General features: G+C 44.7%; 1 protein-coding gene and 3 long non-coding RNA genes across 8 annotated transcripts; all 4 read left to right on the forward strand.

The window, feature by feature from the left end:
• The first annotated feature begins 4,365 nt into the window (after window positions 1–4,365).
• Window positions 4,366–43,485, forward strand: LOC115400479 (uncharacterized). Of its 4 annotated transcripts, XR_003932800.1 has the most exons (8): window positions 4,366–4,380; window positions 8,551–8,609; window positions 8,718–8,791; window positions 9,003–9,107; window positions 18,194–18,298; window positions 22,243–22,416; window positions 22,631–22,833; window positions 43,432–43,481. It is a non-coding gene; the product is annotated as an uncharacterized LOC115400479 (long non-coding RNA). The 4 variants fall into 4 exon arrangements; XR_003932801.1 differs by lacking the exon at window positions 22,631–22,833 and having other exon boundaries at window positions 43,425–43,485; XR_003932802.1 differs by lacking the exons at window positions 22,243–22,416; window positions 22,631–22,833; window positions 43,432–43,481 and adding exons at window positions 18,456–18,661; window positions 18,785–18,838.
• LOC115400483 (uncharacterized) lies at window positions 23,859–39,364 on the forward strand. The gene is made up of 3 exons (XR_003932807.1): window positions 23,859–23,908; window positions 35,976–36,153; window positions 39,308–39,364. It is a non-coding gene; the product is annotated as an uncharacterized LOC115400483 (long non-coding RNA).
• Window positions 43,486–43,559: 74 nt separating the features above from the next.
• Window positions 43,560–63,692, forward strand: LOC115400481 (uncharacterized). Its single transcript, XR_003932805.1, has 3 exons — window positions 43,560–43,607; window positions 63,158–63,331; window positions 63,641–63,692. It is a non-coding gene; the product is annotated as an uncharacterized LOC115400481 (long non-coding RNA).
• A 44,268-nt stretch (window positions 63,693–107,960) lies between these two features.
• Window positions 107,961–109,025, forward strand: LOC115400475 (gastrula zinc finger protein XlCGF8.2DB-like). Of its 2 annotated transcripts, none has more exons than XM_030108364.1 (2): window positions 107,961–107,989; window positions 108,071–109,025. In XM_030108364.1, the coding sequence occupies exon 2, from the start codon at window positions 108,185–108,187 to the stop codon at window positions 108,980–108,982; it is 798 nt and encodes a 265-aa protein (XP_029964224.1). In that variant the 5' UTR covers window positions 107,961–107,989; window positions 108,071–108,184; the 3' UTR covers window positions 108,983–109,025. The 2 variants fall into 2 exon arrangements, with proteins under 2 accessions (XP_029964224.1, XP_029964223.1); XM_030108363.1 differs by lacking the exon at window positions 107,961–107,989 and adding an exon at window positions 107,992–108,025.
• Window positions 109,026–110,366: the final 1,341 nt, after the last annotated feature.

Consider the following 110,366-nt stretch of genomic DNA (forward strand, 5'->3'; position numbering starts at 1 on the left):
GGACTGAGTTTTGTCTCCGTGGACGTCAAAAGAAACGCTGTGTGTGACTGTTGGACAGGTTTGTCCTGATTCTGTCTCAGCTGACTGACGATAAGTGACGTGGACAAAGAGGAGGACAGATCAGAGTCTGTGGACAGGTAAGAGACGGCAGCTGCTCCTGCAGAGTCCACCAGCACAATCCACACAAAGAGACATGTTGAGAGGAGGAACGCTGAGGGAGAACATGAAGACAAGACAGTGAGAGAGAGAGAAACGCTGAGGGAGAACATGAAGACAACACAGTGAGAGAGAGAGAAACGCTGAGGGAGAACATGAAGACAACACAGTGAGAGAGAGAGAAACGCTGAGGGAGAACATGAAGACAACACAGTGAGAGAGAGAGAAACGCTGAGGGAGAACATGAAGACAACACAGTGAGAGAGAGAGAAACGCTGAGGGAGAACATGAAGACAACACAGTGAGAGCAGAGGGAAATCAGAGAAAGATTCTGCTTCTGAGCTCAGATATTCAGGTCTGAGAGCAGATCTGATGTTTTGGTTCAACCAGTTCTAATATTTCTATTTTATTTATTTGATTTTTGTCATCTGATGACAACCTGTGTGTGTGTGTGTGTGGTGTTGTGTGTGTGTGTGTGTGTGTGGTGTGTGTGTGTGTGGTGTGTGTGTGAGATGTATGAACCATTTGCATTGTGGTATTAATGAAATGTTCCACAGATAAGGTCTCATTTTCTTCTTCTTGCTGTTCGCCATGGAGCAAGATTAATGTCAGACACTCCATTAGAGCAATCCTAAAGGTCACATGACCATCAGAGGCCTACCTGAGGCATGAAGCCTGCTCTGAGCTTTGACCTCTGTTGCTCTTTTGCTCTCATTTGACCTCTACAACAGATACAGACCTGAAACGAACTGCGAGGCCTCTGGAAACTATAAAATCAGAATCTGGTGGAATTTTTCCATAAACTCCTCCCAAATAAGAGTAGCTTCAGGAAGGAGGTGTGGCTTCCTGTCATGACTTTCTGTCAGAAGTGTGAGCACATCCCACGAATCTCATCTTATTTGGAGCAAATTTGACCAAACCGTAGTGCTTAATTGATTATCTTAACTGAACACTGTTGTGCCCTGTACGGACAGCAGAAAGGACTGGTGGTCAAACCACCACAGATGTGATTCTGAAGGAAGACAGAACAACATAGTGTTCATATTTGTTGGTTGAAAGGGAGCGACTTTATCCCCTGTTGGCACGGGGGGCTACAAAGTCTACAAAGGCTGTGCTGTGAATTTCAGCCCCCTTGGTGCTCAGGGGACGCTGTCCTAGAGAAACCACTTACCTCAACCCCAATGAGCAGCTCCTGAAAGCCTGGCTGGGTTCACAATGAAAAACCTGATGAGACAGGTCCTTGGAGGTGATTGTAAAGGCACCACTCAGGGACCCTAAAACCACCACTCAGGGGCCCATCTGTCGGCCCAATGGACAGCAGTATCAGCCCCACTCAGGGTGATTTAGTTGTAGATGAAGCGGCAGCTTCACTCTGCTCCACACTGGACTCAGTTGCTCCCCTGAAGTTAATAACATGAACCCACAGGAGACGAGCTCCGTGGTACAACAAACAACTGCAAACATCAAAAAGATCAGCTGGAAAACTAGAGAGGAAATGGCATCTAACCCAACTAGAAGTATTTCATACTGCCTGGTGAGATAGTCTGTTAACTTATAAAAAAAAAAACTTTCCGTAAAACTGGAACTGCCTACTATTCATCCTTAATAGAAGAAAACCAGAACGGCCCCAGGTTCCTCTTTATACCAGAGCCAGGCTGACAGGAAGTCCCAGTTCTGTTGAGCCTCAGATCCCCTCAGCCTGAAGCAGCAATGATTTTGTCAATTTCTTTAATAACAAAATCAGAACTATTGGAGATAAAATTGAAAGCACTCTCCCCAAAGTGGTCACAGACCAACCAACCACATCCTCAGATCCGTCAGTAGAACCTGACTTACAGCTACTGAGCTTCTATCCTGTTGAACTCTGAGTTCCTCATCTAAACCTACAACTTGTACATTAGATCCAATCCCAACAGGACTGTTTAAAAGACATTTTCCCCCTGATCAGTACATCAATATAGATCAGATCAACTTATCTTTAGTGACAGGCTATGTTCCACAAGCCTTTAAGGTTCTGTTATCAAACCTCTCCTCTAAAGCCACCCTCGATCCAGGAGTTCTAACAAGTTACAGACCAGTATCCAACCTTCCCTTTATTTCTAAAATCCTAGAGAAAGCTGTTGAAGTCAGCTCTGTGACCATTTATATAACATGACCTATTTGAGTCTTTTCAGTCAGGTTTCAGAGCTCATCACAGCACAGAGACAGCTCTGGTAAAAGTCACTAATGATCTCCTCACAGCCTCAGATAGAGGACTGGTCTCTGTTCTGGTCTCTGTTCTGGTCCTGATAGATCTCAGTGCTGCATTCCACACTGCTGATCATGATATTCTACTACAGAGACTAGAATATACTATCGGGATTGAAGGAAACACTCCATTAACTTCCACTGTTATGCAGATGATCCACAGATCTACCTATCCCTGAAACCAGATGACACCGATCAACTGGTCAAACTAGAAGCTTGTCTTAATGACATAAAAACCTGGATGAGTGTGATGCGGATCCTTGTCTGTTGTTGAAATGATGGCACAGCCGATGGTGCTGATGATGTTGAGCTTGTTTATTTCACCCAACGTAATCCCAAAGTGCAGAACAAAACAAGGGAGCTCAAAAACTATTTACAATATTACAAAAAGATAGGAAGGAAAAAGAAAATTCTTACAAAGATCACTGGCTTTCTGTCACCTCCACTGTAACAATGCAAAACCAACGCTTGCAGGCTCCCACTCTCTCTCTCAGTCAGAGGGAAGTCTGACTCTCACTCTCTCCACAGGTGGAGATGGTAGTGATGTTAACCGTGACACCGAAGCTTCGAAGCATGTGTTGAAAAAATGAACCTCTTCTCACTGGAGCTTTGTATCGGAGCTTGATTCGTTTCCTGATCATCACGTGATCCGTGACGTCTGAAGCTTCATTCGCGCACACCCACGTGACGCTTCAGCTGCTGCTTCACAGGATTAAAACGCGCTGAGGCTGTTTGTGGGTTGTGGAGGCGGTTTGTGAGTCGAGAGAGAGTGAGAGACAGTGAATATAGATTTAATATGGAGCCTGTGGCAAAAAGAGGACGTTCTGAAGTTTGGGAACACTTTGATTTCATTTCATTTCACCCAACAATGGTGTTATGAGCAAATGTGTTATGCCTACATTTTGTTCATTGTTAATGTTAGACTTTGAAATATATTTGGGGTGGTTGGTTGCCAGTTGCAACAATATGTCATATGTAAAGTATTGTTTTGTCAGACCAAATCCCTTCTTTAAAAAACATCCCTCATTTGTAATTTATTTTTCTCGGTCCAGTGTTTAGTTTGTGGCCAGCTTCTGCCAACGTCAATTCACTTCCACCATCTCTCATGATACCTTAATAATTACTGTGTCTCAAATAAGTCAGCTTGCTGCTGACTTGTTATGTGAGACACAGCAAATGTACTGGTCACTTCAAACACATTCAGTCATACATATGAACACTCTGCTTTTTCATCCCATCTTTATTCAAGTTGGCCTATGAACAATAGAAATGCTGACATCAAAATATTAGCTATACTAGGGTTTTAGTGATGTGGACAAATCATTCAATAATTTGAAAAATGTAATTACTCATACATCACATTCATTCATTCAGCTGACACATGACATGCTTTCCTTGACTTTCACCACCAGGGGTCCTTGTTGGGCTCTGATTTGAAAAGCTTCGAGTACTGAACCTTTTTTCGATACAATTGTGTTGAAAGCTTTGTTGCTTCAGAAAGCTTCAGATTGCCATCACTAGAGATGGGCCTCCTTTTAACACCACAGGCCCCTCCCCTCAGGTAATTAACAAGGGAATCACAGTTTTCTCCCACAAACATAATAAATCCCCATAATAAATTCATGGTAATTTGTTCAGAAATACACAGAAACAAACAGTCGAACCACTGCATCTCAAAATAGGTCCGAAACAAAAATAAATTATTTTCATGCCGAACTTTGCGCCTTTCAGTGACATCATCATGACGTCACTTCCGGTTTCCCCATCTGACGGCTATAACAGGAAGTGAACTCGGCGCTCGTTTGGCTGTGGGAGGACGTGAATGGGACATGAATACTGGTGAAAAAGTTTGCAGGGTGATAGATTATGGCAGGAGGATGATTTGGCAGCGGTCGAGTGTGCACCCACGACTACTGCGGTGAATAACAATGTCCAACTATGCGGGGAACGGAGCAGACAAACGGAGAAAAGACACAGGTGAGTGTAATGTGCGTTTTAATGAGCTCCAGCGCTGCGCCGCGGCCACCGTCAGAGTGACTCCGTCACAATGAGTCATAGTTTTCTCCTGCTAAATTCAGATAAAACAGAATTCATTTTATTTGGCCCAAAACACCTGAGAGAGAAATTATTTAATCAAATACTGACCCTAGATGGTGTTGCTTTAACTCCCAGTAACACTGTGAGGAACCTGAGAGTGACCTTTGACCTTTAACTCCCACATTAAACAGGTCTGCAGGACCTCCTTCTTTCACCTGGTAATATTTCTAAAATCAGGAACATGCTGACTCAAAGCCAGGCTGAGAAATGAATCCATCATCTGTTCCTCCAGAGTAGACTACTGGAACTCCTTGTTATCAGGAACCAATAACTGCCTAAAAAGTCTCAAACTGGTTCAAAATGCTGCAGCAAGAGTTCTCACAGGAACCAGTAGGAGAGATCATATCAGCCCAATATCAGCTTCCCTTCACTGCTTCCTGTTAAATCTAGAATAGAATTCAAAATCCTCCTCTGAACCTATAAAGCCCTGAACAACCGGGAACCATCAGATCTTAAACAGCTGTTAGTCCCAGACTGTCCCAGGAGAACGCTTCCTTCTCAGAGTGCTGGTCTGCTGGAGGTTCCTGCTTCTCTAACAGTAGAACAGGAGGTGGAGCCTTTAGCTATCAGGCTCCTGTTCGGTGGAACCAGCTCCCAGAGTCTGGAAGGGAGGCTGACTCAGTCTCTGCTTTAAGACCAGGATGAAGACCTTTCTGTTCAATAAAGCTTACAGCTAGGAGTCGCGCCTGCTCGCTCTCTCTCTCTCTCTCTCTCTCTCTCTCTCTCTCTCTCTCTCTCTCTCTCTCTATGTAACTGATCTGCATGGTGATGTTGGGAAAATGAGTCGTGGATTTATTGTTCAAATCTGTGAACCTGTGTCCACTTCAATGGAAATAAAATTATCTCTCCCCCTCTCTCTCTCTCTCTCTCTCCCTCTCTCTCTCTTTCCACTATGGGAGACCAAAAAGTCAGAACACCAAAACCCTGGACCAAGAGGCTGTCTCTGAGGTGGAGTAGAGTCGTGCTTGAGGGATCTCAGACAGACCATCAGTCAGCTGATCCATTGAGACAGCCTGGATTCAATGGGTTCAGTTCTAATTGGGCTTCAATCAAAACAGCTGCTCCACTGATTAATGGAGGAACCCTGACCCAGTGGGTGGAAGGTTTACTGAACCCCGGGTTCTGCCATGTGGAACCGGCTCCCAGTTCTGCTCCTTCTGTCCTTCCAATGTAATTTCATTGTACTACTGTAATTTCATTGTTTTGCTACATGTCACTGATGATTGTTCCTCTTGTAGCCTCTGTACCCTGTGTTTATATATGAACTGTATGTAGATACAAGAACCTGTCTGTCCTGTCTCCTTCTCTTTCTGTCCCCTCACCCCAACCGGGACAGCAGGAAGACCACCTCTGAGCCTGGTTCTGCAGGGTTCTGCTCCTCTGAGCCTGGTTCTGCAGGGTTCTCCTCTGAGCCTGGTTCTGCAGGGTTCTTCCTGTTAAAGGGAGTTTTTTTTCCTTTCCACAGTGGCTCATGCTGCTCATGTGGATCTGTTGGGTTTCTCTGTAAAAGTGTCTAGAAACGACCATGTTGTAATTGGCACTTTATAAATAAAGCTGAATTGAATTGAATTGAATTAAATTGAAGCTTCCGTTCAGGAAATATTTCAAGAGGCTCCCTGCTGGGGAAGACACATTTTTAACTCCAATACTTCATTTTAAAGGGGCTGTATCATGCAAAAATCGTTTTTTGTATGTTTCAACCTTGTTAGTTATTTACTCATCAAAAACACCCCCACAGCGGGGTTTCCTTCGTGCCTGTGTGTTTGAGCGTTCCTTATTTTCCTCCTGCTCAGAGAGGCAGCCCCTCCCATACCTGTGAAAACGGTCTGTCTTCTCTTAGTGACATCACTACGAGCCGAGCGCTCCCCCTGAGCCCGCCCCTCTCCCCCTCCCCTGCAGGCCCTCGGTCCTGAAAAGGCTGAGCCAATCAGCGTTGCCACTTTTTGTATCTCGGATTACGGAGATAAACTTTAACCATCGTCTGAAAGCAACAATCAAGCAAGAGCAAAAGTCTGCGTTTGGTGAGTTTGTAACAGGAAAAGACTTTTTCGCGTGTCTTTGCGTGTAGAGAAGCTAAAGCTGAAGAGCTAAAGCTAACCCTTGGAAAAGCTAACGCATGACGTATTTGTTCTGAAGCGCTGATTGGTTGAAGTAGCTGTCAGTCAAAGTCCACAGGGGGAGAGGCGGATTTCAGTGAAACGGAGCGTTTTCTCTTCCGGGTTTCAGAATTAGCCCCAGAAAATCTTTTATTTCACACAAAATTACTTTTCCTTAGCGCCAAAAATAAACTATTACCATGTTAATGCCATTTCTAGGGTTTGGATGAGCTAAAAAAGCATGATACAGCCCCTTTAACATCTGCTTCAAATTCTTAAATGTCACAAGAAGTCAATATGAAGGAGGTAACAGTGTTGTTTTTGGCAGCCTATTTTGATTTAGTTTTAGTCTCAGTCTTTTGGACAAAATTCTTATTAGTTTTAGTCACATTTTAGTCATTTCTACACTTCATAGTTTTAGTCTAGTTTTAGTCGACGAAAACCAAATGAGTTTTAGTCCAGTTTTAGTCATAAAAAAGCCTTAAAAGGAAAAAGACAAAGGAAATTGTAAACAAAACAAACAATACTTAAATGGCAAAAAAAAAAAAAAACATAACACACTGATGCCTCTGAATATCAAATAATAAACTGGACTAGTTTGATACTTTGCAAACTCAATGCAGTGCTTATATGAGCTCTGCAGACAGAATGAGAGGACTACTAGGAGTTTTGCTGATACTTTCAAGTTATTTTTATAATGTCCATGCTGATATAAAGGCTGAGATCTTTTATTAAAACTGGTCTGTTATGTTTCTGTTACTGATTTGAACTGAGCCTGTTATTATTTTGGAGGAATGATAAAACCAATATTAAGATGGTTATTAGGAAAATACTAGCATTAAAAATACTGAAATAAACTAAATTAATTCCTTGGGTACACTTGATGGTATGAAACAATTGGAAGTCTCCAAAACTGAAATGACAAACATAACTTGAGTTTGATAAACTTTGTAAGTATTCCTTACCTGAATTTTCTCCATACAAATATTAAACAAAAGTCAAAATGCATTTCTTCAAAATAAGACAACACCTGAATTATTAAAAAAAAAAACAAAAGAAAGAAAGAAAGTAAAGATTTATTAGGTAGGCTACTTGGGGAAAAAATCTTCACTAATTAATGTTGGGCTCCTGTTGCAGTTTCACTGTAAGAACAAACAGTTGGATTAGTTCCTCCGTCTCCCACTACGACTAAATGAGATGAACTGTTAAAAGAGCTCAGCTCTGAAAGCAGCTAAACCAGCTAAGAGTTCCGTCTGAGCTAATAGAGCTCAGTGAGACCAACTAGCCACTAAAAGAACCGAAAGAGCTAAAATAATGAAACTGCTAAAACACAGAACAGAGCCAAAACAGTCTCAGGAGATGAACTGACAAAAGAACCTTCTGAAAGAGAAAATGGAGCTAAAGCTGTTTGAAGAGCTACATTAACTAAAATCATGAAAGAGCCAAAAATGGTGACAGAGCTAAATGACCTATAACTGTAAGAGCTGTGAAATCAGCTAAAACAGGTAAGCTATCTATGATCAAATAGCTAAAGGAGCTAAAATGAATGAAAGAGCTAAACCTGCTAAAAGAGATAAATGACAACAAGAACAAAAGTGTTAACAAAAAAGCTGAAACAGTGAAACATCAAAAGAGTTTGAGTTGAAAGAGCTAAACGAACTAAAACTGCTCTTAGAGCTAAAACAGTTCAGAGAGATAAACGAACGAAACACGCTAAAAGTGTAAAACGAGCTAAACCCGCTAAATGAGCTGAGCTAAAAGGCTAATACAGCAATAAAAGAAAAAAGAGCTAAACTCGCTCAGAGAGCTAAAGATCAAAAACTGCTAAAAGATCTAGAAGAGTGCTCGCTGTCTTGTGGTCTCCACCTTTCTGTTCTCTCTTCACCCTCAGCTGTGGTGAGTTTTGAGCAGACGTTCCTCTTTGATTGTCATTTTAAACGTCTTGTGTCTCCAGGTCAGGGTCAGTCTGAGGTCCAGCAGGACGGACCTGTCGTCCTGTCAGAGGGACAAGAGGTAAGATGAGGAACAGACAGGAAAACAATTCCAGTCTAACTGCTGTGGTTGTGTCTGCAGGTGCACCAAAAACCCTCTGATCCAACATGACCTTCTGACCCCTGACAGTGATCTGATCACAGTGGAGCACATCTGGATGCTGCCTGGGAGGAAAACAAAATGAGAAAATCATCACTGAGCAAGTAAGTCCTCACAGTGATCTCTGAGATCTGAACTTGATAACAGTTGATTCTCTTGTTGGACCAGTGGAGTCGTAGCTTTGCTTTTTCATGGAATGTTCATCAGTTTAACCAGACAGACAAACTAAACAATGATTGATGATCAGAATCTGATGTGTGCGTGCGTGTGCGTGTGCGTGTGTGTGTGTGTGTGTGTGTGTGTGTGTGTGTGTAGACACGCAGCGGAGTCTTCAGGGTCCAGCAGGATGTCTCTGAGGAGTGACCGTTTTAAACATCGTCCACCAGCCTTCAGTGCTGAACCTGGACCTTCAGACACAAAGTAAGAAACTCTTAGTTTCCTTTGATTTCCTCCAAACCAGAGTGAGAGATGTCGAGCTCCCTTTCAGATTCAGCTCCAGGATTGTGAAGCAGTGTGAGAGTTGAAGTTGGATCTCTGTGTTGTGTTGCTCAGAGTAAATGCTGCTTGGTGTCCACAGAGAGAAGAAGAGGACTGATGTCTCTGAATGATGTCTCTCTTCTTTCTCAGCTCAGTATTCAGCTTCCAGTTAAACTGATGGATTCTTTCAACAGGCTCCTGATGAACGTTTTAATGCTCACTAACAGACAGAGATAATAGAAGATCTGACAGAAAGACGCTGGAGCAGCTTCAACTCTGACCTGCTCTCTAAATGTCAAACAGCTGAAGAGAGACGGAGCGTTTGAGGACGTAGAGATGTGTTTGTGTTTGAGAGCAGGTTTGATTGTTGAGAACGGAAGTGTCAAGAATAAGGTCTGTGAGCCAAAACCAGGCCACAAGAGGCTCCAGCCTGGCCTGTGAAACCATGCTGTCAGGGGGAGTTTGAAAAAAAACCCATAATGCTGGAGGAGAAGCTTCAAGGACATTTCACTGGATTTTGTTTTGTTTTTGTTGGGACTGTCATTCTCTGGAGGAGCTCTTTGGTTTTATAGAAATGGGATGATGATAATAAGGAAACATTTAAAGTGAGAACACATCTTTTTTGCACTTGTGTTTCAGAAAAAGTTTCACATTCACACATTTTGAAGATGTCAGTTTCCATGGAAACAGCATAAACATTGGAAACCATGTAGCTAGCAAGCCAGGAAACCAGATGGTGCTGTTATTTTCCTGATGCAACCACACACACATGCTGCAGAGAACAACATGCTATAAGCATAGAAACCATTATAGAAGTGGAACATGGCCCGTCTCAGGTTTAACCACACTGGCTTTAATGACTAGATTGAAAAAATGGGGTGAAGTTATTTGGGGTGAAGAATTATTCTAGCAGCATGTTCACACCGAGTTGGGGCGAGCCAGGCCCTCTTTTGGGAAGTGTGAATTAGTAAATCAGCCTCCTCATAAATAACTGAATCGTGCTCTCACCGTCGAACCGAAGGGGCGTCAAACCAGACGGAAGCAAGTCGGGTGCCGGAAGGAAACGCGATAAGTGTTCCAAAATAAGTGATTTCAAAATAAAAGCTGTGTCGTGTTTTGTCTTAATATTCTATTTTTCTACTTTTCCTGGTAGAATACAGAACTAACAACGTGATGTAGTCATTATACGCTTTAGAAGAATGAACGGTTTTGTACCTCGTCTCTGCAGGAAAGTCAAGCAACCCCAAAAATTGCACAAAACAGCTCTGTGACCGGAGCGGCTCTGTGTTGCCAAATTGGGCAGGTTTCCACCAAATCAAGCTTCTTTGTTGAACACGTCTGACAGGTTAATGAAATGATTATGTGTTTATGAAGTGTTTTTTAAAATTATACAACTACGGTTTTAACGTGCATTTTCAACCGAGATGGCGGTTTGGCTGCTTTCTATTGAGTTAAACGGGTTTATGGTTGGAGATCAACACATCTGGCAACCTCCTCCAGCGGACTGCAGACAGACGGTGCTGCGGTGATTCAGTTCTGTAGACGGAACGCAGCCAGAAGAATGGTTGTTCTGCTGTACATGATTTTTCTGCAGACCGTACAAATCGCTGACTTTCAGAAGGAAGACAGGCTCTCCGCCGTGCTCAGAATAACAGTCCGTGTCGTGCGTTACGGAAGCCTCACACGGACAAAAGTGTGTCAAACAAGGAAAGCTGACTGGACCCGGGGAGCGACCGTGTTCTCACCGCATCTAGATCGAGCCGGTGTCGATCTTGGACCTCCTCCTCGAGGCGGCCACAGTGGCCACAGCAAAACACTTTTCTTATTAAAAACAACAGAAAGTGCTTTACAGTATTAGAAAGAAAAATCAGTATATATAAAAAAAGAAAGTAGCCACACCTTTACTGTAATCACACACACGCACACACACACACACACACACACACACACACACACACACACACACACACACACACTTTTTTTTTGCCCTGAATCTCTTTATTTTCCCCCTGATGACACTTTTTTTTTAAGTGTGTTTATTGGATTTTTAAACAGGCCATGTTTAATCACATGAGCATATTACAGAAAAGCAAATAGTCAGTCCGTTAGAATCAAACAACAGACGAACAAATCCCAACAAAAAAAGAAACAAAAACAAACAATTGACACATCAGTCAATAGCAAAATAAATAAGAATGAAAAAGATTAAAACCTGCAGCACTGAGCCCACACTAATCACACATTCACACACCATTAACTTTTCTATGTGACTCTGAGGGAACTTAATCCTTTCGACATATTGAAGGAAAGGAAGAATTTTCAGTATCCAGTATCCGCAAAGAGAGGGACAGAGCCAGAAGGAGTGAATCAGTTTATTAACCTTATATACCTTAACCTCATAACGTTAAGTGACTGTGGTCGCAACGAGTGGATTTGATTATAAATGAGTGATATTGTACCTTTTAAAGATGTGATGGGTTTGAAAAAAATCATCTAATGGCGTATCACTCGGTTGGTTAGGAAATTCGAGAAATGTACTGCGGACAAAACTGCGAACCTGTAGATACCTAAAGAAATGATGTTTAGGAAATGAGTAGGAATTGGAGAGCTACTGAAATGATGCAAATGTCTTGTTAAAGGGACTTAAACCGACACTAAGGAACTTTTCAACCTTAATAAAACATTTTAATATCTTTTGTGATGACACAATCGACTTACAACTAATTGAATGACCCCTCTGTCACGGCCTGAGGGCGTCAGTACTTGCTTTCACTTCGACTAAGCAACTGTGAGGAGGGTGGTAGGAACCCTGCACTAAAAAAACTCCCAATGTACGGACTGCTTTACGGCATGCGTCACATCATGATATAACATTGTTTAACCACCATTAGATTCATTACCTCGTCACTATCCGTCCTTCACACAGCCACTGGAAACAAATGAAGGCGAGTTCAGTCCGACAGCATGCCCACCGGGAGCAGCAATTTACGACGTCACGCGCTAGTCCTCATGGGAACTGTAGTATTCCTTCAGGCAAAACACTACCGCTTTTGTCCACTGGCGCCGCCAAAATCAACAAAAACTGAAAGTTCCTTAGTGTTGCTTTAAGGCAACTTTTCAAAATTTACCTCAGTGCTGCCGCGATAGGCGCTGCGGGTAACTGCAGCCACCAGCCAAGGCGGCACGGGAGCGCGCACAAACATTTTACAGAATGTCCGGCTTCACAGCGCTGCACCAGGGATGCTCCTGCTGTTTACTACGTCGCGGATTACTGCAGGACCACAGCGCATATTATGTGATTTTTGTAAGCATCCATTTTCACTCCCAAATGCAGCTGAAGTTCCTCCATGAATCAAACGCATATCCAATATTTATTCGCGTGCCTGCCCGGCTTCGGTCATGTTTTTATTTTTTTTTTGACTCACGAGATAACACTGATAATAGGGCTGCGTTAAACGATTACTTTTGTAATCGATTAATCTAGGAAATAGTTCTTCGATGCATTGATTAATCTAACGATTCATTTTTAAATCCGTCGCGGAGCTCCTCTCCACCTCCGTGGAGCAAACCGCTGCGCGGCAGCTCCGGATCTCCGCTCCCGGGCGGAGACGCGCTCTGTGCCGGCCGCGGAGCGCGCGGGGACCCGCCGCATAACCACGGAGGCGCGTGAAGCAGGCCGCGGCTGCTGGAGCTCTCCCGTCGCCGCCGTGGAGCAGCTCCGGGCCGTTTACCCAATCGGCCCCAACTCAACAGGGAGCGCTGCTGAGACTGGCTGCCTGTGAGTGCTTTGGGACGGGGGAGAGGCTCACGCAGCACCGCTGCTTGCTGAGAACAGCGGAGACGTCCTGTCACGTCTCCAGAGCACCAGAAAAAGCCGCTAAATTTGTCGCTAGTTTACTTTTGACAAAAAAAAAAAGTCGAAAAGAGGCTTTGGAAAGTCGCCAGATTTAGCGAGAAAGTCACCAAGTCGGCAACACTGCCCGCCCCTGATCCCCTGGCGGGCGGAGATTAAAGGCCTCAGCTTGAATTGAAGCCAGTATTTTAAGATTCGAATATTTGCCGACCAATAATAGAACCTGAAGTTAGGTAACGCCATTCCACCCATTTGCCTAGGTCTTTACAAGAAAAGTTTTCACAGTCTGGCAACTTTTTTTTCCAAATATACTCCAATATCAGACTATCTAACTTGTGAAAAAAATTTTTGAGGGAGAAAAATCGGTGGGCACTAAAAGAGATAGGAGAACCGGGGGAGGATATTCATTTTCACCGGATTGATTCGAGCAGGCAGAGATAAATTGAACATAGACCATCTTTCAAAGTCTTTGCAGACATGGGTCAGAAGTAAAGCAAAATTAGCTTTATATAAACCTGAATAATTGCATGTGACATGGGCTCCAAGATATATGAAGGAATTCTGGGTAATTTTGAAGGGCTAATTATGCAGTGGGTAGTTTCTTGCAGCAGCATTCATTTGATTATTTCACTTTTATTTAGATTCAGCTTATAACGTGATATTTCACCAAAATGAAGTGACAGTAGTTAGGGCAGCAGGAATAGAAACGTTCAGATTAGAAATGTACAAAAGCAAATCATCAGCATAAAGGGAAACTTTTAATTCAACCCTGCCTAGTAGATCGATGAAGAGGGAAGTAGCTTGAGTGTGTATTATTTGTACAAATTGAAGCCATAGGTGATGAATATAGCAGCCTGATCCAAGAAATGAAAGCCTTTTTAAAACCAAATTTCTTGCATCCAGGGATATCAGAGCTTCGGGACAATCAGAGGTGGACGGGTTGTAAATAACATTAAAAAGGCACCTGAGGTTCAAGTTCAAAGTCAGTTTATTTGTCAAATATGCCATACTTAAAGACATACAGCACAAATGAAATTACAGTCCTCTTGGACCCACGGTGCAACAAACATATAATAACCTACTGAAATCTAAGGTAATAAATAACATAAATTACTAAGAACAGAGTAAAACACAGAAAAGTGCAGGCCTGAGGTCAGCGGTGGGGGCAAAGACGGGAAGTGGGGGCAGGGAGTTTAGCTTCCTGACTGCCTGGTGGAAGAAGCTGTCCTCGAGTCTGCTGGTTCTGGTTCTGGCCCGGAGGCTCCACAGTCTCCTAGCCGATGGCAGCAGGCTGAAAAGGCTGTGGACAGGGTGGGGGGGTCACCTGCGATCCTGGTGGCTGTGCGGGTGAGGCGGGTGTTGTAGATGGAGGAGAGGGAGGGGAGAGAGACACCAATGATCCTCTCAGCTGCTCTCACGATGCGCTGCAGGGTCTTGCAGCAGGACATGGTGCATGTGCCGTACCACACAGGGAAGCAGCTGGTCAGGACGCTCTCAATAGGGCCTCTGTAAAAGGTGGTCATGATGGGGGGCGGGGCTCTCGCGCTTCTCAGTCTGCGGAGGAAGTATGAGAGGATGAACAGCATTCTGACGTATGAGTTCTTGGTCTCCAGGTGGGTGAGGGCTGAGTGGAGAGCAGTGGCGATGGCGTCATCAGTCGAGCGGTTGGACCGATAAGCAACTGGTAGGGATCAAGGGTGGGTGAGAGAGCAGACTTGATGTGCTGCATGACTAGCCGCTCGAAGCACTTCATGAGGATGGGGGTGAGTGTGACCAGGCAATAGTCATTATAGTGGGAGGGAGACGGCTTCTTAGGAACCGGGATGATGGTGGTGGGCTTTGAGGCATGTGGGGACAACAGCCTGGCTCAACGAGATGTTAAGATGTCAGTGAAAACATCAGTGAGCTCCTCAGCACAGTCTCTCAGGATACGACCAGGAATATTGTCAGGACCTGGGGCTTTTCGTACTTTGGTCTCTTTGAGGGATCTCCTCACATTGTCCGGGGACAGTTTCAGCACCTGGTCGTCAGGAGGAGGTGGGGTTTTCTGTGCTGGGGTGTTGTTGTCGGCCTCAAAGCGAGCAAAGAAGTCGTTCAGTTGATTCAGCAGAGAGGTGGAGTTGTCACAGGTCTGTAGAGCGGGCTTATAATCCGTGATGGTCTGGATCCCTCGCCACAGGTTCCTGGTGTCTCTGCTGTCAGTGAAGCGATCGGCGATCCTCCTGGAGTACTGTCTCTTGGCCACTCTGACCACCTCGTGACAGGTTCCCCAGCTCTGAAGGCAGCATTCCGAGCCCTCAGGAGTCTGTGGACTTCCCCTGTCAGCCATGGTTTCTGGTTGGCGTGGGTGGAGATGGTTCTGGAGACCGTGACGTCGTCCATGCATTTCCTCATGTAGGCAGTGACGGTCTCTGTGTACTCCTGGAGGTCTATGGTGTCGTTGAAGGTGGCCGCCTGTCTGAACACACTCCAGTCAGTGGTGGAGAAGCAGTCCTGGAGCCGCTGACGACCCCTTTGGCCACACACGGATTGTCTTCTTCGCTGGTCTGGTGATTTTAACCAGCTGGCAGGAGCATAACAGTAGTGTGGTCTGAGGCCCCAAGGTGGGGGAGGGGGTGGCTTTGTAGGCTCCAGTGTGTAGTGAAAACATTGTCCAGGATATTAGTACCTCTTATGGGAAAGTTAATATGTCCATGGAGTTGTGGAAACACGCTCTTTGGGTTAGCGTGGTTGAAATCCCCAGCCAGGATGAGGAAGGCGTCAGGATGGGCTGTCTGCTGCTCACTGATGTGCTGGTAGAGTTTATTCAGTGCCCCGCTCCTGTTGTTGGTGGAGCTAGGGGGATGTATATTGCTGCCAGTAAAACAGCTGTAATTTCTCTTGGCAGGAAGAATGGACGGCACTTGATGATCATAAACTCCACCAGTGGTGAGCAGTGTTTGCAGACTACAACAGCGTCACGACACCAGGCATCACTGATGTAAACACAGAGTCCCCCGCTGCGAGTCTTCCCCCCCTCGACGAGCGCTCTGTCAGCCCGGTAGCATGTCAGCCACTCTAGCTGGATAGCACAGTCCGGGACGCTGTCATTGAGCCATGTTTCCACGAAGACTAAGACACAGCACTCACTCACAGTCTTACAGATGTCCGAAGAAGGCGGATGCAATCCAGTTTGTTATCCAGCGAGCGCACGTTAGCCAGGATGATGGTGGGGATAGCCGGACGATGAGGGCTAGCAGCTAGCCTAGCTCGGATACCTCCGCGCTTACCCCTCTTCTGCTTCCTCCTGTTCCGCCTGTGGCGCCTCCACTGTGGGCTCACCGCAGGGTTGGGGGTTGAGCAGGACTCCGGAGCAGACCGCAGGAGCGACGCTTTTCCACGTCCGCTGAAATCTCTGGCGTGAATGTATTTCTAAATATGATTCTGTGGATGTCGAGCAGAATCTTGCGGGAGTAAGTTCTCCTTGGGACGCACAGAAAACACGGAAACACCGTTTGGTCGGGACAGAGAGGAGCTGCTGCGTGTGCACGCGCCGCCATAGACACACAAAAGGAGTGCCTATTTCGAATAAATCCAGTTTGATCTGGGGAGATAATTAATGGGAGAACATATTCTATACGTGAAGCTAGTAATTTAGAAAGTATTTTAAAGTCCACATTAAGCAAGCTTATAGGTCGATACGAGGAACAATTCAGAGGATCTTTGCCTTTTTTGAGAAGAACAGAAATGGATGCCTGTGAGAGAGTTTGGGGAAGAAGGCCAGATTGAAAAGATTCATTGAACATGTCAAGTAATAAAGGAGCCAGTGTATCCCAAAATACTTTATAGAACTCAGTCGGGTAACCATCTGGACCTGGACTCTTCCCACTTTGTAAGGAACCAATTGAGGCATTTAACTCTGAAATGGAAATTGGCTCTTCAAGCTTATCCGCAACAGCCTGCTCTACAGAAGGAATGTTCAAATCCTTAAAAAATCTGTCAAAACTGGGAAGGGCAGTATCATGGTCTGAAGAGTAGAGAGACATGTAACATTCTTTAAATGTTTAATTAATTTCAGAAAAGTCTGTTGTTATGCCTGTACATGTTTGAATCTGAGAAATCTGACTAGCCGATGAAGCCTGACGCAACTGGTGAGCTAATATTTTACTGGCTTTATCCCTATGTTCAACAAACTTAGACCTAGTCTGAAGAGAATCTCAGTGGACCGGTGTGTAGAAAGAATGTCATACTCTGCTTGTCGTAATAAGTGTTCTTTATATATTTCAGGTGATGGAGAGGTGGCATATTGTTTTCAAGTTGAGATACTTGTTGTGCCAATTGTTAAGCTTTTCCTTTCTGAGTTTCTGAGTTATACAATATATATATACATATATATATATATATATATATATATATATATATATATATATATATATATATATATATATATATATATATATATATATATATATCTACATAAGCAACGACAAGAGAAAAAAACTAACTAGCTAACTATATGTTGCATTTACGTTTCTTGAATGCATCTCAAAAAGGAGTGGGAAGAAGACAACTTATTAAATCCCACCCCTAGTCATCCTGTACAACTTTAGATACTTACAATGAATGAAGGGCATTTACTATATACATATAGACCTCTTATTGGGGACAAGGTCGTGGAAGTAGCAGTCTCAGCAGAGATGCCCAGACTTCCTGTCCCCAGACTCTTCCTGCAGCTCGTCCTGGAGGATCCCAAGGCGTTCCCAGGCCAACCCAGAGACCTAGTCTCTCCAGCGTGTCCTGTGTCTTCCCCGGGGTCTCCTCCCAGTGGGACATGCCCGGAACTCCTCCCCAGGGAGGCGTCCTGGAGGCATCCTGAACAGATGCCCGAGCCACTTCAGCTGGCTCCTCTGGATGTGGAGGAGTCACGGCTCTACTCCGAGCTCCTCCCTGGTGACTGAGCTCCTCACCCTGTCTCTAAGGGAGTGGATCTGATGCTTTAGTTCAACCAGTTCTAATATTTCTATTTTATTCATTTGACTTTTGTCATCTGATGACGAGCTGTGTGTGTGGTGTGTGTGTGTGTGTGTGTGTGTGTGTGTGTGTGTGTGTGGTGTGTGTGTGTGTGGTGTGTGTGTGTGTGTGTGTGTGTGTGTGTGTGTGTGTGTGTGTGTGTGTGTGTGTGTGTGTGTGTGTGCAGACACACAGGAGAGTCTTCAGGGTCCAGCAGGATGTCTCTGAGGAGTGACCGTTTTAAACATCGTTCACCAGCCTTCAGTGCTGAACCTGGACCTTCAGACACAAAGTAAGAAACTCTTAGTTTCCTTTGATTTCCTCCAAACCAGAGTGAGAGATGTCGAGCTCCCTTTCAGATTCAGCTCCAGGATTGTGAAGCAGTGTGAGAGTTGAAGTTGGATCTCTGTGTTGTGTTGCTCAGAGTAAATGCTGCTTGGTGTCCACAGAAAGAAGAAGAGGACTGATGTATGTGAAGAGCAGCATCTGTCCAGCTGTCCTTTGTGTCAGGACGTCCTGAAGGATCCAGTGTGGTGGAGCTGTGGACACCGGGTCTGCAGACCGTGCAGCAGCTCACACTGGGACCAGGGTTGTTCATCAGGAGCCTCCTGCTGTCCTCAGTGTGCAGAAATATCCAGAAGCGCTGCTGCACTAAGTAAGAGTGGACATGTGTCTGCTGAGGGACTGGTCTGTCTTCACTGGACTTGTTGTTGTGTTGTAGAGACATGAGAGCTGGTTGTTTGTGTGCAGTGTGATTGTTGTTGTTGTCTGTGAGCAGGTGTGGGTCTGCAGCAGCTTCTAGAAGAACATAAGAAGAGTGTGAGGAGGAGATGTGAACGTGTGACTGAAGGAAGTGATGAAGCAGGAGGAGGAAGCCTCCTCAACAGGATCTACACTGAGCTCCACATCACAGAGGGACTCAGTGAGGAGCTTCAGAGGGAACCTGAGCTGAAGCAGCTGGAGACAGCTTCCAGGAAGGAGAGCCTCCATCACACTGCCATCAGGGTTCAGGACATCTTCAAAGCCTCAGCCCAGCAGCACAGACACATCCGAGTGGTTCTGACCAGCGGCGTGGCCGGCAGTGGAAAAACCTTCTCGGTGCACAAGTTCAGTCTGGACTGGGCCGAGGGCCTGGAGAACCAGGATGTCAGTGTGCTGGTGGTGCTCTCCTTCAGAGAGCTGAACCTGCTGGGAGAGCGGCCCTACAGCCTCCTCTCGCTGCTGGCTGTTTTCCATCCCACGCTCCAGAAGCTGACGGCAGAGGAGCTGGCTGTCTGCAAGCTGCTGTTCATCTTTGACGGTCTGGATGAAAGCAGACTTTCTCTGGACTTCAGCGGCGGCCGGCGGCTGCTTGACGTCTCTCAGCAGTCTTCAGTGGGCGAGCTGCTCACTAACCTCATCCGGGGGATCTGCTGCCCTCGGCTCGGGTCTGGATCACTTCCCGACCGGCGGCGGCCCATCAGATCCCTCCAACATGTGTGGACAGACTGACAGAAGTGCGAGGCTTCACTGACGCCCAGAAGGAGGAGTACTTCAGGAGGAGGCTGAGTGATGAGGAGCTGAGCAGCAGAATCATCTCCCACATCCAGACCTCCAGGAGCCTCCACATCATGTGTGGAATCCCAGTCTTCTGCTGGATCACTGCTACAGTTCTGGAGCACATGTTGAGCAGCGAGCAGAGAGGAGAGCTGCCCCAGACCCTGACTGACATGTACTCCCACTTTGTGCTGGTTCAGACACACAGGAAGAAGCTCAAGTACCATGAAGGACCTGAGACGGGTCCACAGGAGCTGACGGAGGCTGACAGGGAGCTTCTTCTGAAGCTGGGCAGGATGGCCTTTAAACATCTGAAGAAAGGAAACATCCTGTTCTACCAAGAAGACCTGGAGCAGTGTGGTCTGGATGTGACTGAGGCCTCGCTGTACTCTGGAATCTGTACTCAGATCTTCAGAAGAGAGTCTGTGATCTTCCAGAAAGACGTCTACAGCTTCGTCCATCTGAGTGTTCAGGAGTTTCTGGCTGCAGTCTTCATGTTCCACTGTTTCACCAGCAGGAAGAAAGACGAGCTGAAGACCTTCATTGGAAGGTCTTATAATACTTCCCTATCTCTGGATGCCTTCCTGAAGATCATCCTGCAGAAATCCCTCAGAAGTCAGAACGGCCACCTGGACCTCTTTGTCCGCTTCCTTCATGGCCTCTGTCTGGAATCCAACCAGAGACTCTTAGAAGGTCTGCTGGGTCGGACAGAGATCAGTCCAGAAACCATCCAGAGAGTCATCAAGAACCTGAAGAAGATCAGCAGTAAAAAAATGTCTCTTGACAGAAGCATCAACATCTTCCACTGTCTGACGGAGATGAAGGACCTCTCAGTCCATCAGGACATCCAAGAGTTCCTGAAGTCAGAGAACAGATCAGAGAAGGAACTCTCTGAGATCCACTGCTCAGCTCTGGCCTACATGCTGCAGATGTCAGACCAGGTCCTGGAGGAGTTGGACCTGAAGAAGTACAAGACATCAGAGGAGGGACGACGGAGACTGATCCCAGCTGTGAAGAAGTGCAGGAAGGCTGAGTGAGTCCACATGTCCCTCATGATCAATGTCTCAGTGATGTTTGTAGAAAGTAGTTCCTGTAGTTCCTCTGTGGAGATGATCCTCAATGATCTGTCCTGAAGAACCCATCAGTCCACTGTCTGATCTGCTGCCGCAGACTATGACTGATTATTATTCAGCTGTTAACAGCTCCATTCTGCTGCAGAGAGGTTCACTTCATTATTCAAGCAATCAGAGAATGTACATTTTGATATTTTCAGTGTTAATATCATCAAACTTGCTGCTGTTCCTAAAAGTCTCCTCTACCCTCCAGAGAGACTCAGTTTTTAGAGTTGGTTCAAACTTGGACTGTCAGTCTTCCTTCATGTTCTGATTCACATTTCATCTCTTATTGTCTGTAATATTCTAATGAGACTGAAATGTTTCCAGCTGCCTCCTGGAATCCATCTGATCAGCCCTCATAGTAGCTGGAAATCAAATGTCCATGTTGTGGAAGTCAGCAGATCTTCTCTTGGTCTTCTTCACACTGCAAACATGTGATGAAAGAAGTGATGTGAGGCTCAGCAGCAACCAGACTAAAGCCTGAGAGGAAATGTGTTGAATGATGTTAAAGTGAGAGCAGAACTCTGAACTGGGTCCAGAATGAAGAGCTGCTCAACATTTCACTCAGTGTTGTTTTCACAGCTCAGCAGTCTGACCAAGCTGAGAGACAGCAACGCAACATGAGACAGTGAGGGCAACATGAGACAGTGAGGGCAACATGAGGGGCAACATGAGACAGTGAGGGCAACATGAGACAGTGAGGGCAACATGAGGGGCAACATGAGACAGTGAGGGCAACATGAGACAGTGAGGGGCAACATGAGACAGTGAGGGGCAACATGAGACAGTGAGGGCAACATGAGACAGTGAGGGCAACATGAGACAGTGAGGGCAACATGAGGGGCAACATGAGGGGCAACATGAGACAGTGAGGGCAACATGAGACAGTGAGGGCAACATGAGACAGTGAGGGCAACATGAGGGGCAACATGATACAGTGAGGGGCAACATGAGACAGTGAGGGTAACATGAGACAGTGAGGGCAACATGAGGGGCAACATGAGGGGCACATGAGACAGTGAGGGCAACATGAGACAGTGAGGGCAACATGAGACAGTGAGGGGCAACATGAGACAGTGAGGGCAACATGAGACAGTGAGGGCAACATGAGACAGTGAGGGCAACATGAGGGGCAACATGAGGGGCAACATGAGACAGTGAGGGCAACATGAGACAGTGAGGGCAACATGAGGGCAACATGAGACAGTGAGGGGCAACATGAGACAGTGAGGGCAACATGAGACAGTGAGGGCAACATGAGACAGTGAGGGGCAACATGAGACAGTGAGGGCAACATGAGGGGCAACATGAGCACAGTGAGGGCAACACAATATTTGTCCAGAGGGGCAGGTTGGGGTACTTGCATATTTAACTTCACTTCAACTTCTTGAAATGAGGAAATGAGGAACTCATTTCAAGAACTCATCCTCCAGGTTCTCTCCTCCAGGTTCTCTCCTCCAGGTTCTCTCCTCCAGGTCAACACCATCCAAAGTCAACCAGAGCAGAAGAAGTGAAGCTCTGATGTCCAACAGTCCATCAAAGTGTCCTCTCTCATAGCGTCCTGTCCTCTCTGGTCTCATTACAGTCTTTCTGGCTGTGGACTCTCTGATCCTCACTGTGAAGTGATCTCCTCAGCTCTGACCTCTGACCCCTCCCATCTGAAACATCTGGACCTGAGTGGGAACAAGCTGGAGGATTCCTCAGTGAAGATTTTGTGTTCTGGACTGGAGAGTCCAAACTGTAACCTGGAGACTCTGAGGTCAGTTCACTGTCTGAAGCTAGAGGACTGAGAGGAGATGAGGAGGATTCCAGATGTAGTTTAGACAGAGAGTGGACTGAGCTCTGCAGCATGTTGATGAGAGCTCTTCTCCTCCTGGAGGGTTCAGACTTTACATTTCTCAACTCTTCCAGTCTGAACCTTCTTCAGCATCAAACTCTGTCCTCTAATCTCACTTCTTTCTCTCTTTATTCAGGTTGGAGGGCTGCAGTTTGTCAGAGATCAGCTGTTTTTCTGTGGCCTCAGCTCTGAAGTCCAACCCCTCCCTCCAGAAACATCTGGGACATCTGGACCTGAATTGTAACCATCATCTGGATACAGCAGTTTCTCAGCTGTGTGGTTTTCTGCAGAGTCCACTCTGTGTTCTGCAGACTCTGAGGTCAGACTCCATGTTTGAGTGTGTTTCAGTAAAGTAGTGTTGACACTAAAGGTCAGACATCAGGCTGATCTGAGAGTGATCCTCACTGAGGACCTCCATGAGGACCGGAGCTTCTTCTCTGGTCTTTAGTCCTGTGACTGTGGCAGAGCCGTGTGCAGCTCCACATTTCAAAGCTTCTAGAAGAAAAAAGGAGCTGCAGTGGATCATTGACTGTGAACCTCTGACACGCTCCATGTTGACCTTCAACTTTCAAAGCAGGCTGATCTCTCCTGGATCAAGCTGTCACTGGTCTCCCAGCTGGAGCTCCAGACTCTCAGCAACTTGTTGGCTTTCTGTCCAGTAAGCTTGGCTGTTGACATGTCCTCCACTGGGCTCTGCTTCTGTTTGGTCTTCACATCAGTTCAGCTCTCCAAAAGATCAAAGGTCAAATCAGGGAGGAGAAGAAGCCCAGTTCTTCTTTCACTTCCTGGGAGCTCCAACCTTCTGAAGAAGAAGAAATGGACACCAAGGATCAGTCTGATCAGTCTCATCTAAAGAGGATTAACTCCTCATCATTTCAGCTCACATTACAACCAGAGTTAGAAAAGATTCACAAACAAATTTTGAAGGATTTGAGATTTGGAGGGAAGAGGCTGCAGCTAAACATTCACACTGGAGGAAAAAAAAAACATTCATACTGGAACAATGGGAAAAAATATTTCAGAGATTAAAGTATTTACAAAAGAAGGAAGAAAAAGGTGCGTGTGTGTGTGTGTGTGTGTGTGTGTGTGTGTGTGTGTGTGTGTGGTGTGTGTGTGTGTGTGTGGTGTGTGTGGTGTGTGTGGGTGTGTGTGTGTGTGTGTGTGTGTGTGTGTGTGTGCGCGCGCGCGCAAACTCTGTCCTCTACTCTCACTTCTTTCTCTCTTTATTCAGGTTGTATCTCTGCAGTTTGTCAGAGATCAGCTGTTTTTCTGTAGCCTCGGCTCTGAAGTCCAACCCCTCCCTTCAGAAACATCTGGAACATCTGGACCTGAGCTGGAACCATCTGCAGGATTCAGCAGTTGAGCAGCTGTGTGGTTTTCTGCAGAGTCCACTCTGTGGTCTGCAGATTCTGAGGTCAGTTGACTGTCTGTTCCTGTTGCAGAAGGAGAAATGTTTGCAGCTCTTCCAGCAGGGATGACCACACTGTAAAGAATTTCACTGTAAAAAAACAGTAAAATACTGGCAGCAAGGACGCCAGGATTTTACTGTTTTTTTTTTACAATGCACCTACTGTAATTTAATTTAACAGTATAGTACTGTATTTTGAATTACAGTATATTACCGTAGGATAACAGTGGGTGGTGTGGTAATTTTACAGCGCATCTACTGTTATTTATTTTAGCAGTATACTACTGTATTTTGCATTACAGTACATGACAGTAGAATAACTGTGTTGTGGTAATTTTATAGTATACACCAGTTTATTCACAAAGGATATTAAATCCGCTATTTTACATTTAATTTCTATAAATCTCCACAAATTGAAAAAGTAGCTTATAACATCATACAGGGCTTTTGAAATTCTGGACTGAAAAGCAACGCAATCTGGAAACATGTCCATCATACCTCATATTTATCACGGCAGCAGATAACATCCACAAGTCCGACTATTAACACAGAAGACATGACTTTCTTTTATTAGGGACCGAGCCCGAGGGCGAGGTGGCCTCAACTGAGGCCACCTTGCCTGAGGGCAAGGCCTCTATTGTTCTTCGTCCGTTGTTTCTCTATTATTATTATTTTACTGACCGCGTATTAAACGCTAATTTGACCCCCTAAACATGCATGAAAACTCACCAATTTTGGCATGCATATTCGGACAGGCGAAACATTTGATAAAATAAAAAAAATTACCCAATTTGCTCTCTAGCGCCACCTAGGAACTCGTGCAACCTAGAAACACTAAAATCTCCGCTACGACCCGTGCGAATGTCGTAGACAGATCAAAGTACCGCTCATGCGTTCGTCTGCTCGAGATCTAACAATTACGATCTGTCCACGATGACCTACATCCAACAGGAAGTCCGGTATTTCCCGATCAATGTAATAGCCAAAAGTTGCTGTATTCAACGCCAAATTTGACCCGCCAAACATGCACGACAACTCACCAAATTTGGCAGGCACATCCAGACACTCAAGAAATTTTAGAAAGTGAAAAAAGTAACCCCATAACCCCATCTGCTCTCTAGCGCCACCTAGAAACAGTTAAATAGCCGCCACGGCCCGTAGGAATGTCGTACAGAGATCAAACCAATGCTCAGGCGTTCGTCTCATCGAGAACCAAAACTGCCCAAGAGGAATACCTATACCAAAATCCAACAGGAAGTCCGTTATTTCCCTTTCAAGATAAAATTTTCAGAAAATCACTCCTCATTTAAAAATTATCTGCTCTGAGACCACTTGTCGTAGAGATGTCAGGGTGGCGTGAAATCGTAGAGGACAAGTTCCTCTTCCAAAGTTGTTAAAAACTTTGTCAAAAGTCTCAGGGTGTGGATTTTATTAACCCTTAAAGTTTGAGTCTGAAAAACCCACTTGAAGCACTACAATGGACGCTGCTACCCCGCCACGAATGTCGTAGAGAGATCAAATCGATGTGGATGCATTCGTCTCATCGAGATCTAAAAATCTGTCATTGACAAAAATGTCCGAAATTGCACAGGAAGTCCGATGTTTTCCTTTCAGTGTAAAATTTGGTTAAAAAAAAAAAGATTCCGACGCAACGGCCCGTGGGAATGTCGTAGAGAGATCAAACCAATTGCTCACGCGTTCGTCTCATCGAGATCTAAAAATCTCTCATTGACAATAATAACCTAAATCCAACAGGAAGTCCGCTATTTCCCTTTCAAAGTAAAAATCACTCCTCATTTAAAAATTTTCTTGTCCGAGACCGTTTGTCGCAGAGACGTCAAAGTAATGCAGCCTGAAAGAGGAGAAGCTTCTCTACAAACGATGTTTCAAACTTTGTCAAAAGTCACACAGTGTGGATTTTATCAGCCCTTCAAAATAAAAGTCACATTTTTGGAAAAAATGGCCGCTGCAGTCCGTAGGAATGTCGTAGAGAGATAAAACCAATTGCTCATGTGTTCATCTCATCGAGATCTAAAAATCACCCATTGACACCAATAACCTAAATCCAACAGGAAGTCCACTACTGACCATATATGGGCATGCAGTGCAGTCATTGAGCTGACAGCAGCTGTCATTAAAGGGTACATATGATGCTATTTTTCAGTCATGTCATATAGGTCTCTGAAGGCCTAAAACATAGTATTCAAGCTTGTTACAACAAATTCATCCTCTTTCAGAGTTTCAGCGGTGTAAAAGTCACTCTCGGAGTCCTTCAGAAGTTATTCAGGTCCGACCGATTCAGCGAGGGCCACGGCAATGGAGCTGCAGTGCGGAAGCTCCATTGCCGTGGCCCCCGCTGATCATTCGGATCGAAATAACTCTGAAGGACTCCAAGCTGCACCATGTCTGTCTGAGTGAATAAGCATGTACACACCTATAAATAATGTCCAGGTCTCAAAAAACCGGAGTTGCATATGCTATCTTTCCAAAATAAAAGCAAAAAAATCCTTTATAAAAAATCCCGTTTACAACAGAAAATGATGTAGAGTCATGAAAATGTATGTTATGGAGTACCAAGGGGTTAGTCCATGATTATGACAGCGTGTACTGCCTTTCCAAAATAAAAGCCCAAATTCCTTCAAATTAAAAGCCCAATTACAACAGAAAATGAGGTCAAGTCATGAAAATCAATGTTTATGTACTGGCAAGGCTCCCCATGACTGAGAATTCAGTGCAAACAGCTAAATGTTAGTGTATGAGAGATGCTCACAGCTACATGTCAGCGGATGACAGATGCTAACACCGTCATGTTAGTGTATGACAGATGCTAATATCTACATGTTAATGGATTGGAGATGCAAATAACTCCATGTTAGTGGGTGACAGATGCTAACAGCTACATGTTAGTGGATGGGACATGCTAACAACTCCATGTTAGTGGATAGGAGATGCTAACAGCTACATGTTAGTGGATGGGACATGCTAACAACTCCATGTCAATGGATAGGAGATGCTAACAGCTACATGTTAGCGGATGAGAGATGCTAACAGCTACACGTTAGTGGATGGGAGATGCTAACAGCTACTTGTTAGCGGATGGGACATGCTAACAGCTACATGTTAGCAGATGGGAGATGCTAACAGCTACATGTTAGTGGATGGGAGATGCTAACAGCCCCATGCTAGCGAATGAGAGATGCTAACAACTCTATGTCAGCGGATAGCAGATGCTAACAACTCCATGTTAGTGGGTGAGAGGGTGTTGGAAGTCTATGGAGGAGCAAGGTTCCCAGTGACCTGGACTTCGGTCATCAAGGTACGAGGACGGCCTCAGTGGGGCCACCTTGCCAGAGGGCGAGGTCCCGTCCAATGCCGCTTGCGGCTTTAATTTCACTTAAATTGTGTACATTCTTGGCTTGTGCTTCTACCAGCCTGTCACAAACGCATCCAAACAACTGAAGAAAAGTAGCAGGTTAAGCTAGCGGAGGAGACGGAGGAGAGAGCGAACAATGCAATGACCACTCACTCTGATGCTGTTTTCAAGAATCAAGAACTGACAGAGTACAGAGCGCTCACACTAACGGCGTTTCTCAGAATAATCATAAGTGAACTGATTTAGGGTGTTTTCACACCTGAAAGTCCGGACCACAGTCTGAACTAAAGTATGCGTTTTGTTACATTGTATACATTTGGTTCTGTCTCTTGTGGTTTCACACTGTTACTAACGCAAACGGACCAACAGACCTTACGTGACAAAACTACGTGATGTCGTCATCAACTGCGTGCTTTGCGTGTCTACGTAGTTTACACTGATTGGTCATGTATTGGGCGGGCGTTTGACGTCAGCATGCTGCAAAACGCGGGTCTTCAAATGTAAACAATGAATGAGATGAATGAGATGAATGAGATCGTTTTCCCCACTATTCTATTTTTGTTTATTTTGTATCACCATCAGCGACAGCTTGAAGAGATTTACATAAGTCTGATCCGACGTCGTTTCATGAGTTTTATGATCAGGCGACACTTTTACCGCCGTCGACAGGAAAGGAGACGAAATGCAATCCTGCGAGCCATCACAACACCAACTCGGGAGAAAAGGTATGTGGTATAAAACTTATGAAACATAAGCTTTCATTGTGAGGTATTACTTTAACTGCGATAAATTTCCCGTTCTGAAAAATCGCTATTCAACACAGTAAGGAACACTTCTAGTGTTCACGTAAGCAGCTATACTGTTAGCCCACCCTGTCCAGGCTGTTGGTTAATATCTGTAAAGTGAGATGAATTGTGCGGTGTAATGTTACTGAATAAGTGCTAAGTCACGACATTGGCTGTTTTATACATGAGTGATTCTCCAACTGCAGTCAAATTTGGTTGTGAAATTTTTCATAAATCCAACACATATTTTTAGAAATATTTTGATTTGTTCTACTTCACCACAATATATACAAACATTAACTGATGGTGGTTGTAATAAAACTACATACATATTATATATTTTCAGTTGCTTTAGTCCAGCATTCAGAGGAAAACAAAGTTCAATTTTGTATCAGTAAATGAAAATGAAAAATGGTTTTTGTTATTTCTGCCTGGACACAAATAGTTGGAGAATTTCCCATATATATATATATATATATATATATATATATATATATATATATATATATATATATATATAGTATTCCCATTATAAACTTTTCTTTGTATTGTAAATTAATCTTGATCTTAAATTAATCTTGATCTTAAAATATAAATATATAAAGCTCACATGGATGTGCTGGTTTGTGTCCTATTGGTCACTATTCTTGCTAAAAAAACAAAAAAAAAAAACTGATTATTTCTTAAAATTACAATTTGTAAATTGCATTTACTAATGTGTTTTTGTCTTTTTTCACTCTTGCTGCTTATAGGAAACTCTGGACCCACGCACGCTGCCATGCTTGGTGGCAGCACGCATGCGACACATGGACAGAGAGAGACTGGCTGCTCAATTTCAGAATGAGAAGAACAACTTTTAGGCATCTCTGTGAACTTCTGCGTCCAAAGCTCACTCGACAGGACACAAGATACCGTAGGGCAGTGCCAGTGGAGCTGCGTGTGGCTGTGTGTTTATGGAGGCTCGCAACAAATCTTGAGCTCCGATCCATCTCTCATCTGTTTGGTGTGGGACTGTCCAGTGCTTGTGTAATTCACTCAACAAGTTGTTGCTGCTATCAATGATAATCTGAAGTCACAATATCTACACACACCGAAAAGATGCAGAATTTGTGGAAATAGTCAAGGATTCCATGACAGATGGGGGTTTCCACAATGTGCAGGAGCAGTTGATGGCACCCATATTCCCATTCTGGCACCTTCTCACAACCCAGCTGATTATTACAACCGCAAAGGCTTCTATTCTATAATCCTACAGGTGTTGTGGACCACAACATGAAGTTTTGGGATGTCAACATCGGCTGGCCTGGGAGGGTTCATGATGCCCGCGTTCTCTCAAACTCATCCCTGTATGAGAGAGGACAGAACGGAACACTTTTGCCAAGTTTGCAGGAAACCATTCAAGATGTTGATGTGCCTCTTGTCATTCTGGGAGATGCCGCATATCCACTGCTGCCCTGGTTAATGAAACCTTACCAAGAGGGCAGAGGGATCACAGCAGAGCAGACTGCATTCAACCACCGCTTGAGTCAAGCCAGAATGACAGTGGAGCGAGCTTTTGGACGTTTGAAAGGACGTTGGAGATGCCTTTTAAAAAGATGTGACTGTGATGTCTTCTTTGTCAGTGACATAGTCTTGGCATGCTGCATTCTTCATAACTTCTGTGAAAGTCATAATGAGGAGTACATCTGCAGTGACAATGATGTACATGATCAAAGGCCGGACCCTGCAGACCGTCAGATTGGTGGTGACAGTGGGGCAAATATCAGAAATGCACTGTGTGCTCATTTTTCAGCTCTGCAGTAAAGTGTGCTTTGGACGTTGCTCATTGATCAATTCAAAGTACAAGAAATACTTGAAAGTGATTGTTACTGGAGTTACTGTTTTTTCACTGTTGTTTCACCAAGGAAACAAAGTCATTATTTTTATCCTCAATGACCTTGTGTTGCTTTTTGTTGAACTCAAACATTTTTTTTCAAAATGAATGAATGAATGTTTTATTTCAAACTTAAAGTTGCTATGAGGAGAATCTACTGACGGCGAAATAAAGACTCTGCTACCCATACATACTTTGAGTTCATCACTGCAGCTGTTCCATAATGTAACTCATTTAACTGAGACAAAGTGAAGTGTCATATTTGTTCTCACTGCTTGTTTTTTCAATATGAAATTTCCTCGAAGATGATGTTAGTCATCTCTCAGTTGAAAAAACTTTGGATTCTGTTTGATAGCATGTAATTTTCTCCTGAATACATAATTTGGATAGTTTTAAAAATAAACCAAAATAAATGTTGCATATTCCTGTAAATGTCATAAACCTTGTATGAGTTCACTTTTTTTCTTGTGCTTGTTTAACATTTGGGAAGCTATCATATTCATTGAACAAAAATAAAGATGAAGAAAGAGTCAAAATTTGAGAAGAAAGTCATTTGTCCAGCTGATTTTATTGATGCTCAGATCATTCTGATTCATTCAAGACAAACACTTCCCTTGTCAAACATATTTGTAATCTTATTTGTTTCTTCACCACACATTTTAACACATGTAACTGTTTAAGATAAACAGAGCCTTAAAGAAACAAACCCAGCTCTTTTACAAACATCAGCATAACTGCCTTTTTATTCTTTAGCAAAACAATGTATTTGAATTGTATTATTTGAACCTATGGTAAACTCAAAAACAAGAAGCCCTCACTGAAGTTAACTGTACTCTTGTATCCTTCTGTTTTCTTTCTAACTCCAAACTTAACTTGAACTTGCCTCATTTTTTTGGCCTTGGCTCAGTGAAAGAAACTACAGCTGCCAGAAGTCCTTTCTGCCACTGCTTATTTCTCCACTTTGTGGCATCTGGCCACAGAGATCTGGTGCAGCCTGTGGAGGTAGTATGTGTGGAGACCTCTGAGCAGCCCATTCTCCTGGAGATGGGGGAGCAGGATAATACTGCTGATGCATGGTTGGACCCCAAGATGTTGCATGCTGTTGTGCAGGGCTTTGCTGGGACTTTGTTTGAATTAATGTCTGCATCATGTTCATGAACATTGAAGTTGTGGCTGCCTGCTGTTCCTGCAGCATCCTAAAGCGCCTCTCTTCAATCTCTTGCTGCATCTTCATCCATTTTTCAAATGCTGCATCCTCCCGTTCCCGTCTTCTGTCTTCTGCTTGGTTTACCTCTTCCATGAGCCTTTTGTAGTCTTCTGTTCTTTCTGCAGTCTTGTTTTTTCTCTTCCTGTGACGACAAACAGATGCTGGGGCAGGCCCTTTTTCCTCGTCAGTGCTCACAGCTGCTGTTTCTCCTGTGGATTTTGAAAAGAGTTACAGTGACTTAAAAATGTGTGTACATCTGTGAATGAGAATAAGTTTGCACAAATGTTAAAATACGATATATTCGTTACATATATTTTAAATAAACCTCCTACTGTGTTTCTGTAATTTATGATGCCGTTTTCCTGCAGTATAAGCTATTGTAGTGTTTATGATGTAACACACCACTTTAGTTGGTTGTGTTTCTGCATACATTTGAAAAAAAGCACGATAGATTTGCAATAGAAAGACAATAATAAGTAATGTACAGGGATGAATGGATGTCTACTACAAGCGTAGTGGACAAGATGAGCTACACCGCTTTCCGAATTGTTTTCGGTGGAAAACGACACCTCCTCAGTCGCTAGCTCCGGCTCACGGTTGGCAGGTGATGCAGACTCAACAACGTTGACAGGTGAGCTAGTCGGACGACTACTTAAAATGCTGTCGAGGTCCTCAAAGAAGGGAAACTTATCCTTTTCAATCGCTGATGCCCCGCTTTTTCTCAGTGCATCCCGCACTTTTGTGTACTGCTGCCGCAGTTTTTTAATCTTTAAATGGCACTGTTCCCCCGTCCTTTCGTATCCACTTTCTTTCATTCTCTCGGAAAACAGCTGAAAAGTTTCTGCATTTTTATGAACTTTTTCAAGTTGGCTCCTTACAAAATCGTCCGACCAGATACTTATTAAGCATTTCGTCTCCTCCTCTCCCCATGTGCTCCCGCGGCTCATTTTGTTTTGGTGATGGCTTTCTTTTCCGGTAGTTCGTGTCGTAATTTCCTGTCAATGGTAAGAAGGTCCGAACCTTTCAAAATAATGCTTTCACACTGGGCAGGAGCGAGACCGTGGTCCCGTTTGGTCCGAACCGAGACCACCTATTTTGGTCGAACCAAGGTCCGGTTGTTTGGTCCGGACCAGGGTCCAAGGGAGGTTTCACACCTACCATTTTGGTTCGGACCAAACGAAAAAGTCTGAAAGTCCGGACCAGACGAGTTAGGTGTGAAAGCCCCCTTAATGTTGATTAAATGTTATTGCCAATCGTTCCTGAACTCTGAACTGGAACAAAAATCAGATCAGACCTTTCGGTAGCAAGTTTGAGAACCCCAGGTATAAAACACAGGAGAATGTATATTCCATAACATTGCTGTACTTTATTACAAGCCCTCAGCAGACTTTGTAATACTAACAACATTTAGAACGTTTGTTACAAAAAGAAAAGGTATTCCATTACCTATTTGGAAGAAACTGTACATAATAAAATCCTTAGTGAACGGCTTTACTAATAAGCATAAGTTCAGACAATGCATTAAAATAGCACCAAGAACAGTGAAACAGAACAGTCTAGTATAGAAACACGTCTTTTGTACATGTAGATGTGAAAAATAACAAGTGGAGAAAGAGAAGAGAAGGAGAAAGACAGAGTGAACAGTGAGAGTACTTGACGTCAGCATTTGACTGGTCTCCTCCATCACCGATGACTAGTGCCTGTAAAAAACAACAAAAATTTAGCAACACAACGTCACTGGTAAAATTAAAAATGTGAAACAGACCAGCGGAGGGAGGGAAAGAAATAAGTATGAGGGGACAGAAAAGGGCCAGAGTAATAAACTGTTCAAGGTAGAGAGAAAATAAAAAGTGTGAAGAAGAGACAACAGCAAGAGACAGAAAGGAGAGAGTGGTTAGTCAGTCATTATAGTTTAGGGAGGGAGGTTACCTCTGACTTGGGCTGAGTTACAGAGCTTTTCTTTGCCAATCTTAGCAGATTCTGTTTCACCAGGTGAAACAGACCTAATGAAACAGGCTATTATTTTTATTGTGTCAACTGTTCAATGATCATGCAGACAAACATCCTGGACACTGGCAGTGTTTTGAGATTAAAAGTAAGTTACCTCTTTGGTTGAAGTCCACATGGAGAGCTTGGAATGATGAAGAAGCTGTACTGTCCAAAGTCAGGTTCAGGAATATCCTGTCACATCTTCTCACTCAAAAATAACTTAAAGGGGAACGGTCGTTTTACAATCTGGACCTTATTTCACATTCATAAACAACAACATTTACTCACCCGTTTGACTTTCGTGTGATTTGCAGTTGGTTCGGAGATAATTAGATACTCCCATGTCCATATAATGGCAGCGGGCGGGGCACCGACATGCAGCCATTACAGACGCTCTTTTCTCTTATGTTTGTTGTGGAGTGGTAGATATATGTAAATTTAGTAAGTCAGCATCACTTAAATGTCTGTAACCGGCTAGATTGAGCAACTCTCCGGGAACTCTGAAGTGATGATGTCATCACACTGCGCCGTGCGCACATCATTCTGTTTGTTTACATGGAAGTAGCGTCTCTGCTCTGCAGTCAGACCACGGCATCGATCGGCTTTTTTAGTCAGTCAGAGTTTATTTTCAGCTGGTTGTAACTTTGGTACAATGGTTCGAGTGTGCATATATCCTGGCTGTGAAAGTAAAATGACCAGCTGGACGTCACTGAGCTCACAGGCTCCCACTTCGTGACCGGGATTCATTGAAGCTATGGCTAATAGCGCTCAACATGGACCCCAGCATCAAAGTTCAAACTTTACGACGTTTGGATTATCGGGGGTGTAGTGCCCACTTCACATCGGAGGACTTCTTCCCAGTTCAGGAAAGAAATGAAGGCTAGAAGATCCAGAGAATGAACCTCAAAAAGAATGCCATTCCAGCGGCTGCAGGAGGAGAACAGGTCGAAGTAACGTGATGCTAATGCTATTCATTTTATGCCGTTCATATTATGCTCCCTATTCACAAAAATTATGTACTCTGCCTACCTCCAAAGAACGTGGAGGGAGGACTACTCCTGTTTGTGTGTCTAACAGTTTCGCCGAGCAACTTCCATGTAAACAAACAGAATGAATGTGCGCCACGGCGCAGTGTGATGACATCATCACTTCAGAGTTCCCAGAGAGTTGCTCAATCTCGCCGGTTTACAGACATTTAAGTGATGCTGACTTACTAAATTTACATGTATCTACCACCCACACACAAACATAAGAGAAAAGAGCGTCTGTAATGGCTGCATGTCGGTGCCCCGCCCGCTGCCATTATATGGATATGGGAGTATCTAATTATCTCCGAACCAACTGCAAATCACACGAAAGTCAAACGGGTGAGTAAATGTTGTTGTTTCGAATGTGAAATAAGGTCCAGATTGTATAAACGACCGTTCCACTTTAAGTGGGGACAGGGGTCCTGTTGCTTAAGAGGACGATGTTTGGCCTGGCCGGCTGCTGTTTTCCTTGGGGAATTCAGACCGTGGCGTAGGTCCTGGTTGCGTGCCGGTGTGACTTTGGGAGTCTTCACCAGTGTGTGTTTTGTTGACGTTGTGTCACGATCTTGCTTCACACATGTACAGTCAGCGCCTCGTTGACGATTGACGTCGGTGTCCTTGGAGCTTGGTGGGCCATGCCTGATGCACGGCCTGCTTTGCTCCTGCTTCCGTGCCAATCTTGTCAGCCTGTCTAGCTGGGGGTACATTTATCCCTACGGCCTCCGCCTTAGTAGGTTACCAATAGCGAAGTCCGTAGGTGGGCTAAGCATCACACGAAGTAGAAATTATAGTTACTAGACGTAACTACACTACGAGTGTGTGCATGCACACCTACCTGCAAGCCCAGCTGGACTGTCTGTCTCCCTGTGCTGATCCGAAGAAGGGAGATTGTTGGCATCGCCTGGTTATATACCCTTGGGCGGGGCGGGGCGTGTGCCAGCGCACGGGCACGATTGGTGCACAACTCTGTTGATCATTTCTCAGTGTCTGGCTTGCGCCAAAAGAGGTTCCCAATAGTGAAGCCCGTAGGTGGGCACGCACACACTCATAAACTGTAGTATAGTCTATAATTTCAAACATTTCTGTGTGATAATATGAGACAAGACACCAGTAAAGGTCATTTCTCAATGTAGATAACATTTCTACATCTACTGACATAGATGTATGTCAATAGATTTTTTTTCCCACAGATGTCTGAACTTCTATTTAAAAATGATTGTTGAAAAATCAGGGCTCTGCATATGGCTGTATCTCTATCTGCTTTAATGATCAGGGCTCTATGGCTGTATCTCTATCTGCTCTAGTGACCAGGGCTCTATGGCTGATGGGTGACCTTCAACTCTCCCTAATCCTTCAGTCATTAACTGATGCTGGTTGGCCTGATTTCATGTCATTCATTTACATGGTTAATCAGTGATTGTGGAATCTCTGCTAAGCGCCGCCTCCTCCAGGTAACTGTTCCAGAACCATCAGCTGTTGATCTGCTCTCTGACTGCAGATGATTGTAGAAAAGAAACACAGACATTTTTATTATGCAAGATGGATAAAAACTTGTTTTGGTCTGGGTCTGGAGCTCAACTGGTCTTGGTCTTGATACTCTATGAAATGGAAGTCTCTTGGTCTCGGTTTACGCGGTCTTGACTACAAGTCTAACTGGTGTGTGGACATGAGGAGGAGTGTGAATGTTGTGTGATGAAGATCCACAATAACAGAACAGCTCATTGATCAGGACTCAGTAATGTGGAGCTGCTCATTTCTCCATCAATACATCTGATTGGTTCCTCCTCATTGATTCTGCTGCTTTCTCTCTTTATTCAGGTTGGAGAGCTGCAGTTTGTCAGAGATCGGCTGTTCTTCTGTGGCCTCAGCTCTGAAGTCCAACCCCTCCCTCCAGAAACTGGAGCATCTGGACCTCAGTTGTAACGATCTGCAGGATTCAGCAGTTTCTCAGCTGTGTGGTTCCTGCAGAGTCCACTCTGTTTCTGCAGATTCTGAGGTCAACTCCATGTTGAGTGTTTCAGTAAAGTAGTGTGACACTAAAGGTCAGACAGGCTGGTCTGAGAGTGATCCACATCGAGGATCTCCAGGAGAAACGGAGCTCAGCAACTTGTTGGCTAGTAACCTTTAACCTGTAACCTGGCAAAAGCCATCTTGACATGTGCAGCAACGAATTGCCTCACATGTCAATCTGGGATTTCACTCGGTGAATCAGTTCGGGGAAGGACGGACTTGCTGTAGAACTCTGCGTTAATTGGACGGAAGGACACCATGCGCCCGCCTAACCATGTTTGGTTTCAGCCAATCCTGCAAAGAAAAAACCTCTTGCTGATCGTTTTTCAAAGACACAATAGAGGATTCATCCAAAACAGATTTAATCGCTGTCGAGATAGCCACTATTTTCGCTAGCCATGCTAACATTATTAGCAGTCCGTCGCTTTCTGCTTCCGTCAAAGCTTCATGTCCCGCCCTCAACGACGCGTGATTGGTCCGACCGAAAAAAGTCAGAGCCAGAGCGCATTAGCGCGAGTGGTGCAAGATGGATTCTCAAGGTGTGTTGAACAAATACCGCGAGAATTCAGCTTACCGCAAGGTTAGTAACCTTGGCTGTTGACATAAGAGACAATGACGCACATTCACCTGAATGTGAGAGGAGATTCAGGAAATGTAAAGTCAACAAAGAAACAACAACAGAAAATTAAAGGACCTATATCATGCAAAATCCACTTTTTTAAGGTTTTAAGCATGCCACAAAGTTGATTTCCCTTTAAAACCACCCCCAAAAGGTTATTTGCCTTCTTCCACGAATGTCTGAGTAATCTCTTTCAGTCTGCTGCTCTCTACAGCAGCCCCTCCCTTTGGGTAGAAAACAGCTCATTTGAAACTCTTCAAACCTAAGTACGTCACAAAGTTGAACTCCTCCCCCACCTCCTCCCACCCCACCCCCGCAGACACCCCCACTCTCCTCTGACCAGCAGCAGCTGATTCACATTTTCCACTGAGGAGAACCCCCCCCTCCCACACACACACACACACACTCCCGCAGGCCCTCTGCTATCAGCATTGCCGCTTTTTACGGAGATAAACTTTAACCATCGTCTGAAAGCAACATCAAGCAAGAGCAAGAGTCTGAAGGGTCTGCGCTTGGTGAGTTTCTAACAGGAAAAGATGTTTTCGCGTGTCTTTGAGTGTAGAGAAGCTAAAGCTAAAGAGCTAAAGCTAACCCTTACAGAAGCTAACGTAGCTCCGATTGGTTGAAGTACGCTGTCAGTCAAAGTCCACAGGGGGAGGCGGGATTTTCAGTGAAACTGAGTGTTTTCTCTTCCGGGTTTCAGAATTAACCTCCAAAAATCTTTTATTTAACACAAATTACTTTTCCTTAGCGCCAAAAATAAACTATTACCATATTAATGCCAATAATAGGGTTTGGACGAGCTAAAAAAGCATGATACAGGCCCTTTAAGGGAAACATCAAAACAAGCCAAGTTTTCCAGTCCTTCAGATCAAACCTGATTTGACACATGACTCATGGAAACAGTCCAGTTGTTCAGCAGCAGCAACAAGGAGTAGCGGCTGGGAGAACTAAACAGCTGACTGAGCTTCACAGTGTTCCAGTGTGGATTGGAGAATGAAGAGTTGTGAAAGTGTCCAGTCAGTCCAGTGAGTCTGGATGGGATGTGGTTTCAGAGTTCAGTCAGAGGAGGAGGAGGTGAACAGGCTACAGAGCTTCTACAACCGACCATGTGGGGGCAGCACTTGTTCTCAGGCTCCTGGCCTTGATTCGGAGCTCCCCATCAGGAATTTGATCTCATTGCAGAACACCTGGCTGCATGGACCAAACTATTCCAAAATTCAAGTCAGCATGAAGCTAAGCTAACGCCAAGCTAACAGCTGAAAAACAAATGGCTTCAAAATACATTGACACCATGTTAACACATTAGCATTTTAGTATTAGCATGTCAGAATATAGCATATCAGCACATTAGCATGTTAGCATAAGCGTGTCAGCATATTAGCATGAGAGTACATTAGCATTTTAGCACAACAGCATGTGTGTCAGCATAGCAGCGTGTCAGCATGTTAGCATGTCAGGTTATTAGCATGTTGAAATTAGCTTGTCAGTCAATTAGCATGCTAGCATAAGCATGTCAAAACAGCATGTTAGCATTAGCATGTTAGCACATTAGTATGTTAGCATTAGCATTTTGGCACAACAGCAGGTCAGCATAAGCATGTTGGCATCTTAGCATGTTAGCGTAAGCATGTAAGCACATTAGCAGTTTAACAATAGTGTGTCAGCACATTCGCATGTTAGGATTAGCAAGTCAGCACATTAGCATGTTAGCATAAGCATGTAAGCACAAACACATGTTAGCTTAAGCATGCTAGCACATTAGCATTTTAGTATTAGCATTTCAGCACATTAGCATGTTAGCATTGGAATGTCAGAACATTAGCATGTTGGTATTAACATGTTTGCACATTAGCATGTTAGCATTAGCAGGTCGGCACATTATAGGATGTCACACGTCACATGGTTCATGATTGAGACTCAGCAGTTGAGGAGAATCATAAAGGAACCACACAGGAGAGCAGGAACCCGGCCCAACACATTAGCCTGGATCTGAAGTTCCAGAACATCCTGAGAACCAGAGAACAAAAGGAAGAATCATCAGCTGCTGCTGCTGCTGCTGCTGCTGCTGGGCTTCTCTCCCTCACACCTGAGAGGAATGAGCTCAGCAGCTCATGAAGAGCCTTGGCTGATTGGAGGCTCTCAAGTCACATGATCATATCATGTGACATGGTGCGTTTGATGGCCTCCTGAAAGTAGGAAAAACACTGGGCCAATTAAACCCTGGATCTGTGTGTGTGTGTGTGTGTGTGTGTGTGTGTGTGTGTGTGTGTGTGTGTGTGTGTGTGTGTGTGTGTGTGGGTGTGTGTGGTGTGGTGTGTGTGTGGTGTGTGTGTGTGGTGTTTGGACCGAGAGTGGACTGAGCTCTGCAGCATGTTGATGAGAGCTCTTCTCCTCCTGGAGGCTTCAGCTGTTTGGACTTTACATTTCTAAACTCTTCCAGTCTGAACCTTCTTCAGCTCTCAGTCACTTCAGCATCAGACTCTGTCCTCTAATCTCACTTCTTTCTCTCTTCATTCAGGTTGAGCAGCTGCTGGTTGTCAGAGATCAGCTGTTCTTCTGTGGCCTCGGCTCTGAAGTCCAACCCCTCCCTCCAGAAACATCTGGAACATCTGGACCTCAGCTGGAACCATCTGCAGGATTCAGCAGTTGAGCAGCTGTGTGGTTTTCTGCAGAGTCCACTCTGTGGTCTGCAGACTCTGAGGTCAGTTGACTGTCTGTTCCTGTTATAGAACGAGAAATGTTTGCAGCTCTTCCAGCAGGGATGACCAGCAGGATCGTCTTTCGAACAAAAGTTTCATTTTCAGGCCAAGTTGCCAACATTTGACCGGAAGCCTTTCTCCCTGGTTGCTCCTCTCCTCAGCCCAGCCTCTGCTGTGCTGCTGCTCTCCAGGAATGTTTATGGCAGCTTGGACCTCATGCCTTCACAATCCTGTATCATTCGTTCAATTGATATTCAATTAAGAATCAAAAAACAAAATCTTGAAAAATGAGTTGTTTTTTCCTTTTTTTGTTTTTAAAATGAAAACAAATAAATGAAAATTGGTTTGTTTTTCAATATCCCGTTTGTTAAGACAGATCAAATAAAGGAAAGTTGAAATACGGCCGCAGAGCAGACTTTAATGTGATTTTTCAATTTCTTCGATCTCCGTGACCCGAAGTTCTATCGTCTGTGTTTTGGTTTTTGTGCTGGCGGAAACGTGGGCGGGTCACGTCAACCTGTAGTCCAGCACACACTACAGAAGGATCAGGCCGAACTTTGCCCCAATCTTCTCCTCTCGACCGAAGACAAGGTCCGGGAGTATGATAATGAGTTCGGGTCCGATCTTCGTGTAGTGTGCGGTGTGTTCAGAGAGATTTTTTCTGGTCGGAGCCTCTCGGGAGCGTCGGAAGGGGAGATCATAGATAACGAACATGTTGAATATTTCTGATCGCAAATCCTGTGGAGTGTGGAGCTCTGAGAGGCGCTGATCAGCTCCGAGCTGACCTGTCCACGCCCTCGAAATAAAGCTTCCTGATTGGCTGGTGCTGCTGCTTCAAAAAATAATCCCCTCTCAGCTGTCAGAGATGGAGACATATGTGAAATATATTCTCGACATGACAGTGAAAGAGAAAAGTCAGAACTCCTAAACTCAGCAGTGCAGAAAGTGAGAGGTTAATCCTCAATAACTGGATCGCTCCTGGATAAACTGTATTTCCTCCATTCAGACCCAAACTCCGATCTGCATCGCAAGTCCTACATTAACCATCAAAATGAGGAAAAAATTAATGAAAAAAAACAACAACTTTAATATCCTGACTCTGTGCCTTCAGAAGAAGAAGCTACGCATAATGAAATTTACCTAAACAAAGCTCAAGAGATTTTATTCTGGTATAAACTATCCAATCCGGGGACAAAAAATGATTTAAGATATTTAGTGATTCAAAAAAGTATCACAGACTGCTACTAATAACTTTATTCTACTGCTCCACAAGTAAAAAAAAAAACAACAAAAAAACGCACACTCAATAAGCTGAATCATTATCAAAGGTGGAGGGTAAATTATATGAAAATCATCTCAAACTATGGTTCCTTCTTCAGTACTGGAACATTTAAATTTTCTGACAAGTGGGGGGGGGGGGGGGGGGGGGGGGGGGGGGGGGGGGGGTCTTCTCGTGTGTGGCCTCTGCGTAGGGGAAGATTGAAAAAATCCTGTACTGTACTGCCTAGTGGAGCAGTAGCAGACTCTGACAGAGCTACTTTTTTAAATCACCAAATATTTTAAATCATTCTTTTTGTCCCCAGATTGGATAGTTTACACCAGAATAAAAACTCCTTGAGCTTTGATTAGGTAAGCTTAATTATTCGTTGCTCCTCTCTCTGAAGGCGGTGAAAGTTTTTTTCTTTTTTTTTCCATGATGGTTAATAGTGGAGATGAATTCACACATTGGGATTATTGCAGGACTCTGGAGATGCAGATGGATGAATCAGATCGGAGTTTGGGTCTGAATGGAGGAAATACAGTTTATCCAGGAGCGACCCAGTTATTGAGGATTAACCTCTCACTTTCTGCACTGCTGAGTTTAGGAGTTCTGACTTTTCTCTTTCACTGTCATGTCGAGAATATATTTCACATATGTCTCCATCTCTGACAGCTGAGAGGGGATTTTTTTGAAGCAGCAGCACCAGCCAATCAGGAAGCTTTATTTCGAGGGTGTGGACAGGTCAGCTCTCAGCTGATCAGCGCCTCTCAGAGCTCCACACACTACAGGATTTGCGATCAGAAATATTCAACATGTTCATTATCTACGATCTCCCCTTCCGACGCCTCCCGAGAGGCTCTGACTGGAAAAAATCTCTCTGAACCCCCCCGAACACTACACGAAGATCGGACCCGAACTCATTATCATACTCCCAACAGTCGGACCTTGTCTGCTTCGATCGGTAGGAGAAGATCGGGGCAAAATTCGGCCTGATCCTTCTGTAGTGTGTGCTGGCCTTAAACTGACCCACAGGGTCCCGTGACCCGCCCACGTTTCCCGCCGACAAAAACCAAAACACAGACGATAGAACTTCCGGGTCACGGAGATCGAAGAAATTGAAAAATCACATTAAAGTCTGCTCTGTGGCCGTATTTCAACTTTCCTTTATTTGATCTGTCTTAACAAACGGGATATTGAAAAACAAACCAATTTTCATTTATTTGTTTTCATTTTAAAAACAAAAAAAGGAAAAACGACTCATTTTTCAATATTTTGTTTTTTGATTCTTAATTGAATATTAATTGAACGAATGATACACGGATTCTTCACAACTATTGGAAATTCCAGTGTTTACAGAAATAAAGAAATGACAGAGGGAAAAAAATGTGGAGTGTGTGAACCTTGTAGAATATAAAACATATTTGAACCCTGTTGTTTTTCCTTTTTACAATTGGGCAAAAGAAATAACTTCAATGTATATAATTTTCCACATCTCTCACTCTTACATCATGTGTATTCATCTCCAGTGTTGGGAAAGTTACTTTCAAAAATTAGTTAGCTGTAGTTACCAGTTACTTCTTCAAAAAATAACAGTTACAATACTTTAAATATAATTCCAGTGCAAAGCAACTATTGCATTACTTTAAAAAACAAATGTGTTTACATAAGTGAAAGAATCTGGATTCCCTCTCAACGGAGCGTTAACATGCATGTTCATTATAAAACTGAATTCACGATGAATGAAATAAATGGATACTTGACAGAATAAATTACAAACAGGAAACACTGCATTAATATAAATCATTCAAACATTTGTAGTGAAAATATGAGACAAGACACCAGAAAAGGTCATTACTAACTGTAGATAGCATTCTACATCTCCTGACATAGCATGTATGTGAATAAGATGTTTGCCCACAAACGTCTGAACTTCTATTTAAAGATGGTCTTTGAAAATCAGAGCTCTATGGCGTATCTCTACCTGCTCTAGTGATCAGGGCTCTGTGGCTGTATATCTGTTGTAATGATCAGGGCTCTATGGCCATATCTCTATCTTGCTCTATGGCTGTATCTCTATCTGCTCTAATGATCTGGGGCCTTACCTATAAAACTCTGCGGGGAAATCTGACAATAATGGTGTGTGGGAAACGCAACGCAAACTTCTGTCCGCAAAAAAATTCAGGAGCCAAAAAAAGTCCGCAGCACAACTGTCCACAATTTCCAAGTAATGGTTCCAAATCCTGCGAGAACGTGACGGTGGTTGATCCCACCCACAAACCCCGCCCCCAGCTCCACCCCTTGGCACCATATATGGGTATGCAAATGAACTCATGAATGAAATTTGGGTATATTAGAGGGCGCGCCGCATAGCGCTGTTGCATGCACGATGGACGGGAAGCGAGCCAAAGAAGCGACCCTTCAGTGACACTGAAATCCAAACCCTCATTGGTGAGGGTGGCGAGCCGGTCCCCTGTCCTTTCTGGAGGCCACAGCAGTGGAATCACCAACAAACGGAAACCGTGCGTGGGAGCAGATGACCACTTGGACTCTGTGAACCCAAGATGATTCGGGGTTCGGACGTCAGATATGGCCATGGCATGGAGCTGCTCATTTCTCCATCAATACATCTGATTGGTTCCTCCTCATTGATTCTGCTGCTTTCTCTCTTTATTCAGGTTGGAGGACTGCAGTTTGTCAGAGATCAGCTGTTCTTCTGTGGCCTCAGCTCTGAAGTCCAACCCCTCCCTCCAGAAACATCTGGAACATCTGGACCTGACCTTGAACCCTCTGCAGGATTCAGGAGTTGAGCAGCTGTGTGGTTTTCTGCAGAGTCCACTCTGTGGTCTGCAGACTTTGAGGTCAGACTCCATAAAGTTGTGTTGACACTAAAGGTCAGACATCAGGCTGGTCTGAGAGTGATCCACATCAAGGATCTATTTTATTGTATTATTTTATAAAAGATTGGATCCCCATTAGCTGTCACCAGGGTGACAACTAATCTTCCTGGGGTCCATAACTGCATAAAACAATTATAAATAAGAACATGAGTAAAGTACACAAAACAGTGAACAGAATGGATAAAACAAACACTCATGAAACGCAGTGCATGAAGACCATTAAACAATTGAATACAGGAAAAAAGAAGTAAAATAAGTATATACACACAATTAAATAGAAGACCAGAAAACCAGATAGAACAAGGCAATAACACAAATGAAACATAAAACAAGAACTAAGAATGCACCTACAATGCAATCACGCTTTGAAGATTTTTGTGACCATAGTTTTAAAAGCTTGTATGTTGTTCTCCTTTCTTACAGCCAAAGGTAGCTTATTCCACAGATTAGCTGCCCTGTACATCACTGTTCTTTGCATTGCCCCAGATTGAGCCTTTGGAAGCGATATGTAATCTGCCATATGGCATCTAGTCAAATGAGTATGGCGTTCATGAACATAGATAATTTTTTCATACAGGGGCCTAGGTTTCATTTTTATCCGTATATTCTGAAAAAAAGTTCCAAAATTCCTCTGTAATCTCTTCTCCACATGTAGCCATGACAAACACTGATGCATATAGTCAATGTGAGTCCGAAATGGGCGATGAAGAACTAGTCGTGCAGCTTTATTTTGCAGCACCTGTAGTTTATGAATATCTTTTTTTGTGGTACCCGACCATATGACTGAGCAATAATCCAGATGAGATAGAACTAAAGACTGAGTGACATATTTAACTGATGATTCTGTCATGAAATAAGCACATCGTCTAATGGCAGAAAGTGCTCTACCCATTTTTGTCACAATCTTTCCAATGTGACTAGTCCAGCCCAAGTGATCATCTATAGTTACACCAAGGAGAACAAACTTTTGCACCTGCTCCAGGGGTATATTATTTACAGTGAGGGACAAAAAGTTTCTGTTCTTAGATTGCTTCCTAGAGTCCAGAAGCATGCACTTCATTTTACTAACATTTAAAGCTAGTCTGTTAGACTCCACCATTCAAATACATGGTCTAAATCACTTTGAAGCACATTATTCAAATTTGCAGGTTCTCTGTACTGTAATATATAGTAGAATCATCAGCGTACATGGCTACATGGGATCTATCTAAGATGAAAGGAAGATCATTTGTAAAATTTGAAAAGCACAGAGGACCAAGGCAGCTACCCTGAGGAACTCCACATTCTAGCTTCAGCACAGAAGACAAACTACCATTGAAGTATACTGACTGTGATCTATTTGTTAAATAGCTGTTAAACCACTTAAGAGAACAAGCAGAAAAGCCATAAGCAGACAGTTGGTTCAGCAATAAGTTGTGATCTATCACGTCAAAGGCAGTGCTGAAATCTAAGAACACAGCACCAACATAATTTTTTGCATCAAGTTCACCTAGCCAATCGTCTGTCATATGGACAAGTGCAGTGGAGGTAGAATGGCTGTCTTTAAAGGCATGCTGAGAATCAGATGTAATATTAAAATTCATAAAATATTGTGATATTTGTCCAAATATGAGCTTTTCCATAATCTTGCTCAAAACGGGCAATATACTAATGGGTCTGCTATTCGTGCCACTAAGAGCCAGCTTATTATCCTTAGGTAGGGGGATGACTTTTGCCAATTTCCAAATATTGGGAACAAGCGCTCTTTTTAAACTCAAATTAAAAATGTGACAAACAGGCTTGGCAATATATTCGCCATTAATGAGATCATTTTCCCATCTGAGTAGTCCAGCCCAATTGTTTGCTATTCTTTACTGATTTCAACAGTTTTTCTACTTCATGCGGATCTATAGGATCAAATGAAAATGTACAATTTTACCTTTCATTATTACATTTTGATTACTTCAATAGAACAGCTGCCACTTAGATCATTTGATGTATTTAGACTCTTAAGCCGTATTTGTTTTACTTTATTGATAAAGAAGTTATTAAAGTAGTTGCTATCTCAATTGGTTTAGTTATATACTTTCCTTCAGTTTCAATAATAGCAGAGTCATGGCTTTTAGATCTTCCCAGTAAGTTATAAGAATGTGCCAAAGTTGCTTTCGTCATGTTTTGCATTATTAATTTTAGTGACGTAATAAGCTTTTTTTTATCATATCATTAAAAACTTCAAGCGCAGCACTAGTACCATTCTCAGAAAACACAGCCTGCCAACGCCTTTATATCAGAAATAAAATTTTCAGGAATAAAATATTTATAGGACCTTTGCAATAAAACTCGGGGGTTACCCTTAGGTGCCTTAACTTTCCTACAAAAGGTGATAATGTTGTGATCACTAAAACCAATCGGGAGGGAAGCAACATTAGTGCAGAATTCACCAACGTTAGTGTATACGTGATCAATACATGAAAGTGGACGTTCCACCAGATGAATCTAGCAGAATTGTAGTTGGCATATTGACAATTTGAGTTAGATTACAGCTTGTCAAGATAGTAATCAATCTGTCTTTTAGGGCAGAGGGAGTGAACCAATCTATGTTAAAATCACCCAGTAGATATATTTCACCTGGACTGTCAGAAACATTCATCAGCACTTGACACAAGTCTTCAGTGTACTGAACAGCAGCGCCTGGAGGTCGATAGCAGCTGCCAATCACCATTGGTTTGCGATGAGGAAGTTGAACTTGTAACCACAGCAATTCAAGAGATGGGAGCATCAAGTCATGTCTAATTTTAACAGCAATATTATTTTGGACATAGATGGCTACTCCCCTCCTCTCCTATTTCTGTCATTCCTATAGATACTAAACCCTGATATGGCTATCTCAGAGTCCTCAATTGTGTCATCTAAGTGCGTCTCAGATAATGCAATAATGTTAAAATGATGTAAGTCAATTAATCTGGACAGCTCAAGTACCTTGGGTGTTAAACTACATATGTTTAAATGAGCGATTAATAACAATTTTTTAGGAAAAACCATAAGATCTTAAAAAGCAAATATAAAACCAAAGATAAAAACTTGGGTATCAGCCATTAAGAAGATATTTACATAGATCGACAGATCAGGTGTCACTGGGGGGCTTCGGAGTGCTGGTTCGAGGGTGAATGACGAGTTGATCATATTTCAGGAAGGCAATGTCACCACACTCACTTGCAGCACGCATTTTTGGCAGTAACTCTTTCCTTCTCTGACGAACAGCCTCAGTGAAGTCCTCATTGATGAATATTTTAGATCCTTTGAGACACTTGGCTTTCTGTAGGACATCCACCTTGTCCTTGTATTTCTGGAACTTCACCAAGATAGATCTTGGTCTGTCCTTCACATCCCTCAGTTTCCCAGTCCTGAACACACGTTTGATCTCTGGGTTCCACTGGATATTGAGCTTTTCAGCAATGATACTTTTCACCTTCCTTTCAGAGTCAGCCCATGATTCACCAGGTGTTTCCTCAATCCCATCAAACAAAAAGTTATTTTGTTTTGACAGGCCCTCCAGGTATTCCATCTTGTCAGTGACTGTCAGCAGACTGTCACTTATTTTCATAAAGTCTCCCTGTAAGGAATTATGGTTTTCAGAAGTCTTAGCTGCAGCAACTTTAGGGCCAATCCCAATTCTACCCCTTACCCCTTCCCCTTTCCCCTACCCCTATGATATGCGCGTTCACGAGGCTTAAGGGCTATCCCAATTCTCCTTTTTGAATAGGGGTAGGGGAAAGGGAAGGGCTATTTCAACCCCTTTCAGCGAAGTCTGCATCGATGCTCCCTATTCTCTATAGGGGTAGGCGGAGTTTCACATTGGCCAGAAAAAAACAACATGGCGCCCACCACGGAGCGCACAAATGTAAGATTGCTTTCTGTATACTATTTAAAAAGCTATAAAAAGTGTATTTGCTTCACTGAATTTATAGATAAACTAGCGTGACAGTGTCCCAGTCATGGATTAACGTTTTAGCGCTGCGCAAGCACCGTTTCCAATCGTGAATTTGTAACTTATGAAGAGCACTAATCACTGAATTAACGTCATCCTTTATCATGTTTTTAACGTAATATGTTAGACACAGGGACCCCCGATGAAACCCGACTGCTGATTCAGTTTAGAGCCGGGTTCCTCAATTAGCGGACCGCGGTCCACGACCGGACCGCGGCACACCTCGCTGCGGCCCCAGGGCAAATGTATGGAAAAAAAAAAAGAAAAAAAATCTTTCTTTAAACGCTCCGTGTTCCGTGTGAGCACCGTTCTGCACCGCGCCGCTCTGTGCGTGTCCAGCGCACTCCGTCGCACCGCACTGCTCGGCAGTCCTCGGTATCGCCCCCCCCCCCCCCCCTCTCCCGCAGGGCGCTGAAGTCCGGACCCATGCTTGTATATAAAAAGCAAATGTGGACCTCAAGATTTGTATTTGAGGACCCCTGGTTTAGAGGTTAAAAGGAAGAAAGTTTTTGAAATCAAATACAGCGCCAAAACACATTGGGAGTAAATTATATTATTCGTCTAAGCTATAATATGTCAGTAATAAAACGTGTTTATATAAATATATCTGTATTACTTTAGGAAATTCATAAAAGAAAATGGCTTGGAAGGGGAAGTTACAGCCCAGCAAGCTTCAAAAAAGTGGGAGAATCTCAAAAAGAAATATAAGGTAAATAATAATACAATTTTTAAAAAAATAAAAGTAATTTCTAATGTAATTTCTATCATTTCTAATATCCATAATTTTTTGTTGTTATAGGAGTGCGGCGGGGCTTAAAGGGCCAAGGGGTATCCCAATTCATAGTGCTGCAAAGATAGCCCTAGCCCTCAGCCCTATTCTAAAAGGGGTAGGAGAGTGATAGGGGAGGGCTAAGGGCTAAGGGGTAGGGGTAAGGGGTAGAATTGGGATTGGCCCTTAATGTCATCAACCTCTTTCTGGGTGTACTGGAGACTTGTTTTAATCTCTTGCAGTTCTCTGGACAGTGCATCCAGTCTATATATATAAATGTGTGTATATATATATATATATATATATATATATATATATATATATATATATATATATATATATATATATATACACACACACACAGACTGTAGAGCCCTTTTCCTATAGGGCTGCTACACTTTGAGTTCCTTTGAGGGTGTCGAGGGAGAATCTAGAACGCGTGCCCGCACGGCGCTTCAATCAAAAAGTTCCACGCTCTTTTTGCGTTCAGGTGCTGCGAACCATTTATTTCCATGTGTCGGTAAATCCACAGGTTACAGGGGTGAAGATTTGGTCGGGTGAGCTTACACAAGTTCCAATTCCACAAGCCACAAAAACCACCATCCACATGCCGCTTGGACATGGTGAAAAACTGTTTCCTGTCCCTCTATGCACACCTGCACCCAATCACCTGAGTGCCTTATTTATGCCCTTATACTGCTCCCCCTGGTGGTCAATAAAATAAATCATAAATTGGCTCCTACAGATATATATATATATATATATATATATACATATATATATATATATATATATATATATATATATATATATATATATATGGTAGTCTAGTGGAGTGGCTGGTTAGGGACATGGACTTTGGAACAGCAGGTAGTGAGATCGAATCCCGGTCAGAGCGTATGGTAATCCAGTTGGGCCCTTGGACAAGGCCCTCAACACATACACGTCCACACCTCAGCATGAGCGAAACCATAAATGGAAGAGTCATACTGGGTCGGGCATTGCCCAGGTCAACAAGGTCTGCGTCAGTTGTTGTGGAACCAGGGCATATTGATGACAAATTGGCTACTGGAACAAGACACTCGTGGAGCATTAACGGAATGATACTACAGCAGTAATCGCAGCGAAAGAGGATATATGCAAGATCCAAGCTGACTAAGAAACAGCTACTAAGTCAGTGCTCGAATATCCGCAAGAGGAACTCATACCCCTTTCCCACTGGCCAGAAAATCCGTTTAAACCCGCTAAGTCATGGCAGTAGGAAAAGGTTTGACCCGGGATTTCGACCCGGGTCGTTCACCCTGCAATTGACCCGGTAAATTCCCGGGGCAGCTTTCTACCGGCTTTTAGTGGGAGGGACACATCTGGGAACTTACATGATGACGTTGACGCAGCGCGGCTAAGTTAGCGTGCTAGTTGTTGTTTCTGGACGCAGCGTGAGATTTCTTTCATCAACATGACCCAGCAATGGCAAGATAGCGAGACCAGAGAGCTTCCCCTGATCCGTGGGAAGAGGAGATTGTCTACAGGTAACAGGGACTGTTTTCCGCTGCATTGTTTACTTTCGTTTTGCTCCGTCGCACTGATGATGTCATCAACGTTGGATACCATCAGTGCGGGAAAACGCAGCGACGCGGCTCGCCAGCAGGAGGTGAGACGCTTGTCTGCAGGCAGTGGGAAAGGCGTCTAAAATGGCGATAGTTAGCGGGTCGCAGACACGAGTCGACCCGCTAGTTGCAGTGGGAAAGGGGTATTACTGTCAGAGTTGGAGATTGGTGCAACAAGAATGGGTACCAAGGCCCAGCACGTCACCCATGGTACAAGATGCTACATCAATGGGGAGCCAGGACGACAAGCCCCAATAACAGAGCTGAACATGAGAGCAGCTGACCTGAGAGAGAAGATCATGACATCCTGGTGGAACTCAACACTCTCCTGGCTGCCAAGGTTAAGTAATGATAAAGTGCCATCGGAATCTCTACTGGAAGATGTGAATACAGCACTGCTAACTATCCCTACCAGCACCCTCACTGAGACCAATCAGCTGATATATGCAACAGCAACAGTTATCCTAGAGATGCTTGGCTACGGAGTGAACAAGAACCTCCATGGAAAAGAAGGCTAGAGGCAAAAATCTTGGCAACACGGAGAGAAGTTAGCCTCCTCACAGAACTAAGCAGAGAGGTGAATCTCAAGAAAGAACTGCCCAAGAAATGTAGAAAGCTGTCACTAACTGAGGTACTGGAGACTGCAAAGCAAAGACTCACAGCCCTAGCTACCCACCTAAAGAGATACAGGAGAGAAGTGGAGACCAGGAGAATAAACAGGGTGTTCTCCAACAATCCAACTAAGGTCTACTCTCAGTGGTAGGGTAGTAAGACCACAGCAGACCCACCCAGGGCTGAGACTGAGCAATACTGGAAGAGTATCTGGGAAAAAGAAGTGCCACACAACACCAATGCCAAATGGCTGGCAGGGTTGCAGGCAGAGCACAGCAACCTCCCAGAACAAGACCCAGTAGTAATTACAACAGCAGAGTACATGCAAGAGTGGCCAAAATGAAGAGCTGGACAGCTCCAGGGCCCGACAAGATTCACACCTACTGGCTTAAGAAGCTAACTGCACTCCATGAACGCCTGGCAGCACAAATGAACCAGCTGCTAATATCAGGGACCCACCCAGAGTGGCTAACCCAAGGTTTGACAGGCCTCATCATGAAGGACACCCAGAAGGGAACAATACCATCAAACTCCCAGCCTACAACCTGCCTCAGCACCACATGGAAACTCCTATCAGGCATCATAGCAGCCAAGATAAGTAGGCACATGGATCAGTATTGGCAATGACGCCAGGGGGGGGGGGGCAAACACCAGCTACTGGTTGACAGGGCAATCGCCCAAGACTGCAAGGCCTGCAGCACCAACCTGTGCACTGACTGGATTGATTACAAGAAAGCCTATGACTCAATGCCACACACGTGGATACTGGAGTGCTTAAAACTGTACAACATCAACAGGACTCTAAGGAGCTTCATTCAGAACTCAATGGGGCTGTGGAAGACAAGTCTAGAGGCCAACTCAAAGCCAGTGGCACAGGTGAGCATCAAATGCCCTGTCCCCCCTGCTGTTCTGCATAGGCCTGAACCCCCTCAGCCAGATCATTACCATGAGCGGCTTTGATACCAGTTCAAGAGCGGAACAACTGTCAGCCACCTCCTCTACATGTATGACATCAAACTGTATTCCAAGAATGAGCGTGACATCGACTCCCTGATTCACCTCACCGGGATATACAGCAATGACATTGGGATGTCATTCGGACTAGATAAGTGTGGATGAATGGTTTCTAGAAGAGGAAAGATGATCACAACTGAAGGAGTTGAATTACCTGAAGGGAACATAACAGATGTGCAGGAAAGCTACAAGTACCTGGGGATCCCACAGGTAAATGGTAACCATGAGGAGGCAGCTCGAAAGTCAGCCACAGCCAAATACCTACAGAAAGAAAGACAGGTCCTGAAGAGTCAGCTGAATGGCAAAAATAAGATCCAGGCCATAAACACCTACGCCCTTCCAGTAATCAGATACCCTGCTGGCATAATATCCTGGCCACTGGAAGAAATGCAAGCCACTGACATCAAGACAAGAAAGCTCCTTACAATGCATGGAGGCTTCCACCCTAAGTCCAGCATACTGAGGCTATACACAAAGAGAAAGGAGGGAGGCCAAGGATTAGTGAGCGTCAGAGCCACTATCCAGGAGGAAACCAAGAGCCTCCACGAGTATACCAAGAAGATGGCCAACAGTGATGATCTGCTAAGTGAATGCCTCAGACATCAAAAGCCCAATAAGGAGGAGCCAGAGGAGCTATCATGGACAGACAAAGCCCTGCATGGCATGGACCACCGACAAATTGAAGAAGTGGCTGACATTGGGAAAACATACCAGTGGCTGGAAAAGGCTGGACTGAAGGACAGCACAAAGGCACTAATCATGGCTGCACAAGAACAGGCCCTTAACACATGATCTATAAAGGCCAGGATCTACCACACTAAACAAGACCCCAGGTGCAGACTGTGCAACGAAGCCCCTGAGACAGTACAGACCATCACAGCAAGGTGTAAGATGCTGGCAGGCAAGGCATACATGGAACGGCACAACCAGGTAGCGGGCATCGTGTACAGGAACATATGTACCGAGTATGGACTGGAGGTCCCAGGGTCAAGATGGGAGACACCTCCAAAGGTGGTCAAGAACAATCGAGCCAAGATCCTGTGGGACTTCCTTATCCAGACTGACAAGCAGGTGATGGCCAATCAACCTGACATAGTGGTGGTGGATAAACAGCAGAAAACAGCTTTGGTGATAGATGTAGCAATCCCAAGTGATGGAACATCAGGAAAAAAGAGCACGAGAAGCTGGAGAAGTACCAAGGGTTGAGGTTGAAGACAACAGTGATACCAGTAGTGATCGGGACACTGGGAGCAGTAACCCCCAAGCTGGGAGGATGGCTCCAGCAGAGACCAGGAACAACATCTGAGAGCTCTGTTCAAAAGAGCGCAATCCTAGGAACAGCTAAGATTCTGCGCAGAACCCTCAAGCTCCCAGACCTCTGGTAGAGGACCCGAGCTTGAAGGAGACAGACACAATACCGCCGGGTTGGCGGGAACACATTTTTATATATATATAATTCAAGACTGCTCCTGTTCAGTTAATGCAGACATAAATGAAGAAGGAAGAAAGACTAAGAACAGAAGAAATATATGTAAACTGTAAACAGAAATTTTTGTGATTACCAGCCAGTGGTAATCACAATCAGATAACCCACCTTCAACTTTGTGCAACACATTGCAAAATAAGGCAAAAAGACAAATAAAGCCAGTGAAGGGTGTTCTACATCCGTAAATAAAACAATTCACCAAATGGCACCACCAAAACAACACAAGTCATCATCTTCAGGTCCTTGAAACTTTCATCCAGCATAAAGAGTATTTGCAGTCACGTGATCCGGGAGTTGGCAACCGGAGGACCGCGGCCCTATTGGAGTGAAAACAACCAGTAATATGTGGTTTCATTGCATACAGCAGTGTTCATTCGTGTTCTTTAACGTTGAAAATATCGACTGTTACGGCTGCTGCCTTCATGTGTCAGTGTATGATCCTGTTTGTCTCCCCCAGATTAGGTGGCCTGAGGAGCTGGCTCATGCCAGCTAAAAATATTTCTCTTGTTCCGCCTTTCAGAGAGTCTGAAGTAGACTCTTATTCATGAGTGTTTGAGCGTATAGCAGCAGCTCTTAGGTGGCCTGAGAAGATGTGGCCACTGTTGCTACACTGCAAACTAACTGGTATAGCCCAAGAGGTTGTCTCTGCCTTGTCTTTAGAAGACAGTTTAAGGTATGACAAGGTGAAAGCTGCAGTGTTAAGGGCCTATGAACTGGTCCCAGAAGCATACAGACAGAAGTTTTGTCAGCACAAGAAGGCCCCGAACCAAACCTTTGTTGAATTTGCCCGTGAAAGGGAGCAATTATATGATCGTTGGCTACTAGCTAGCAAAGTGTCAGACTTCACTTCCCTGAGAGAACTCAACCTCCTTGAAGAGTTCAAAAGTTGTGTCCCTGAGAAGTTTGTGGTGTATTGCAATGAACAAAAAGTAACTACATTGTCCCAGGCAGCAGTACTGTCTGATGAGTTTGCTTTAACCCACAAAACTGTTTACAGCACCCCTTGTGGAGACTCGGAGAGTTGTCCCACCTTCTGTACAGTCTGACCGATCCCAAGTCACTCCTGGCTCAAAAGGGGTTGGTACTCGTGAGTGCTTCTACTGTCATAAAATGGGACACTTAATTCAAGACCGTAGGAAACGCCTTCAGGCAGAGAAAAAGTGTCCTTCACCCAACAGTAAAAAGCCTGTGGTGCTGGTCAAGACTAAGCCTGTTGCTCGTACTCTCGGGGTATCTGGTGGGTGTGCTGACTCTCCAGATCCCAGTTACGCACCATTTATCTTCCCTGGGTCTGTGTCTCTATGTGACAGTTCTGAGGAAGTACCCATTCGCATACTGCGTGATACTGGAGCAGCGCAGTCAGTGATTCTAGCTGATGTGTTGCCCTGGTCAGAGGCTTCTTCCTGTGGTTACAGTGTACTTTTAAAGGGCATTGAAATGGGACATGTACCGGTGCCTGTACATTCTGTTAAGTTGCGCTCAAAATTGATTAGTGGCCAGTTTAGAGTTGCACTGCAGAGCTCTCTCCCTGTCAAAGGGGTGTCATTAATCATGGGAAACGATATCACCGGCTATGTTACGTCCCCCCTTTAAGATGTACAAGTGGCTACGCTAGGAGCAGGGGGGGAAACGCAACACTTATGCACAGGCCTACTGGGCTGATGTAAATAGCTTCAGGTGGTGAGCGGGCAAAACCAGGTACATAACACAAAAGAACTTGGGTGGCCTTTTCCATAGGAAAAGGGGATTTTATGTAACAAAAGATAAATCAAGAGTAACAACAGGGTTATAAATAAATGTGTAAATTTCAACAAAAATGCCAGAATGCAGCCAGCAGGTTTTAAACAAAAAGCTGGCAAAAAGCAAAAATGGGGAGAGCTAACATAGGGCAGGAGGACGTAGGAGAAGGGCCCTGTGGGTGGTGCCACTAAACACAAAACCCTAATCTTCCCCTACACTTCAACCCTGTGACCCTAACTACCTTAACTAGTGACTAGCCCTAACTAACTAACTAAGCCTGAACCTTACCTGCCTGCTACAGAAGATCGTGGCAGCCGCCCACGCTTACCTAGTGTGTATAGACAAGAGTTTTCCTACGTGCTGAAATGTAGACCCCGGGGCGTTTTACCTGGAGCCCTTCTCCAAGGAAGAAGACAATACTGAAAAATGGGGGAGTCTACAAAAACACTAGGTGGGGACAGGTAGGTTTAACAAAAATAGTTCCTCAAACAGTAGTCTCGGCAGAGGAGGGTGTGACGGTCCCCGTCCTGTGGTCCTCCTCCTGCTGTCTGGGTCCCGCCTCGCTCCTCGCTCCTCCTCCTGATCCGGCTATTTAAGCCGACGAGTCTCACCTGTGGACGCTGCCTGCCTTGCACTGCCACGTCTCCTCGGCTCCCTCATCTCTCTCCAGCCTCCTCGTCCAAGGCCTTTATATTTGCATTAATAAATTGGCGTTAAATCGCTCATCGGCATTTCCTCGTCTTTATCCCGTCGGGGCTCCAGGGCCAAGCCCTGACAAGTGAGGGCTTGTCCGTTTTTTTTTGTGTAAGTAACCCGGTGTTTTTGAGTTTTTGTGCGCTTTCAGTTTCATTTGATTACTTGATCACTGCACGGAGTTAAAAGTGACACTGATTTTGAGAGGCACTGCCCGGGGGTTCCCTGATAGGCTAGCGGCACTCTCCGAATAGGGGCTGGTGTCACGGGTTGGGCGTTAGTGTGGCATGAAGTGTGGCAGGTCGGCTGCTACTGCAGTCAGCCGGGGGTGCGTCCGGTGGTCTGCCTGCAGAGAGCTGGCGTCCTGCGCGGTCACATGCGTAAGTCCCACCGCGAAGTGTCCACAGAGTAGTGAGGTAAGTTAATCAGCTTCGGGTAGGCAGCCAGGGGGAGCTTCTCGGGGGGCGTAGCGTGCTCTGTGTGTCTCTGATCAGTGTGTAGTTTACGCGCTGGTGAATTGTTTGAAATGAATTTGGAAGCATTTTTTTTGCGGCGCCCAACGCCTCGGCATTGTGTTCCTGTAGTAAGGAGCAATTAGTTCGAATTGCGTCACATTATGGAATTGATTTTGACGAGGAAAAGCTAAAAGACGAGTTGAAGGCATTCGTTATGTTAACATTGTTTGAGCGGGGACTGTTGCCTAAGGAGACGGGGGGTGCAGTGGCAGAGCCATTAGGTGTGCATTCACGGTCGCCCGTGAAGCACGAGGTGCTGTCGTTTGAGCAGCAGGAGAGGTTGCTGCAGCTGCAGTTGGAGGACAGAAAGCTGAAGTTGGAGGTGGAGCAAACTAGGCTCCGGGTCTTGGACCAAGGCGGTCCGCTTGGTCCGGGGGTGTTGGGCTCGGCGCGCACGCGTGACACCGTGGAAGGTGGTGCTGCGAATTTGCGTTTGGTACCTAAGTTCAATGAGCGCGACCCGGACTCTTTTTTTACTCTGTTTGAGTGCGTAGCCTCAGCCATGGCTTGGTCTGACGCAGAGAGAATCTTTTTGCTTCAGTGCGTTTTGACTGGGAAGGCGCAGGAAGCATTTTCAGCAGTGTGCGCGCACGATAACCTAACCTACCAGGGGGCGAAGGCTGCGGTGCTGAAGGCGTATCGGCTGACTGCGGAGGCTTACTGCCAGAAGTTTCAGAGGTGGGTCAAAGCTGAGTGTCAGACTCACGTAGAATTTGTGAATGAATTGTCTGCGCACTTTAAACGATGGTGTACAGCTGCAGGAGTAACTACTTTCGAGCGCCTGTCTGAGCTGATCATTGTTGAGCAGTTTAAAAATGTGTTGCCAGCGCGCGTGGTTACCTATTTGAACGAGTGTGAACCAGACAGTTTGGTTAAAGCGGCAGAGCTAGCGGATGACTTTGTGCTAACTCATCGGGTGTATGGTGGCTCAAGTGGGCGGCCTGTTTCCGGTGAGGGTTTGAAGGAGGCGATCGCTGAAGTGGGGAAGTTGGAAGCTGGGCATAAGAGCACGGGGCAGTCAAGGCGTTCTGGAAAGGCAGAGACGTGCCACTATTGTCGTGGGGTAGGCCACTGGAAGAGAGAATGTCCTCTCTTAAAACGTGATGGTGGGTCCCCGGCTTTGTGCTGTGCTTTAGCGTCTGAGCAGATCGCGGAGAAGCCTGTGAACCGTGGTGGCTGTTCCGGGTTTGAGCCGTTCATAACCTCAGCGCGTGTTTCTCTGGCGGGGGGTGCGGAGCGCGTTGGTGTGAGGGTGCTCCGTGACACGGGCGCTAAGCACTCTTTATTGTGGAGTCCGTGCTGCCTTTTTCGAACGAGTCCCAAACCGGTGATTTCATAGTTATGCGCGGTATGGAGTTGGGACATGTGCCGGTTCCCCGACATAATGTACGGCTGGCGTGCGAGTTTGTGTCTGGTGTGTTTCCCGTCGCAGTGCACCCTGGGTTGCCCTTGGAGGGAATCGATATGATTTTGGGTAATGACATTTGTGGAAGCATGGTGTGGGCTTCTGGACCGCCTCCCCCGGTGGCAGCGGAGGAGCCGGTTCTGCCCAGCCTAACTGACTCAGATGGGGTTTTCCCAGTTTGCGCAGTGAGACGCGCTCAGGCTCGGTGGAGTGGTGACACTGAGCAGGCGGCGGTCGCGCCAGTGCAGTTGCCTTTGTTACCTGGTACTGTGAACAGGGACTACTGGGTTAAAGCACTGAAGGCTGATCGTACACTCGCTCCGTTGTTTGAGTCGGCCGTGTCAGAGGATGAAATACGCAGCATGGTGCATGGTTATTTTGAGCGGAATTCACTACTGGTGCATAAATGGTCTGGTTGCCAGGGTGATGTCGTGTGCCCTCCAACTTTTCAGCTGGTGGTCCCTGAAGCGTTTCGGGTGCAGGTGTTAAAGGCAGCCCATGATCAGGGTGGACATTTTGGGGTGCGGAAAACGTATTTGGGAGTTCTCAAGCATTTTTTCTGGCCACGAATGAAAAAGGATGTGGGCGCGTACATTAGGTCGTGTCATGTGTGCCAGCTGACTGGTAAGCCTAATCAGAAGATTAAGACAGCTCCGCTCCAGCCGATTGCTGTGTCCAACGAGCCCTTTGAGCATTTGTTGATTGACTGTGTGGGGCCATTGCCGGTCTCGAAATCTGGTTGCAAATTTTTGCTAACAGTCATGTGTCAGACTACATGATACCCTGCGGCGTTTCCTTTGCGTTCAATCACAACCAAGGCGGTCGTGAAGGCTCTGTCACAGTTCATCTCCATCTTTGGCATCCCTAAAGTCATTCAAAGTGATCGGGAACTAATTTTACATCTCATGTTTTTGCTCAGGTCCTGAAGGTGCTGGGAGTGAAGCATAATTTGTCCACGTCATATCATGTGCAGAGCCAGGGTGCGCTGGAGCGCTCCCATCAGTCCCTGAAGTCACTGTTGCGGGCATTTTGTGTGGAGATGGCTCGGGACTGGGAGGAAGGTCTGCCATGGTTAATGTTGGCTGCGCGTGAAGCCGTACAGGACAGCACAGGATTTAGTCCTAATGATCTTGTGTTTGGGCATTCGGTGCGGGGGCCATTGACCGTGCTTAAGAATGGCCTTATTTCCGCTGAGGCACCAGCTAATTTGATAGACTACGTTAACGGTTTTCGTCACCGACTGTACACGGCTGGATGCTTAGCACGAGAGAGGCTTCGGTCAGCCCAGCAGAATATGAAGGTTCAGTACGATCAGCATGCGGAGCGTCGTGTGTTTAGTTCTGGAGAACAGGTTCTGGCGTTAACTCCTCTTGTAACTTCTCCTTTTCAGGCGAGGTATTCGGGGCCATTCACTGTGAAGGAGAGAGTGTCTGACCTGAATTATGTGCTGTTTACTTCAGGGCGTTGGAAGCCTACGCAGCTTGTCCACGTTAACCTGCTGAAGCCTTATTACCAACATTCGGCTGGGGGTGATGTGGGTCCGGCGCTTGCATTGGATGCGTGTGTGGTGGCGTCTGAATGCGATGGCGTGCCGGGTCCGGACGACGGGGTGCTGACTGGCTGGTTGAAAAACTCAGAGTCATTGCTTGGTGACGTTCCTTCTCGCACTACTTGGGCGGTGCATGACATCGATGTGGGGGAGGCACGACTGATTAAGCAGCGCTTTTGTCAGATGTCCCCAGAGAAGCTCCGGATGCTGGACACGGAGGTTCATTATATGGTCGATAATGGTGTTGCGATTCCATCTGCTTCCAGTTGGGCTTCTCCCTGTATTGTAGTGCCCAAACCGGACAAGTTCTTGGGCTTGGCTTCTTCATCCTTCTGCCGGCTGAAGACTGGTGCGCCGGGGATCTCGCCTTGTACGGTCCTCATCGCGCTGTTCCTGGAGTACATCGGTGGGCTTGCTCACCGGTGTCCAGGTAATTGTGTTGGGTCTCAGTGCGGTCCCGTCCTGTCTGGCCTGTTCCTGCTGCCCTGCTCTTGTTCAGGTCTCCTGACGTCTGCGTCCGGTCCCCTGCGGGTCCCGTCGTTGATGGGTGGGGGTGTGACAGTCCCCGTCCTGTGGTCCTCCTCCTCCTGTCTGGGTCCCGCCTCGCTCCTCGCTCCTCCTCCTGATCCGGCTATTTAAGCCGACGAGTCTCACCTGTGGGTGCTGCCTGCCCTGCACTGACACGTCTCCTCGGCTCCCTCGTCTCTCTCCAGCCTCCTCGTCCAAGGCCTTTTTATTTGCATTAATAAATTGCCATTAAATCGCTCATCGGCGTTTCCTCGTCTGTATCCTGTCGGGGCTCCAGAGCCAATCCCTGACAAGGGCAAAAACAAAAAGTCACAAAACTTCAAAGTGCCAACCAGGCTCTCCAAAAGATCAAGTGATCTCTCCCTCTCACACACACTGACAGACAAACACAGGAACAAAGCAATATATAGAGGCAGGACTGGAGGATGATTGGTTGATCGGCTGATGGGATGATTGGAGACAGGTGTCCATGATGATTGCTGGCTGGACAGGTGAGGTCATGGGTGAAGAGCTGGAAAAAAAAGGAAAAACACCACGACTGGACACCTGGGGGAGACAAACAGGATCATACACTGACACATGAAGGCAGCAGCCGTAACATCAACTGATAAGGAGAATAGGGATGTTGTTGTGTTGTCAGATCAAGTGGACAATCTTGACGTAACACACAAAGACTGATACCGGTAGAAAATATGGATTTCAGGCTGCAGCATGACCCATACTTAATGCCAGCCGCCTGTCTCAGCCATGCACGGCTGAGACTCAAGAAGCCCCCGATCTGGAGTACGCAGACATTTACTGTTATCTAATCAACCGCTTTTCTGCATACACAAAAGCAGCGATGAAGGTGTACAAGAGCCTGGATTCATACAAGTATTTTTGTTTCCGACTTTGTGGGAGCACTGAGACAACACGGACAACACTCGTTGAAGTGGAGCAGACGGCTGTTGGACCCGGTACAGGGTCCGGGTTAAATGACTTCCGTGATGAACAAGTCCATTTTGCCCTGGAGTTTAACACTGACATGTAAGCTAGCAGATCTACGCACCTTAGACTTGACAAGAAAGTAAAAAGTGAATAAAATGCTGTGAGGAAGATTTCTTTCAACTGTGTCTCAAACCAGAAGCCTTAATCTCACTAACTGAACGCTCCAGCTGCACTTTGATGACCGAGTGTTTGTTTCATAACAACTTTAAAATCCAGATGCAACAATTCGACATGGCCCCCTCACCCACACCTCCTGACACAAAACGCTACACAACGTAAGATCCGTTTGCTCCACCCCAACATAATGGACATCATATGAAACTAGAAAATCTACACTTTAAGATGACACCAGGCAGAATATTCTCTGAGCTGATTGCCTCCCGTCACCGGCAAAACAATCCGAAAACCGATCTTCACATTTCACAGCCAGCACCTCAGACTGCATGTTTCTCACACACTTCTTCACCATATCTCAAAGCTGTTCACAGCAAACACAACATGTTTTATGTCCTTAACGTGTTGTGATCATTTTCCATCTATTCACTCTCTCCTCCAACCAAAATTAACCTCATAATCATCTGGAATAGTGGAAGAGCATATACGCCTGAATGTTTGTTTTCACTCCAACATGGCGGCGACTACCCGACGTGCATTGCGAGGCTGGGTGTGTGACGTCAGCTGCAAATAAACAGTGCGCGCTTGAGCCAGACGGCAACACTTCCTGTTGAGAACCCGTGTTTCAGTGCCACCTACTGGTTTAGAGTTTGATTAAAACTGCTTTGTAGTTGAATTTGAATTTGAATTTGAATTTGAATTTATTTATTTTTCGAACCTGTATAAACGTATGTATCTAATTTGTACATACAAAAGAAAAAAAATCATTAAAAAAAAACAAAAGTTAATACAAATCAAGACAACAAAGAGAAAAACAACAACATAGTTTGAAAAAAGGAGTAGGAAGAAGTAAAGACTTTTTTTAAAGATTCCTACCCCTTTTTAAGTTTTAAAATCTTACTTCAAAGAACATCCTATAATATAATGACATAATATGACCTAATATATATTAAAAAGAAAAAAACGAAGTAACGAGAGCCTTTTTTGAAATGTATTGGAGTAGAAAGTATGACATTTATTTGCCAAATGTAGTGGAGTAAAAGTAAAAAGTACTCAGAAAAAATTATACTCAAGTAAAGTACAGATCCTCAAAAAAGTACTTAAAGCTCGTGTCCGGAGTTTCCGTTCGTTTCCAACGTATGTATCATTTTTCAACAGAGCTTAAATGTGTCAGTCTGGTTCGATACTACAATATAATATTAGCATAAAGCAATATAAAAAATTATTTATGAGCCCCGCCTCCGTCTCATACACCCCCATGTTATCCGAAAAAGTGCCGGTCAGCTTCAGCCAATAGACTTCGAGCTTCCGCCTTGTCGTGCTGTCAATCAAAGTGTGGAGCAGCCAGAGAGCACGGCGCTCGCCCAGGCAGAGGAGAGTTAGCTCCGCAGCAGCCGCAGCGCTCACCTCGGATATATCCACTGTCTGCTGAACATCCACCGTAAACAGCTAAACATGGAGGATGCTGTAGGACTCAGAGGCTCTCATTTTCACCCGATGGATAATAGCGTGCACAATTAAAGGGGCGTGGCTTGGTCGCTCATGAAAGCAGAGGGAGGGCGGAGCCTGAGACGTTGGATTAAAAAAACCCTCCCTCTTTCAAAACTCCGGACACGAGCTTTAAGTACAGTATTTAAGTGCATTTACGTCGTTACTGACCACCTCTGTCCAGTAAGCTTGGCTGTTGACATGTCCTCCACTGGGCTCTGCTTCTGTTTGGTCTTCACATCAGTTCAGTTCTCCAAAAGATCAAAGGTCAAATCAGGGAGGAGAAGAAGCCCAGTTCTATATGCATGATCACTATCACCATCATATTCACATGATCACGTTGATCTTTAATCACTCTTCACATACTCGGTTACCTTGTCTTCTTGTGGTGGTTAGACTAATGGTGAAAAAAAAATGTATGTATGGTTCTGTAATTTTCTGTGTTGGTTGTTGGCTCTGTTTTGGTGTTGTCTAGATTGGGGGTTTGGGATTGTTCTTGGTTGCGTGTGGTGCGTCGACAACACTGTTTTGTATTGTGACTTTGTACATAGGTTGTAGAGACTCAGTCTCCTCCTGCTGCTAACATTAAAATCTGTTCGGATAGTAAAAGGCTACAATCATACAATATTGCGCACCCCAGCTGCCGAACAGGACAAGGGGAAGAGAAAAAAAAAAGAAGCCCGGTTCTTCTTTCACTTCCTGGGAGCTCCAACCTTCTGAAGAAGAAGAAATGGACACCAAGGATCAGTCTGATCAGTCTCATCTAAAGAGGATTAACTCCTCATTTCAGCTCACATTTACAACCAGAGTTAGAAAAGATTCACAAACAAATTTTGAAGGATTTGAGATCTGGAGAGAAGAGGCTGCAGCTAAACATTCATACTGGAACAACGGAAAATAAAGAGTTTTTAAAGCATTTTAAACAGAAGAAAAAGTAGTGTGTGTGTGTGTGTGTGTGTGTGTGTGTGTGTGTGTGTGTGTGTGTGTGTGTGTGTGTAAACTGTCCTCTTATCTCACTTCTTTCTCTCTTTATTCAGGTTGATTCAGTGCAGTTTGTCAGAGATCAGCTGTTCTTCTCTGGCCTCAGCTCTGAAGTCCAACCCCTCCCACCTGAAGGAGCTCCACCTGGATTACAACGAGCTGCGGTCTCCAGATGTGCAGCAGCTGGTTGATCTCCAGCGGAGTCCAGACTGCAGCCTGCAGACTCTGAGGTCAGTAGATGGTTGGAGTGAGTCCATGCTGCTTCCAGCAGGTTTGGACTAAACACAGTCAGTGTGAGAACAAAGATCCAGTGTTTGACTCTCAGTGAGGCTGTGAGAGGAGAACGCTGAGCAGCTTCAGGATTGGACGGCAGAGGACACAGTCAGCCAATCAGAGGAGCCACAGGCTTGTTGTGTTGGTCTGACAGTGGTGGTCCTTCATGAGCTCTGAGCTGCTGACTGCTGCTCTGAACAGGACTGAAGTCCTCACTGCTTCACACACTCTGACCACCACCTCTCATCTCTCTGCAGCTGGAAGAGGAACTGAGAGCAGAGAGGAGGCTGTGAGTCCTGGAGATCTACTGAGAGCAGAGCTTCTTCCAGCACTGAGTGACAGAGGAAGCAGCAGAAGAGCTGCTGAGTGTCAGTGGTGCAGTGTGAAGAGCTGTGAGAGTCCAGCATGGAACCATGGAGCATCAGTAGATCTTCAGCGTTCAGCCCTGCTGCTCTCCCTCATTTCACCATCCTGAAGGAGATTTATCCAAAGAACCACTCAGAAAACATTTTCAGATCTGCTTCTGTGAGACTGATGTAGAAACAACTGTCCAGATGTTCTTCTCATGCTCTCAGATACAATCTGGTTTGACTTTCAAAGTGATTCCAGACTAAATCTCTTCATTTCTGAGTCATGTGACAGAAAACAGGAGAACTTTTGGACTGACTGCAGAAGAAAATAATGAATTGTTCAGTCATGTAATTCTCTGCTTGAAGTTTTTCATTCCTCTGAATCAGATTTTTAAGTCAATCCTCAACTTTCAGTGATTTCTAATTGTTTTTCAACTCAGTAAAAATGATCAAACTACTAAGACACAGATCTTAGACACAATCTTTGAAACAGTCCAAATTCATTTGTGTTTTTTGTTCATAAAAACTGTATTTGATCAATATGGTAGCGTCAAGCGGTGATTTGAAGGCAAGAGACGAGGCGAGGTCTGCTCTGTTGCTCAAACAAGCTTTACTGTTAAAACAACTAAGCATGGAAACATGCCCGTAGGCCCCAGGTCACTCCCCCAGCAACCCCCCTGACCCACGGTCTGACATATGCAAACATAAAAGCAACACAAATGATCTCACAAGACAGTGACAAAAAGGCAGAACATAAAGACAATAAAAAGGAACGCAGACAAACCTCCAAAACACACACAAATGGCCCGGAACGGCCCAAACAGTCCCGCCTCCCATAATCCTTTGCGGCGGAACACTCAGTTCTGGGGCAGCGGCTCTCTGGCGCCCTTACCGACCCCTGCGGTTGCTACAATATTTAGTGAAGCTAGTTTATTGTTCCTTCTGTTTTCTTCTCAACTTCTCTGAAGCTTAAATTCCTGTTTGAAGTCTTGATGTCAGCTAATAGTCAGAGAACTCTTTTCCTGTTTGAGAGCTTTGTTTCATTGGTTTAGAATGGAAACACAGAGAATTCCCTCCTGACTGGATTGATTTGGGAACATGTTCAATGTTTGTTCTAATAAAGTCTGTTGAACTATTTCTTGTTCCGTCCTCTTTCCACCACCACGCTGCTCACAGCCTCTGAAAACACAACTTTTAGAAAACTGCTGCCACTGGTCTCCATGGAAACGGGAGGAAACAGCCACAGTCAGCAGTTCTTAGGCGTCACAGCAGTAAAGAGAGTTTTCCAGTTGTCATCAGGACTCCACAGGTGGAGCAGCAGTGAACCAGCAGAGCAGAAAACAGCATTTCCAGTCAGGCCAGTTTCACTTTAGTTGATGGTTTATTAGTTGAAAAGCAGAGGATGAAAATACGGCTCTTCCTGGACTCTCCTGGATCTTTTCTTAGTGGTCTGTCTGCTGCTCCACAATCCTCTCCATGGCCTTTCTTAGCGCCTCCCTCTGGCCTCCTCCTGAAACACGACTAATACAGCAGTGTTACCATGAAGTCTGAGCAGCAGGACTCCTTCAGTCAGAGTGGAATGAAAAAGGCTGCAGCTGCTCTTTAAATGTCCAAACTCCATGACTGGGTGTAGGGGTGGGCGATATGGCCTAAAATTTATATCATGGTATAATTTGAACCTTACATCGTAGACGGTATATATCACTGTTTAATTTGATATACAAATTACAGCATAACAGTTTCTTGATGGTTACCATAGCACATGGTAAATGCATGGAAGCAGGAAGCAGTTTTTTAAAATATTAAATAACAGAAATCAAGTCTCGCAGCAGCGAGACACAGTGTGCAGCAGAGCGGTGGCATCGAGGCGGAGCGGCAGTTTACGAGTGGCGAGCCGGTAGCGGTGAATCCAGGAGCGGCGAGGCAGCAAGACGGCGGCACGGTGACACCGCTAGTGAACCCGGGCACCAGGGACTGAGGTGTGTGCCCATGGGTACCGGTGTGGTACAGCGAGGCCAGCCCAACATGGCCGCAGCGTTAAACCACGGACCTCGCCTGCACCCCCTGGTCATGAAGGCGGACAGGATCGTCGCCGACCTGCGGGAGGACATCCGCCGACTGTCGGAGGAGCTCAGGGATAAAGATGATCTGCTGGAGCAGGCCCGGTCGCTGGCCGAAGGACAATCTATGATCATCACGTCCTACATGAACACCACTGCTCCAGCTCCGTGGGCTCCTCCTGCTCAACCCCGGACCATCAGCGCTCCTGGGCAGAGGTGGTAGAGCGGGGCCGCAAGCCCACCGCGGCTTCGCCTCCACTGCCCCTCTCGAACCGCTTCCATGCCCTGGTGCAGTACGACGACAGCCCGGCAGGTGGTGAGGATCCACGGCCTCTGCTGCCTCCGCGTCCTCGGGCGGGTCCACTGCTCCCCGCTACAACAACAACGCGGAAGCCACGCTGCCAGACACCGCCAGGCCACGTCGTCGCTCCGCCACAGCCCTGGATTCCAACAACGCAGCCCCAGAAACGGGTCTCCCCGCCGCTCCATCCCGGCCACGGAGACGGATCTCTCCGCTGCGGCCCTGGAGTCCGGACCGCTCCCCGCCGGTCCCGGAGCGGCAGAGATCGCCCCGGACCTCGGCCTCTGCTGCCCGCCTGAGGCTGATCAGGGAGGCGGTGAGGAGGCACTCCGGGAACAACCTCTACCACTGCAGGGAGAACCGGAACCAGGACCAGGGCCAGAACCACTGCTCCAGCATCGAGGTTGCTGCCGGCAGCGCCGCTGCGCCGACGGAGCGCTCCCCAGCCCCGGACACCCACGTCATCTCCCCGCAGCCGCCCCGCCCCGTCCCCTCTTCTCCCCCACATCTCTCCTGGTTGGGGACAGTAGCATCAGGAATATTTGCTTTTTTAATGCCATCACGCGGTGTATTCCTGGTGCTACTGTCCCCACGATCCTCCACGGACTCCTGGAGCTCCTGCAGTCCCTCCCCTCCACTGTCCGCCGGGTCATCATGCACGTCGGGACTAACGACACGGCCCGGCGGCAGTCGGAGTCACCAAGCAGGATTTTAAAGACCTTTCTAACCTGGTGGAGAGCTGTGGATGGTCAGTTTTTATCTCTGGACCTTTGCCAACCTTCTCCAGGGGCACTGAATGCTTCTCCAGACTGCTCAGCCTCAACACCTGGCTCCAGCGCTCCTGCACAGCCTCCAATTTTTATTTCATTGACAATTTTAATCTTTTCTGGAACCGCCCAGCTTTTTATCACCAGGACGGACTTCACCCGAGCACGCTGGGCAGCTCCATTTTAGCAGGTAACATTCAGCAAGCAGTACACACATCCCCCGCTGACTGACTACCTGGAAGCCCGTACCCGTGGAACAGTTGGTCATCCCTTGTTATTCACATCTGGAGGCATCACATCATCTTTTTCTTACAGCTTCCCCAATCAGTGAAAGAAGCCCTGGCTGCTGAGGAGCACACCAGCGGTCCAGACGATAAGGCAGGATTGTCTGGAGACGACACTGCGGAGGTGCCAGCCAGTGGATGCCAAGCACATTGTCCACAAAATGACGATGATGGTGACGATGGTGATGATGACAATGAAGATGATGACAGCTCGACTGTCACACCTTCCACTCAGTGCAAGAGGCGGAAGACAAGCCAATCAGGAGATGCCATTGAACAGCAAAAGATAAAACTCTTAAAACAAGTGTGTGACGCGTTCGTTGCCAGCAGAAGAAAACCTGCAGAAGGTGACACGACTTTTGGAGCTCAAGTCACACAAGAATTGAAGGCCATTACAAACGCATCAATCAAGACCAGGGTGAAAAGACAGATCATGAATGCTCTCTACGAGACCCAAGAGCTAGACCAATCATCCACGCTGCCACCCCTGTTTCCTCCACCATCTGTGTCCCACATACAGCCAGCTCCGCCTTATACACAGCCACCACCTCACGTCACTTCAGCACACCCTTACCACCCTCTAGCACAGCCTCACTACCCTCCAGCAGAGACTCACCACCCTCCATTACAGTCTCATCACTCCGCAGCACAGCTTCACTACCCTCTGACACAGCCTCACCACCCTCCAGGACAGCCTCACCACTCTACAGTAGAGCCTCACCTCCAGTGTACGCTTCCTCCCGCTCAGCAGTCTGGGTTTGTGGCTTTGCTAGATGATGATGATAATATCTAACTGTGAAATCATCATTTGTTGGTGTTTTATGTTGCACTTTATTTCATTTTCACAGCAGTCGCACTTCATTAGAGTCATTGTTTTTTGTTAAATGTTCCAAGTTGTACATGTCACAAATGGCCAAGAATGAAGGTGCTTGACATTGTTCTTTATTTAAAAGTTCCTCAGAATAAACAAGGTCATTTGAGTTGCAAATGTGTTTGCTTTTTCTTCGAATGATGACATTCTGTGAATGACAAGGGAGAAACAGAATATGTTTGTCTTTATCTGTTACTAAGAAGTCTATCAACCCTTCAAACACTACAGAAAATGAAATGAAATACATATATTGGCTATTCGGAATTTATCAGCTAACAGCCTTATCAAATGAAGTTATCCTGCCAGGGAACCTGACCTGCAGGTGTGACAAAATACGTCTTCAGTTTGTCTCTCACTGCTTTTGCAGCCATGGGATTGTTGCCACTTCTGCCCATTTGAAGGGGGAGCATAGCGCCAAGGCCATCATTCCTCCATAAACCCTCCACAAGCCTGTGGTCGGTGGTCTCTGTGTCAGCCAAGCCTGGAATTGTGTATGTTTCTGACCTAACCTCTCGCAGGTAGTTGTGGAGACATACGCATGCCAGGATGAGCTTTTGCATTTTGTCAGGATGGAGTGCAATTGTGGAGAGAAATACTCTCCACCTGTTTGCGAGAATACCGAACCCATTTTCCACCACTCTGCGGCCACGAGAAAGTCGATAATTGAAAATTCTCTGCTCATAGTCCAGCTGGCGAAATGGGAATGGCTTCATGAGGTCAGACCGCAAAGGATATGCGTCATCCCCGAGAAACACAAAAGGCACGTCCATGTCAGAGCCTGGGAGCAATTTTGCTGCAGGAATACTGAGGAGATCCCTGTCAAGTGCTTGTTTCAAATCACAAGCTGTGAATACTCCCGCGTCAGATGCTCTACCCTGTGCTCCCACGTGAGAATCATTTGGCTCACTATCATGGAAATGGTGGATTCTCCCACCCGAAACTGGAAACTCAAAGATGAAAATGATTCTCCTGAAACGGTACACAACACAGAAGCATGTTTACTTTAAGTGGATACGAACACATTGAATGTACACATTTGTTTTAAAAATCCAGTTATCCCCCTTTGCCTTGTTAGACTTGTTAACCTAGAAAATGAAGCTTTGAGCATTGTCATTGTGTGAATCGATTCTGTGAGGTGTCTTTAAAGAAACTTCATACATCTTCCATGATTTCAGAATACAACACAAACCTGTCGCCAAGAATCTCAGAGTTAATGCCAGTCTCTCCTTTGCAGTGATGGCTCTACTCATTTTGGTGTGCATCTTGAAAATCAAGGGGGCCACTTTATTGAGAATAAACTCCAATTCCTCTGCATTCATCCGGAGCAAGCTCCTGAAACCTGCTCTGTCCTCCATCTGTCAACAGAATGCACACAAGACTTTTCACATCATAGAATTGGCCAACAGTGTCAAGCTACTGCAATCCCAAACATGTGTCTACACATATGACAAAAGAACATACTAACATTGAAGCAATATCCAGCATTGTAGTACAATTACATATCAGACGAATAATACTAACAATCACACAGAAGTTCACAAAGCCGCTCCCTATACCATATTACAGACACGTATGTTATATACCTCTGACACATCTCTGGCAAGAGCATTTCGGCAACTTTGTCCAAGTACAGTTACCATCGCTGACTGTGTCTGGTGTTAGAATCAAGCACACAGTACTGCTCTCTGTAATACTTGCGACACTTTTTACTCACCTCCAACTCGCGCTGTAATGCATACAGCCCACATTCTTGAAGTCTCCATGACTTTTTCCATAATCGTTTTGGTTTTCTGGGTTCTTTTTCGCTGAGTAGGAGCCCGGCAACAACCATCAGCGCTTCATCCTGTTCATCCGTCATGTTTGTTTACACTGAAGTCACGTTTGGCCACGCGAGATTTGGAAGACTGAGCGTGAAGTGGCCGATTCTCGGCTGAAGAATCTGCTAGTGCAGGGCTACTCAACTTACCATTGCTCGTGGGCCACATAGAGAAACATCTCTGTTTGCGCGGGCCGCAACCTAAGTTTGCTCATTTATATGACTGAATTATGTAAAAGACATTTAAATAATGTAAGTAATTTTCAATAATGAAATTTTAAATGCACTAAAATAGAAAGACAACTGCATTAGTCTTTTGTAAAAGTAAAATAACACTTTGTTGAAAATATATTACACTTAGCCTTATAGATATATTTGTGGCTGTTTTCTGCATTCCCAGTGAAAAGCAAACAGGTGAAATGGCATGACATTTAAAAAAAGTCAGATATCGAATTAAAAAATGAGACTTTATTCACAAAATCAGAATATACTTACTACACATATTAGCATTTTTTGTAACAAAACATAAGTATTTTTTTCAAAGTTTTTCAAATGTGATGTGTTTGAGAAATGCACTAAATTACAACAAAAAAGCAGGTCTTTTTCCACCAAAAGGTAAATAAATTAAGGGATTCTTTATAAAAATAATTGGCCTACTCCTGCAAAAAATAAATGAAGTAAAAATTAAATCTTGTGCATCACAAAAAAGATCACCGGTGGCAAAAAACCAATCATTGTAAAGCATACAAACAGGTGACCTACTTTTTGGAGAACAATGTAACCAAATGACAGAAGAAAAACACACAGGTGTGCATTACTCACAGAAACTGTGCCCAACAGGCAGCCCTACAGAGGAGGTCAAAGCTAAAACTATTACACTCACTTGGAATCAGGACGATGTATCACATTTCTTAGCAAAGTCAAATTCACGTAGGATTAATAATAAGAAAAACTAAACTTTCGGGAGTGTCTCAGTGACAGAACAGTGTCAGTGTTGTCACAGGTTGAGCGGTGCAGTCCTACTGTAATAAATTAAATTCCTGACAGCTGTCGCAGCGACGCTGAAGATTCGCTCGTTTAGGAATGGACGGTTTTAGGCAAAGAAGGCACACTGGCTTGTTATTTACCTCCAGAAAAGCAAATTCTTCCTCCCATGACGGTTGAACTTTCCTGTGTTCATCGCATAACTTTAGTGTAATTTTACCGGCGCAGCCATGAACTCCACTGCGATCGGTCTTCTTCGAGTCTTTTGTTTTTGGCGGTGAGCAAACAGCCTATTGGCGCATTACCGCCACCAGCTGGTACAGCCCCACAGTTGCAACACTTACCTGCCTGTTGTCAGCAGGTTAAACACACTGCCCTCTGGTGTCCGCATATCAGAAACGTTTTTTCCTCATTAAAAGTAGATTTTTTTTTTCACTGCTTACAATCAGCCGTGGGCCGCACCGTTACAGCATGCGGGCTGCATGCGGCCCGCGGGCCGCGGGTTGAGTAGCGCAGTGCTAGTGTGTGGTCTGCTCCGGAGTGACACCACACACTAGAAGATCAGGGGAGGATGATCGGGTATGATCTGTCCTCTGTTGTCTTGTAGTGTGTGGTGTCTGAATCAGGGACGATTGAAAAAATCCTGTAGTGTGTGGCGGGCTTAACTGTTTGTCTGTCTTTTTAAAGTTTTGAAATTTCTAGTGATACCACTCCGGCACCAGTTCATACGCCCTTACTACAGCACTCCTAACTTTGTCATATCTTAAGCTTTCTTCTGGAGACAACGCTGCGTAAGCCTCCTGAGCCTTCCCTGTAAAGACACACTGCAAAAGTAAAGGCCACGCATTCTCAGGCCATGCTAAAGTTTTAGCCACCCGCTCGAATGAAACAAATAATTTATCAACATCCTTCTCATTAAAAGGTGGAATGAGACGAATGCATTGATTCACATCAAACAGCCACCCGGTTTGAGTGAACTGAAACTCTGTCTGAGCTGCGTCTGTCCTCTGCTTCAATTTCCAATTTACGAAGCTCAAATTGCTGCTGAATTTCTTTCTAAGTTCCAAGCGACGCGTTTCCAGTTGCAACTCTAATTTACGCAACTCTGAATCAGAAGCCCCAGCCTTAATCGGAGAAATATCTTCATCAAAAGGAGAAAGAATATTTTCTTTTGCCAAAGCCAAATGAACTTGCTTCCTAATTTCAGCTTTCTGGTCCTGCCTTTTAACCAGAATTTCAACTTTAGTTGCAACCTCAACCAAATAATTCTTGTTTAGCTCTCCAAGTTTTCCCACTGATGGGTCAGCCACAAACTCCTCCACCAACTCCTTTGAGCCACGCAAAAAAAAAAAAAAAAAACGCACACGCGCCACTACACGTCACTTTTCACAAGAAAGCCACAAAAAATGCATGAAAGGCAACAACAAGAAAATACATTGTAAAGTGAAGTGCTAGCAGAATGCAGGTGCACAGTACATGGGTCAAACGACCGAGCCTCCACTAGTCTTACACCTACCTACCCGAATCTCACCTAAATTAGGACCCCCTAACTCTTCATGTGGATCGGGCAGTGGGATGGATTAAGCACAAAACTCAGCGAGACCAAGGTCTCCTGAAAGTGCCCCCCAGGGCTGGCCCAAGCCTCCATGGGGCCTTTAGCAAAATTCGAGTTTGGGGCCCTCTATTACTGCCAATATTGATCATTCACATACCTACTATAACTCATTTCGTGTTGTACTCTGTCATTACGAATACACTTGTAAAACTATATGCCAGATCTTTTTGTTGTAGTTAGATTGTAATCCACAGGCCACGGAAGCAGACAACAGATTAGCAAACTTGAAGAAAATTCTTTCAATTAATATTTGGCAAAGTCAGCAAATCCTCTACTGGCCACACGGGAATCAATGCTTAAAACCTCGAAGAGCAGCCTGGCATGTTTTACCTATGGTTTATAATCTGAAATGACAGGAAATTCAGCAACAAGAGCAGCCTGGGGTTGAGTTACTCAATAATCAAAGTGATATAGTATTAAGTGGGGTACTGAAAGTTATCTGTGCCAACTAAAAGTAACAAAATAAATCCATCATTTACTGTAAACACAATCTGCCTTATTATTTTATTTTTAAATAAACTTCAACAACAAATGTACAAAAACAGACAGTGTGAAATAAAATTTTCTTTCCGAGTCTGTCAGGAAAGATGGACACTCCGCTGGGTCTACTGGCGGACCTGCTGGTCCCTGCTGCAAACTTGATGTTGCTGAATTGTCGATGAAACATCAACCTCGATGACCAAAGATGAAGGACCTATAAGGAAATTAATATTTGTTGACAAAATTATTAATCTCAGAATGTTCTGCAGTACACTGAGTAATTACAAAGGTTGTTTTGTTGTCAACTTACCAGGAGAGCTGAGGCTGCAGCAGAAACAGAGGGGACAGTGGTCACAGATGAGGCAGAGGATGGAGACGGACCTAAAATGAAAAACAACAACAAAAGCTAACCATGTTAAATGTCATATTAAAACTATGCTGTTTATTTTCTAAATAAGTAAACAGTAAAATATACAATATATTGAGCTAATTATGTCTTGTATTAGAAGATCTTAATGAGATCATTTGACTAGAGATTAAATACATATGGTGATTGTTTTATATATATATATATATATATACATATATATATATATATATATATATATATATATATATATATATATATATATATATATATACACACATATACACACACACACACACACACACACACACACACACACACACACACACACATATATATGTGTGTGTGTGTGTGTGTGTGTGTGTATAATTTATTTAAAAGACAAGTTTCTCTAGTTTTGAACTAACGTTAGCTAGCTAAACTGCTATTACAGGCTAATAGGCTAGTTAGTAACTTTACTAATTTGAGGAAGCTTTTAAAAAATCTCCTTGACACCAAAACAGCCAACCAACCAACCAAGACATGCAAAAACACCTTTATCTTGTTTCATCCTCTTCCTCTTTCTTCCTTTTCCTCTTTTCAGCACCTGAAGGGTATGTCCTTTTTTGCGACATAATGTTGAACCTGCACAGAGCCCCTTGGATGCACTGCAGGGCTGATGCACACATTAGTAGTGGAGCTCTGACATTTAGAGCAGAGAGGCAGTAGGAAACTACACTCTGTTAACATATTATCTTTTATGTACATTAACGTACATTTGATGATATATGAGCCATCATCACTCACACACGGAAAAAATAATAAATTACTTTTTTCTTTTTTTAAGTTAATTGCTCTTGGGGGCCCCCTAGTGGTCACGGGGCCCTAAGCAGCTGCTTAGTTCGCTTATGCCTTGGGCTGGCTCTCGTGCCCCCGAGATCGTCGTTAAAACGACTGAACGCTAGCTGCCAACCACCATGACACTACAACACCCCAGGAGTCTGGATGAGACACCGGTCCTCTAAGCCTACCAGGAGACAAGGTCGTACAGCAACACCCATAGCCTTCAAGCACACCACAAAAACACGCTTCACTCACCTGTATTCCTTGGAAAAATGCGCCAAAAACTGCCTAATTAAACGAAAAAGAGCAAGAAACGCTGTGTCCTCCCCGCCACTGAACTGCATGAGCACCGGCAGGCTGCTGATGTCACAGTCCATTCACAAAAAGTAGGTCAATTAATCCAGCGTGCGAAGCAGGCGCGGAGACGGCACGCGGGAGAAAAAAAAACTACTGATAATTACGTCCAGGAGAACCGATCAAAAGCTAAATTGAAAACAATTGACTCTGACTTTGCTGATTTTCTGTCTGGGCTTGTGGTCAGATATGACAATTTTATTACCTGTGGTGATTTTAATGTCCATGTTTGTTGTCTCTCGCAGCCTCTGTCCCGGGATTTTTCAAACCTACTTAACTCATTCAGTCTCATTCAAGCTGTTGATGGCCCCACCCACGAAAAGGGCCACACACTTGATCTCATTGTAGTCCATGGCGTTTCCGTTTCTGTTAATGAAATCTGTCCCATGGCTTTTTCTGACCACTCCCCAAATCTGTTCTCCGTCTCAATGCAATGCTCAGGTAGTTCCTACAAGGCCCCTAAACAAGTCTCACACTTTCTGAACTCATCTACTGCTGAGCAGTTCTCTGCCGCCTTCAGGGTCTCCCCGGTGTGTAGGCTGCCTCCAGACCCTATAGTTGCAACTCCTGCTGATGAGCTTCTCTTCATGTTCTCTTCAGCTTGCACAATAATCCTGAACTCAATTGCCCCCCTTAAAAGAATACTCGGAAGATTTTGGACCCACGCCCTATCCAGATCATTTACAAAGTGAGATAAGCTCATAAATACCTTTTTTGTATCCGTTCGTCCAGTGCCTGGCTAACAGCTGTTAGCATCGTAGTTAGCTTAGCTCAACTACGGCAGGTGAAGAGGAGACAGAGCCAAACTGAGAAAGTGGACAAAATACTCCTTCCAGTGGTCCAGGGGATGGCGTATTAGCACGCGAAGTAAATCTGAATGGTTATAAAACTTTTTTTAAAAGACGTATTTTCTTTTCAATCCGTTAAAATAGCGTTTTGATACACACAGACCTGCACAAGCATAGTGCTTCGCGGAAGGATATACCAGGCGCACAGCGGCTGAGTCTATGCTTCTACTGCTGTGCTCCGGTATATCCTTCAGTGGAGCACTGCGCATGCGCAGGTCTGTATGTATCAAAACGCTATTTTAACGGATTGAAAAAAAAAAAAAACACGTCTTTTAAATGCGGACGACGTTCGGCTGTTACTCCCCTTCAAGGCCGACGACCCTGCTGCTCTCCAGCCTCTGCTTGACTGCATGTCGGACATTGAGGCTTGAATGACAGCCAACTTCCTCAACCTCAATGAAGATAAAACAGAGGTTATTGTGTTTGGCAAAACCCCTACAGCTCTTTATTCCAATGCCCTGGGTCCTCTTGCCATGAAGTCCAAGCCAGCTGTTAGGAATCTGGGTGTGATTCTTGACAGTTCCTTCAAGTTCAAGCAGCCTTTACACCGGTATTGATAAAACCCAACTTCACCACTTGCAGCTTGTTCAGAACTCTGCCGCTCGACTCCTCACCTCCACCAGAATACATGCTCATATCATCACCCCGGTTCTCGCTCCCCTTCACTGGCTCCCCATCCGCTACCGCATTGACATTAAAATCCTTCTAACAGTTTTCAAATCACTTCACCATCTTGCCCCTCCGTACCTGGCCGATCTTCTCCACCCCTTCACCCCGTCCAGAGAGTTACAGTTGGCTGATCAACGCCTTCTCGCTGTTGCTAGGTCTAGGTTAAAAACCAGGGGGGACAGAGCCTTTTTGGTGGCGGCCCCTAGACTCTGGAACTCCATTCCCCTCCACATCCGAGCAGCTGAGTCAGTGGGAATTTTTAAATCCCTTCTGAAGACCCACCTTTTTTCTTTGGCCTTCAGCTAGGTCTTACCTTGTTTTTAGTATTGCGTTTTTTTTGTGTCTGATTTTGAGATGTGTTTTAATGATTGTTTTCCTTTTGACTTTTCATCTTCTCACCTTTTCACCTCTCTGGTTGCTTTAGTGTTTGCTCATTGCCCTTGTGAAGCACTTTGGTACGGCTAAGCCGTTTATAAATGTGCTATATAAATAAAAGTGACTTGACTTGACAATTATTAGGACGAGCCCCCACTTTGTTGCGGCCCGGTTCAAGACCGCAACAAATAAAGGAGGGGATAGGACAGCGGCATAAGATTTTAATTACTTTATTTAATCATTAAGGTTTCCTCTCTTTAATTAAATATTAAAAACTGCAAATACAAAAGTCATTGGGTTAATTTTATCAATTTTTTTTTTCTTTACAGCTTGAAAATATACTAACACATCAGCTGGGCAGGAAAGACATTTGAGGCAACGATCCTTCACCCCCCCTCACAGAGTGAACTGTGAAGGAGTGAGGGAGACCACAGTCCCACACCAAGTGTGAAACATCAAGTTTGTCATTTTGTCATGTGTCTCTCTGAACAACTGCTTTTTCATATCTTTCATTGAGACCATAATAGCAGAAATAGGACGTACAGTGCAAATCTGCTGCTTCCATAACGACTGAGGAAGATGCCACTCGATCATAAAATCTTTTCAGCCAATTGCAAACTAGTTGTTCGTTGACCAAGACTCCACTGATACACACAGCAGGGTGTCAGTGGGCAATCGTTCACCATTGTGAATTTGCTCATGTTGTCCTCCACAGGAACAACTGGGGCCCAGCCCCTCAGGTCCTGACACAACCGCGAGCCTGAGTTTACTATTAGATCTCTACCCAGTAGATTGATCGGGCATAATTTTGATAGAAGAAATTTATGAGTGAACTGTAGTCCTGTAGAGGGTGAACAGGCTGCTGGTGCTGTAAACCACTCTCTCTGCTGATGGTCAGATGGGACTGGAGATTATGAAATCCTCACTCAGTCCCAGAACTGGAGTGAGGAAGCCATGCTGTATGACTGAATGGGTGGCTCCTCTGTTCACCATAAATACTACAATGTGACTTCTTGTATCGCTAAGTGTCTATATATGCACGTGTGTGATGTCTCATATATGCTTGTGTGTGTGTGTGTGTGTGTGATGTCTCACTTCCCTTTTCTGTCGCTGCTGAAATCTCATCAGTGGAATCCACCTTCCTGGAGTTGCCTCCCCCCTCTCAAACCATCAGTCTGCTTGCTCTTGGTTGTCCAATGTCCACGCTGTCCACACATGAAACAGCAACCAAAGTCCCTTCTGTGTTGACCTCCTCTTCCACAACCTCCTCTTCCGCCACCACGTCCTCTCTGACTTCCTTGGACAGCTGTAGATCCAGAGAACATGGTTAGAGCCGCCTTATGAAGTGCAGCATCTCACTTGGCAGTTTGTGCAGCGGCCTTTTTCCCTGAGCCTGTGTCGGGAATGGCTGCTGTGCCTCCTCAGCAGAGACGGATCTCAGGTCTCAGGCTCATGTAGAGATGGCTCACATGAGCTGCTGTGTTGGGAGACAGTCCATCCATGATTGTAGCACACAGAAGTCTTTCACAGGAACCTGAGTCCATCCCCAGTGTTGCAGGACACTGTAGACCAGAGTGAGATTGAAGATGTCTTCTGCACGATGCATGAAATCCTCCACCATTTCCTAAGGGCCCTGCTTCAAGGTTCTCAGGGCTGTCAAGGCCATGCGATGTGAGGCATTGTCTGCGTGGTCCCAGTACAGGTCTCTCATGTGGCTGCTGAGGGTGACGGTGCCTGGTGTTGCTGCTGGTGGCGAAGGCTTCTCTCATCTCTGCTCCAGTGGGTCTGAATTCTTTGCAGAATGCTTGAAACTCCTGTCCAAATGCCTGTCCATTTTCGGTAATGGTGGACTCTGCACCCCGATGGGATCTGGTGGACGCAGAACGCTGACGTTGGCGAGTGTGTGGCGGAGATCTCAGAGGACTGCGACCTCGGCATCTGTTCGTAGTAGAATCTGAATCAGCGTTTCCTCCGGCTTGATCGTCTGCCGTTGATGATGGTGTCTGCTGGCGGTGGTGAGGGTGATGCGAGTCCAGGTCAGGGTCCACTTTCAGCGCAGTTAGTGCCTGTTATAGCAGGAGCATAAGGCCAGGAAGGTGAAGCACCACTGTGTGAATTAATGTACGACAGGGGCCATGTCAGATGGCTTTAAAGGAATACTCCGAATATTTTGGACCCATGCTGTATCCCGATCATTTACAGAGTTAGGTAAGCTCATAAATACCTTTCTTGTGTCCGTTCGTCCAGCCGCAGGCTCCCAGCTGTTAGCATCGTAGTTAGCTTAGCTCAACTACGGCAGGTGAAGAGGAGGCAGAGCCAGACTGAGAAAGTGGACAAAATCCTCCTTCCAGTGGTCCAGGGGATGGCGTATTAGCACGTGAAGTAAATCCGAATGGTTACAAAGCATTTTAGTAAGACGTGTTATCTTTTCAATCCGTTAAAATAATGTTTTGATACACACAGACCTCCGCATGCGCAGTGCTCCGCGGAAGGATATACCGGAGCACAGCAGTAGAAGCATAGACTCAGCCGCTGTGCGCCTGGTATATCCTTCCGCAGTGCACTATGCTTGTGCAGGTCTGTGTGTATCAAAAAGCAGCGTACAGTCAAGTCGGCCCCGACCAACTTGGCCCCTTGAGCCCGCCCCCCCCCCCCCCCCCCCCCCCCCCGTGTGTGTGTGTGTGTGTGTGTGTGTGTGTGTGTGTGTGTATGTGTGTGTGTGTGTGTGTTCCATTGCTTAAACCTCTGATAAAGCGGTCAATATGGTGTTTCAATCTAACTGGTTTCCTTGTTAACTGGTGACTGACTTCCTTTAGCACTTCCTCCTGCTGCTGCTAGTAGCAGCGGATGTTGAAATCAGATTCATAAAAGGTCTGAACGGCTTTTTGTGTGGTTTTTAAAATCTATCAGAAACAAGGGACGTGAAAGAAACCCAGTCGCCAATTAATAGGGAAACCAGTGATTCCAAAACACCGGTTCAAGCTCCGGTTTCGAGACACTCCTCCTCCACTAGCTAGCTGCTGCGTTCAGGTGACTGGAGCGAGCGGTGGAAAACTGAAAGGCATGCGTGACAGCTGGACACTAAGGACACACTCAGGAGACACGTGAAGGAAGCGTGGACAATTTGCACAAAGGAACGGCTCTCAGACAGGCTCTCAAACATGTTGACAACATCTCGTCGTTCACTTAACAGAGCCGTTCAAATGAATGACTCGTTCATTGAACGTCACAGCACTAATCCCGGGGGCGGGGCCGACTTGGATTTGGGCCGACTTGACTGTAATCTCACTCAGATTGTGTAATGAAAACTGAACTGTTCTTCTATAGTTGATTTTTTTTCTAATACATGTGGTAGTGGACAAATTATTAGGGAGCTTTCCCTTCAAAGGTGGGGTGGGGGGAGGAAACAGTTTGAAGAGAACCACACTAGTGAAACTACTACTTAAGCTTATGTAAGTGAAAGAATTTTATATGCAACATGATGGACGCAATACAAAACTATTTGTGAAGTAAATTTGTTCTTTCTTCCCTGAAAAATAACTTTTTTTTTTTGTCTGCAGAACAGACAGTACCAGTTCAGAGACATGAGGCTTAAAGCTCGTGTCCGGAGTTTCCGTTTGTTTCCAATGTATGTATAATTTTTCAACAGAGCTTAAATGTGTCAGTCTGGTTCGATACTACAATATAATATTAGCATAAAGCAATATAAAAATTTATTTATGAGCCCCGCCTTCCTCTCATAGACCCCCATGTTATCAGAAAAAGCGCCAGTCAGCGTCAGCCAATAGATTTCGAGCTTCCGCATTCTCGTGCTGTCAATCAAAGTGTGGAGCAGCCAGAGAGCACGGCCGCTCGCCCAGCAGAGGAGAGTTAGCCCCACAGCAGCCGCCGCGCTTACCTCGGATATATCCACTGTCTGCTGAACATCCACCGTAAACAGCTAAACATGGAGGATGCTGTAGGACTCGGAGGCTCTCATTTTCACCCGACGGATAATAGCGTGCACAATTAAAGGGGCGTGGCTTGGTCGCTCATGAAAGCAGAGGGAGGGCGGAACCTGAGAAGTTGGATTAAAAAAAACCTCTCTCTTTCAAAACTCCGGACACGAGCTTTAAGCAGGTTGTGTGGGTAAGTAATCTTTCACAGAATAAACAGAGTTGTCAATAACAAATGACTTCCTTCCTTTTCTCTGTGGTTTTTGATTATATGTAGCTGTGATGTTTTGAAAAAAAAAGATGGATAAATTGATGTTGCAATATGGAATGTAGTTTTCCAGGATGACTTGGCGTTAAGATTAAGTTACTTAAAACCATTTGTCTTTTTCCACAGCTGGCCAGCTTACCTCAGAAAGAAGGGATATGCTCCGACCACTGTGAAGGACATGCTTACCAATGTAGCGGGCTTTAGAAAACATGTTGAAAACAGGTTCATGTCACAAAGCGAGCTAAAGCAGAAGGAACTGGGGACTTTGATGTCCGAGCTCAAAAGGTTGAAGTCTGATGTCCAACGACAGGTCGTCGTCCACTGAAACAAGGTGTTGAGGAATAAGACAGGTAGATGTTGTCTCTGCCTTTCAGTCTCATATTATGTGCTCTTTAATTTGTATGTTGTTGTGAGCTTTATTTTGTGGTCTATGGAAACTGGGACTCAGTGTTTCCCTTTGTGCCTTTCACACTGTTTTTACAGATGATCAGTGTTATGATCAGTAGTTGTTATATATTGTTCACCACCAGGCGTCGCTGCTGTTTCTAATGCTCTGTTAAAACTGCACTAGGAGAAGAAGAATGTCCGTGTCACTGACAACAACATGCATGGGTGGCATTAAAATGTTCTCCCTGGAAAACGTCGAGACTCCTGAGTATTTATCAAACACGAACACGACATGGTACCAGGAGTAAACCACGAAGTAAGTTGAGCGACCACCGAAGAGGCCAGCATGGATTTGAAGCCACCAGAAAACCTGAAATTTACCGGCAATGTCGACGAAAACTAGTGTGTTTTCAAGCAGCAGTTCACGCTCTATGTGACGGCCATGGGACTGGAGACGAGGTCTGAAGCAAGAAAGGTAGCGCTTTTGCTAATGGTGGTGGGGCCACAGGCCATTGAAGTGTTTAATACGTTCATGTTTGACTCGCCAGACGAAGAAGAGAAGGAGAAACTGGATGTTGTTCTTGCAAAGTTTGAGGCGCATTGTACTCCCAAGAAAAACGAGACATACGAGAGATACATGTTCCGTTCTCGCATGCAGCTTCAAAATGAGCTGTTTGATGTTTATCTGACAGCCCTGCGCCTAAAAGCACAGTCTTGTAATTTTGGGACTCTGAAGGACTCTATGATCAGGGATCAAATAGTTTTTGGAATTGAAGACAAGAAGTGGAGAGAGAGACTTCTCCGTGAGTCCGAGCTGACCCTGGATACGGTTACTAAAATATGCCAAGCAAGTGAGCTGTCCCAGAAACACATGAAGACGTTCAGCGAGCTGTCGGGTGCCACAGCGTCCACGAGTGAAGGAGCAACGATCGGCGCGGTGTCGCGATCAGAGCGGAAGACGTAGCCAGCAGACCTGGACTGCACAGCGGACTGAGGATGCCATGTTTTTCTGCAAGCGCTGCGGATCACAACACAGGCCAAAGCAATGTCCAGCGTTTGGTAAAGTATGCTCCAACTGCCACGGGAAGAACAACTTTGCCAAGCAATGCTTCACCAAAAAGAAAGAAGGGAAGAAAGGCAAGAGTTTGCAGGTAGTGGAAGACACAGACTTAAGTGACACTTTCTTTGTTGGGCTCGTTAACAGTGAGGATGAAGCAGAAAAGGTAAACAGTGTTTCCAGTGCTGACAAATGGATCACTCCTTTGCTAGTTAATGGGACAATAGTCACAATGAGACTGGACACTGGTGCAAAAGCTAATCTCATTAGCATGTCTGACATAAGAGAAATGCAGGTAAAGCCGCACATCTACAGAAAGAAATCAGGGTTTAAAGATTACAATGGGCAACCCATAGAGTGTTTTGGTTCCTGTAAACTGAATGTGAATGTTAAAGGTGAAGTGCACAATGTCAACTTTTCTGTTGTGAATGAGAAATGTGAATCATTGTTGGGTGACAAAAGCTGTAAAGAGTTAGGGCTGGTGAAAAGAGTGTACTGTATTGAAACAGATTCAAAATGTGACACTAATGCTATTGTACAAAACTTTTCTGAGGTGTTCAAAGGTTTTGGTACACTGCCCTTTACATATAAAATCCAGCTAAAGGAAGGAGCTCAACCAATTGTGCATGCACCCCGCAGAGTTCCAGCTCCGCTGTGTGAAGCCCTCAAACAAGAACTGGACAGAATGACCAACCTGGGAGTGATCAAAAAGGTCCAGGAGCCCACAGACTGGGTGAACTCTATGGTGGCCACAAAGAAAAAGAATGGAGAGCTGAGAATCTGCATGGACCCAAAGGATCTGAATGAGAACATCAAGCGTGAGTACTATCAAATACCCACACGAGAAGAAATCATTAGTGAGATGGCAGGGGCTAGCTATTTCACAAAGCTTGACGCTTCACAAGGTTTCTGGCAGTTAAAACAGGATGAGAGCAGCACCAAGTACTGCACCTTTAATACACCTTTTGGGAGGTATTGTTTTCTAATGGTGCGTTCACAACGGACGCGTCGCGGGCGTCGTCGACGCTTGGGACACCTCGAAGCTGACGCTTGTGACGCTTCAAGCACGACGCTTGACACCAGGTGGTCACAAAGCTCACGACGCTCTTGACGGGTGTCAGTTTATTGGCGCGCGGGAGGCTGATTTCTGTTTCCAGCTATGGCGGATCGCATCAGGAGAGTAGCTCAGCTTTATTTGTTAAATAAAGCTAGACCGCATCGTCGTTGGAAAAGTCGCTATTGGCTGCTCTGCTCCTCTCTGCTCTGACTGCAGGGGGGAGCGCTGCGTGAGACTGACCGCTTGTGAGTGCTTTGGGACGGGGTAGGGGCTCACAGCAGCACCCGCTGCTCATGGGCGACAGCAACGAGACGTCCTGTCAAGTCTCCAGAGCACCAGAAAAGGTCGCTAGATTTGTCGCTAGTCGCTTTTGACAAAAAAAGTCGCCAAGAGGCTTTGGAAAGTCGCCAGATTTAGCGAGAAAGTTGTCAAGTTGGCAACACTGGCCGGCCTGCATCGGTCCTCGGATCACTCGTAGTGATGTAGCACCTGAGGGATCATCTCTGAGTGGTTGACGCAAAGCGGGAACATGTCGAAAGTTCAGTTTTCCCAACTCTCAAAAAGCAACGCTCACGACGCTCCTGACGCCGGGGACGCGCGTCGTGGGCGTCGATGCTCGAAACGCTCGAAAAGCGACACTCCTGACGCGCCGCCCCGTCCCCCCGCTGCTTGTCCACACAGACTTTGCATAGAAAAGCGCCGCTCACGACGCTTGCGACGCGTCCGGTGTGAACGCACCATAAGGCTGCCGCTTGGAATAAAATCTGCACCGGAAATATTCCACAGAGCAATGGAACAGATCATTGAAGGCTTAGAGGGAGTCAGAGTCTACATTGATGACATCATTATTTGGGGCTCTACTCTTCAAGAGCACAACCAGAGACTCAACAAAGGGATGGAGCGCATACAAAAGTATGGACTGAAGCTCAATAGAGCCAAGTGTGAGTTTGCAGTACAAGAGATTCTCTTCCTTGGAGACAAACTTACAGCTACAAGACAAGACAAAGTAAAGGCAATACTGAACATGCCAAGACCAACAGACAAGACAGGAGTGTTGCACATAATGGGAATGGTGAATTTCATAGGCAAATTTATTCCCAACCTCACAGCAAACCTCCTGCATCCGTGAGCTCTTACATAATGACAGTGACTTTAAATGGGCTGAGAAACATGAGCAAGAGTGGCAGAGACTAAAGCAGATTCTCACCTCTGCACCAGCATTAGCCTACTATGACCACACCAAAAAGCTCAAAGGGTCAACTGATGCATCCAAAGATGGTATTGGAGCAGTGCTTCTTCAAGCTGAAGGGCAACACTGGAAGCCAGTAGCCTATGCATCAAGGGCTATGACCAAGTCTGAATGCAAGTATGCACAGATTGAAAAAGAGTGTTTAGACGTGGTTTATGGTCTAGAGCGTTTTCACAGTTATGTCTATGGACTGCCGTCTTTCACTGTGGAGACCAACCACCACCCGCTTGTCTCTATTATCAAAAAGAACCTGAACGAAATGTCTCCGAGAATCCAGCGCTTAATGATGAAAATGCAAAGATACGATTTTAAACTTGTTTACACACCTGGAAAGCACTTAATCCTCACAGACACCTTGTCCAGAGCACCTGCTGAAAAATGTGTGAGCACTACAGATGATGACGTTGAAAATCACATAAACATGGTGTCAAGTCTTTTTCCAGTATCTGACACGAAGTCAAGACAGATTGCTGAAGTTACATCGCAGGACACAGAGTTGCAGAGTATCATTCAGAATATGGACAAGGGTTGGCCTGTAGGTTCATGCCCTCACTACTACCATGTTCAAAGAGATCTCAGTTTTGTTGATGGACTATTACTCATGAAACGGAGAATAGTCATCCCACAAGCTTTGAGGCCAGATCTGTTGAACAGGATACACGAAGGACATCTCGGAATTGAAAAATGTAAAAGGAGAGCGAGTGAGTCAGTGTATTGGCCCGGGCTTAACAAAGACATTGAGACTTGTGAGTAAATGTGAAACGTGTCAAAAACACTGAAGTAAACAAAGCAAAGAGCCAATGGTGATACCTGAAATGCCCACATCTCCTTGGCACAAGGTTGGGATGGACTTGTTTCACCTCAAAGGCAAAGACTACCCTGTAGTCATGGACTACTTTTCTAACTTCCCGGAAATGGCGCTGCTCACAAACCTGTCATAAGCCTGCGTGATCACTCATGCCAACATATTTGCCAGGCATGGCATACCACACATTGTGGTGAGTGATAATGGACCATGTTTCAGTAGCAGGGAATGGCAAAGGTTTGCAGAGCAGTATGAGTTCCGTCATGTCACATCCAGTCCACATTATGCACAGTCAAATGGACAAGCTGAGAAAGGTGTTCACATCCTAAAGCAACTGTTAAAGAAAGCAGCTGACAGCAACTCTGATCCATACTTGGCACTTCTCAGTTACCGTGCCTCACCACTTCAGTGCGGACTATCACCTGCCGAGTTACTGATGAACAGAAAGTTGCGCACAACACTGCCAAGCTACCCAAATGTGACGACACCAAAGAAAAACACAAAAGTGGAAATCAAGCTCAGAAAGCAGAAAATGAGACAAAAGAGTTTCTACAATGTTTCAGCCAAACCACTCTCTCCTCTGACAAACAACGACTCAGTTAGGATCGAGGATGCTGATGGGTGTTGTTGTTGTCCCAAACTCTCCCAAAATCAAACAAAGTGCCCCTTATACCCCTTTCCCACTGGCCAAAAAACCCATTTAAACCCGCTAAGTCATGGCAGTGGGAAAAGGTTTGACCCGGGATTTCGACCCGGGTTGTTGACCCTGCAATCGACCCGGTAAATTCCCGGGTGAGTTTGTAGCGGCTTTTAGTGGGAGGGACACATCCGGCAACTTACATGATGATGTCGACCCAGCACGGCTACGTTTGCGCACTAGTTGTTGTTTCTGGACACAGCGTGAGATTTCCTTCGTCAACATGACCCAGCATTGGCAAGATAGCGAGACCAGAGAGCTTCTCCTGATCCGTGGGGAAGAGGAGATTCTCCTACAGGTAACAGGGACTGTTTTCCGTGGCATTGTTTACTTTCATTTTGCTCCGTTGCGCTGATGATGTCATCAACGTGGGACATCATCAGTGCGGGAAAACGCAGTGACACGGCTCACCAGCAGGAGGTGAGACAAGGGTCTGCAGGCAGTGGGAAAGGCGTCTAAAAAGGCGATAGTTAGCGGGTCGCAGACACGGGTCGACCTGCTAGTTGCAGTGGGAAAGGGGTATTATTGAAGTGGGCGAGGCCACCACAACCGCCCCCAGGGTCAATGGGTGGCTTTCCAGGTGTTTTGGGCAAAAGTGTCCCAAAATGACCTGGGGTGCCCCTTACCGAGTTGGGTGGAGCCATGACATCACTCCCAGCTACTTTGGCAGTGTTTGGGACAAAGTGTCCCAAAATGACCTCGGGTGCCCCTTAATGAGGTGGGCGGGGCCATGACATCACTCCCGGGGTCCAACGGCAGCTTTAGGGACAGAGTTCCCCAAAATGCCCGGGGGTGCCCCTCATTGAGGTGGGTGGGAACATGACATCACTCCCAGGGGCCAACGGGACACTTTAGGCAGGAAGTCCCACAAAGTGAGGCAGAAGTAGCCCTTATTGATATGGGCGGGGCCAGGGGAGGCACCGAAACCCAAGGGGAGTGGTCAACCGAAAAATTTGAAGACGGATCCACCTAGAGTCCATTGGCTCTCATCACAGAAAGTAGCCTATTGTTACCGGCGGTTGCGGCTACTTTTGGGTGACTTTAGGTTACCAGGTAACCCGAAATGCAAAGTTGCCCAAATAGAGGGGCCTCTTTTCTTTTGGGGTCACTTTGAGGCCTCTGTAGCCCGTTTCTACCGATTGGGGATTACCAAGATGAAGGATTCCCCCAGAAGACATTGGTCTCCCTGGGGAACTAATCTCTCTTTGTGTTTTTCTGACTTCTCTCCCTTGGAACCAACTGACACTGTTAAATATTTAGGTGTAGGGGAGAGCGGGGTAATTTGTGCCGAGGGGCAAGTAGTGCCACCCCTATTATTTAGAAAACCATAGTAGTTGTTGGTCATTTGACCACATATTTTTGAAGAGGCATCCATTCCGCTCATCTTGCAAAAAAGGGAGACACATGGCTTGAGAGGTAAGCACATTTAAGTTCAAAAAACATTTTTTTGCCCTCCAAAGTAAAATTTACATGGTCAAGGTTTTTTGATTGCTGTGTTTGAACAATTATAGAAAACTTTGAAAACATTTCACACGTTTTATTGCTTTAGTAAGCTACATTATGAGTCTATACAGTTAACATGATGCTACCTCAGAACAGCTGTGGGATGCATTTTTTTCAAAATGGTGGGCCTGGTGTAATTTGTGCCAAAGGACCTGGGATAAGTTGAGCCACTGGCACAACATAACCCAACTTATGATTGTTTACTATATATTACTTTATTGTATTTTATTAGGGACCAAGCCCGGAGGGCAAGGTCTCTATTGTTATTCGTCTGTTTCTCCTTCTTCATCTACATTATTATACTGACCTACCAACTAAACGCAAATTTGACCGCCTAAACATGCACAAAAACTCATCAAATTTGGCACACAGTTCGTGATCGGCGAAAAATTTTATACAATGGAAAAATTGACCCCATCTGCTCTCTAGCGCCACCTAGAAACAGTAAAATTGTCGCCACAGCCTGCAGGAATGTCGGAGAGATCAAACCAACATTGACGCATTTGTCTCATCAAGATCTACATTTCATGTGCTGACACCCCTGACCTAAATCCAACAGGAAGTCCGCGATTTCCCTTTCAAAGTAAAATTTTGCTCAAAATCACTCCTCATGAAAAAATTATCCCCTCCGAGACTGTTCGTCGTACAGACATAAGAGTCACGCGACGTGATAGAGGATAAATTTCTCTACAAAAGTTGTGAACAACTTTGTCAAAAGTCTAATGGTGTGGATTTTATTAGCGTTCAAATTTGGAAGTCTGAAATCCTGCCTTGTTGCTGCCCTCATTCGTTATAATGTGGAAAAAAAATGAAAAATTTGCCTTTTTTCAGCACCTCAAACAAGCGTTAAGTGTGGCTAAACCGTGACTCATATCAACAAACCGAGCACACGTAAAGCCTCACCAGGTTCTCCCGAACAAGATGATGTAACATAAGTGGGGGAAATATCATGTTATATGTATGTTTTCACAGGTATGAAAAGGTGTGCGCTCTGCATTTTTTTTTGGTCTGTTATAATGGAGCCGGATGGGGAAAAATCTCGCGCTTCTCACAAACTGAGGCCTCTACAGTCCAAACTAAAAGTCTGACTGCTCTGAAATTCTCACCAATTGAAAGACAACTAAATTTCCTATCAAACGTGATAGTTTTTGTTTAGTCTTGCCAAACAGGCAAGGAACAAGGAGCAGTTGTTTCCCAAACAGAAACTTTTATTTTCTCCTCTCTCCACTCTAACAGACATGACCATATATGGGCATACAGTGCAGTTACACAGCTGACAGCAGCTGTCAATCAAACTCTGACACTCAGTGCCTTCATTCAGTGACTGTCAAAAGCAGATGGGAGAAGCTAACAGCTCCATGTTAGTGGATGGGACATGGTAACTACTACATGTTAGTGAATGACTGATGCTAACAGCTCCATGTTAGTGGATTGGACATGCTAACTACTCCATGTCAGTGGATGACAGATGCTAACAGCTCCATGTTAGTGGATGACAGATGCTAACAGCTACATGTTAATGGATGACAGATGCTAACAGCTACATGTTAGTGGATGGCAGATGCTAACAGCTACATGTTAGTGGATGGGAGATGCTAACAACTCCATGTTAGTGAATGACAGACGCTAACAGCTACATATTAGTGGATGGGAGATGCGAACAACTCCCATGTCAGTGAGTGGACGTCTCAGTCGCTGGCCGGCGGGGAGGCTCGGTCCCGACCAATGCCGCTTGCGGCTTTAATTGTTATTGTACATCTTATTCTTCCATTTCATCACTAAAACTATGTGTCATTCTTAATTTCAGATCAAAATCCATCATGTCACACAGATACAAAAGGAAGACAGACAGGGCTCCAACTTTTCAAAGTTTCTGAAGCAAAGTTATGAGGCCCGTTGATGGAAAGTCCATCTTCACATTTAGAGAGAATGATGAAGGAGTCATCTTTTGAGGTGATGTGCTTAAAAAAAACTCCCACACCATAAAAGCGTGGTGATAGAGCCAGAAGGGAGTGCAAGTTCATATTCCACTGCAGCATTGACAAGTGGAATGTCCAGTAGTAGGTTGAATCTGTGAAGATATTCAGATGCAGATGCAGTTAGGTGCTCATTTTTTATTTTTTATTTTGTTCTTAGCATGTGTTGATGCGGCACTGGGCCTTGTTGAAGCAAATTGGCCTTTGATGATGTTAAAACTTTAAAAAAGCATTAAACAAGTACTTTTGTATTGAATTTGTCTTGTTTTTATCTAGCATTATCATTTTTGATATTAAAATGATCTTTTTTACTTCAGTTATCAGTGGCACAATTTACCCCAGTGTATTCTGACTAGTGGCACAATTTACCCCGCACTTGGGGTAAGTTGTGCCACAAAACCACTTTTTTTTTTCAAAGCTATATTTCTCACACAGCTTATTTAAGATCCAAAGTGATTCCTCCCAGGGATGCACAACATCCTAAACTATATGAACATATTTTAGTTGCAGGCATTCCTGTTATCCCCTTGTGTAAAAGGCACTTTAAGTAAAAATTGGCACTACTTACCCCACTCTCCCCTATGGTTGGATAAAAACCTCTCCTTTAAAACACATATACATACAACTACTAATAACTCAACTATAGTCTAAGAGCATTGTATCAATCCGTGAGCTGTTTTAGTTATCAGGTAAGGACAAGAATAGCCAATCAGTTACTGCTACCTATTATTGACTATGCAGATGTTGTCGATTTCAATGCGACCTCCACCTGTTTACGTTCTCCAGATGTGGCTTATAACAGAGTCTGCAGATTCATCCTCCGCTGCCCCTACAGGACACACCACAGCCTTTTATATGATTCGTGTGGTGAATGGAAGTGGTTACAGAGACCACACGAACCCAATATTTATAAAACTGAAATCCTCAAAAATTAAAGAATTGGTAGAACTCAACCTTCTTAAAACAATGTTCACCGGAAAAAATTACCATTTAATTTACAGAATAGATTTGCAAAGGGAGACAGTCAATGTAGATTAAGAGGCACTGAAGTTTTCAAACGACCGGAGTCAAGAACCAAATTGAAAGAAAGATGCATCACAACAAAAGGAATCAATTTATGGAATAAACTTGACAGTGAAATTAAGAGGTCTCAGTCCATTCAAATCTTCAAGAAATGTTTAAAAGCACAGTTATTGGGAGGGTACGACTCTGTTTTAAAGAATGGTCAAACTTAGAATGATTGTTTCTTTTGAAAATATTTCATTAAGGTTTTTTTTTTGTATTTAGATTTTGTGAAATGATTGTATTCGATCTGTAATTATTTGTGAAATGGTCGTATGTGTATTTTGATTTAGTGAAATGGTTGTATTTAATTTTGTATTTTTTTTTTGTGATATGTTAACAAATCTTGACAAATTGTCATTTATTTTATGTTGATAGGGGCAGACATAAGTCTCACTTCTTTCTGTTCCTTTTCATTTCTTTCTTTTAAAAAGAACGAAACAAATTTTTTATTTTATTTTATTTCGGCCATAAAGCATACATGTCATAAGTTATGTATGCATACATATACATATACACTCACATACATAGACATACACAGACATACATACATACATACATACACTTAAACGCACATACACATGTATACACAGATATCATTTGGCCGAAAAGGTTTAATGCAGCGCTCCAGCCGTGTCTCCCACTTCACCAATGCGTCGTCAGACCCGTGCGTAATTGTGTCATTCTGGGCCGGCTGCGATTTTTCTGTCACCTCCTCCACATCTGCAAACCGCTGTCCCTTCAGCTGCTTCTTCAACCTGGGGAACAAGAAAAAGTCACTGGAGGCTTCATCTGGCGAATCAGGCGGATGGGAGAGGAGATTCATCTCATTCTTCTCCAGAAACAGCGTGAGGCGCAGCGCCGTGTCCGCTGGCGCTCTGTGGTGGTGGATCAACCGGCTCCACTCCGCCACTACGCTCTGCTTCCTCCTCACATCCTCACGGAGCGTCTGAGGACTTCCTGTAGTAGTCCTGGTTTACAGTCTGACCTGGAGGGACAGACTCGCTGTGGACGAGACCCTGGACAGCCAAGAAGCAGCTCAGCATTGTTTTCACGGCTGAGCGGACCTGACGCGCCGACATCTGGCCCTTCTCAAACCCCCGGACCACTCATGGACCTGAGTCTTCCCCAGAGCATCATCCTTGTAGGCTTGCTGCAACAAGCTGAGTGTTTCTGCTGCTGTTTTTTCCAGCAAAAAGCAGAATTTAATGTTTGCGTGCTGCTCTGGCTTCCCAGTCAATGTCTCCATTTTGGAAAAAGCGCAGACCGCAGCGGCACTCTGTTACTATAAATAGCGCCTGACAGGCGTCAGTGTAACTCTGGGAGCTCAGCTTTTTCACAGATATTTTCACGAGGCTTACCTGCAGCATATCTAATGGCCAGAAGTCCAAACTCAGTATCATTAGTATTTTATGACCACATTCCGGGAACTTTTGGGTACCCCCTCGTATAAAGTGAAGAAAGAAAAGAAAAAAACGATAAAAAAGAAAGTTAATGCAAATCAAAGAAAAAACAACAACATAACAGCATAGTTCGAAAAAAGGAGTAAGAAGAAGTAAAAACTTTTTAGAGATTCCTAACCCTTTTTAACTATTAACAAGTTTTAAAATCATACATCATAGAACATCATATAATATAATATGACATAATATGATATATGTATACATATACCATGCAGATATCCCTATAAATACATAATATATACCCACACATACCATATAGTTATCCCCATAAACATATACTATATAACAGAATAATTATAATGTAACTACAGTATAACAGCAATATATCAATTTCCACTATATGTATAATACTCAACACCATTTGTTATCATCATCCACAGTTCCAGACTTCCTCTTCCATCCACTTATTAAGAAATATTTTTGTACCTTTTTTTAAACAGATTTATGTTGCTACTTTGTTTTATTTCTGTCTCCAGACTGTTCCACAGAGCCACTCCACAGTTTGACATGCACATACTTTTCAATGTAGTTCGAACTTTTGGTTTTTTTATAGTTCAGGTCTCCTCTTAGATTATAGGCTATCCACCCTCCCTTTCTGCAAACATCCCCTGTATATTTTTTGGCAGTAGATTATTTCTTGCTTTGTACATAATTTGTGCTGTTTTGAATTTGATCAGATCCATGAATTTCAACAAGTGTGATTTTATGAATCGTGGGTTAGTGTGGTCTGTGTATCCTGCATTGTTTATTATCCTTATTGCTTTTTTCTGTATCGTGCATATGTAACTGTTGTGAACCCGTCCCGGCAAGAACACGCTCTGAGGCACGTCTGAGATGATGTGATTCTTTATGAGTAGCTGCAATGAGCACTGCAATGAGCATCTGCAATGAGCACATGAAAACACAAAAAGCATGTGGTTAGCACCTCCACTGGCATGTGACATCGGCAACAGCGGGCTACAGGACTGCTCCAATACATAACACGGAAGTCTTTTACATTATAATGAAATACATCGCAAGATCGGACTTTTACATTACTTCATATAATGGTTTTAACAGTAGATATTCACCAGATGATCGTATAGTGGTTTTAACATTAATGGTTTTACAATGAACTTCATACAATAGATCTTAATTTGTTTTTAACCATCATCATCCTTTTTTATACTTTTTAGAAAGAAAATGTGAGTAAACAGAAGTAAATAGTAAATAGAAAATACAAAAGAACAAACACTATTCAAAATCAAATCCATAATATATCTTACAGTCCCCCCTAGTGGTGACTAGAAAATATTACAATGCACGTTGATTCCATAATGGCAGACGGCGAAACAAACAATACAACTTTTTGAATGCCCGACTAATTACAATGAATACAAAACATTTAATGCAACAACAACATTTACCTGCAATGAGCATATGAAAACACAAAAAGCATGTGGTTAGCACCTCCACTGGCACGTGACATCTACAGGGAAAGAATAGAGTTGACTTAAGTAACAAAATAGACCATAACACTAACGTGACTCGTGAGTTACAACAGACACAGAACGAAAATACACTGGACGATTTGTCATGTTAGCTTTAGAGCATTTTATAACAATATTTTGAAGAGAAGGACCGCAGTCTGTCTTACCGGCAGCAGCGGGCTACAGGACTGCTGAACTTCTTCTTCTTCTTTTTCTTCTTCTTTTCCTTTCCGGCAGGCTGTACACATATACAGTGTAATGCTGCCCTCTGCTGTTCAAAGAATTACTCGCAAGTCTTTATATTCTCGGGTAAAGGTTGGTGGAAAGAAGGAATCTTGCAATAGCCTTTTCTATGTCTCGCGAGTTTATTCCAAAGGCAAAGATTGAGTTGATTGAAAACACAGTCATTTTAAGCTTTGAAAGGTCTTTATACAAAGCTGCTCTTTCTGCAGAGTACCGATCACAAGATAAAATCACATGTGCAACAGTCTCTAATTTCCCACATTGACATTTCCCATCCAGGTGCTTTCCCAGTACCTTTAAACAAGCTGCAAGACCACAATGCCCCAGTCTTAATTTGGTTATTTTTACTTGATTAATTCTAGAGGAAAATGAAGCAAGCCTAGACTCCCGCACTGTGGGTTGACACTTAAAATAATGCCTTCCCCTGGTCTCTGTTTCCCACTCCCTTTGCCACTGTTTCTGCACAGCACTTTTGATTATACTAGAACACTCCATCTTCCCCAAACAGAGGTTGTACTCAATTTCCATACATAGAAGTGACTGCTTAGCAAGAGAGTCAGCTGCTTCATTTCCCTCTGTCCCTGAATGAGATGGGATCCAGCAAAATATTACACTACAGTTCATGGACTCTATTCTCTGAAGGCAGCTCAAGATTTCCAAAATGACATCTACCCGAGCCCCAACTGGACCAGCAGAGATTGCTTGTAAGGCAGACAGAGAATCTGAATATACTGTATATAAGACGCTTCTGAATTGTTCCTTTCAATCCCTTCTAAGGCACACCTAATGGCTAACAGCTCGGCAGTAAACACTGATATATGATCAGAAACACGCACACTTTTGCCAATTTTATTATTGCTTGTATAAACTCCAAAACCTGCCTTTCCAGAAGAGGGATCCTTTGACTGATCTGTGAAAATATGATAAGAATCTTTTTTATTCTCCACAAATTCATTTATTCGAGCACTTACTTGACTTTTATCTAATCCCACAAAATCCAGCTGGACCTCAGGTTCTGGCAGAAGCCAGAACGGGACAGGAGACCACACTGATCCCACCACTCTTCCATTCTCTATACCCATCTTCCTCACCATCTTACAGACAGAATTTAAAAAGGACTCTTTTCCACTACTCTTCTCAAACTCCCAGCAGTTTTCCAAAAGACATTTAGCAGCAGACTTATGCTTAAGTCCGGCGAGTCTAACCCAGTACTGGAGTCACAATGTTCTCCTCCTAAGTGTTAGAGGGGTCTCCCCCATCTCAACCAAAAGGGCAGGTATAGGTGTAGTCCGAAACGCTCCACAACAAACTCTTAGGGCTTTTGCTTGGACAATATCCAACTTTTGCAAGGTAGATTTAGCTGCTGCTCCAAATACAAAGCAGCCATAATCCAATGTTGCTCTAATCATTGTTCTATAAACCATGTGCAATGTTGTCCTGTCTGCTCCCCAATCACTGCCAGCCAAACTTTGAAGGACATTAACTATTTTTTCACATTTGTCTACAGTCTTTCCGATGTGTGTATGATATGTCAACCTTTCATCCATCCATAAACCCAGAAATCTGAACACCTTAACCCTTTCTAGTGGCTGTCTGTATAAGTGCAATGTCATTTCAGGAGTTTTCTTTTTAAGGCCAAAAATCATATAATTACTTTTTGATGTCGAAATTCTAAAACCCCACATGTTTGCCCAGTGTACCACCTGATCTAATGCTTTCTGAGTTTGCCTCAGTAAAAAGTTGACATTTCTGCCACCGTACCAAATCGCACCATTATCTGCAAAAAGGGTTTTCCGAAGGCTGGACTAACACTTTGAAAAATATCATTTATCATTACATTAAATAAAACAGGACTAATTACAGATCCTTGTGGTGTCCCATTCAAAATACTCGCGGTGTTTGAGGTTTGATTGCCTATTCTTACCTGAATTGTTCTGTCTTTAAGAAAATCCTTTATCCAATTGAACATCCTGCCTCTGATGCCAGCATCAAATAGTTTTATTAACAAACCCTCTCGCCACATGCTATCATAGGCCTTCTCAATGTTGAGGAAAACGGCCACTAAAGCCTCTTTTTTAATAATTGCCCTTCGAATATCTCGATCCAACACTGCAACAGAATCCATTGTGTTCCTGCCAACTCTAAAACCATTCTGATAATTCACAAAAAAATCATTCATTTCTAAAAAGTACACAAGTCTATTAGTGACCATCCTCTCCATCACCTTACAGAGAACTGAAGTCAGCGCAATAGGTCTGTAAGACAAAGGAGAGGAGGCATCCTGTCCTGGCCTCAAGATTGGAATAACCACAGCGTGCTTCCATACCTTTGGTAATGTACCAGCCTCCCATATGTAGTTAAACAAAGCAAGGATCTCCTCAAGCACTAGGTCATCCAGATGCTGCAAAAGCTTACAACTTATCTGGTCTGGCCTGGCGCGGTGTTAGCTCCAGTCTCAATCGCCTCTTTGAGCTCCTTGGGAGAAAAATACATATTATAAGAACTATTATCATCGCTAGTAGAATTAAGCTTCCAACCATTAATTTGCTGAACCTCATTTCTAACTCTAAGACTATCCTCCTCTAAAAACTTGGAATTATGCACATCCTGAAATACTTTAACACACATATTAGCCTTTTCCTTACTAGAAATTGCCTCCAAGCTCCCATTTTTTAACACTGGAATAGAGGTATTAACCATTTTCCCCACCATTCTAGGTATCCTTGACCACACTTGTTTAACTGGTGTTTTTGGCCCTAATGTGGTACAGAATTCTCTCCAGCTTTTCTTTTTTACGTCTTTAATTGTTTTCCTAGCCAGAGCTCTGCACCTTTTAAAATCTAAAACATTTTCCATAGTAGGACATTTCCTTAATCTCTTAAAAGCTTCAGTTCTTTTCCTAACTGCATCATTACATTCCTTGTTCCACCGCGGAACAATGGCTCTATGACGAAGCTGTTTTCTGCAAGGAATTGTTTCTGAGGCTATTTTCATAATCATAGATGAGAGAGAGTCACACATTTCCTCAATAGAGCCATCACTATTTACATTAGCCACCCCTACATTAGTCCCTTTCCTAAATTTATCCCAATCTGCCCGTTTGAAGTCTAACCTAGGGGGTCTTTCAGAAGATTCAGTCACAAGGGTTTTATCAAAGATACACTTCACCCACCTTGCCTAGTATGAAAGTTGTGACAGTGAATGGTTGGTGGTGGTCGGAGGGGCCGATGGCGCAGATTGGCAGCCTCGCTTCCATCAGTCTGCCCCAGGGCAGCTGTGGCTACAGTAGTAGCTTACCATCACCCAGTATGGTGTGAAAGGGTTGATGTGATATTGCAGTGTGAAGCGCTTTGGGCTCTGTCAAGCAGGGTAAAAAGCGCTATACAAGTGTAGTCCATTTACCATTTACCATCACTGGGAAATGGTCACTACCGAGAGAGTCTCTATCTAAAACTCTCCATTCTGCCATCCTGGCTAACAATGGACAGATAAAAGCAAGATCAAGGCAAGACATCTTGTTCGTGTTAACATCAATACGAGTTGGGGTGCCATCATTTAACATTATAAAATTACTCCTATCTAAAAACTCTTCAACTACAGAACCATTTGAGTCTCTTTTATGGCTTCCCCACAAAGGACTATGGGCATTAAAATCACCTACCCAAACCATCAATGTGCCGGTTATTCTCGAAATTTTATCAAACTCTGTTAAAGCCAGATGCTCACCTGGATTATAACTATTAACTATAAAAATCTTCCCCACAGTGCTCCACGCCTCAGTAATTAAACATTCAAAAGAGACATCACACTCACAACGCTTATACTGAACTCCTTCCTTGATGAATGTGGCACACCCACCCCCAGTTCTACCTTCTCGATCCTCGCGTAAACAGTTGTACCCAGGGATTGAAAAATCAAGGCATGGTTTCAGCCATGTCTCTTGGACACACAAGATGTCTGGTTTAACTTCACAATCTTTAATAAACTTCTTAAACTCCTGCCCATTAGCTATTAGACTCCTGGCATTCCATTGCAGGATGAGTACAATGAAAAATCACCTAAACATCGCCAAAAATGTCATTAAGATCACTCTGATCCATATCCGACGTTTCCTGTCCCCGTTCCCTAGCTGAGCTAGATGTGGATTGACTTAACAGAGTCACAGACTCATGACCTTCTTTCATGTAGTTGGACAGTGACAAGGGAGCGTAGTCCTTCAGCCCCAGGAACCTGTTAGCAGAATCTACCACACAGCTGATTAAATCTGATTTTGAGAACTTTGTGCGGGAATCATAAATTATGTTTACAATAAAAGTCAAAAAAGACTCTTTATTCACCACTATCAAATCCTGGTTAGAAGAATGAGGGGAAACTTTAGTGGCCACTGGCTCACTCAGAGAAGCATTTGACAGCCGGGTTTGAGATTTTGTCTCTACTCTCTTCACTGCGTCCGCATAGGAAATCTTGTATTGCTCTTTTACTCCCATTACTTGCTTGGCTTTTGTGAATAGCTGGCACTCCTTTGAGGACGCCATGTGACCTCCACCACAATTGCAACATTTCGGAGTGGACGCCTCACATGTTGTAAAATCATGATCTCCCCCACATTTTCCACACCGTCTGTTCCCTTTACATGACGCAGCCATGTATCCAAAGCGCTGACATTTAAAGCATCTTATAGGAGGCTTCACATAGCTTTTGACAGGGAAGGATAAACAACCTATGAACACTCTTTCTGGCAAACTAGTGCCACTAAATGAAATCAAGACAGGGGCATTGGGGTTCCCACCTTCTCGAGCTTTAAATCGTTTGACATCGCTAACAATACCACCTCTAATGTTTTCTTTGATTTCACTCTCTGATATGTCAGCACAAACGCCATAAATGACACCCTGTACTATTTCTCTTCTCTCAATCACAGTGGCTACCACTTTCTTGCTGGCAATTTTCACAATTTTACTCACTTTATCCATTTGATCTTTACTTTTGCACATTACAATAAGCGCTCCACTTGACAGCACACGAGCATCGACACCGTCACCTACAGCTTTCAAAGACTCAGCAATTTTTAGTGGGTTTACAGCTCTAAACCCGTCCCCAGTCTGATCTTTTATCTTGAACATAACTTTATATTCATCCGAAGCTTTTGCCATTTTCAACAAAGGATTACCTTCCTTCTCGGGCGAGGTGTCCTATCTACGTTTGCCAAATGTTTTAGAGATTACCTTGCCCTTTGCGCCTTCTAGGCTTCCCCTCCTTCCACCCCCAGATGAGGAGGCCATCAAATGAGTTTTAATCAATGCTAAATAATCGGAAAACAAAGTACGCTCAATCAAACAACCCGCGACTGAGAGCTTCTCGCAACGTCACTTCCTCTCTCTCCACCAACCCCGTCCGACTGCTGAACTTCCGGTTTCCGGTCACATTCATAGATTTGACAGCTGCCAGTAGATGGCGCTAACTCACTACTCATTGCAGGACAAACTGTATACAGAGACTATTTACATATCTTAGCAGGAATTTCAAAATCATAAATAAGGTAATTCTTCAACCTGTTACACATATAGGCTGTAGAGTGGTTCTGTAGCTGCTTCCCCAGAAGTCAAGACAATAAGACAGATATGGCAAAAAAAAAAAAAAATGCGCAATATAAGGTGTGCAGTGACTTAAAGCGACACTAAGGAACTTTTCAACCTTAATATAACATTTTAATATCTTTTGTGATGATACATCGACTTACAACCAGTTGAATGACCCTCTGTCACGGCCTGAGGGCGTCAGTATTGCTTTCACTTGGACTGAGCAGCTGTGAGGAGGGTGGTAGGAACCCTGCACACTAAAAAACTCCAAATGTGCAAACTGCTTTACGGCATGCGTCACATCATGATATAACATTGTTTAGCCACCATTAGATTCATTACCTCGTCGCTATCCGTCCTTCACACAGCCGCTGGAAACAAATGAAGGCGAGTTCAGTCCAACAGCACGCCACCGGGAGCAGCATTTTACGACGTCACGCGCTAGGCCTCATGGGAACTGTAGTATTCCTTCAGGCAAAACACTACCGCTTTTGTCCACTGGCGCCGCCAAAATCAACAAAAACTGAAAGTTCCTTAGTGTTGCTTTAATGTCCAGGATATGTTTAGTTTTCCACAGTGTGTGTGTGTGTGTGTGTGTGTGCCAGTTTTGCTCGTATGTAGCTCACATGAGGTTTCCAGCACATTTTGTTGTCCAGAATCACGCCAAGAAATTTAATTTCACTTACTCTATTTTGTTATCATCTATTATGAGTTCTACATTACAATCCATTCTGTGTCTCCCAAACAGCATGATCTTTGTTTTACTTAGATTTAATGATAATTTATTTTTATCAAACCATAGTTTTAATTTATCAAACCATAGTTTTAATGTATTAATTTCTGTTGTGATGGTCTCCAAAATCTGCTGCAAATTCTCACCGGAACAAAAGATATTTGTGTCGTCCGCAAACAAAATAAATTTCAATAATTTTGTTAATAATTTTTCATCAACAATGACCACAAACTCACCTGTTGGCTGCTCAGGGCGCGTTCTACTGGGGCGACTGACTGACTCGGTTGAGGTGTATGGTGCTATGCGTCAAACGGCATCAACAGCGCCACCTACTGTTGTGGCATGCAAATTACGCACTGGCAGTTTGGAATGAATCCTCAGTCCTGCAGATGCAGATCAGGAAGGTGCAAAATTACTGCCAAAAGTCACGTGACGGCGGGGAGCCAATTATTTCTCCAACCCGCAGAATTGTTTCATCTACCTGCAGAATTGGTTTTTGTACTCGGAAAAAAATAATTAATCTTGAAAGATATTTTAATGTAAGTGCAGTTATATATATTTTTTTATTTGTGGAATGTTTTTTTGATGAACAAACCTAAGTGCATTAGTTGTGAATGACGTTTTGCTTTTGCAAAACAGACTGAGTTTGTTTGTGAAACATTGGCTGTGAATAAAACACTTTTTTTTTTTTGGTGAGGTTTTGGCATTAATTTCACTCCATATGTCTGACTTTGTATCTGTATATACATCTGAGCTGGTAGCAATTATTATGGCGCTGCAATGGGTGGAACAGGTTAAACCACTCAGAGCAATAGTCTGCACAGATTGGTTGTCAGCATTAGAAAACTTTAAATCAGGTAATGTCAGTGAAAGATGTGACCTTTTTGGTGAAATATTGGTTCTTCTCCAGTCTATTCAAAATGTAGGGACTCACATCAGATTTGTTTGGGTTCCAGCTCATGTGGGCCTGGATGGAATGAGCTGGCGGATAAGTGTGCAAAGTCGGCCTTAAGAGGAAGCACTGTCTCCATCCATTGTAAACTGTCTAAATCGGAGGTCAAGTCGATAATTAAAAAACACATAAGGAATTTGTGGCAGGACAGATGGGATGAAGAGTCCAAGGGGAGGGCTTATTATAATTTAAATCCAAAGGTTGGTTTTGGACGTCAAAGAACAAAGTTGAGGAAAGAAGAAGTAATATTCACAGGATTGAGAATAGGACATACTGGTCTGAACAAAACACTGCAGTTAATGGGGAAACACAACTCTGGAGAATGTGATGAGTGTCATGAAGCAGAGACATAGAGCACGCTCTGATTAGATGCAGAACCTTTGAAAGAGAGAGAAGAGTTTTTAAAAGCAAGGTTGAGGACAAGAAGGTGATCTTCAGAGTGAAGGAAATTTTAGACAAGTCATCAGATCATGCAGTTAAGTATTTATTTGAATATCTTAGGAGGATGAGATTAATGAATAGAATCTAGGTTGTTTTTTTTCCCTGTAGCTTGCATGCTACAGTTTTTCACTGTTAGTTGTGTGAGCCATAACTGTGAGAATTCATTCACTCATTCATCAGGAGGGTGGCGGTAATGCGCTGATATAGCCGCGTCTGCCGTATAACAGCTGAAGAAGAAGAAGAAGAAGAAGAAGAAGACGAAGAAGAAGAAGGCGGAGGCGGAGTGATACCTCCCAGTGACGCGGCCGTGACGTAGTGCGGTTATTGTTGTTAGCATGTTGCTGGAGATGCTTGATGCTCAGTGAAGGAGACCGAAAGCTCCGCCTGATGTCCTCCTTGTCTTCCCTGCACCACGGATTCATCTCCAGAGGGTGACAGAGATCACTGCACTGCAGCAGCAATGACTCCAGCTGAGGCTCTGAGAGAGTTTATTCAGCAGCGACTCACTGCTGCTGCTGCAGAAATCTTCACCGCGTTTCAACAAACTCTCCTCCACTACGAGAAGGAGATGAAACTTCAGGACAGACTGCTGGAAATCACAGGAGAACTTCCAGCCCCGCTCTCCAGAACAGGTACGTTAAAGCGTGGATGAACTGAGTCTGACTGCTGGAGGCTCCTTCCTTTTCTTCTGAAGCAGCAGACAGAAACGAGGCTGCAGCTGCTCTTCTGGCTCCAAGAGAAACAACAGGAGTGATTTTAGCTTCAGGGTCAAACAACATGTGTGTCAGAAACGCTGTTTGCAGACAGAAGCAGTGGTTTATTGAGCCTCAGTCTGAGCTAACATGCTAACTTCACTGAGGTTTCTGCAGCTTTTACGGTGAATGTGTAGAATAGGGACATGAGCAGGTCTGCTGGTGGGGGACAGACCGCTGGAGGGGGTGAGGTCCGGGCTTTAGCCTGCTCCAGACCAGGACCAGGTCCAGGTTTTAGCCTGCTCCAGACCAGGACCAGGTCCAGGATTTAGCCTGCTCCAGACCAGGACCAGGTCCAGGATTTAGTCTGCTCCAGACCAGGACCAGGTCCAGGATTTAGTCTGCTCCAGACCAGGACCAACGTCTTGTTTTCGTTTTCTTTAATGCCAAACTGCGGATTTGTTTGAATTTGATTGTTTTTGCGTGTTTTTGAGCCTGAGGAAGACCGTGAAACGGTCGAAACGTCGCTGTAAAAAAACACGCACTTTCCAGTTTTTTCATCACTTTGTGTTTATTTTGTTTCTTTTGTTACTTTGGTTTTCTTTTCTTTTCGTGTGCTTTTACTGACCTGATCTTTTTCCTAGTGAGTACATTCGGCTGAGGCCGTGATGGAAGAAAGTTATGATGATTGGACCGTGGTTCGCTGCGGGGCGTGAAGCTGGAGAGGAGCGGCAGAACCTGACCTGGGGCTCCAGGGACGGTCCGGTGGGGGTCGCCGGGTGGAGGCTTGGACCCTGGGGGGCCGTGCAGTCCCTGTCCCCGCTGGGGGCTGGAAGCTGATTATCATCAGAAACATGGATCTTCTTCTTGTCGACTTTTGTCTTTCCTACACTTGTAGTTCCCGCTTTGTTTATGTTCGCGTTCCTCCAAAGATGGGGCTGACACCCACAATGCACAGCGGCATGGCGTACCTTCACATTCTCTATAGGTGAAGGTCATAGTTAGTAGGTCACTGACTGACAGGCATCGATCAGGGAGGCTTTTGGATCAGATGTCCAGATGTTGGAGCTGATTGAAGCCTCTGGATAACGGAGGAAACCAGAGGAGCAGAGAGGTGGGGGTGGGGGGTCCTCTGTCGGGGGAGGGGTGCAGTGAGGGGTTGGGGCTGGATCTTCAGAGGGGACTGGAGAGGTCCAGGATCCTCTAATGCTTCCATGAGGACTGGGAATCAACCGATCGTCAACCAGCATCAAACTGTAAACTCCCCACTAACGTTTGAGAGCTGAGAGAAGCCACTGTAGCTTCCAGACAGCTTCCTCATTTATTCTTCAAACCTCACAGCTGCTGTCAGGTTTCTATAAAGGAGCAGTTTAATCTGTTTTTAAATGTCTCTCTTTTAAATGCAGCCTGTCGTGTCTCCTCCGTCCCTCACTGTCAAACATTCACGTCCGTCTCATCAGGGACTTTGTCTTGTTTCCTCCAGAGAGTCCACAGCAGCACAGCAGGAACCAGAAGACCAGTTCCAGCGGTGATCAGGAGGAACATGAAGCTCCACACCTGAAAGAGAAGGAGGGTCTTGTTGAGAGGAGCGTTCCTGATGGTGGAAGTGAGGATTCCCAGCACTCTGTGAGAGACTCCACCAGCCGGAGACTCTCTGCTGCTGCTGTGGAAATCTTCAACCTGTTTCAACAAACCATTGTCCAGTACCAGGAGAAGATCAATCGCCGACACCGACTGCTGGACGTCATCTTCCAACCTCAAGTCAAGCTACACAGAATCGGTATGTTAAAGTGTGAATGAACAGTGAGAGTGACTGCTGGAGGATCTCCATCCTTACGGCTGTTTGCTTCATCCTCCACAGGCAGAAGCAGGATCTGTGTGTTTTGTTTTTAATATTCAGCAGACTGATAGCTCCAGAAGCCTTCACTCTTCTTCTCCACTTTCCACTTCAACTACAGCACACAGCGCTCCCTGTGGGGTGGAAGTTACCAGCAGCGGCCGGTGGAGCGGGCCGCAGGTGGTGGGAGAGCTTGTTTTGTTCGCCTACACTGTCAGCGGCGGGCGGCTTGTTTCCATACCCGCGCATTCCAGGCGGGCAGTATTGAAGAAACCAGTTTATTACAAATAATCGTTGCCTGCCTGTTGTGTTGTTTGCAATGCGCCTTGAATGCGTGGAAACGAGCGCTCCCGTCAATGCGGAAGTGAATTAACGCCGCATTGTCCGCGGCTGGCGGTGTGGGCAGACAAAACAAGCTCTCCCACCACCTGCGCCCCGCGCCACGGGCCGCTACTGGAAGTTACATCCCAGCACCGTACTCCACTTTAGGAAACGCAGCATGTCCTTTTTCCTCAAGGAAATATAAGCCAGAGCTTCAAGAATGAACATTTGCTGTGTACCATGACAGTGAAAGACTGAATGTCTTCACAGCGTCTCTCTAATGGCTTTAAACAAGAAGATACTGAGTGTAAACAGTGTGTGTGTGGTTTCCCTGTGTCTTGTAAAGTCCACGACGAGCTCCTTCATCCTGCTGGTGTTCAGGAGGAAGTCACTGATCAGACACCAGGAAGTGAGGACCTGGACCTCCTCTCTGCTAGAGATGCTCCGATACCATTTTTTCCTCCCGATATGATTCCGATACTTTGACTGTGGGTACGGGCAGATACCGAGCACCAGTACCATGCCAGTTTGTTATAAAATAATATGGTGCCTCGGCTGCAGGACTGTCACATGCTTATTGTGGCGAGGCCTGGCTCAGGTTAAACCCTGTAAAACATGAATCAATACAGCACATTGAAAACATTTATTTTTATTAAATAGAACAGTTCAAAAACAGTTGTGCAAATGCAATTGAACTAAATGAATCTAGGAATAATTATTTTCAGTAACTTAAAATGCAGCCCCACTGTTTTTAAATTAAAAGGGAATTTCATTAGAACAATATAAAACAGTAAAGCAACGACAAATTAAATAAATCTGGGAATATATCCAATCAATCCACTTTATATCGACAGCACATTTAACCAGCAGACGTTTCCAAAGTGCTGCACAGAAGAGTAAAAACTATAATGGCAAATAAAACAGAGAAAGAACTCCATCAGAACAATACAAACAATTCAAATAAGTATAAAAAATAAAAAAAAAACAACTAAAACAATAAAAAATATATCATAAAAAACACAGAGGACCACACAATTCATGCTGTGCTAAAAGCCAGCGAGTAAAAGTGAGTTTTACAGGGTTCCTACACAGTATGGAAAGTATGGAAAAGTATGGAATTTGATTTTATAATTTTCCAGATCTGGAAAAGTATGGAAAATTTAAACTATTGTATGGAAAAATATTCATGTTTCCAAGACTTCTATCATTGTTATATTTTCTAAAAAACAAAAAACAAAAACAAAGAAAAAAGAAAGAAAAGGAATATAGAAAAAAGAGAAATGCATCGACCTGTTGGCAGCAGCTAAGAATGTTTGTGTGAGAGCACACAGACGGTTACAGTCCTGGAAAACATTTGGGGAGATTTCTCAGCTGACATTACACTCCGGTCCAGTAGGTGGCAGGCTGGCAGCAATGCTCCTGTAAACTGGATGCCAACATAGATATATATACAAACTCAGATGGCTCGTGCGCGTTGTAACCCAGTGGGGACTGGCGTCGTCACATGGCGGCCATCTTGGGACAGGGCCGCTCACTCACTCATCACATTAAAGGGCAACTCCGGTTTTTTGACACCTGGACCTTCTTTCTCGGTGTGTCATGCTCATATACTCAGACAAACATCGTGCAGCTCGGAGTCCTCCAGAAGTTATTTAGCCTCCCGGCGAGTCAGACGCCCGGGCGCCGTGACAGCCGAGCCCGACTCAAAGTGCCTCTCTGCTGGGGAGAGGAGCTCCGCGACGTTCCCATCCGAGCTAATTGTGGCTAAGTTAGCCCAGCGGAGGCACACTGCGTGCGGGCTGCGGGGCGCTCCTGGAAGTCTCTCCTCACCGAGAGTCTCTGGAGGTCTCCAAGCCGGGCGAGGAGCGCTGTGTGCGGCCGCAGCACGGCCGACGGGAGAGGCTCCAGCATTCAAGCTAATTGTGGCTAAGTTAGCACGGTGTCGGAGAAGAGCGAAGCGCAACAGATCCTATCAGAGCAGAGCAGAGCTTTTAGCATCCAACCCCGGATCGAAAGGCAACCCGGGGCCGCCACGGGCCCCCCCCCCGCGCTGCACGGTGCCCGGTGCCGCCGCCGTGGCGGACGGTTCCCCCGACCCAGCGGCCCAGCCTCCAGGCCCGGCCGGGCTCCGCAGGCGGGCGACCGGACCCACGCACCGGCCACCCCTGGCTGTCCGACCGTGGCGGTAGTCGAGCTGACTTTATGCAGCCTCCCGGCGAGTCAGATGCCGTGAAAATCAAAAATGGTAGGCAGGAGAACATAAAAAGAAGACCTTGTCTTTTCCACACCTGTTTACACAAGCCCACTATATCTAACAGAGACATGCAAAATGTGAATAATGCTAAATATAATATAATGACTACTAGATAAACATAATATGAAGGATACTATATAATTATACAACAACTCCTGGCATTGTCATCATGGAAGATGGCCGTGCCATCAGGGAAGAAAACATCCATTGATGGAATGACTTGGTCATTCAGTATATTCAGGTAGTCAGGAATGTTTGTATTGTTCAGGCAAGTGCCTTTCCTTATTTTACTCAAGTGTTTGCACTTTAAGGTACACAGTTAAACAAGTGTTTGTTGCATATTTTAATAAAGGTTTAATGAACTACCATCTGAATTGTCTATTTTTAGTTAGTTATTTTTACTAAAACACTTAAAGCTGAAAACTAATTATGGTTTATGGACTACCAAAATAATCGTTTGTGGCAGCCCTGCCACTCTCCACGAGGCAGTGTGTATATATGTCAGGATGACAAATAAAATTGCAGTGTCAAGTGTTTTCCAATATGGCGCTGCTTCCTTCATCCAGCTGCAGAAGTGCTTGATGGAACTATGAAGACTTGGTTCTTCACTGGCCTGAACAATAAAGTGATGTTTTTTGAAGAGGGATTTCCTGAGAACATTTAAAGGCAGGACGTCTCGTCATCTCTCCATCTCTCCATCTCGGGTAGTGTGGTAAGCAGTTAACAGATTGTTGTGTGAAAATGAGAGAAGGTGAGTGAATACTTGACTGGTAAACCAGCCCACTCCTCATCCACGTTTGGATTTTGGAGTTGAGCTCAGTCTGGTACGAGCCTATAGAAGGGGATTCAACTCAGTTGTGAAACGGCCGAGCCAATCAGCGTTGCCGCTTTTTGTTTTCTTTTCTTTCTTTTTTTTTTTTTTTTTTGGTGAATTCTGGTGGCTAAATCGGAAGTGACGCCATCACCGAGCGTAGCGGATATTACAGACTTTAACTTTAACCATCGTCTGAAAGCTGCAATCAGTAAAGTTATAGCCAAAAATACCAAGTACTCCAACAATCAAGCAAGAGCAAGAGTCTGGCCTGGAGAGGTTCTGACAGGAAAAGACGTTTTTGCGTGTCTTTGCGTGTAGAGAAGCTAGAGCTAATGAGCTAAAGCTAGCTCTAAGTGAAGCGAACGCATTTTGATGACGTATTTGTTTTGAAGCGCTGATTGGCTGAAGTACGCTGTCAGTCAAAGGAGTAACCGACGCCCCCTGCACTAAGTTTCTGTGGGCTCCTATCCAGACTGAACCCAACTTCAAAATCCAAATGTGGATGAGGAGTGGGCGGGGCTAGTTTACGAGGCTCATCCATGAAATGGTCTCGTTCAGCAGCTAAAGGTGCTCATCCAACAATAATATAACAGCTTTATGGTGTTTTTAAAACTTGAATTAAAGTTTTCAGTTTGACCACCTCAGTCCCAGTTTTTTTTTTTAAAGCTTGCACGGTAGAAGTAATGATACTAATCTTTTATCTTGTTCTTTTTTGTCCCTGCAGAGCTCCAACAGCACCGTGAGTGTAGAGAGGAGCAGGAAACAAACTACTGTCCAGAACAGGAGGAACCAGAACCTCTGGAGATGAAAGAGGAACCAGAAGAACCAGGACCTCCACAGATAAAAGAGGAACCAGGAGAACCAGGACCTCCACAGATAAAAGAGGAACCAGGAGAACCAGGACCTCCACAGATGAAAGAGGAACCAGAAGAACCAGGGCCTCCACAGATAAAAGAGGAACCAGAAGATCCAGGGCTTCTTCAGTTTCCAGAGGACCAGGAGGAATCAGGGCCTCCAGAGATTGAGGAGCACCAGGATCTGGGTTCCAGCCAGATGGGGACGTGGCCTGTTGTGACATTTGAAAGTGAAACCTTGAAGGTTCCTTCTGTTGAGGAGCAGAGTGACCTGAGTGACCCAGAAGAAGAACCAGACCCTGAGCAGCTCCTCTCCCAGGACTCTGAAGTCCACCGTGAGAACAACCTGATTGACTTTCCAGTTTCAGAGAAGCAGGCTGGATACGAGGAAATGTGTGGTGATCCTGTCCGTAAAAAAACAAAACTACGTCAGAAGGCAAGAACAGAACCCAGAAAGAAGAAAACTTGTGACACATTTGTAAAAAGTTTCAGTCAACAGAGGAATTTGTTTAGCCACATGAGAATTCACACAGGTCAGAAGCCGAGTTCTTGTGAAAAATGTGGAAGAAGTTCCAGTCACCAGAGTTATTTGTTTGCCCACATGAGAATTGACACAGGCAAGAAGCTGCATTCTTGTGAAGAATGTGGAAAAAGTTTCAATAGACAGGGCAATTTGTTGCGCCACATGCGGATTCACACAGGCGAGAAGCCGTATTCTTGTGAAACATGTGGAAAAAGCTTCAGTCAACAGAGTCATTTGTCTGGCCACATGAGAACTCACACAGGTGAGAAGCCGTATTCTTGTGAAACATGTGGAAAAAGTTTCAGTGAACATTACAATTTGTTGGTCCACTTGAGGATTCACACAGGTGAGAAGCCGTATTCTTGTGAAACATGTGGGAAGAGTTTCACGAATAAGAGTGCTTTGTTGCGCCACATGAGGATTCACACAGGCGAGAAGCCGTATTCTTGTGAAACGTGGAAAAAGCTTCAGTAAACAGTCATTTTTCTGGCCACATGAGAACTCACACAGTTGAGAAGCCGTATTCTTGTGAAACGTGGAAAAAGTTTCAGTCAACAGTAGGGCTGAACGATATATCGTTATCATATCGATATCAGGATATGAACATTCAGGACATTAGTTTCTCAAAATCAACGATATCAAGATTTCCCCTGCATGCCCTGTCAGCTCGCCCATGCACAGGTAAGGTCAGCCAACCACAAACCTTGTTTACTGGTTGACAGCTGATGGCAGAGGGCGGTTGCAGTATCTGCACAAACGAGTTTGGTGGTGGTGGCAGTGAGTTCTCATGAATAAAACTGCATTTTGTTACATCCTTTTGTATTATGATGTTTTTATTTTTCTGAAAAATGCTCAACTTTCACTGAATCCATTGTAATACATCGTATCGATATCGGGATATCTGGCATGGATATCGAGATATGAAATTTTGCCCATATCGTTCAGCCCTAGTCAACAGAGTTCTTTGTCAGTCCGCTTGAGGACTCACACAGGTGAGAAGCAGTATTCTTGTGAAACCTGTGGGAAGAGATTTACTCGTCGTCGTTTATTGCTGCAACACCTTAAAAGTCACAAATAGATGGAGCCATGAAAGACTCTTGGAGAGCTCTTTCAGGAAGTTCAGCTTGATCCCCAAACCACATGTAACCCTGGATGAAAATCTCAAAATTCCCACTTTCTGCAAGTCCCTCGAATGCAGCACACACACCTCTCAGGTCACATGTTTCCCATGACCAATCCAAGGTTTTGGAGGGAAAGTTACCTGTGACCTCACTTCCTCTCCAGTCAGTGGTGTGGGGAAAGGCATAGATATATAAAAACTAGATGCCTTAAGGCGGAGTCAGCAACGTCGTTCACTGGCAGCCATCTTTGGACAGTGGACCACTCTGGGGCGCTCTGTGTAATCTAAGGGAAGGTGAGTGATTTACACTAATTAAAATACTCAACTCACTGAATTCTTCGTGGATTTACAGACAGTTTGATTTATTACTAACGTTACGTTGCTATGATGCAGACTAAATTTTAATATCACAACTTTTCTTTTTGCATACAGTTAAATGCCTACATGTCTGACGTTTATAACAAACCAAGTCGTTTGAAAATCGATTGAAAACTGAGCAATCTATAGGTATTTCAATTGACATTAATGTGATGAGTGAGTGAGCGGCCCTGTACCAAGATGGCCGCCATGTGACGACATTAGTCCCCATTGGGTTACAGCGCGCATGAGCCATCTAGTGTTTCTATATATATCTATGGGAAAAGAAGCTGAGGGAGCGGGAGCAGTGCACAGGTTAGTCCCACAGCTACACCTTGATGACAGTCCCTTCAATTATAGCTAATCCAAATGCAAACTTCC

Source organism: Salarias fasciatus, chromosome 14, assembly GCF_902148845.1.
Source record: "Salarias fasciatus chromosome 14, fSalaFa1.1, whole genome shotgun sequence".
Taxonomy (NCBI): domain Eukaryota; kingdom Metazoa; phylum Chordata; class Actinopteri; order Blenniiformes; family Blenniidae; genus Salarias; species Salarias fasciatus.

Bases quoted from the DNA above. Each gene is read 5' to 3' on its own strand.
- LOC115400475 (XM_030108364.1), top strand. From the start codon at position 108,185: ATGGGGACGTGGCCTGTTGTGACATTTGAAAGTGAAACCTTGAAGGTT.